The sequence below is a fragment of the Saccostrea echinata genome, unplaced genomic scaffold, assembly GCF_033153115.1.
Source record: "Saccostrea echinata isolate AGI-Se365-2 ecotype Australia unplaced genomic scaffold, CSIRO_AGI_Sech_v1 ptg000006l, whole genome shotgun sequence".
In the NCBI taxonomy this organism is placed as follows: domain Eukaryota; kingdom Metazoa; phylum Mollusca; class Bivalvia; order Ostreida; family Ostreidae; genus Saccostrea; species Saccostrea echinata.
Window position 1 is genome coordinate 7,036,020 of NW_026889755.1, and position 144,179 is coordinate 7,180,198.

The 144,179-nt window shown below is 33.1% G+C and overlaps 6 protein-coding genes and 1 long non-coding RNA gene across 7 annotated transcripts; all 7 read right to left on the minus strand.

Annotated features, from left to right (window-relative positions):
- Positions 1-11,600: 11,600 nt before the first annotated feature.
- LOC133180316 (IgGFc-binding protein-like) lies at positions 11,601-12,770 on the minus strand. The gene has a single exon (XM_061314863.1). The coding sequence runs from the start codon at positions 12,768-12,770 to the stop codon at positions 11,601-11,603; it is 1,170 nt and encodes a 389-aa protein (XP_061170847.1).
- Positions 12,771-21,034: 8,264 nt separating this feature from the next.
- On the minus strand, positions 21,035-22,022 carry LOC133180317 (IgGFc-binding protein-like). The gene has a single exon (XM_061314864.1). It carries the CDS (start codon positions 22,020-22,022, stop codon positions 21,195-21,197), a length of 828 nt encoding a protein of 275 aa, XP_061170848.1. The 3' UTR covers positions 21,035-21,194.
- Positions 22,023-23,172: 1,150 nt separating this feature from the next.
- LOC133180471 (uncharacterized) lies at positions 23,173-60,505 on the minus strand. The gene is made up of 4 exons (XR_009720332.1): positions 60,426-60,505; positions 60,257-60,310; positions 59,019-59,048; positions 23,173-23,250 (listed from the first exon to the last, which is right to left on the minus strand). It is a non-coding gene; the product is annotated as an uncharacterized LOC133180471 (long non-coding RNA).
- Positions 28,211-34,688, minus strand: LOC133180470 (uncharacterized). The gene is made up of 8 exons (XM_061314985.1): positions 34,597-34,688; positions 31,447-31,817; positions 30,987-31,235; positions 30,420-30,552; positions 30,053-30,249; positions 29,691-29,807; positions 29,503-29,598; positions 28,211-29,385 (listed from the first exon to the last, which is right to left on the minus strand). Exons 1-8 carry the CDS (start codon positions 34,685-34,687, stop codon positions 29,074-29,076), a joined length of 1,566 nt encoding a protein of 521 aa, XP_061170969.1. The 5' UTR covers position 34,688; the 3' UTR covers positions 28,211-29,073.
- LOC133180104 (uncharacterized) lies at positions 36,542-37,351 on the minus strand. Its single transcript, XM_061314681.1, has 3 exons — positions 37,287-37,351; positions 36,920-37,199; positions 36,542-36,549 (listed from the first exon to the last, which is right to left on the minus strand). The coding sequence occupies exons 1-3, from the start codon at positions 37,341-37,343 to the stop codon at positions 36,542-36,544; spliced, it is 345 nt and encodes a 114-aa protein (XP_061170665.1). The 5' UTR covers positions 37,344-37,351.
- A 9,702-nt stretch (positions 60,506-70,207) lies between the features above and the next one.
- Positions 70,208-113,386, minus strand: LOC133180318 (fibrinogen-like protein 1). Its single transcript, XM_061314865.1, has 9 exons — positions 113,120-113,386; positions 108,767-108,863; positions 106,781-106,945; positions 106,424-106,598; positions 76,339-76,517; positions 75,090-75,220; positions 72,436-72,532; positions 70,950-71,114; positions 70,208-70,632 (listed from the first exon to the last, which is right to left on the minus strand). The coding sequence occupies exons 1-9, from the start codon at positions 113,384-113,386 to the stop codon at positions 70,382-70,384; spliced, it is 1,527 nt and encodes a 508-aa protein (XP_061170849.1). The 3' UTR covers positions 70,208-70,381.
- LOC133180472 (uncharacterized) lies at positions 80,425-83,555 on the minus strand. The gene is made up of 2 exons (XM_061314986.1): positions 83,497-83,555; positions 80,425-81,894 (listed from the first exon to the last, which is right to left on the minus strand). Exons 1-2 carry the CDS (start codon positions 83,532-83,534, stop codon positions 81,462-81,464), a joined length of 471 nt encoding a protein of 156 aa, XP_061170970.1. The 5' UTR covers positions 83,535-83,555; the 3' UTR covers positions 80,425-81,461.
- Positions 113,387-144,179: the final 30,793 nt, after the last annotated feature.

The following is a 144,179-nucleotide window of genomic DNA, read 5'->3' on the forward strand; positions in this document are numbered from 1 at the left end:
AATTACTTGTGATGTAGCAGTGACGTTGCGGTCTAACAAATCTTTTGTTGTACTGACAGGCCGGTCAACAATAAAAGTGATGCAATAAACATTTCTTTTGTTGGACTTTTTTTTTTAGTAATAAATATATAGAAAGATTTTTAGAAGGGCATAAAAATGCATGTTGTGTGAGAGAGTCAGTCTAAGAACCGCCGTGGAAAATCACCGACGTAAACATTCGATGCACTGGACATTCCGTCATCAAAGAAAACAGCACTATTTCGAGATGTCAAAACGTTTGTGTGTTTCCTTGTGCGAACATTCTGAGTTTGCCGTCGTTAAATAACACTTTACTTGATTTAAATTTGAAAATACATACTTTCAGTTTTTATTGTGTGACCTTTCTTAAATATCTTTCATCACAAGTTAGCTAGTGCTAGTGGCCATATTGTGACGACTTAAAATGAAGCATTTAAATAAAATATTTCTAAATCTTACTGTAAAAATCAGATTCATGTACAAACTGTAGAATTGAATTGGAATTAACGTTTCTTAATTTCGCGTGCATTGTTTGTTCATTTTTAAAATGTTTGCTTCGTTTGGGGGAATAATCAGTACATTTTAGAAAGATATGCTGCAAAGTAAATGATATCAATAGAAGTTTAAACTCACCGTTAAGTACTCTCTATACATTGCACACCAAAGAGTTCCAATTTTATAGTACTTTTTCATCAATGTATAGAGAGTTCTTATAAGCAGGTATGAGACGACGATTGATTCAACTATGAATGGTCCATACCTATTCTTGACATGATCACGTCCTTCAAATGTTTCAGGTCAAAGTCGAATGATTTGTTACCTTTTTTGGAATAAAAAAACTGCATTATAAGTAGAGATTTGGTGAAAGTTATTCAAAATCAACATCACACAAATCATTGATTTGAATTAAATGATAACGCTAAAAATAGATACGTTTGACAAACGAAACATTGCAGCTCTAACCAGGAGGACTTCTGTTTCTTACTATATAAATACTAGTATTCAGTGTTCGTTAATTTTTAGACTTTACAGATAAGGCACGTTCAATAAAAGCATATAAAATATACACATCCAATAATTCAAAGTGCACGCCATGAAAGAAGCAAGAAAATAGATTTCGTTAATTTTGATCCCTATATATGATATTCTTTATCAGAGATTTTATCATTTGGTAAAGTAACATGATGGAAGGTACATTAAAAAACGTATCTGTAATGTAGATATAAACTACGAAATCGCCACATATTTATGCTCTTTTTATATATAGGTCAGGAAAAAGATTTAATCTACTGTCAGCTCTGTGTTATAAAAAAATCAAAATATAATATGAATACTTTGTAAACTTTTTTCTCTTAGTCGACCAAAATATTTAATTAGGAGATTTTTAAAAAAGATGACCATGTTCGTATGAAGTTGCTCATGTCATAACAACTGACAAAGGACTGGGTGATTTATCGTGCATTTAAGATATATCTAATAAAGTTTCAATATCATAAACTATAAGAATGTAGACACCTTTTGCTGTTTTCTGTCTTTTGAAATAATTTTGTAATTTTAACTAAGTTACATTTTTAATTTCACCCTGGAGCAGTTTTCATATTTAGAAAACCCTTTTATATTGTAAAATAATTAATGTATGTCTTTCTGAAACCAGCAAAGTATAAAATGCTTTTAAAAAGCGTTGTATACATAACAGCGTCCAACTTGTTATCTGTCACTTGGTTAAAACATATTTTACATAAACCGTGTTCCGAAACATTTAAAGAGAATGCATGTATGTTTGCATACTTGAAATGAGACCATTTCATGCATCAGTATACATGAAAAAAAAATATAAAGTAATGATTAGTTGACAGTGTCAATCACTTGACTGCTAATTCCAATATTGAACAATATCATTTTAAATCAAAATATAATTTATAATATGAAGATTTTTCATATAATACATGTAAGAGTCTCTTATAATATTGAATAAGAATATTAGTTAAAAAAAAAAATCATGATCCATCAATCACTCTATCCATTTAAATGTTCTCTTTTGACGACTGGTATCATATCTGCATGTCTACGAATTAATTAGAGATATTTTAAGTTGACGATATGAAATTTTAGATGTTGCAAACTACTCCAATTTTATTTTTATACACTTTTCTCACTTATGTACAATTTTTGTATTTCAAATTAGGTATTAATTTTTCAATGTATAAATGTAAGCAATTTGTGCAGTGCAATGTTTCAATGATTGATTGAATGATAATTGATTATATATTGTTTTACGTTCCATTCGAGAATTTTTCACTCATATAGAGACGTCACCATATACCGGTGAAAGGCTTCAAATTTCGACCTTTACTCGGCACTCAGGGCCATTGATCAGTGAGGGATCTTTATCGTGCCGTGACACGGGGCCTGGGTTTTTAAGGTCCCATCTGAAGGATCCGCAACTTTCACTTCAAAGCGCATGGCGAAGGAACAGTTGCTACCTAATTTTTGTCGACTTAGGTCAGTCGCGGCCAAGATTCGAACTTACGACCTTCCGATTACGGAGCGAGCGCTCTACCGACTGAGCTACCGTGACGTTTATTTCAACCAAGTAGCACTATATTAACAACAATATACAACAATAACACAATTTATAAACTAAATTTTAGCATATTAAAGCATTTATACAATGTTTGCTACTATAAATTCGAAGAATACATTAGATGAAAGATAAGATCGAAGAACATAATATCTAATAAAAACATAATTAAGATTTTGTATACCAACAACACCTTTCGTTAGATACAAGATGGTTGATACCAAAAATTATGTAAGTAAAATCTAATAATAAGGAAATAAGATACTCAAAAATATGACATAGAACTCAATAAAACAAATTTTGCAGGCTTAATTATTGCTAAATCATATATTTATCACGAAATTTTCCCATCAAAACAGCCTTATTTTTCCATTCTCTCTAAATTTATACTCTAATTACTATATTGAAGTCCTCAAAAATAAATAACAAAATTATCTCATTTTACCATGTAACAAATTAGTCTGAACCTAAAAAAGACAACAATAAAAAAAGTCATGGAAAAGAAATACGTGTTTGTGAAACACTTATGCTCCCGTATGGCAGCTTATGGCAAAGGTGAAAGTTTCTCAAATGCAAGTCAAACTCCAAGGTCAAGGTAAAAAATGTTGGTCCCCAAAGAAAAGACTAGTCACAAGGAGTACACCTGTGAAATATGAAAGCCTGAACACCAACCATTCAATAGTTATGATCAAGGTTAAAGTTTTTCAAATGTAGGTTGAGGTCAAAGGGTTAAAATAAAATTTAATGGTAACCATTGGAAGGTCTTGTCACAAGGAATGCACATAAATGATATGAAAGCCCTAGCTCCAACCATTTGAAACTTATTGCCAAGGTTAAAGATGTTCAAAAGTCGGTCAAACTCCAAGTCAAGATCAAAGGGTGATAATTGTTGGTACCCTTTGGAAGGTCTTTTCACAAGGAATACACCTGTGATATTTGAAGAACGTATGGCCAAGGTTAAAGTTTTACAAAAAGTCAAATTCCAAGGTCAAGTTCAGAGGATCATAATTGTGTCCAATTGAAGGTCTTTTCACAAGGAATACACCTGTGAAATATGAAAGTCTGTAACCGGAGAAGAGGTAAGCGTTACACAGATGTATGCGTGAGGGAAAGAGGACAGTTTTGACGGAGCTCTTTCATGATTTTTGCAGGGATATCCTGGCGTACGAAAACATGGATTGTCCCAATCCATCAGAACCTAAACGCTATGAAGTATTCGAATCTTGCTCATATGATTTCTGTTTATGAGCCATATCTGCGGGGCTGTATGAGGATAGGGAAATTCCCGCAGTGTCACCTTGAGATACCTGATAAACTTGAGGCTTCACTTCCTCAGTCTCGATTTAAACTCGACACCCCATTGACAGCTATTTCAAAACTCGGAAGTTCAGGGGCACCTGCTGTCAACGGAACATCTTCCCAAGTACTTGTCATAATAGCCTGACGGACAGTAGGATCTAACATCTCATAATTACCCCCCTCAGCGGACTGATTCTCCACTGTCAAAGGCGATTCCTCAAAGAGCTGGGATAGTGGAATTACATCGTCGATTTCGGTATTAAAGTCATGCCAGCGCTCATTTGCTCGGCGGCAGTACCTGCATCCGCCACATGGCAAATCTTCCGACTCTGATTTTAGTAGAGTAACTCTGGCATGTGTCTGGTATGTCTCTGGACAGCGCATCGGCATTCACATGCTTCTTGCCTGGGCGATGGACTATCCGCATATTGTACTGGCTCAACTCTTCTAACCAGCGAGCAATCTGATTCTGCGGATGCTTAAAGTTCATCAGCCAGACCAGGCTATGGTGGTCTGTCCGGACTGTGAATTCCCTGCCCAGCAGGTAATGGCGGAAATGTCTGGTAAAATTGATTACCGCCAATAACTCCTTTCTGGTAGTACAATACCTGCGCTGTTCAGATGACAGCACTGCGCTGCCATACCCAATGGTTCTCTCTCTTCCATTCTGGACTTGGCTGAGTTCCCCGCCTACGGCATGATCCGAGGCGTCAGCATCCAGAATGAAGTGACCTGTACTATTCGGAATTGCAAGTACTGGGGGTTTGGTCATTAATTGGATAAGTTCCTTGAAGGCACTTTGTTGTTCAGCCCCCCACCGGAAACCACTCTTTCCGGTAACCGCGTACAGCGGAGCCGCAATTCTCGAGAAATGAGGAATGAAACTACAGTGATAGTTGGTGAAGCCTAAAAAACGCTCAACGCCCTTCACATCGCAAGGAACAGGCCAGTCACGTACTGCCTCAATGTACTGATCCCCCATCTCGACTCAGTGCTCGCACACGGTTCTACCAAGAAACTCAACTTTAGTTTTAAATAGCTCACACTTCCGAGGCTTAAACTTAAGACCATATGCTCGGAATCGCTCAAACACTTGTCTCAGATTATCAAGGTGAGCATGTGCTGAAACCCCCAGCACTAATACATCATCGAGAAAAGCTAATGAAATTTTCCAGTTAAGTCTGTGCAATACCAGATTGATGGCCCTGGCGAAGGTCGCGGGGGCATTGCACAGACCGAACCCCATTCTTGTGAATTCAAATAGTCCGTATTTGGTAATAAAGGCTGTCTTTTTTCGGTCTTCCGGAGCTATTTTAATTTGCCAATAGGCCGCATTGGCATCCAGTTTAGAAAACCAGTGGTTTCCCGCTAGCGTATCCATGCACTCTTCGATGAGCGGTAGGGGGTACGTGTCCTTGACTGTCACCTTATTCAGGGCTCTGTAGTCCACGCACCAGCGGACACTACCATCCTTCTTCCTGACTAAGACCGGGGCAGACGCCCAATCTGAAGAAGATGGCTGGATAACTCCGGCCTCTAACATTTTGTCTAGATGACCCTCTTCCTCCCCCTGGAACACAGCAGGAGTGCGGCGCATCCGCTGTTTAACGGGAAGTGCATCGCCAGTATCTATCCGATGCTCTATCTCGGAAAAATTTCAAAGGTCAAAATCATCCACAGCAAAGACATCAGCAAATTCTTTAACTAGCTCTACAGCCTGAGACCTCACTTCCACAGGCGCACTCTTCCCTAACTGATCTAGGAGTGGGGCTATATGTTTATAACTAGACTCCCCCTCCGCTGACATGCGGCGCACTCGGTACTCTTAACAGACATAGCAGGAGCAGCTTCCCCTTCTTTAGTACCAGTCTTGATTATATGACTTCTGTCAGTCAGGTTTAAGATACATAGCTTAGCTTTGTTTCCTGCGGCATTGTATGTCCGCCAAGCTACTATACCAGGCGGAAATATACTGGCTGGTTCCAGCATAAATTCTGGCATATCGGAACTAAGGGTGCACTCTATAACTTGGGCAGTGTGCGGAGGGACCCGCACTTTGCGGACTGAAACCGCATCGAGTACTGGCACTATTTCATCAGCACTCAGGGCGAAAATCGTCTCAATGCCCTTGACCCTTAATGTACCGGCTTCACAGGAAATTTCTGCCCCGTGTGCACGCAGGAGGTCAATTCTTTAAGGCATTTCGTCTTGTAAGGGGCCAACATAAATCGGGTGAACAAAATCATAATCCCCGATCGAAGATTTAAACTTCGGAGGTACTGGGCGGTCATACCAGCCCCCTCGCCTGCGAGCCTGACATTAGTGTGACAATATCGGACTGCGGCCTCAATGACTTGTACACCTCCCCCGAGATTATCGTGATGTCAGCTGCAGTATCTATTGTCGCCTTAATTTGCTGGCCTCCTATCTGTATAGGGATACGCCACGCACCTGAGCCTATACTTTGACTACCTGACCTTATAGAGGGAATAACATAAATGGCCTTGACATTAGGAGTATCAGAAAATGTCACCCTATTAGCACTAGACGAACGCTCCCTAGACCTAGTCTCGGCAGATTTTTTTCAGACACAAGCACAGGGACTCTTGGTTACTCCTACGCGGACAATTCCGCCGTATGTGTCCCGGTTCTTTGCATTCATAACAAACTACTGTCCCTGAACTCTTTGAGCGCCCTTGACTCGCTGATTTCCCCCTCATAGGTCTACGGCCCCTACTTCTCTCCCTAGAGTCGCAAGTGGAACCAGTTTTCCGGTCCTCTGACTTATCTCGCCACTCGGAGTCCGAGAGCTTACGTCGGTGAGCAGGGGGCGAGCGAGAATCTCTCCGCCCTTCACGGTCCCGCTCTGAGGAAACGGACCTCACAGCACGTGGACGACGAACCACTGCACGGCGGCTTAACTGGTAAGTTTTTACTCTTTTTATTGCCTCCGCCAGAGTACATGGGGGATTGTTGATCAACTGTTGACCCGCCTCACCATCACTGCAGCCAAGAGCAAATCTAACAATGAGCTGCCCCTGGAATATTTCTGGCTAAGTTCCGCCACCAAAGGCCTTCTTGGCAGTGTCCATGACTCTATCTGCCCACTGTTCCATTGTTTCTTCTGGCTTTTGGGCTATCGAGCTGAATTCCAGCTGTGAGGCTGCCCTTAAGGAACTTTTCCCAAACCTCTCCTAAATCCGGAAGACAACTTCTCAGAAACTTAACAGGGCCCCCCTGCGACGCAGGATATCGAAGTACTTGCGCGCTCCCCCTCCAATATCAAACTTAGGGCAAACAGTAGATCGGGGTCACCCCACTGATGGTATTCAGTGATAGTAGAGAACTTTGAATAAAATGGTTCCCACTCTACAACCCCATTGTACTTCATCCACTTTATTTCAGCTGAAATATTCCTGCTCACGCTACTCCGAGTACCAGGAGGAATTGAACTCGGAAATTGGGATGTATCCGCAGTAGTCATTATAGTGTGACCTTGAGGTACCCAAGACCAACCCCATATTCCAGGTACAAATGACTGTCCTCCCCCTAGTGCCGCCGACTGCCCAACCAACCCACCATAGTAGCCAGAGCCCTGACTACCCAAGTTAGGTGCACTAGAATACACAGATGCAGTGGGTGCTGTAACTGGCATGCCCATACCCCCAGCAACATGACCCGGGACGGGTGGGCCCATGCTGGGATGTATAGGATACCCCCCCCCCCCCCCCCACTCATTGTGTCCCCTGATAAGAACGAGCCAAATGTAATAGTACTCGGTTAAGCCGAGCCAAGACTACTGTAGCCTTTTGAAGAAAGTGGCTGACCTTGAGATGCGGAAACAGACATGACCTTGGAATTATGGATAGAAACGGGTCCGGGGCTCGACAAACTAGCTACGGGCTGCTCAACGGGAAGGCACTGCTCTGGCAATGAGCTAGGAATCCAGGGACACCCCTGGCTACTAGTCATTACAGACGAACTGCCTGTGGTTTAGTTACTGACTGCGGTTTATCAGATTTCATCATTCCCGCAAGCATTTGAGTTATTTCGCTTAACTTAGTCCCCATATTTGATTCCATAGAACCCATTTGAGACGTCACGTCGGTTTTCAGGGTACCCATCTGAGAAGTAACATTGGCTTCTAATGAGCCTATATCGCCCCGCAGAGCTCCTACATCCCGACCAAGGCTATCTACTCTGCTATTAACCGCACCAAGGTCACCCTGAACTTGTGTAATATTTCCTTGAATTTGACCCATTTCCCTTTGAATTCGGTCAACAAAACTGCTAGAAACCGGGAGTCTCCAAAGACCCATCAGAATCAGCCCCCCGTGTAAGCGACATGTCTCCGCCCCCATACCGGGTGACATTATCCGGAGCACCCTCCCCCTGGGGCATCGGTGTGCTACACACCCGGAGCAAACCTCGCGCTTCCGGAAGGCGGGACTTCCCGCGGACTGCGCCCTCCCGGGGTACTCCCCAGACCCTCTTGGTCATTTCCCCCAACACGAGCGTCCCAGTCCCCACTAGGCCTCAAAGTCCCCCTTCCCAAACCAAAGGAACTGAAATCACGGTCCTTCTCGCCCGACACCCTCAAAACGGCACAAATATAAATTTACATAAGGCGGTAAATCCGCTATAACAAGAGACGCAAGTATAAACGTATATACAAAATAAATTAAAACAAATACTGCTGCCTTACATCTCGGAAAATATCCAAGATGGCGACGGGCACTTACACGTGCGGGCCAGGTATTACCCCGCAGTTTAACTAAGATACCCTGGGACGCCGCGCCAATATAGCGTTTCTCTACTATATACAAATTACTTATTACCTAAGTACAGTGATGGCGGAACAGAGAAAACACTATGGTAATATAATCCGCGATTTATTGGTGCCCGCTATATACTAATAAAAACTACAAATACAATAATGACGGAGCTGACAGAGCTGCAGCAGATAACAGAAAAAAAAGAGCGAGGATAGGTACACGTCACGGCAGGTGCGTGTCGTGTACCACGTGGTCGAAGGTAGCAGGGCAATCCGTGCCCAGCACCTCCGAGACCACTATAGGACGAAATGGACAGAAGAATTAGACAAGTTCTTCAGCCGCAGAATCTGGAGAACCTTGAACGTGATTTAGTTAAAACCTAGAATAACCTTCCGTGGACAAAGTTTTTTTTTTTAACACAATTTTGTATAGAGCGCTCGCTCCGTGATCGGGAGGTCGTGAGTTCGAATCTCGGCCGCGACAGACCTAAGTCGATAAAAAATAGGTAGCAACTGTTCCATGCGCTCGGCACTTTGAAGTGAAAGTTGCGGGTCCTTCGGATGAGACCTTAAAAACCGAGGCCCCGTGTCACGGCAGGCGTTGGCACGATAAAGATCCCTCACTGCTCAATGGCCCTGAGTGCCGAGTAAAGGTCAAAATTTGAAGCCCTTCACCGGTATATGGTGACGTCTCTGTATGAGTGAAAAATTCTCGAATGGGACGTAAAACAATATACAATACAATACACAATTTTGTGCATTATACGAGGAATGGGTATCAAGTAGTTATCCGTGGTAATGGGGTACACACGCGTTATTAATTGAAAATTTTATTTTGTATCGTACTGGGATGTTCTGTGTTTTTTGATTCAATGATTCTATATCAGATAATTAAAGATAATTTGTTTACTAAGTAAGAGGTTATTCTTTATTTCAGACAAAACTCGAATCAAATTTAATAAATGAAAAAGAAATTGTGCGTGACGAAAACACAGGTGGGGAGTTTGTTTTTTTGACTAGTATATGTTGTACTATTGTGTGTGAAAGAAATGTTTAACAATCAAACCACTTAATTGTTTACTTTCTCGGTGTTCTCATATGATTATTAGACAAAGTTAGCTGTGTTACGTAATTGTTTTTTTTTCATCTTGGTACTTTTGTTATTTAATAACCTCTAAACAAATGCTGTGTGTTAACTTATTTTTCCTAAATTGTTTAAACTTATTTTTCTTATGGTATTAAGTTTTGTAAATTTATATTTTGCATTATTTATTGTGTAAAATGATATTATTTAAACATGTAGAATTTCTATAAAATTTGTAATACATGGAGATTATTTTTCTCGTGCTGTGCCATTTTTTGTGCAGAAAGCAGACAAGATGTCATCAGGGTTTATCATCTGATGGTGGGTATTTGCAGCTATTTGTTTGTAAGTATTTACTCAGGAACAAGATGACATAACATGTGCTTAATGTGCTTTATTTATTTATGAAGAATAGAGAGTGTTAGAAATCGGTTAATTATCGGGAAAATTGTTTTGCACAATAATCTAGAGTTATGCAAATCCTATCTTTAAGATATTTTTAAAATGAATATGCAGAAAATGATTTTTATTCAGATTGTCAATTTATTAATAACAACGTTGAATATATGTTTTTAAAATTGTTATTCGTGTACGACAACTACTACGAATAGAGATATTGTTGTTAAGATACATGTACAGTCGTCACTTAATGGCGCTGTGAGTCTAGCTGTCTGTCTGTCAGTCACTGTGTTACTACAAACCAGTATTTCCCTACCTGAGATAGGTATATAGTAGTCTGAGGTCATGCATTACATAAATAAATATTTTAGTTTTTGTTTACTATATATAACATGAAAATGATTTACCTGCCATGAATCTACACTGTGTGTGCGCCTATTTGCATTATCATATATAAATTATATTTTTATTAAAAAGGTTAATGAATTTGGATAAAGTAACACGTACCAAAGGTTATATTTTATTTATATATTAACAGAGTGAATTAATTTAGTGTTGCATATGTCCAACAAATATGGTATGAAAAAGTTTATAAAAATATGAAACAATATGTTAAACATTTGTAAATGTGTTTTATATATATATATATATATATATATATATATATATATATATATATATATATATATATATATGTGTGTGTGTGTGTGTGTGTGTGTGGATAAACAGTAAATAAAGTTGACATCAATATCAAGTCGAATTCTTACACAAAGCAACTTTCGTATATCATACTGCATATGGATTGGGGGAAATTGTACTTTACAAGAGAACTTTTACAGCAAAAACTAGGTTTTGAAAAAAAAAAATTATCCTTCAGAATCCCCTGTTTACAAATAATGGACCTTAAGTCCTTCATTTTATTGATCAACTTTAGAAATACCGAATGGAGAAGCTTACTTCAGTACTGCACAGGATATCGTTAAACAAGACATTATCGTTGTTTCCAAAAGAGAAAGATCGGGAAATATAACTATGACGTCACACGAAAGCTAGATATTTCTGCTACCAACCACCCAAATAATCTTTGTTTCCTATTTCACAAAATACCACAGTATGCGCTGAGTATGACCTGTTTTACATAATAATACTTTTAATCAAGTGACTACTTGATCTTGTTGCACTAGCAGATCATGTATGACGTCTTTTACATGGTAGACTCGCAGTATAGAGAAATATAGGATTGGATCAATGTAATTTGTAATTTCTTAATACATTAACATGTACGTTGAAACTTTAAAATACCTTTATAAGATACTGAAGTAAAAATTTACACACGTTCTCTTTTGCGTCTACATATTGAGTCATGTGGCCGCGTGTCCTTCTACTCTTTACACATATATTTAAAAAAAAATCTTGTTTTATTAATACCGATTCTTGAGGCGTTTTCAGCAAATACTTGTTAATAAAGCATTTGCAGCATAACCATGCCCATCATGCCTACGCTGTCCATAGATAAGCATTCCAAAAAACGAACCGTCTGTTGTTTCCACTTGAATCACGCCGCTTGGTACATTTACAGTCATAACGCTAAATAGGAATGTTCCTACAAATATCGTGGAATGGAAGACCTTGGTGTATTCATAGATGTTAGTGCTATTAATTTGGAGGTTAGATAGTGATTCATTCCTGACTATGAAAGCAGCAAAACTAAAATTGTATCCTTCTGGCACATCAACAATGTATTGGTTGAGGTACTGGTTGATACCTGGCACTGTATTCATGTATGGATCACCGTACATTTTAGGATTTGTTGAACCAGTGGCAAAAACATTAACTAATACGGGTTTAGCAGATTGTATGAGGCTTATTTCATTTTCAGGAGTGATGAAATCCGTATATCGATTTTTTAACAGAGTAGTAGTAGTTTCGATTCCATCTAAAGTATATGTAACTTTTGTGTGAAAGGCTGAAATAATCCTTACAATTGATTGGTATCTATTAATATTTGGTGGTACGATAAATATATTATCGAATTCGTTAACTGGCGGGATCATTTCCATCAGCATGCTGCATGCCCCGTGATACCCTATATTATTGCATCTGTTTCCTGCAAATACGGCGACGGGTTGAGAAGAATTTATCGTTGTTCCTGACAAATCTGCTTTGTGTCCGATTTGAAAGGTTTGAAAATTATTTAATATTACCGAAAAAGTATCACCTCTGCCATACTCTTTATCATGAAGAGAAATGGTGGTGTTGTGATCTATTGCAAAAACTATACTGACATGCGTATTGTCTTTAGTTGCAGCTATCGTAAAATGACTTCCGCTGTCCAAAAAACCCCTTGTAGGTTGTGCTGTTGAAATAATGTAGTATCTCGATAGTTTGTCTATAGGGAAGACTATGGTACTGTCTGATGTGTATTCACCATCGTCTACCATTACCACAGACGACAACGCTGAGGTGGTGATACGGATAGCCTTAGATTCTATCACAGAATAAGCAGGGATCATCGAATAATGAACACTTATCTTTTTTAATGTCACATTTCCAGCTCTGTACGTACTTATGGCCAATAAATTTGAATCTCGACTATCTGAAGGTGTGATCATCATGTTGAAATCATGTTCCGATGACACAAATATCTTTCTATTGGTTTCATTTACTTCGATGTGATTCTTGATAAAGCTTACAATAAAACTGCGCCCTCTGCTACCTGTTTTAAAAATAATATTTTTTTAAATGATTGATACCTTTACATGAAGAACTATCCAAGGCCTTTAAAAATAATATTATCTACTCACCCAGAAGTGTGTTATTTTTACTCCGTAAGTTTGATTTTTGGTCCAGGCAAAGCTTATCCTTGATCAATGACTGTAATGTTTCTTTTTCCGATGAACCTTCAAAACCTTTAAATCATATCAAATATCAATATTCCTATAAAAATGAGATAGTTAAAAAAAATCAATTTTCCCCCGATATTTTCTGAAACTGGGATAAATAAAACAAAAACAATTTTTATAATCTTCTCATTAAATTTACTTAAAGCGAAATGCCTATAATTTCCCTTATCCGGTTCAATTTGTATTCACGTTTAAGAAAAGGATTTGAAAATATACGTTCAAAGGAAGAAATTTCTAGAGAAAGAATGTTATACCGTCATTTTTATTCTTTTCCTGAAGAAATAATAAAGTCATCGTTACAAAGCCGACGATGAACGCGAAAAAGACTAAGACACAAGCTGTTTTAACACATATCTTCGATGATTTTTGTTGTATTTCTTGTCTGTCTCCTTCTGATTCCTTTGCAGGTGCTTTAAAATTGTTTGGCTTCATGAAAATGAAAAAGTAGACATTTGTGATTTAAAAAAAAACAGTATCACAAAGCTAACTCTCATCAAATCCCTGAACAAGTTTCGAATGTACGAAATGAAATTATAAAATAATTAAATCTTAAATAAAAAATCTCAGGAAAATCAATAAGGAAATTTATGAATAAATAAAGCAGGTGGTTACTCATACCGAAACGTATCCATCGACGTTTTCATTTTCCTAAAATCGAAATAAATCCATACTTTATCATTCAAGTTATTTTTAGCAAGTGACATAAGACATATCTTTTTGCATAATGATAAAAAAAATTACAATTTCTTAAACCTCCAATGACTTTGTTGTGTTGGGAAGAAAAACAACGATTATCTTGCTTCTGCTTATAAAATCAGTTTGTTATAGAATTGGAGCAAACTTGTAAAATACAGTAAACATGTACAGGAACGTACACTACGTATTCTAATATAAATTAATGATGAGGGTTTCTGTAAGTTAATTCTTTAGAAAGGTTATGTTGTGAACGCTTGACATTTATAGGGGACTAAAAGATGAGAGTTTTTCTGTTTTGCTTTCTTTCATAAAACAAAGGTTTCTGATTCAGAAGTTAAATCTTAAATAGGCTATGGACAGCTACATGTAAGTTGATGTTACAGGACAGGGATTTCAACAAATTCGTTTAAGGTCAGCATTTTTTAGGTCATTGTTTTGTACTTAATTTGACTGCGGGGTACTCCTTCTACCTAATCAATACACAGGGCTCATGATGGTATTACCGGTAAAAAGGAGATGCTTACTCCTCCTAGGCACATGATCCCACCTCTGTAATTTCTGAGGTTCCTTGTTTTAAACCCTGATTTGTATGCTCTTTTATTGATCACTATTTTTTCATAAACTATCATCAATACCCTACGACATTGACATAAGCTGTTAACGAAGCATTCATTTTGTGTATTTAAGACACCGAAACTATGGAAATTAGTGTGAATAGTGGTAAGCCTTATGTCCCAGACATAATAGTAAAATAAATATTTACAACGGTAGAACACAGATGATTCGGACAAGAAAGAAATTCTTTACTCTCTACGTCGTCGCCCTGTTACCTCCAGAAGAGAAGATATTTTCAAAAAGAGGTTTGACAAGAATTCTTCCTATTTTTTTCACAAAATGTAGATGGAATTGTTGCAAAAATAGAATCACAGTCTACTGAAAGTAATGAAGATTCTGTCTTAAAACTGTAAAGATTTGTTTAAAAGGGGGTGTATAAAGCAGTGGTTGGCTGATTGATTGATTAATTGATTGTTATTGTCTAATGCTGAGGCGGCAATACTTCAGCCATATTTAGGCAGTAAAAATTAATGTCCCTTGGCCGGTTTTGAATGATTTTGGGTCTCTGTGGCGGCCCACAGTGAGTACTCTTTTGTGAAATCCAGACTATGTTTTCAGTGAATTTCTTATTTTTTTCCTTGAACGTCAAGGAACTGAAAAGAGAATCTATGTCAGACGTAGAAAAATTTAAAAATAGTAAATCAAGGCTATGAAATTATGAATTTATGCGACTTTCTTCAAATTAAGGTATAAATTAGAGCAATATGAGTGGAATGCAAATAGAATCCATGTGATAATGATTTATTAATTTTCAATGAGAAACTCTACCTTTAAAGTAAGGGCGTACTGTGGCAAACCGGAAGCCGGATTTAGTCTTTTCTCGGTTTTAAAATTACGGTTCATATAGCTTTAAAAAAAATGTAAACAACGTCTGCAGAAATGTTGGAAGGGATGTATAAAGATAAATGAGGGTATTTTTGTGCAAGAAATTAAAATCATACAGGATGTACATTGTAGCAGAAGATTTAATCGATTAAGACATTTGATATTTGATAGGGGGTATATTGTACAACTTAATATTTCTGATACCTCCTCGGAGAAAACATGGCAAAAAAATTTTTAAAAAAAAAATGCCCTAATGTCATTAAATTATATTTTTCGTTTATTGCACTCGATTGTGCACAATCGGTATGCTAGCTGTGCAGGTGGGATTTTCCTATTTTCGTTTTTAACTGCGGTACTTAGTTATAAAAATATACAATATAGGCTACTAATAAATATTTGGATTCTTAAACATAATTTCTGCATGACAGTCATTGTATCTCTTGCTTATCATCTTTTGTTAGTAATAATAAACATTCAAGAAGGTCGGTTCAATACCTCTGTTTATATTATGACTATTAAAGTCTGAGTGAAATTTTGACTGTGTTTAAGAAAGAATATGTTATTAAGGTGTTCCATCTTCAAGGAAGACCTTGTAGTGATTCTACTGTTTCTTCTTCCTCTTATTATTTTCCCGCCCATCTAATTTTGTGCACGCTATTTCTCAAAGACTACTGGATGGATTTTAATGAAATTTGCTGAAACAATGTTGTAATCTGAAGTTATTTTATCCGAAAGAATTTTTAGAATTTCACTTCCGGTGCCAAGTTACGGACCATTTTCTGAATTTAAAATGACATTTTGTCCGCGGATAATCTCAAGAACGGTAAAAGATATCAATGTGACACTTTCAGGGTTTATAGATCGTGATAAATTCTAGCCAGGATGTGACCTTTCGTCCGTCGTCCATACTTCCGGTTGTTAGCGGATGCATATTTAAAAATTGATTTTTAATATTTTTTAGTTTTTCAATATTTTTCTTTGATATCAGTAAGGTTTATAAAGGCACTTCTGATAAATCCAAACTCCAGATATTCACATTTTAAAATTTGAAGCGGGGACCAAAATGGCGGCTGTCTCCGTAAAAGCCAACGAGCAGGTCGGAGTTTACGGAGACAGCCGAGCGTCTGCTTGAATGAAACTACCATAAGGATCAATGAAATGTTAAGGCATTGTTGGATAAGCAATCAATATTTAAGATTTATACATTCTTAAGCTCCAAAATCAGGCTATAAAGACACACTATTTAAAATTATATTGAAGCTATCACATACACTCACATTCCAAAGAAAAGGTGCAAAGATTTACTCATGACGTTTGGTGCGAAATAATTTATCGTGACACACCTTTTATAGTAGACAAATGGACTATTGATGCAGAAGTGTATTTAAGATTTATACATTCTTAAGCTCCAAAATCAGGCTATAAAGACACACTATTTAAAATTATATTGAAGCTATCAAATACACTCACATTCCAAAGAAAAGGTGCAAAGATTTACTCATGACGTTTGGTGCAAAATATGTATCGTGACACACCTTTTATAGTAGACAAATGGACTATTGATGCAGAAGTGTAGAAGTACAGAAAAAAGATTCCACGGACATGTCTTTATTTAGAATTGCATAGAATAAAAAGATGAATGCATAAAGAATAAAGAAAGTAAACACAATAGTTTTTAATAGTTTTCATCAGTAACAGATTATTTCTTGTCTGCTAACAGTTATTGTTAAAACTCAAGTAATAAATTCCAATGTAAATCTACTAGTACTTGCACATAATTTAGCTGGCTAGCTTTCATCCTATAATTCCGCACCATGGAAAAAATTAACCTGCCTGACACTCGTTACTTCAGGCAATGAGTGCAAGATAAGCATCGATGATGGCTGGTACATTGCGCTACCCCTATCTCAATAAAAAATAAATTAAATGATCCATGTGTTTTTTGTGCTTTTGAAGTACATAAAGTCTTTCTTGCGTGGCGCAGTGGTTAGAGCGTCTGCTCTAGAGTCGCGGAGTAAGGAGTTGATCCTTACGTCGCGGGTTCGAATCCCACTGTGGGGCGTGGAGACCGGCCCTTCGGATGAGACCGTATAAACTGCGGTCCCGTGTCGCAGTAGGTGCTGGCACAAAAAAGATCCCTCACTGCTCAATGGCCGTTAGTGCCGAGTATAGGAAAAAATTCGCAGCTCTCCACCGTCAAGTGGTGGCGTCTCCATATGAGTGAAAAATTCTCGAGAGGGACGTTAAATAACATTCAAACAAACAAACAAACAAACAATAAAGTCTTTCTTAATGTAAATCAGGGCAAACATTACACTGTTGACACATAAATTCTACTAGTAGGGACCTACCTTAAATAAAACAAACCTGAATAAACAAACAAAATTGACATGGCATTTGTATTAAAATCCACTATGTGATTCTTTGAAATAATTAGTTATTCATTCTTTTAATTTATTCGTTTTGAGAAAGCTAGACTACATCTTCATGTTTGTAGCTTTAAAATGAGAAATAAAGACATTTGCATAGTTACCAAAACTTCATACGGATTTTGTTCGTCAGCTTGATATGCAGGGTTTTCGTAATTCTGGAAGAAAATGATAATATAACGATCATATATATACGAAAGATTTTCAGTCTTGTAAAAATCTTAAAAGCATGTCTTGGCGTGAAATTTTTGGATTACTTGTCTACTCTTGAATTAGCCCTTCGAAAAATGAAATTGGTTAAGCACTCTTAGTTTCAAGTATGTATAAAAACGACATATTTCAAAAACACAGTTTTAGTGGCTACGTGTGGCTTACGCTTATCTCTAGTACTTATAGTTAGAGAGATAATTTGAAAAAAAAATGAAACGATTATATTAACAATTAATCAGCACTGAATAGTAGATGTAGATCATGATGACTAATTTACCTGATCCAATTTGTTTCCAGCCATTTTGCTCTTCTCGTTTTTTTCAGTGAACTTGTTTGTTGACCTAAAAATAATGATTACATATTTCAAAAAGTACTAGGCTTTCTCATATTTTGTTATTCAGCGTCATATTATGATAAAATTTGGTAGACATTAAGTAACTATATATCTAAAATAATTTGAGTTATATTGAATATATCATAATAAATATAAAAATTATTATTTGAAAATGTAAAACTGCGAAAATGGGGTAACGGAGCAGACCAGAATTTTAAAATTTACTTAATACCATAAACTTAATGATGTATATTTTCATATCTCTTTAAAATGGCGCTACAACAAAATAAAATTAAAACACTAAAACCGAGTATCAACATCATATCTCATGGCGAATTGTAACTTAATATGTTGCTACATTGAGCAGAAATCAATTGGAGAAGACAGAAAGTCCTCATTGAAAAAGGGAAAGAAATTGCTTTGCAAGACTCACGGAGCAGCGAGTAAGTTGCACCAGGGGAGCTAAAAAAGGGGGTGGGGACTCTGAAAATGCTGGAGGAAGCAGAAATATATAACAGAAGTAAGAAGTGCATTGTGTATAAATGGAAAATGGAACTTTTGTTTTGAAGAGATCCTGTATCGGACAATAGACGGCCTGATGGAAACAAATTATTAGTAAGAATCTGGTTGAAAAAAGAGTACAAATTTGTCGAGATGAAACCTCATGGAAAGCAATAATGATCAGAAAAAAAACCCCAAAACAAATATTAACGCGACATGTCTTCAGAATAAGGTGGTAAAACTATTTCTTTAAATGTTTACGTCACACGTAAATAATAGCTGTAGTATGAAATGTAATTTTAAATATCTTTCTATAACCAGAAAAATTAAGTAACTTATTTTAAAGTGACCCATTTGAAACAAACACTAGTTGCCGTGTTTCATTCAAATTCTTAATTGTGAATGTTAAAAAAGTAAAACTGTAGTTTACAGATTGTTCTCGAGCTTTTGAAATCCAGGTTTCCTTATGAAAATTTAATACCTTGCGCCATAAATGAATCAGCAAATTTCGAATAACTTCTTCAAAACAATGAATTGATAAAACGGTGTGAGAGGACTGCGAATTCCTTGTTACATTTTCTATGGGGCATGACAGAGTTTATTATATAGAGATACACACTGTAACAAGTCATGAAGAATTGTGTTTGTTGGTGGTAGTTTTTAATCCGTCTTGTAAAATATGGAGATCATTTTGCCTTTGGAATTGTAATTAAAGTTTTTGTGTTCTTTAGCTTACATAGAGAGAATTATACTTTGTTTTGATTTATAAACTGGTGATTGAAATGCTAAAAGTTTCAACTTAATTGTAGTACAGATACGGGGTATCGAATGTGAGCACTGGTATATTGTAGCATTTCTGCGTAATATTTTTATTTTACTCATGTTTCTTTTCCTTGTTGAAGGATGAATCAAAAAAAAAAAAAAAATTAAGTTAACAAATAAAAAAAAATTATTAGAAAAATTCTGATACTCAACATTGTTATAGAAGGAAAACATGCAAAAATTAAGATTACATATTCCAATTTAATTAAAAAAATTAAGATTACATATTCCAATTTAATTAAAAAAATTAACGTCATTTCAAATTTTAAGAAAATGTAGGAATTCCATACCTTTGAGGGAACAAAGATCCTTTGTTCTATAAAGGCAGGTGGAGGGGTACCAGGAAGAATTGAAACATGTTCTATATAAAAATTACAAAACACGGACGATGCTGGTCTTAAATATTATAATATTTGTAGGATGATATTTCGGAACAAGGAAGGACATTACACCTTTTTGTTGAAATCATCTGATCCGTGAAGTTTGTGTCAGCTCGAAAAACCGAAACTTTCATTTAAAGAATGTCACCTAGTTGGCTTTAAATGTACAAATATCTATTTTTTATCCCTTTCTATATGAAGTGTTAAGATTGAGGGGCGTATCCAAGGTTTCATTAACTGTTTTAGTTTGGAAGATATTTTACTATGTATATTTCATCGATATGTATATGTCATAGCTTCTTATGTAGGTATTCTTGTTATTTTTGTCGTTTCCCGGTTAGTTGCTTGTAGATTTACCTCCGGTGCCATATTATCTTCTTCTCTAGAATTAGTCTCAATAATAATAGTCTTTCATGCGACGTGGGAAAACTGTTTTCCCCGGAATTCCATATCACATTAATTCCAAAAAACAAAGAGGGGGTTGTGAAGAGTTGGCAGATGTTTAACTAATATCAATTATTTTTAATTGCATTTTTCTGCATAGTTTTAAAGGTTTTCGTACGTAAATGGCCAACATCCCTATGTCTACATACTTTTTTATCACGATTTCTTACAATGTAATAAATGATCGCATAGCAAGATGAGAAACTTTTCTATAGTTCTAATGTTTCCAATTAAGTATCTCAAGAAACTGGATTTAGGTTAACATTAGCGTTAGGAAATCGCAACAGATCTAAATTTTAAAAGAGGAATAACTGGTGGTCAGGTCAACTTCGAGGAAACCAACAAAGAACAAAAAAGCAACGTGTTAAGCAATTTATCACGAGTTTATCTATTTTTAGATTAAGATTTACAAGAATTTGTCTTTCTTTTAGTTTAATAGCCAATGTAAATGAAGAAAAAAGTATTTTCTCATGATTTTATTATTCACGCAGTATTTGGAAACATCTTACATTATTCCCCATTAGTTTTAAGGGACCTCCCTTTTAACTCAATTTTGTAAAGATCCGTAACTTTTTTTTCCAATATTTTCATATTTTTCTCTCTCTAAAGCCATCTGAACAATTGAAAAAAAAAAAACGTTTATTTTACAGTTGCCCTAATTTTTTTGCGGTGTTATATAACACAGAAAATTAGAGATTTGGGGAATATCTTTTTTCGAATAATCATTTTACATTTTATTTAAGTTTCAAAAACCTTACGTTAAGTAAACTAATGCAATATTGAGTAGTTTGTTGGGTTATGAAACTTTTCACAGTACAATTCCTTCGAATTTGACGAAAGAAATGTTGAAACATCTTGTTTGTATATTATCCACTCATTTCTAATTACTACAAATTCTTGTTAACAGAGCATTTGCAGCATAACCGTGGCCATCATGGCTACGATGTCCGTAGACAAACATTCCGAACGGCGAATCGTCTTTCGTTTCCACTTGAATCACGCCACTTGGGACATTTATTGTCAAAACGCTATAAAAAGTTGTTCTTACAAAAACAGTGGATTGGAAAACTTTGAAGTACTCGTATACATCCGTCCTATTAATTTGGAGGTTGCTTAGAGACTCATTCCTGACAATGAAAGTGGCCAAACTCAGACTGTATCCTTCCGGCACAACAACGATATATTGATTGAGGTACTGATTGATTCCAGATACTACTGTCATGTACGGATCACCATGGACTCTAGAATCCGGTGAACCAGTGGCAAAAACATTAACTAATACAGGCTCAGTGGATTCTATGTATCCTATTTCATTTTCTCGAATGATGAAGTCCGTTATTCGATTTTTCAACAGAGTGGTAGTTGTGTTGATCCCTTCGACGGAGTAGGTAACTTTCGTTTGAATGGCTGATACAATTCGTACAACTGATTGGTATCTGTTAACGTTTGGTGGAACTATAAAAATCCTATCAAATTCGTCTATTGGCGGAACCATTTCCATAAGCATGCTACATGTTCCATGATACCCAATTCTATTACATTTGTTTCCTGCAAAGACCGCAATTGGATGAGAAGAATTTATAGTTGTTCCTGACAAATCTGCTGGGTGTCCAACTTGAAACGTTTGAAACTTGTTCAATATTAACGAAAATTGATCACCAGTATTATATTTCCTATCAAAAATTGAAATCGTGGAATTATGGTCCATTGCAAAAACTACTGTGATGTGAGTGTCATCTGTAGTTGACGCAATCGTGAAGTGACTTCCGCTATCTAGAAATGTCCTTGCAGGTTCGGCAGTTGATAAAATGTAGTGTGTGGAAAGTCTATCTATTGGGAAAACTATAGTACTGTCTGAAGTGGCATCAGCATCGTCCAGCATTAATACTGAGGACAACTTCGAGGTTCTGATAAAAATAGCCTTTGACTCGATAGAAAAATACGACGGCACCATAGAGTAATGAACACTTATCTTTTTCAAGGTGACATTTTCAGTTCTCTGTGTGATAACGGATAATAAATTGGAACTTCGACTATCTGAGAGTTCAAAAGTCATATTAAAATCGTGTTCAGATGCCACAAGAATTGTTCTGTTAGTTTCATTTGCTGAGACATGATTTCGTATGAAGGTTATCATAAAAGTGTTCCCTCTGCTTCCTGTGATTAAAATTGTTGATTGATTAGAATTAATTATTTTTTGAAGATTTCATATCAAATTTTTAATTGCGATATTTACCAACCAAAATTATCTGTGGTCTTATTTGGTGAAGCGGATTTTTGGTTCACACAAATGTTTTCTTTGGTAATTGATTGCGACGTTATCTTTTCATTTGGACCCGAGTAACCTATAAGTTATTGGAAATATTAATGTCAGTAGAAAATTTGAACATCAATATAATAATAATTTTTAAACATTTCTACTTAATTCGAGAAATATAAAGCATTGCTTCTGTTTGTGTAGGCAATATTTTGGAAACTCTATCCCCGTTTAATTTGTCTCAAAGGTATTCACACCTGTTCTGGTACATGTTGCATTCAATTAGATTCAGTATCGTGTTTATTTACGGGAAAACGGAAGTCACTTTAGAACAAGGTAATGTTAAGGCAGCACAAAGACAACAAGACCTTGCAACATCTGTCTTTTTTGTAACTCATCTTTTTTTAATTATCAGCCTGTATGAAAGTGTGCGCAATTCAATTTTGCTTAAACATTTGCCTTCACAAACACGGAAATTTGTATTACAAGGAAAAGAATATTTACCGCCAGTTTTATTTTTTTCATAAACAAATAATACAGTCATCGTTGCAAATCCACTAAATAAAGCGATGAAAATGATGATCATTACAAACGATTTTATGGAACTCTTAGATGTATTTTGCTGTTTTACTGCACCATCTTCTTCTGCAACATTTGATGTAGAATTGAAATTCCTAGGCTTTATGAAAAATAATTTTAAAAATATACAATCGATGGAAATCCTGGTGAATAAAATGTATAAATGTATTTCTATTGATATCATATGCAATGTTGAAAAATGCTACAAAAGCTTTTTATTTTATCAAACCAAGGAATATTAAGAGACTTAATGCCCACAATGCTCACCTTTATCAAAACTTTGAAGACAATGACTAAAACAATTAACAGTAATGAAAGTCTTAGTAAGGTCTAGAAATTATAGCATTATTGTTTTTGTAGAAGTTTTTTTTATTTTTGGGTAATGCATTTGTTACCTAGGTAACTATTGAAGGTCATCCAAATTATTGATGCAACTAGAGCATTAAATCTCGTTGCTGGAGCAACGAATAGGTCTTCCGTTGGAGCTGCAGACAGGAAATAGTGACTTTGAGACAAGGTCATGACACATTCTAAGGTCATAGGCAATCTTTGTATGAGGTATCAACTTCCAATGCTTCACGGGTAACAGTAGACTGAGAGACTGTTAACGAATTTTATAGTTTCTCTGTCAGTGACCTTGAATTTGTCAAAATGACCATGCGTCAAGGCCAGGACACACTTTAGTTAAGGGCAATTCCCTCCTGTGGGTTTCCTGTCGGACAAGTTCACCCATGTCCTTTCTGACCATACATTAGTCAAAATATCTTATCCCGCATAGTTGTAATTAATTAGTTTTAACTCATTTATTGAAATGGATCTATGACATTTCATCGAAAGACAGCTCATTGAAAAAATTCATCGATGCAACGACTCATAGAAAGAACAAGTCGTGGAATGGACAGGTTATGGATACGGCAAACTATCGACACTCAACCAAACTGATCGAAAAAAAACACTATTTTTTTTTAATCTTATTCAAACAAAGAGCATTTTATGAAATTTTAGTTAGGTGATATGAGCAAGTCCTTCAAGGTATTTTACATAGTTTCCCTCTTAGACTCGTTCACCGGAAGAACATAAATCTTGTTATTTTTAAAAATTTCCTTTCTGCGAAGGTGATTAAGTAACAGATTGAAATATTCATTGTAAATGTTTAATTTCCAATTCGGATGTTGAAGAATGTCAGCGTCTTAAAGTTTTTCCTCTGGCCTTCACTTTTTTAGTCCTCATTGTAAAACAGAGTACAAGGTGCATGACGATACGCTGTCACATTCTATAAACCAAAATTTTTTTTGCCCGACCCCACGAACATCAGACAGGTTTTCCATGATGCGAAACTAAGGGGTCACAGCTAGGCAGCTAAATTTTTGGAAACCTGATATACATCGGAATTTGTTACCTGCGTTTTAACAACAGTTAGCAGAAGAAACTGTCATATTACTGATGCAAAATATTGATCCGTTTATACAAACTTCCTTTACTTTTGTTTATTCAATGCGATTCCTTATACAGTGTATCCGTTTAGTCTTTTTTTTCTGCGTTTCTATCCTACTGGATTAGTCCATTTGTCTTCTAGGAAGGGATGACACAAATATTTCGCGCCAAATGTCACGAGTAAATCTTCTTGCCTTATTCTTGGATAATCATGAACGTGATTACACAGTGGAATTAAATAAAATTAATTTTGCTTTCGAGCTCTTGAAAAACAAGTAACATATATATCTTTGATGTTGGGAACGAAGATAGAATATAGAAATCATATAACATAATTGATTTGATAAAGATTTGAAATAATTTTAATAAAATAAAACAGACTAAAACTTCTTAAAAGGAAGAAATGGCCAGATATTGATGATAATTGTGATATTATCTCGCTCAGACAACCTTGGTATTTTCAGTCAAAAGCCCCCCCCCCCCCCTTCTGAAAACACAGTAAATAAATACACTTAGGTAGGAAATTGCCTTCTCCAGCCCTCAATCCCGGAAGGAAATAGGTTTTAGGTTTTTTAGGGATGGAGGAAGTTCATATTTTGTTTTTGTTTTGTTTTGTTTTTTTGTTTTGTATTTTTTTTTTTGTTTTTTGTTGTTTTTTGTTGTTGTTTTTTTTCTTTCTTTTTTTTTTTTGGTTTAAATATTTCCTGAGTCTGATATCTGTTAGAGTTGATGTGAAACCCCCACCTCCCAGAAAACAAATCTCTGGTTCCCGGCCTGTCGACAATAATGCAGTAGTGATGCGCGTGTAAAAAAAAAAAAAATCTGCAAATCTATCATAACAATTGACAATTTCTTGTAGTTATATTTTTAGCTGTCTTTCGGCATTTCTGATATTTTATGTAGTTGAAATTAATGCATGCCACCATTAACAATAATTCATTGATTTCATGTGATATTAACAATTTACATATATATAACTTTATAATCTTATATCAAAACTGTTTTCCACATGCATGTACTTATAGACTGTACTTTTCACTTGTTGTTTGAGCTACAAACAATAAATATATTTACATAAATTCTGTTTCCTTTCCATTATTCTGATGAGAGAAAAAAATTGATGTTTTATACAATGTCTTCAAAATGTACGGTAATAAAATATTTCTAACCCCCCCCCCCCCCCAACTCCCCAAATGGACGGAATCGTTTACTATGCTTATACGTTCTATAGATATTGATTGCTCTATAGTCAGGCAAGCTTTTTGAAAAGCTATTACGTGTGTGTCCTTTTAAAATAAATGTTTATGAAGTTATGTATACATACAAATTCAATATACAACGAATTATAATCGTTCATTTGTCCAGTTCAGATTTGCCATTCTTCCAGGTATCAATAAAACTTACGTTATCATGATCATGTCTAAAACTGTGAATGTTAAGACAAAGTTCAAACAAGCGAATATTTTCTACGAGATTACTTGCCAAATATTAATGTGTAATTTATCTGTATGCATTAGCAGTTAGTGAATTTCAGAGTGTGATAAGTTTTTATTTAAAGTTAATTCTAATTAAGTAATAAGAGTCACTTTATGCAATTTAGAAATCATAGCAATACAACGAGATGAGCGACGAATTGTATTCCGCAGATTGGAGAAACTTTTATTCTCTCCTCCCATAAATCGAGTTATCGTTCTTAGCACGAGTTATCTGTTCTCGTAAAACCTCTGGTTTAAGAGCGAATGTCGCGGATGACTAAATCAGTCTAATATGTTAAAATTTTTAAGGAATTTAAGTTAAAACTAGTGAGTCTGAAGTTCATCCCTGTTAAAATGTATAATCTGATACAATGTATTAAATTTTAAGATTTGACCGAAACGCAATTTTACAGTCTTAATGTGTACATGTATAACATACTGGCAAAGTTAAAGAAAAAAATAGACGATATTGAAAACAAAATGCGAGACCACAGTCTTGGAATGCCTCAGCAAATTATGTCGAATTGCTACGACATAAAATTTCCACAATATTCTTCACCTTACAAAATTAGTTTTCGCTTAATATGAAACTCATAACGAAAAAGGAAGAAAATACCAATTTTAAAATCAAGCATCCCTGCAATGGGCTTCTACAAGTTTTATTGGAATGTCTTTTATTGTATATATTAAAGATGCATTATATAGAGATATGTAGTACCCCCCTTTTTCTGTTAATTTAGTAAAAAATTATGCATTGAAAGGCCTCCAACACACTTTTTGTTGCAGTCTAGTGATCCTCCAGTCTTTATATTTCCGAATAGTTTTCTCACCAACAAAGTCGGAACTTAACCCCCCCCCCCCCCCCACAACACACGCACACACATGAAATCACGAGATAGGATTTTGGAATTTGAACGATTTTTCTTATTGTTTGTCAATTTTTTTTCAGGAGGTATGTTGTCAATAACCCCCCCCCCTTTAAAAACGATGCTATGTGCTGCATAATATAAATTGTATATATTTAACTATATTTTAAAGAAAAAGTCCCATATTTTCTGAAAATGTTACTGCAATACTTAATTGTTTATAGTTATTGTAGGTTATCGCAAACGTACAGTATCAACTAATTAACTAAGATAGGACGTTAATTATAACGGTCAGTTCTGTTTATTTACTTTAAAACATGGTACAGTTACGTATATACAAGTACATACATGTATATATACAGTTGACCAAGCGGGGGGGGGGGGGGGGGGGAGGGGTAAAAAACAGACGACTAATTCTTTTGAGAACATGACTTCACAAAGCTTCATAGTATTTGGTTTAGAACAAATTTTCTGGACCCTAGAATTTTTTTTTCCAACAAATTACATAAAACATTATTCTAAAGTATAGTAATACCATTTCTTGTTTTAGTTTTTAAAAAATGATCATATTTAATTATGCCGATTACTTATTACGTTCAACTTTTTTTTTCTTCTATGTTGAAGGAATTATCCTGTTCACTCAAATTTGACTACGAAATGAAAATGACTAATAAAATTCCGAAGATAATGGTTCCTTATACTTTATTTTCATATTGTACATTACCGTGACGACAATCAGGAATACTGTTTAAATATTAACCTATTATATTAATGAGAAGCCATATCTTTATCGTTTCTATCCAGTATGCAAGTCCGTAGTGCCCCCCCCCCTCCCCCTTTAAGAATAACTGGTCATTTGCTGCTTATGAAAATTATCATTTGAAGGCAGGTTCGATTTTCTTTTACAGATACACTGTAAAAATCGTGTTTAGATGTTGAACACTTTTCTTAACACATTTGTGAAACACAGTTTTTCACATGTTCTAAATCTAAACATGTTTCCCACTTCAACATGTTATTTAAAGTGCTTAGAGTCTAAACGTGTTAGAAGTCCATGTGTTTAGGAATTAAACACCTAAATCCTTTCTTCATGTTCTAGTTTTAAACATGTTTAGATTCTAAACACAAAAGAGGTATCCTTGCTCTGCATGAGAATATATACTGTTGCATTCATTATTTGTCCAAAAATCCTGAAAATTCATGTAAATGTCATCCTTGTTCATTACTGTATATACATGTCATCCCAGAAGCATTACAGTTACAAAAAAAATCAATAAGAATATACTTCATTAATCTAATTTATTAATCAAACTAATCTATTGATATCAAATCCATGCATCACTCAAAAACATATGTTATTCTAATACTAAAGAAGTACTTGAATATGTATATTATGTCTTTGAAAAGAAATTATACTTAAATGAGGAATCCAAATTCTAAACAATTCAAAAATTGAAACGAAAAATTATTTTCAAACTTTCACTTTTTGACAACATATCGAGTTCTTGACTTCTAAAATTTCTAAGATTATCCTTTCTCAACCAAAGACATGTTTAAGTCAAGTGTAATGAACCTAATATTCACAAAATATACATAAAAACTACATGTATTGATCTCATTAAACAGAACAATTGAAGAACAGTATATAATTACCTTTTTATAGAGGCAATCTACCATAACGTGAATACAATAATTACAATTAGTTGCATTAAAAAGTACCAAAAAGAAAAAAAAAAGTATCAATGTCATGAAGTACAATTAATAGGAGTCAATACATTTGACATAAGTAACATAACATTGAACCTTATCCTCAAAAGGTTATATCTTGGAATCTTTTTAGATCTGATATACTAGTAAACAGGAATGTTTCACACCAGTTAACATTTTTGTAGAACATGCAAAAAGAAATGACAAAAACATATTCATAATTGACTACAAAGTATGTCTAAAGCAAACATAATTAAACACACCTATGTTTACTAATATTTCATTCAAATGAAACAAATCCATTGAAATGTAGATTGAAACCAATTTATAACAACAAACCAATGGTGTTTTCTTGCTTACAACAAAGTCAGGTTTTGTCAACAAATAGTACAAAATGTAGAAATTTGAACTAGAAATAATGAGATTCTACAGTAGCATGATTCACTGTGTAGCGTCAAGACGCTTGCAGAATTTCATGTAGTTTTGGGAAACAAAAAATTTATTCTCCCTGTCTTCTAATATGTAATGTTGCAAAAAGCCCAGAAGTTGAAAATGTTTTGGATATGACAAATCCCATGCATAGTAGGAGTAAATCAATCGTAATAGTCCATCCCTGAGTATTCCCACATTTGTGTCAACCTCCTGGCCTGCTCCCACAATATACATATTTTGAATCTCGTTCCTTTGGTTGAGAACTGCAACTAATCTTGGTGGGTCGTCATGCTTTGTTTTTGAACCTTTCCACTCACTTGCCTAAAAAAGGGACATAAAAACTATACATTGTACATTTAAGAGTTTAACTTGGAAAAATGATAAGTTTTTTCATCTAAAATTTATTTTCTTACTACTGATACTGGCTTTATTTCATACCTTGCACGATGTAATCAAGGGAAGCTGTTTGGTACCATGCTTGTACTTGATTGATTCCTCCAATCTGTTCAAAAGCTTTATTGTAACTTCTGGAATCTAATAAAAGAAAAATTCTATTACTATGTGGATTAAGGTATAACAAATTTTAAAATACTTCAATACTTAATTAAAGTAAGTATAACACTCACAGAGTCTGAGTTTTCCTCCATGAATATTTGGGACACTTTTCTCATTACTTCATCCCAGTGAGCCAAAATAGCATCTTTTTTCAGGTTTTGTTTGATAAGGAAAAACTCCTTCTCAATCTGAAATAAAGAAGGGTAATCTTAGCAATACCTAACCATTTCTGTTTTGTATATTAAGAAAAATACCTTCATCTATAGAGTGCTTAAAAATGCAAGGGATACAAACAAGATCCTAGACAAATAGCCAACAGTTAAAAAATATGCTTTACTGCACTATACGTTAAATTAGAGCACACTGCATTAACATTGCAAAAATCACAAGAAAGGAAAATTCATTAAAATAACAGCAGATATAAATTACATACAAACGCAGCTTTTCCTAGAAATGGAAACTTCTTGATGAGATGTTCCACAGATCCCCCATGTCTTTTTTCTATAAACAATCTTCTCTGTTTTAATGTATCTCTTTGAGTCTTAGCAATAAGTGCATTGTCTCTTAGTTTGGTTGGTTTTTTAAATTCCTCCATCAGTACATTTTCTGCTTCTTCTAGGGTCATTCTCTCTTAAAAAGATATTGATGAACATTAGAATAAAATGAAAATTGACAAGATATTATTGATTTGCAATTTAGCTATCTTCAGCAATAAATGTTATTTCTGTGTGTCACCTGTAAATAAAGCAATCTACCCATGCAACCCTCTCTGCCTTTTGAAAGATAAATATTTCGCTTACCATCTGTTGAGGAGACTTTTTTCAAGCACACTTTTGGCTTTTTCTCTGCTGTGTGTTCAACAGCCTTTCCTCTTGCATTCCATCTCCACCTTATGTGTCTTACTTTTTGTGACAACTTTTTGTTGAAGTATCCCTAGAAATACAGAAAATATAGAAAACCATTATCTGAGATTTTAAAACCTCTATTATATAAAATTTAAGCAATATGAGCTGCAACTTTGATGTCAAAATTTTCTGTTGCAAAATTGCCATTAACTATTTCAAGGACAGAGAAAAAGAACATTTATAAACTTCTGTTGTTCATATTTGTAATAGAAAAACTATTTACAAGCTCTTAATGATGCAAATTTACATTACTGTCATCCTGTACAATATAGTTTTCTTAAATAATACTAAATATTTGATTGTACAGAGATCTTTCTTTTGAAACAATTTAATACTTTATTTTAGTCTTATTAATCATAAAAGGTTTAAATTACTTCCAAATTTATCATAATGACACATTTTAATAGCAAAATAAAATTCTCAAAAATGCAGCTCATACTAGTATTGCTTTAAATGGTTTACCCAAGGATCTTTTGTGGCAGAGTGTCCAATACAGGGAAACTTGGAATACATTAATCTTCCAAAGTCGGTATATATTCCCTTTGTTTCAAAGTTACCAACACTTAAAACATGATAGGCTGTCTCTTCGATCATTTTATCCCATTCTTTGTAGATTTCACCCTTTTCCAGTAATGATCTTACAACGGGAGAGTATGATGGTATATACTGTTCTAAAGACTCAGTGGATGTTGGTTTTGACGGTTTACGGCTCTGTAATTTAAAAGGAAAAAAAATATTTATTACACATATTAATGTTTTTAAATTAATTAAAGAACATTGCATTTGTCTTTTTGCAGCTTTTTAAAGTACTGGTAGAATAAACTAAAAACGTATCAATTTAAAATTTTGCTTTCAATTTATTAAATCAACATAATTTCAAATTATTTCTTTGGAAACATTTCACTGGATATAAAGCACTCACTTCAGCTGAGCTTTCAAATGAGGTGCCTTCTACTTCAACATGTTCAAGATCTAGGCCACCACTTGCAATCTCAGGTAATGTTGCCACTGGTACCTCATAGATTTGTAAGCCTCCTATTGGCTGAGGTGTTGGATCATCATTTGCAGACTGTGTCGTAGTAGGTTCAATTTCTATGGTCTTGCACCCTGCTGAGTCCTCCTTATATTCTATAATGCGATATCCCTCAATATTTTGTTCACTTTTTTCTTCATTTCTTCTAATTTTTTCAATAAGGGTGCAAATTTTCCTTGCTGGTCCAACTTTTCCAGGTATCATCAAAAAAATGTCACTCTCCTTCATATTTATTAAACTGAATCCATCCACTTCATTATCTGTAGTGGCAAATTAAAATTTTCATATAGAGACAATACTTCCTATTAATGTCTATGTGAGAATTCAGGCTTCATTTTAGGATTAACACCAACAAAAATCTACATTGAATAACATTACATACATTTGTCCCCTTAATGTATGACTAATCTGAGGCCATTTGTATTTTATACTTAGTGCAGGTAAACAGAAAGTTTCCTCTGTTAGTCTACATGCAAAAGCATTAAATATGGGGCAATATTCAATGATATTTAGTAGTTTGCATTGAAAGTACTTGATGTTATTTAAAACATATATATCACTGATTACGCAAAAATCCAACTCATCTTCATCATAATTCTTCAATAGTACACTTCCAATTCTGTATGTTATCCCTTTTAGCTTTACACAACTGGTCTGAAGAACTGTATCAGGAATATGAGTTTCATTTCTATGTATTGCATCTTTCATACCATCACACAAGTCAGCAAATTTCATAGATGACCCAACGCCTACTGAATCACCAGAATAAAGATATACTTCAGATTTTCCATTTTGTACACTAAGCTGTCGTAGACACATCCACTGCTGATGATATGAAGCAACTGACAAAGGTAGTGATTTGAAATTTTTCCACTTCTTGTTTTTAAAGAGACTGTGTTTGGCTTCCATTCGAACACACCAATGATTTCTGCCTGGGCCAAAGTGAATGATTTGATTCGGAAAATGGCAAAGATAATGGAGTTTTGGTGTAAACTGAATATCTGGATATAACTTGGAAAAATTTGAGTTGTGGTCATGTATCAGTTGCTTTAGTGTTGCAATTGTTTCATCAGAAGCAATAGGGGAAATAACAAGAAGAGTGATCTTTAATAGTCTGATAAAATTTTTCCAGTGTTCATCATCAGGCTGAATTTTTTCTCCAATCATAAAAGGTAAGAGTTCCATAAAAGTTTTTGTCTCTATAGCAGTCATTGGAAAGGTGTTTGGTCTTCTCAAAGATTTCATTTCTATCTCCTGTGGTTTATCTGTTGATTCTTCTGTTGTATAATTGAAAGTTCTTATTACAGTATTGAGATAAGATAGTGAGAAATATTTTGTCTTTTCAATAAATGTTTCAAGCATTAACTGAATTTCTAATTTGACTATTCCCTCTAGAAGAACATGCATTGGATCATGCAATATGCACTTGGTTACTTCAAATTCAGGAATCTTCAGTAGTATACTTCTTCCAGTGATGCCATATTGCTTAGACCAATATTTCTTGGTTTCTCCCTTAATTTGGTCCAATACATCACACCTATCTTTATGCTCTGCTTCATCCCTTTTAATAAAGTCATCCTCTGAAAAACTTGATGCTAAATTGTCATATCTTACTTCGCAGGTTCGACACGGTTTTTCTGCCATTCCAACACCTTCTTTAAACCCTCCCATAAGCTGCGCAGCTGGAGTGTCTCCTAAAGCACAGTAAAGCATTCCATAATATTTTTTTCTTTCTTCTCCAATAAGGAAATGTTTTCCTTCATGCAAAATGTTCAATGAATCAACAAAATCTTGAAGAAGATTTGATAGACCATACTTTCTCAGGTCTGTAGATTTTCCAATCGCCAGTAGTTGTGTTGCCTGTAATTTGAAACGATTTTCCGGCCCAATATTCAGTAGAGTCCAATAAAATACAGAAAGTTTATGTTTTTTGCGATGTGAACCAATTGGATTCACAATTTCAAAGTCATCATGGTAAAGGCAAAATAACAATGCATCAGGATGATCTCTTAGAAAAGGGTTCTGAAAATGTGCACCATCTCTAATGTCAGAAAATTGAAAATCAGACCTCTTGGGAGCATGAAGTTCTTGTTGTACTTCTGGCATCTTTAAAATCTCATGGAGTTGACAGAAAAATGGAACATAGTATCCCAAGACATCTTTTTCTATGAACCGGTATTTGTTTTGCAATTTCACATTTACACGTTTCTCTCCTAATTTTACAGCAACTGGTTTAACATAACCAAGGTATCTTTCAAAATATTTTTCTCGCAAATATTTTGACTCTAATCCCTCAAACATATTGTCTGAAAATATTTCATCCAGGTCAATTCTGGCGAACAAATCTTCCGACATTTGTGACCGTATATGTTCTTTCATTAAGCTATTTCGAAAGCTATTCATTTGTTTCATTGATACTAAAATGTCATCAATGGCTTTTTGAGATAAATTGTGCTGAGCCACTAGCATCAAGATAAATTGTGCTTCCCATTTTTTCATAAAGTCTTCAGTCTCTGTTTCTATATCATCCTGATCATCATTAATATCTAGTATATCATTGTCAGAATTTTCAGCCTCAGGATCATTGGCATGCTTTCTGTAATGATGGGTCCTCAATCCTGCCACAGTTTTAAAAGAGGCCCCACATCCTGCCCTGCTGCAATGTACTATAAAGTTTGGTTCAAACTTATGCCTTCTTAATAAATGTCCATATAACCTATCTTTGCTGTGGCAGAAAAAAGGGCACATGCTACAGTAATTTTGCAAGCTCATATTTCCCTAATTGGCATGCACATGCATGCATCAAAATGAACCTAAAGAAAAAAGAAATACAAAATTGTATATGTCATCTGGGGACATGAAAACAACACAATCTACTAACTATAGGATTAAGTAATTTTTAAGAAAAGAGATGTTTTGTTAATTTGTTGACTAGTTAAACTTGATTAATAACTTGCATTGGCAGGGAAAATAGAATAAATTTGATAATATAGAACAAAAACTTTAAATGTGCACTATAAAACTGAATTAAATATATACCTTTGAATATGGAACTTGTCTCAATGCTGATACCATTCCCAATCAGCCAATTATAAACATCATCCAGTGAAGATTTCTCATCAATAGACATATTTCCTAAGTTAATGAAAAAAGAAAATTAATGACTTCATTTAAAAAAATATAAACAATTTACAAAAATTATGATAATTTGTATTTGGCCTTTTTACAGTATTTGTATTCCATTTACTGAAGCCACACCACAGCTTTTAAATGAATGTTCAAATACTGGTCCTTTCAATGTATGTACACCATGCGACTTTATCAACATTATACACATTTCTCATTTAGCAAGAATTGATGAAATTTGAATCAACATGTTGGCACACCAGCACTATATTTACAAATGAATCCTGATGTTATGAAGGGTGACTATAAAACTGAAAGCAACCCCTCCATAAAATATACAACTTGACCTGAACATTCTGTACCCATATTCTATATTTTGCCTATTTTTAATATATTCGATCAGTGCATATTATCTATTCAAGATATATTACTAAAGTCAGGTACTCTTCACACAATTGCTCCGAAGAAAATAATTCCATTCATGATCAGTAGATACAACATTACAACAAATGTTAAGAATAATGATGTATATTTAATTCGTTAAAGAAAACAAAATTAACGTAAAAAGATTTTAAGAAAACCACTTTTCCCCAAAAAAGGAAATAAAAAGTTTTCATATTCCTACGCTCTCTGCCTCCTCAGTCTTTTTCACGAAAATATATAGGTCATCCTTCGATTGATAGTGATAAATCTTTTCACCAATTATATACCTGTCATGATTATTGTTCGTTAATTGCCGTATATTTTCTTTTGAGTGAGAATGTTAATCATTAACTGTGTGTTGTTTTTTTTTCTCTTTTTTTTTAAATAACGGAATGGATATTATTGTTAAACACCTGCAATCGTAACTTCTCGGCAAAGCAACGTGATTTGCCGAGCTCGTCGGAAAGGATCTTCGCACGTGTGTAAACCTAGTCTATTTGGTCTTGCAAGCACAGGTATGTGCACCGTTCGCTAGCGACGCTTAGATCATGTAGAATGGGTATCAGTATTTGCTACGGACATGAGGAAGAACTATACACCAGTTTCATAACAAGTGCAGGTTTTTTACTCAAGCCCTAGACTGGGCTAGAGGGGCTGAGTTATCTAAAACAATGCTAGGTCATTGATCTACTCAGTTTATAAACACGAAAATATACTATTTTTGTAAATAAAAACATTTCTAGAAACAAAAATGTAGTTCATCTTCAAAACGTCTCTATATTCAAAGTCTATATAAAGTGTTAAATGTCGGATTTTATTCTATGACGAAGGAATGTTCAGTGACGCTCCACAGCCGCAACCGATCTCGCGCTTTACTTTGCGTTTAACAACGGCCGTCAATGCATCTCTAGACGAGTCCATTGATTACTCTTGTTGACCCATCTTTAACATCTGCCTATACTTTGAGTGATAGTACTTTAATAGCACAAAATTAAAAAATAAATTAAAATCTATCCTTGATAGTTCTATAGTTTTGCTATTTAAAAAATTGGGCTATCTTTGATCTTTGCTTGGACTTGTTTCGAATTTTTACAGAAGATTCTATCATTGGAAAGTTAGATGGTACACATGTAGCACAGGCCCATAGTACGCGGGATTTTTTCGGAGCCCCCCCCCCCTTTCACTTTGAAAACGTTGCTACAGGCCTGTAACATGCTATCTGGATTAAAATATTCCTGAAAATGAGTGAGCTGTTAAATACATCTTTAAAATCATACGGTTAATTATATTTAGTCTATGTTCTATGGGAAATTAAAACTATTTTTTAGGCATCTGCAACGTTGTGATAATAAGTCACTACACGCATGTAACGTTATATATGTACATGCAGTTTCCTTAACACATGCATATTTTAATCAACAAAAGATGTTGAAACTCAGTAGCCTAAATATTATGTCATTTCAGGATATTTATGGCCATTGTATAGTTGACATTCTACAGCTTGAGTATCTCTGACCTTTTATCAGTAAATAGTTTTTTTTTAATTAGAAATCATCTGAGCATAATGAAAATTCGAATAAATTAAAAGTCGAATATCTTGGATATGGGGTAACCCATATATCTGTTCTTGTTAATTGGAAGAACTACATGTACTGTATGTTCAAAATGCAAATGGTGAAGATTCAAGTCACTATTGACTGACAGACAATATAATAATTATATATTAATAACTACATGTCAAGAAATCTTTGTACATATATAATAGATTTCAGTATTTAAAGGCAGAGAACTGCAAAGAAAGAAATACACATACCTCTTTCTTTGCTTCTTTTTATCACAAATTTAACAGTGTCATGGACCAATTCCGAGATGTCGTACGCCCCCAAATCTCTCAATTGTGGGAATGTTCCCACTAAGTAATAAATTAACCTGTCTGTCTCTTCCTCTGATAGGTCCTCTGCCTCTATCTTCAAGGAACCCAGTACCTCGGTGTTATTGGCACGGATTAATGTCTTCGATGGCACATGATTTAAAAGAAACAGTTCTATATCTTCTTTTATTGATGCAGCATATTGGTCCATAATCTGAATAAACTGGGGAAAAAAAATATATACTAATTTTCATATGATTCCCTCAACTCTCACTTTTAACTATAAATAAAATTAACTGATTACACGTACGATGATGAAAATGGACAGGAGATTGGTAAGAGGTAACATTTTGCCATCGAGGAGCATGTTTACACGAATAAAATAATGTGCCGTCCAAACCCGACCTGTGAGATGCATACCGATCCCGATTTTCATTAAATAACGTTTTTATGATTTTAAAAATTATAGTATCTTTACTCATTAATCATTGAACATGTTATTCATGTCAACTTTCACAAATTATTTTACGTAGCAATAGGAATACAAAAAGGGGTTTTAAGCAAGAGCATGTCATCATTCTTCTCGTCGACCAAGCCGCTGATATTTATTTATCATTTGACTACATAATGGGAGTAACACGGCTCTGATTTGATATACTGTACATTTTTTTTCTTGAATTCAGACAATATATATATGAACAGGATGAGGGAATGACGCTCTTGGAGAGTCTGATTACAATATCCTTTCTCACATAATCTCCATATATATAATCAAAATCTATATATTGTAATATGTCCTTTTTTTATATATAAAAATGCTTAATTATCTTGAAACAAATAAAGTTTTCACCTTAATATATTAAATATTTTTGTACATAAAACAGGCATAACATTTAAAAACAAGAAAATAAACATTACCAAGATAAGATCCCTCAATCATGTTTCCAACATGGCTGCATGTGGTCGCTTGATTACTGACCAATTCCTTTGTCCTCAGAAAGTGGCGCGAATTGCATCATCCTGTGATTGTGTTTACATCTTAAACATGTTTAGCACAGAAACGTTAGTTACTTGGTAACTCCAAACTCTTATCTATATCAACATGTTTAGATCCTAAACATGTGAAGTTTAAACGCGTTTTGTTCCCTTCGCGTTTAGCATGTAAACATTTTCTTGAACATGTTAAACCTAAACATGTATATATTGTGTTCAAAATCTATACATCATTTTTACAGTGTAATGGAAAATGAGTGAGAACAATAGAGACCTCCCTACCCCCCCCCCCCCCTCCAAATATGTTCTTCGTTTTTTTTTTTTAAGTTTTCAGTTTTCCCGACAATATTTGTTAAATGATTTTCATTTTTTTTATTTCCTCATCAATTTATATCATGCGAGATTCCTATAAACATATATATAGTGGCGAGTTTTGAAAGGTCACGGGATTGGAACCCACTCTTTAAATTTACTAGTAGCCTATAGGAAAAAATCCCTTCTGGCCATGTACGTCTTCCCAATAAACAAATAAGCGTTCTTGCTGTCTGAAACGAGGTTTAAATATAACGCATTCCAAAATCAAAACAGAAAATCTTTTTTTCTGTTTTAGGCATTTTGCCCTTAGGTATTGACAAAATCTAACAAAAACCACAGTTTTATAAGATGTTTATTGATAAGATTGTGAAAAATCAGCATTTTTCTAATAGAATTACGATCTTGTGTCACAAACAAATTGAAATGTAAATATATAGAGGAAATATTGAAAATTTAGCAAGATTTTACGGGGTAAATTTCCCCCAAAAGAAAATCCCTGATTCACATCTTAAAAATAGCAAAAATCTACAGGGTAAATTTCCTCTCAAAAATGACATTGATACAGTTTACCTACAGTATTTCAAAGCAAAAGCAACCATCTTTTAGATAGCAAGACTTTACGGGGTAAATTTCCCCCCAAGGAATATCACTGATAAAGTATTCACTCTCTCATAAAAGCGAACATTACAGTTTGAAAATCGCAGAACTCTACAGGGTAAATTTCCTCTCAAAAATGACATTGATTCAGTTTGTATACAGTGTTTGAAAGCAATAACAACCATCTTGATGATAGCAAGACTTTACGGGGTAAATTTCCCCCCAAAGAAAATCACTAATACAGTATTTATGTTTCGCAAACATCGTGAAGATGGCAACAATCTACAGGGTAATTTTTCTCTCAAACATGACATTAATACAATATATACACAGTATTTCAAAGCAAAAACACCAATCTTGTAGATAGCAAGATTTTACGGGGTAGATTTCCCCCCAAAGAATATCAATGATACAGTATTCACTCTCTCATAAAAGCGAACATTACACTTCGAAAATCGCAAAACTCTACAGGGTAAATTTCCTCTCAAAAATGACATTGATTCAATTTATATACGGTGTTTGAAAGCAAAAGCAACCATCTTGATGATAGCAAGACTTTACGGGGTAAACTTCCCCCCAAAGAAAATCACTAATACAGTATTTATGATTCGCAAACATCGTTAAGATGGCAACAATCTACAGGGTATTTTTTCTCTCAAAAATGACATTAATGCAGTTTATACACCGTATTGCAAAACAAAAACATCCATCTTTTAGATAGCAAGTCTTTACGGTGTAATTTTCCCCTCAAAGAATATCACTGATACAGAATTTATGCTTCACAATATCTTGGCGGTAACAAAAATCTACGGGGTAAATTTCCTCTCAAAAAATATTATTGGTACAATTTATCTTATACGTAGGAAAAGCGAAGTGTACACTTTGAAAATCGCAGAAAACTCTTCAGGGTAAATTTCCTCTCAAAGACGATATTGATACAGTTTATATACAGTAATTAAAAGCAAAACACCCATCTTTTAGATAGCAAGACTTTACTGGGTAAATTTCCCCCAAAAGAATATCACTGATACAGAATTTATGCTTCACAATATCTTGGCGGTAACAAAAAACTACGGGGTAAATTTCCTTTCAAAAAATATTATTGATACAGTTTATATTATACGTAGAAAAAGCAAACATTACACTTAAAAAAAAACAAGTATCTACGGAGTAAATTTTTCCCCAAAAAGCATCAAAGATACATGATATATTATATTGAAAGCAGGAACAAACATTACAACTTGATGATAACAGGACTTTAGGGGGTAACCCCCCTCCCCCCCCCCCCCCCCCCAAAGTTATCACTGATACAGTTTATATTATTCACAGAAAAAACAAACATTACGTACATATTTAAAACAACAGAACCTTACAAGGTAAATTTCCTCTCTTAAAATAATTTGATACAGAACTTACTTTTTACAGAAAAAGCATACATTACATCTGTACATCTTGATGACAAAAAGACTCTCTGGGCGTAAATTTCATCTTAAAGAATATCAATAATAAAATATATTATTCAAAGCACGAACAATATTACAACTTGATGATGGCAAGTTTCGATCTATGGGGTAAATTCCCCCTTCCCCCCAAAATATCTCAATGATAAAGTATACATTTTTCACAGGAAATGCAAACGAGGTCCTTAGACAAAAGTCCTATTTAAAAAAGGAAATACAAACTTAAAATCTTGATGCTAGCAACACTCTACCGGATTAATTTACCCTCAAAGAATATCAATGTCGCAGTGTATTTTATAAAAAGCAAAATCAACAAACATTACATCTTGATGATAGGAAGACTCTACAAGTACCCCCTCCCCATCTTAACTAAAAATTTTCGGAGTTAATTTCCTCAGTATCTGACAAACTCTTCCGTTATATCGAGATGATGTAGTTACAGTTTAATTATTTTTTTTTTGATCAAACTAGTTTACAATATCTTCGTCTCTTTGACATATTTTCAAAACTAAGAAATAGAGTATTAATTTTCTCTCAAAATCTTAGATAATTTTTTTTAATTCGGTACTTTTTATTAAAACCAATGCAGAAATCAATGTTACAAAGTAAATGTCTACAAATTTTGCTACATTTTTTTTTAAAATTGCATATAATTCACAGTTAGAGTTAATTTAAACGGTTACTTTTCAATTATTTTGCAGATTTGATGACCCCCTGCATTTTTATCAAACCGATACACACCCTATTACCAACATTTCTCCACTTGATAATTTTCTTCTTAAAATTTTACGTCTCTGATATTTTATCTTTCAAGCAAAAAATAACTTAAAAACGTACATGTACAACACGGACGCTTTGCATTTTACTATTTTGCTAGTATCAGTAAAAACTTTCAAAATGATGATTTGCTAATCCTTATAATTTTGTTAAAACCTCCAAAATCGTTCCAACGATAATTTCTTGTAATATAATAAAATATCAAGAAAAGGAAATACAATTTTACTTCTCCCTGATTTAAAAATGAAACATAGGGAAAAAAATTAATGACATAAAGTTTTAGGATAATGAATGTATAATTTTTATATTACAAACGATGTTTCTACCTAAATACCATGCAAGCTGGAAAAACTTAATATTAAGGTTAACATAATATTATATCTTATAAATATAAAAAAGAGTGAAGCTTCTCGCATCTTTCTTTCTCTGTTAAAGGAATAAGATTTTCTTTTGTCTCCCGTTATTCTTTCTTTATCTAAACAGCATCCTATCTCTGACCGAAGTTCCATGACCATGCTTTTCTACTGGCTGATGCAACGGACAAATTGCAGATTGCATTTTCCAAAGGAAATCTGGCAACCATATTCTGAACCAATCCAAAATCCACCTAGGGATGAAATTTTAAGACTCGTAAATCACCTCATCATATAGTTTTTTTCAATTTACTTCAATTTTCCAAACCCTTAGGGAATTTTATATGATTTCATGACAGGCATGACGGATTTAATATTGCGCACAAGAGTAGCAGGTGCCTGCTCCGAATTTTTGTAAAACAATCTATCTGTTTATTTGGTATGGAAATTTCATTCATTATTCTAAAGACCCCCCCCCCCCCCGACAACACATATATACACATACATTGAAATGCTTCTTTTGAGATTTATGCTTATTTGTGATATGAGCTAATATTAAAAGATTATCAAAACAGTTAAATTCACTTACTATAGTATTTTATTTGTAATAAGAAAAGTTCAGACAGGACATATAATTATATGTATTACTGTTGCCCTCTAGGTCCACCATGAAAGTTTTATTTAAGGGGAAGTGCGAGAGGTAACGGAGAGCATATAGTTTTACTGCAACCTAAATGTTGGTTAAAGTGTTTAACATTTCAGCTTCAGTTATTTCACGTAATAAAGAAAGCAACCAAGTTCCGAAATCTTCATGCTAGGCAATGGAATTGTAGATCAGGAACAAATTCAAATGCAGATACTGCTTATATTATATATATATATATATATATATATATATATATATATAGAGAGAGAGAGAGAGAGAGAGAGAGAGAGAGATATAATTGTATATTTACCTTTATTGTTCAAGATTTGGTCTTGAATTTGTAATTGTTCCATTCAGCACAAAACAGTCACTTTTGTATCAAATCGTCATAAAAGTACACTTTTGAAACACTCCTAAAATACTTGTGTTCAGGAAACTGAGAGGTCATCTAGCCTGGTTTCCTTTCTCTAAATTTCTTCGTGTTCTCTGTGACCTTGGCGTGGATGAGGCAAGGAACAAGGAAAACGGACGCCGCGCATATCAATACGGCCAATAATATTTAAATTCCCAACGCACAATCCACCAAGTATGAATGTAGGGTATATTATAGGGAAACGAACAAAATCAACTGTTTTCACACAAAAATTAAAATAAACACATTGCTTTCAAGAAAATTAGTGAACATATTGAATTGAGGTGATCTGTCCCTCTTTATTTTACTGTTTACTTTCCCGCTGCGTGAAGTCCTGTTTATTCAACCCGTTGTATTGGATAGCATTGCGGCCGTGTCATAAATCTGACCTTTTCTAAATTTTCTCAGCAGCTAAATCTGTTATCTATCAAAGCTAAGAGCATTGGAAGAAATTCTGTGGATTTTCTCAGGTGTAGCTTTAGATTGAATTTAATCAAAGTGCAATTAACGCTAATCTTTATATTACCCATGCGAGTGTTGCGAGACAAATGATGTCAGCAGTGTTGAGGGAAGGATCAAAAACTTTTACAGATTGTAAAATTAAAGCTTCAAAACTTAATTTTCAGAGAACAATTTGAGGCCCTATTTTTTTTGGGGGGGGGGGGGCATGATTTCAATATCCTACGGGCTCAATAATAATAATGAATTTAAAATGAAGCATATAATTATAGGAAATAAACGAGTTAACAATAAACAAAGTAAATCAAAAAGGAAATTAAAATAAATGTTCGAATCTGTAACCCTTAATTTGATGGTTGAAGGTATAAATATGTCATAGGTTACTAATTTTCCCCATTTCATTGACCACGGAAGTAGTGCCAATTAAAAACACAGTTTTCCCCCCTTAAATATGTCTAATGATGTATACGGGTGGATTGGGCTGAATCTAGGGCATAGAACGGAGGGAGAGTGTGTGATGAAAAGAATTAAAATTAAAAATTTTGAGAGATGCCTTTGAATGCTTGGTAGAAAGGGTGTAAATAGGTCGTGTTTTCCTTCTTCTCAAGGAGTAAGTGAAATATGCATCGTATTGGGTACATGTAACTCGCTGTGTCCTAGAGGGATTTGCACATCATGAATTCTCCTTAGATTCAGAAATATTTAAAGACTATAATAAAAAAAAATCGCTAAATTCCAAGAAAATTTTAATTAAATTTAAATAAAATTGAAATAAATTCCACATGCAAAAATGTAGAAGAATGCGTGGTAGCAAAATAATTAATCATATCAAAGGAAATGAATGCTAAAATTATCAATGCCATCCGAAGAATTTATTTGTAAAAGTAATTTTTTTCCTTAGATCCACCTCTCCAAGATTCTGCCATCAATTGTCTCAAATCACTCTTAGGGGAATATCAGTGATTAGCGTTAATTACACTTGTATTGAGTTCAGCTCACAGCTAAATCGGACGGGATTTCTTGGGATGCACAAGCTGCCCTCTTTGAATATGGTGATTTTTTTAGGTCATTGAATTTCATTCCATTATACTAAGTTACTTGTTTTACATGTACTCTACTGCAATCGCATATGCATAATTCATGAACAGTTATTCCTTTCCTAAGAAAGTTCATCTATCTATACTGCTACTCCTTTAAGTTAAAAAAGAAAACAATAAATTAAAAAAATAGATATTAAAAAAGCAATATTGAAAGAACTTTATTCCGAATTTAAAAAAAAAATGATTTATGAGAACATCATTCTTAACATTAAAAAGAAACCTGTGCATTCTTTGTGTATTTCTTTATATTTTGTAATACCATGCTAAGCAATAAAGTGTAAAAGAATTTTCTTCTTCTAAATTAATTGACTGAATTGCATGGCGACTTCTGCAGGATGGGCGATGCGATATCATTGCCTTTGAGTACTAAAGCATACATGCTGAGCACACATTGCTACTAATCGTTAACTAATGGGTTGAAAATCTGATAGCCATCGATACTTGGCTGCGCGGGTTGTTTGGTATAACGTGGAATAGAGAAAGTCATTGTAAACGATACGTTTTTGAACTAAAATAGAATGACCTTGACTATGACAATCGCAATCATCTCGGACCTTTCCGGCATAATCGATTGTCGAAAATGTCTGCTAAGTAACAATTCTGTTCTTTGAAAATTTTCATAAATAATTCTTCCTATATGTGCAATGTTTAAATATTAATCACAGAAAATGTTATAATAAGAAGTTAGATGAGATTAATACTCGAAAACCACTGGGAATTCCTTTTTTCTTCTTTCTACTTATCAAATGTGGTACACGGCCTTTACCATGTATACCTAAGGTTTTATTTTTTTTTTATACATGTACATTTCTCTTAATCTGTACATATACGCACGTACATGTATACAAAATATAACGTGTTATAATTTCGGAAAAAGACATGTAAAGAAAAAAATATAAACAGAAGTAGATAGATTTCGTCACTGTCATTATGGTACATGAAAAAAATCTTATGTTTAAATCTTATGTTTAAATTTTTTGTCTATCATTCTTTCATTAATTTTTGCACTTGACATCTGATACTCCGCAAAGAATACAGCTAGGAAAGGTATAGAAAGTAATTAGAAGGTGGATATTTTTTTCTTTAATTTTTAAAATGATGTACAATATATTCGAGTTTTAAAGTCAAGAATACGTTCTATCAATACTGCTTTTCATTAGCTATTTTTTAGTTTATTTTTCTCTTTTTCAACCTAAGGTTGTTTCAGTATAGAAAGATCAACTGAAAAAAGAATAACTGTTCATAATTTTTTCACATCTTTGAAACCACATATTTTGTAAAGTAATAATAACTGCCACATGAATAGATGATGCAATTGCAGTAGAGTATATGTAAAATGTCGCCAAGTTTTAAGGAGGGCAACCTGTGCTTTTTATAGATCAAGATATGGATGCTGAGAAAATGGAGAAATTATATTAACTTAGGTCAGTTTTATGACATGGCCGCAATGCTATCCAGTAAGAGGGTTGATTGACATCTGGAATTCACGGAAGAGTAAACAGTAAAGTAATGATAAATAGATCACTTCAATTTCTCTCTCGCAACCACCCATTGATAAATTCACTCATTTTCCTTGAAAGCAATGCGTATAGTTGATTTGTCCGTTTCCCTGTAATATACACTACATGATGAATAGTGAGTTGGGAATTGAAATATAATTGGCCGTATTGATATGGCCAGCGTTCATTTGCCTTGTTCCCTGGCTCATCAACGCCAAAGGTCACGCAAATTAGAGAAAGGAAACCAGGCTTGATGACCTCTCAGTTTTGTGCACGCAAGTACTTTAAGAGTGTTTCAAAAGTGTACTTTTATCGACGATTCAATACAAAAGAGACTGCTTTGTGATGGAACTGAAATACAAATTCAAGTCCAAATCTTGAACAATCAAGGTAAATATACAATTTTATATATGTCACGATATATGTATGTTTTAGGAAGTATATGCATTTGAATTCGTTCCTGATCTACAATTCCAATGCCCAAGCATAAGGATTTCGGAATTTGGTTGCTTTCTTTATTAGTGAAATAACTGAAGCTGAAATGTTAAACACCTTAACCAACATTTAGGTTGTAGTAAAACTATCTGCATATGCTCTCACTTACCTCTTTCACTTCCCCTTAAAAACGTCCATAATGGACCCAGAGGGCATCAGTAATACATGTAATTATATGTCCTGTCTGAACTTTTCTGATTACAAATACAATACTATAGTAAGTGCATTTAACTTTTTTGATTATCTTACGATTTAGACCCATATCACGCATGAGCATCATTCTCAAAAGAAACATTTATGAATGTATGTGTGTACATGATTGTGTGTTGGGGGATCTTTAGATGAATGCAATTTCCATACAATATAAACAGAAAGACTGTTTTACAAAAATTCGGAGCAGGCACCTGCTGCTCTTGATCTACTCTAGTGCGCAATATTAAACCAGTAATATCTGTCAAGAAATCATATATAAATGCCTAAGGCTTTGGGAAATTGAAGTTTATGAGACTTAAAATTTTCATCCATAGGGAGACTATGGTTTGGTTCAGAATATGGTTGCCAGATTTCCTTCGGAAAATGCATTCTACAATCTGTCTATTATATCAGCCAAGAGAAAAGCATAGTAGTGGAACCTCGGTCAAAGATGGTAAAGGAGGACGCTGTTTAAACAAAGAAATCGTATTTTTTTTAACAGAGAAAGAAAGATGCCAGAGGTTTTTTTTATGTTTTTGTATGTTTTTTCTATGTTTAGAAGGCGTAATATTATGTTAACTTTAATATTTAGCTTTTCCAGCTTGCATGATATTTAGATAAAAGTATCGTTTGTAATATAAAAATAATATATTATTCATATTCTTTGATATGAAATTCACCCCGAGTCTTTTTGTCATCAAGATGTAATGTATGCTTTTTTCTTTAAACAATATATACAGGATTAATTTATGAGAGGAAATTTACCTTGAAAACTCCTGCTTTTTTTCAAAAAGTTATATTTGTTTCATTTTGTGAATTATATAAACTGTATCAGTGATATTCTTTGTTGGGGGGGGGGGAGGGAGGGGGGTTTACCCCGTTAAGTCTTGCTATCATCGAGTTGCAATGTTTGTTCATGCTTTGAATAATATATGCTGTATTATTCATACTCTTTTGGGAGGATTTACCCTGTACATACTTGCTATTTTCAAATTGTAATGTTTGCTTTTTCTAAGTATGATGTAAACTGTATCAGTAATATTTTTGAGAGGAAATTTACCCCGTAGATTTTTACAACCTCCAAGATATTGCGAAGCATAAATTTTGTATCAGTCATATCCTTTGGGGGGAAATTTACCCCGTAAAGTCTTGTTATCTAAAAGATGGGTGTTTTTGCTTTGAAACACTATATATAAACTGTATCAATGTTATTTTTGAGAGGAAATTTACCTTGTAGAGTTCTGCGATTTTCAAAGTGTAATATTCGCTTTTATAAGAGTATTGAATACTGTATTAGTGATACCATCTTTGGGGGGAAATTTACCCCGTAAAGTCTTACTTTCTAAAAGATTGGTGTTTTTTATTTGAATTAATATATGGAAACTGTGTCGATGTAATTTTTGAGAGGCACTTTACCCTGTAGATTTTTGGCTATCTTTAAGATGTTGTGAATCAAAAAATCTATATCAGTTATTTTCTTTGGGGGAAAATTTACCCCATAAAGTCTCGCTATCTAAATGATGGGTGTTTTTGCTTTTAATTACTGTATATAAACTGTATCAATATCATCTTTGAGAGGAAATTTACCCTGTAGAGTTCTGCGATTTTCCAAGTGTTATGTTCGCGTTTTCTATGTATAAGATAAACTGTATCAATAATATTTTTTGAGAGGAAATTTACCCTGTAGATTTTTGTTACCGCCAAGATATTGTGAAGCATAAATTCTGTATCAGTGATATTCTTTTGGGGGAAATTTACCCCGTAAAGTCTTGCTATCTAAAAGATGGATATTTTTGTTTTGAAATACCGTGTATAAACTGCATCAATATCAAAATTACCCTGTAGATTGTTGCCATCTTCACGATGTTTGCGAATCAGAAATACTGTATTAGTGATTTTCTTTGGGGGGAAATTTACCCCGTAAAGTCTTGCTATCATCAAGATGGTTGCCTTTGCTCTCAAACACTGTATATAAACTGAATCAATGTCATTTTTGAGAGGAAATTTTCACTGTAGAGTTCTGCGATTTTCAAAGTGTAATGTTCGCTTTCATAAGAGAGTGAATACTGTATCAGTGATATTCTTTGGGGGGAAATTTACCCCGTAAAATCTTGCTATCTACAAGATTGGTGTTTTTGCTTTGAAATACTGTGTATAAAATGTATCAATATAATTTTTGAGAGAAAAAGTACTCTGTAGATCGTTGCCATCTTAACGATGTTAGCGAATCATAAATACTGTATTATTGATTTTCTTTGGGGGGAAATTTACCCCGTAAAGTCTTGCTATCATCAAGATGGTTGCTTTTGCTTTCAAACACTGTATATTAACTGCATCAATTTCATTTTTGAGAGGAAATTTACCCTGTAGAGTTCTGCGATTTTCAAAGTGTAATGTTCTCTTTTTTTTATAAGAGTAGTGAAAACTGCATCAGTGATACCTTCTTTGGGGGAAATTTACCCCGTAAAGTCTTGCTATCTAAAAAATGGTTGCTTTTGCTTTGAATTACTGTAGGTTAACTGTATCAATTTAATTTTTGAGAGGAAATTTACCTTGTAGGTTTTTCCTATCTTTAAGATGTGAATCAGTGATTTTCTTTGGGGGGAAATTTACCCCGTAAAGTCTTGCTAAATTGTCAATATTTCCTCCAAATATTTACATTTCAGTTTATTTGTGACACTAGATCGTGTTTCCATTAGAAAAATGCTGATTTTTCACAATCTTATCAATAAATATCCTATAAAACTGTGTTTTTGTTGGATTTTGTCAATACCTAAGGGCAAAATGCCTAAAACAGAAAAAAAGATTTTCTGTTTTGATTTTGGAATGCGTTATATATAAAAAGGTTTTTAGGATAAAAATGAAAAGAAATCTTGTCTTTTCACCGAAAATCCTCTTATAAATATTTTATATACATAATGCATACGTGCGTTGTAATGCAGGTTGTTTTAAATTCATTACGATTTACAAATTTTATCGCTATAATGTTACATGGCTTGAGGAGGGCGGTATGCGCGAGAGCGGCAACCTTGTAACAATTTTTAAGCACACATTTTGCATGGCTCTCTTTTTTTATTGAATGGCTCTACTGCTAAATGGAATGATTGTGATATTCCCCGAGGCGTGGCTAAGGCCTGTTATAAGGTGAACATTTACTCAAATTACACTGATGGCCCAACGGTAAATCATTTAACAGCTATAATGGTTAGTAGAGTAGAGCCATGCAACAAATAAAGGTTACATGTAGGTTTTATTAACAGTACGCATTTGAATAAAGCACCAATCGAACATTCATATGCAATGAGAAAATATTACATACCGCGTAATGCGTAGAACGAGGGAGTCATGAAGCAAATGCATTTTGGCTAACGTTCAGAGCAACGACACGATATCTGAACAGCACAAAAATTATAAAAATATAAAATTTAACTGAATGTATACAAGGGAAAGTGAATGTCAAACCCTTATCACATACTTGGTCAAATAAAGAATATTTTATTGACCTCTTCTCCGTATATGGATAATTTAGATACTTTTCTTAACGGTACAACAAATATATCCAGCTGGGACTTCAAGCTGACATAATATCTTCCTTGCATGTTAGTAAACATAAAGTATTGTTCTTCAAGCATATAAAATCCTTCTTTATTCTTCCTTATTCATTAAATACACAAACAAACAACGCAATGATCTAATTTTGAACTGGGAGGCAGTGTTTTCTTTTGTGTGAAGTTATCGCCCGTATAATTTTAAAACGCATTCATTTTTTTGCATTAATAAACATTTCTGCTAAATCCATTCTAAAGTAAAAGGGTCAAGAATAAACATTTTATAATTTATTGTAAACTAACGATAAAAATTTTCTCTTTATTGTAGAATAAGTATTTTCCTCATTATTTTAATTGTAAAAAACTTTGAAATATCTATGTATTAGGAATATATATAATTTATTTTACGATGCAAAAGTGTAACTGAGTCAGACGGACAAGAAATAAATAAAGAGAGAGGGAGAAAGTGGGGAGGGATGCTGGGAGAAAGGGACCGGAGAGAGAGAGGGAGGGAGTGGGAAGAGAGGGAGTGGGAGGAGAGAATGGGAGTGGGGAGAGTGTGGAGGGAGTTTGTGGGAGGGAGTGGAGAGAGAGCGGGAGTGGGGGAGGGAGAGAGATAGGGAGTGGGAAGAGGGAGTGGGGAGGGAGAGAGAGGGGAGAGGGAGTGGGGGGAGAGAGAGAGGGGAGAGGGAGTGGGGGAGAGAGAGAGGGGAGAGAGAGGGAGTGGGGGAGAGAGTGTGGGGAGGGAGATTGTGGGAGGGAATGGGGAAAGAGAAGGGAGGGAGAGAGTGTGGGGAGGGAGAGGGAGTTTGTGGGAGGGAGTGGGGGAGAGGGAGTGGGGGGAGGGAGTGCGTGGAAAGAGCGAATGGAGAAAGAAAACAAGTAGGGAGAGAATGAGAGTGGGTGGTGGGTGAAGAGATAGAGTTGGGAGATATACAGTGGTGTTTCAGTTTCATGTTAAAGTTATGTCAGTGATTTTACAAATACAACTGAGCTGATTTTTTTATGTTGTAAACTTTGCTTCTCTTGTATGGGTACTTCAAAATTTACTCTTATCTTGACCCGCTTGATATCATACTTGTATATTTCTTCTACTTGAATAAAACAAGATGTTTAACTTGAATGTGTTGCAGGTTAACTTGATATGTTCATTGTGTTGCAACTTATCGATCATTTCTCGACATATGATCCAGTATCTATATATAAAGCCGCGCAATTCACAAGTTTACAAAAGTAAATTCTACAAGTTTGTAGAATTTTGATAATGAGAAATTACGGAAAGATACATGTAACCATGCCACAATTTTAAAATGTTTTTTTTTTCTCTAATTTCTTGTGTTTTTCCAAATTTGTTTCAATAATTTTGTTTTTATTTCTTATTTTAATTCTATCTTTTAGATTAAAATTTTCCAGTTTTATATCTTTTTCTTAATGTCATTTAATTAACGATATTTAACGATTAGCGGTTTCCAGTAAAAGTTCTTCCATACCTCGTTCTTTACTCCTCACTAAAAATTTTAACAGCAGTGAAGGAGAAACTTCAGGAGTACCGTGCAACAATATATTCGAGAAGTTGTGTAAATCAAATGTGGATACATGTACTAAAAAATTCCAAGGAACTTTTGGAAAAAATTTAAAATCAGAAAATTTTACCAAAATAACATAAAAACGTACGACTTTTCAACTCTATATACAATTATTCCCAACGATAAATTAAAGTCGAGGCTTTTTGAAATTATTGACAGCTGCTTTCTCAATAAAAAAGGAATTTATTTACCTCGTCATTGGTCATTTACAAAATTATTTTGTTAAAAATATTCTGATTGTAAACACAGGTACTCTGAAGATGATATTAAAAAGATACTTGAGTTTCTGATTGACTCTATCTATGTCGTTTTTGGAGACCATGTCTTCCAACAATCTGTCGGAAATCCCTTGGGTACCAATTGCGCAGACTTATTTTTGTATTCATATGAAGCAGAATTTATCTAAAATCTTATACATGAGAAGAAATCACTTGCTCTGACCTACAACTCGACATTTAGATGTATCGACGACATATTATCAATTAACAATTGTTATTACCATTCATATATCGACAAGATATATCCCAGTGAGCTTGAAATTAAAGATACCACAAAATATGACACATCTGTTTCATACCTGGATATTTTACTAGAAAAAGACGTTAATGGTAACCTAACAACAAAGTTTCATGATAAACGTGATGACTTAAAATTTTCAATCGTCAACTTCTTTATTTATGCAGCAATATACTCTTATCAGCTGCATACGAGGTTTACATCTCTCAGTTGATTCGTTACACGAGAGCATGCTCTACGTATGAACAATTTATAAAACGAGGTAAGTTATTGACAAATAAGTTGATGAAACAAGAATATCAATAGTCTTCTTTAAAGTCATCATTTTGCAAGTTTTACGGTCGATACAATGACCTTATCCGCAAAAAAAAAATCTATCATTCAGCCAAATGGACTGCAATTTTTCATACAAATTGTTAGGCCTTTATTTACACACTGAATTGTCGATTGAATTTACTGTTATATCCCGATGTGTGTGACCGGTCGGCAGGGATGCTCACTTCTTCATGCCACCTGATTCCACCTTTGATGTTTAAGAGGTCCTTGTTTGCTCTGTTCCTGATTTTTATTGTTTGAATGGACTTTTGAGCTTGAATGCTTTTCTTTATCACCATATTTCATGATATGAATTATTTCCCGATTATGCATGCGGCGATCTAGATGGGCTTCGGTTTTTTTACGGTCAAAAGACCATTGACTTTAAGTGCCAAAGGAATAGTCACTGTCTACATGTATGTTAAATATCTTGGTTTGGCACGGCACAAGATTGGACAATCGAACGCTGAGCTCCCATGGCTTACGAAGCTATCTCCTATAGACACTAGGATGTTGTGATCAGTGCCGCAGTTATGAAAAACTGATTTAATTGCAATGACATCAAGTTTTTTAAAAATAGCTACCAAAAAATGCGGGATAGTGACAACGTTTTTAGGGGGTATTGATATTTGGAAAAACAAAAAGTTAGAATATAGCTAGAAAATAAAACATAAACAAATGTGGTACTGATACTCCTCCATACTTTCTCATTATCAAAATTTGACAAAAGTCTAGACTTCACATTTGTAGACTTGTGAATTGTTTTTGTTTTTGTTTAAAGAGCTCGGCAATATAGATAGCAGAAAACATGTAGCGGGATTAAAGGATAACTTACAACACATGTTACCAAACAACCAAAATGAATTTGAATTACCATATTTATATTGGATTCCGAAACTTCATAAAAATCCTTACAAACAAAGATACATAGCGGGTTCCAGTAAATGTTCAACCAAGCCTCTATCTTTACTCCTCACTTAGATATTAACAGTGGTGAAGGAGAAACTTCAAGAGTACTGTGCAACAATATATTCGAGAAGTGGTGTAAATCAGATGTGGATACTTAAAAATTCCAAGGAACTTTTGGAAAATTTGAAATCACAAGATTTTACCAAAAACAACAGCTTAAAAACTTACGACTTTTCAACTTTGTACACAACCATTCCCTACGATAAATTAAAGTCCAGGCTTTTTGATATCATTGACAGCTGCTTTTTCAATACGAATGGAACTCGTAAATATACTTACCTTGTCATTGGTCATTTGCTAAATTATTTTGTTAAAAAACATTCTGATTGTTCACACAAGTACTCTGAAGTTGACATTAAAAAGATGCTTGAGTTTCTGATTGACAATATCTATGTGGTTTTTGGAGACCAGGTCTTCCAACAATCTATTGGAATTCCCATGGGTACCAATTGCGCCCCGTTATTAGCAGACCTTTTTTTGTATTCATATGAAGCAGAATTTGTCCAAAATCTTGTACGTGAAAAGAAGAAAACACTTGCTGTGGCCTTCAACTCGACATTTAGATATATCGACGACGTATTGTCAATTAACAATGGCTATTTCCATTCTTATGTCGATACGATATATCCCGGTGAGCTTGAGATAAAAGATACCACAGGAGTCTGACACATCTGTTTCATATTTGGATATTTTTCTTGAAAAAGACGTTAATGGTAATCTAACAACCAAGCTTTATGATAAACGTGATGACTTTAACTTTTCAATCGTCAACTTCCCTTACTTATGCAGCAATATACCTTCATCACCTGCATACGGGGTATATATCTCTCAGTTGATTCGATACGCAAGAGCATGCTCTACGTATGTACAATTTCTAAAACGAGGTAAATTATTGACAAATAAGTTGATAAAACAAGAATATCAGCTGTCTCGTTTAAAGTCATCATTTCGTAAGTTCTATGGTCGATACAATGACCTTGTCAGCAAATACAATTTATCACTGAGTCAAATGCTGAATGATGTTTTTCACACTAATTGTTAGGCCATTATTTACACACTGAATTGTCGACGGATTTTTCCGTTATTTCCCGATCATGACAAGGAGCACACGGCGGGTGTGACCGGTCGGCAGGGGATGCTCACTCCTCCATGGCACCTAATCCCACCTCTGATGTTTGGAGGTCCGTGTTTGCTCTGCTCCTATTTTGTATTGATTATGGACTTTTGAGCTTGAATACTGTTCGTTATCTCCATATATTTCATGCAAGTTTAATGTCTTGTTTACTATAAGTAGACGAAGTGTACAAGATTGATATCAAGCGGGGCTAAATTAGGGTAGATTCTGAAGTTGTATGTTCGGAACTACATGCTAAAACTAATCGGAATTACCTACTTACATGTGTAGACTAAGAAGTTTCTACGATTGCAAGTTCGGATTTACAAACTTACAAGACTGGATATTTGATCACGATTACCCTCCATACTTTAGCTCCCTTTTTTCGGGACGGCTGCCTTTTCACTTCTTTTGTTCAGAAGAGGATCGAGCTCGGGAGGGAGATCTCCTTACATATATGTAGTAAATGAAGTAGCATCCTCCAAGGTAACAACGATCCCTTGTTAGATTTTAATAAGTTTATGCATATGGAGGTGATCGGCTAGTCCTTCAGAAGTTTCATTACCCCCGACCCCCTTAATATCTTCATGTTTTTGTTTCTTTTTGTTGTTTTGTTTTTGTGTAGTTCTGGTTCTGATTAGTTTGTTTTGTCCTTTTTTGCAAATCATTTTATACTCATACCGTGACACGGGGGCCTCGGTTTTTAAGATCTCATCCGAATGACCCGCAACTTTCACTTCAAAGTGCCGAGCGATTGGCAAAGAAACAGTTGCTACCTATTTTTATCGACTTAGGTCAGCCGCGGCCGTGATTCGAACACACGACCTTTCAACCACGGTGCAAGCGCTCTATCGACTGAGCTACATGTACCATGACGGTAACCTCTTACAGAATAAGAACATAAAAGCATTGACATTCGCTTTTTGATAGGGAGGTCCGGGTTCGATTCTCGTTCGCTATGTCGCGTCAAACGTAAAACGTTTACATAGTATTCTAACTGTTCCTTTGCCAAGCGCCCTGCACTAGAAATCAGGGTTCTTTCAGTGAAACGTTATAAACCGAGGTCCTGTGTCACGGTATTTGTTGGTACTATAACGAAACGTTACTGTTCAATGGCCCTGGGTGCCTCGTTTAGGTTTTACCTTCAAGGTCTTCACCAGTAGTTTTGGAAGAGGCATCTTTACTCATCATTACCACGCATCTAGTTTATCTAAAGGGAAGAGAGGACATATGTGATCAATAGAGTCACGCCCTTACATCAAACCCCCTGATCTGGGGACCAAAAATATCACAATTTAGGAAAATTCACTTTTTCTCAACATTACCACGCACCTAGTTTATCTGCTATATACATGTATATAGGGGAGAGAGAGGACATTTTCACTATATGATCATAAAGACCCGCTCTTACTTTAGAACCCCTGACCCTGAAGACCATGAATTTTACAATTTTTGTAGAGGGCTCAATGCATAATGTCGAGAGGTAAAGAGGATTTTTTTGAAATTGTAATAATTTTGATGGTTTTAGACTTTCCCCTTGTTTTCCAGGGGAACAGGGACCATGAAATTAGCATTTTTGTATCCCATCACTCATTGATGGTACAGGCTAAAATTGGTTAAAATCCATTCAGCGGTTAAAGTGAAAAAGCTGAAAAAGTTTGAAAGTTAACGATCGATGCACCTCGCGCAAAAGACGTTGGATGACGACAGACAAAACCAGATAGAAATTTATTTAAATTTCTCCAATAATATACATATACATGGGAAACATGCAAAAATCCTATCACATACATTGTATATGATGATAGTATTAGGAAGTGGCGTTAATTTAAGGAGGGAGAATGTACTTTGCTCCCCAACATACATCTGAGAGTTAAAAAAAAAACATCAGGAGACACAGTAATCTCTGGGCATTCTCCGACCCCCCTCCCTCCCAACCCTGGGATTACTGGGATTAACGCTTTTTTTTTTATTTCTAAAGGTTTTACAGTAAAACTTGTCTAATCCGGAGTCTACTGGTCCCATAGAAAATGGCCGGATTAGACAACATTCCAAATTAGACAACATTTGGAACAAATGAATTTACTGATATGGACTTAAAAGTTAACATCGTATCAAGCAAGATTTCGGAATATACTTTCGGATTAGACAATTGTTACTTGTATTATTTAATATAGTTAACACGTAGGGGGTCAGATTTCTATGGGGGTCATTTTTTCAACGTGTATGGGGTCATAGAGTTACCGGCCTGGAAGGGTTTTCTACGGTCGAACAATGACTCTACTTGCAGTAGAATATTGACCAGGGGGTCACTTTTCCACGAAGAAATTCGACCCCCCGGTCAATATTCTACGAGGGTCACTTTTCGTCCTTACACCGGTCTCCTTAGCTTCTTCATTATAAACATATACAGTGTACGTCATTGGAATATGTAAATAATTTCTATATTTACCGGATATGTGAAACATATATATTTATATTTATAGGAGAGAGTATTTAATTACAGTCCAGTGCACAGTCTGTGTCAACGCAACTAGCATATTTCAACAAAACACTTGTTTACAACGTAATAAAAATTAATATAAATTAAAGTAAATTCATAAAAACTCTGGGTAGACAGCGTTAACTTTAAAATATTATATTTTTTTTTAACCCCCCTCCTTCCCTACACTGACTAGAAAATTCTTTTCATAAGATTTGAATGATAAAACACCGATTATTTAATGCGATTTTGGATGCTTCGCAGACTTCTAGCACAAAATATTGAATCCAGATATTTCATTTATTACACAGAGTTCTTCCAAAAAAATACTCAATATCACTTAATAGATTTATAAGGTTTTATTTGTCCAAAAAAAAAAAAAAAAAAAAAAAAAAAAAAAAAAAAAAAAATACCGAATACATTTATAACGTTTTATGAATTATTACACCTGGGTGTAAAACTTCGCTTGTCTACGGAATTTTTGAGCCACCATCAAATTAAAATCTCCGTATTTAAACGACTCAAAATTAAAGTTTAACAATTCGAGGTACTTTCTACATTTGATTAATATTATAAACAATCGCATAAATAGAGCGCAATTAATCTAAAATAATTACAGTTTGAATTTGATGACGATTCATTTTATTGACAAAAAAAAAAAAAAAAACAAAAACAAAAACAAAAAAAACAAAAAAAAATGTTTCTTTTATAAAGCATATACTCATATTTAATATATTTTAGATTTGCGACTTTCTAAGTACTGAAAATTATCATACTACAGTGTATCTAAAAAGGAACCAATTCGTCTTGTCAAGAAAACGTTTCGATTTTGAAACAACCCTATCAGGTTTTGCGTTTATCCTATCGCGAAGATCGTTTATCAGGTCTATCGTGTTTTGCGTTTATCGTGTTTTGCGTTTATCCTATCATGCGTGTATCCGGTCGTATCGTGCGTTTATCCTATCGTACTATCGTACTTGTATCCTATCATATCGTGTATCCCGTAAAGAATAACGATGCGGGTAATGTATATATCAAAATTATCTAAAATTTAAGACTGCATAAATTCGTTTACGGAGTGAGATCGAACTTGAGTAATTAAGATGACATTAGTGCAAGGAGCAGCGAATAGCGAAATAATTTGTACCCTGGAAACCTTTAAATCAAACTCTGAAAATACAGGAGAAACCAGAAAATGTATCAAAAGTGAGCTGTACATTTTAATATAATTGTCAAAGACAGTTTTTGAGTGGTAAAGATTTTCAATCGGAAGACGGTTAGTCTCTGAGGTAAAAATAAAATCTGGTCAAAAGAGATAGTAAAGTCATAGAAAATGACTCATGTTACTCGGAGAATTGTGAGCAAACTATGTCAGGTGTTATGGAGTTTGATTTTAATGAATGGGTAAGACACTACAGACCGTGTGGGAAATAAAGAGAGTATTTTGAGATACATTCAAGACATTGTTTTTGATATAATAACATTGTTAAGAGTGCGTCATGGTAACAAATTACTAAACACATTGATTTTTTCTAATTATAAAAAAATGAGTTCCTTTTAATCAAACAAAGTTGAAATTATCAAATCAACGAAATAAATGATTTTACATTTAAAATGTGTTGATCTTAATGTTATAAAACAATAACATAAAGAAAGGATTGCCTACATATTTTTTAGACTGATTCTCGCACATGTTCTTATACGTCTAAATTCAATATGTAACCCGACTTAATCCTTTGAATAAATTTGAATTTACACTCATAAAGAAAGCATTCATTAACTAAATTGTATTCTTTTCTGGTATATTGGTTCTTGAGAAGACTTTTAAATTACCCCATCCTAATTCACCTTTATTTGAGTAGACTGGAGTAGCCACCACCAACAAAAGCTTTGTGCTAAGTTTGGATTTGCCCTAACAATATATGTATGCTAAAGGAAGTTGAAAATGTATACAATTTACGAAAAGGGATGGTTCCTCCACCTAGGCCCCTGATCCCACCTCTGGTACGTCTAGGGGTCCCAGTTTTGCCCCGTTAACGACTTGTTTTGTTGACTGGATTTATAAGATCGATCACTGTTTCTTCACCTTTTACACGCACTACACAGACGTACGCCGGACACTCTACGATCAGAAAAGCTCTGTTGATTCTTGGCTCGTGGAAATTCATTCAGGGAGGTTACCTTATACTATATCATACAAGTCAAAAAACTTACCAAAACATATCCGCTACTATCTTCGTTTCCCTTTAAGAAATAGTAATTTGAGAAAATTCTACAAATATTAATGAAAATGAACAAGGTAATCTACTATTTCAAAGCTGGTACATATAATGTTTGATGCTTTCATAGTATGGTATACAGATCACATTTATAATTTTTCTCTTCAAATTTTATTTTCCATTTTACAGAAGTTACTTTGGATTCTTATTTAATGCGTGTACCTTGTATCGCTAACTAAATCGTAGATGTCAAATCGTGAAGAAGACAAATTCGCAAATGGACAGTTCATAACGGGTTTTACTAGTATTTTAGAAAGAAATAAGTAAAAAGGAGTAATTTAGTTTTCTGAATGGTGCATTTTTTTCTCAAAATTACGTTAACATTGATTCTTCACGTATATTTGGACATCTACAGCGAGGGAACATTAAGAACTTAATAATCAGTATATTTTTGAAATAAACATTTACTTATTAATAACTTAATAAAAATATGACCAATATTTTATAAAGCGTAGGGTAATTTATCGCATTTTCCAAAAACTTTATTAATATTCTACATCTAGTTTTAAATTTAACTTGTACAATCATATTGAATTTACCGGAGAGACTTGCCTACAAGTCAGTTGTATTTTTCTTGGATTATTTTGAAGGAATTTGCCATTGACATGCTCATAAGGCGGCACGGTTTTTGCCAGAAATTTGTGTCAATTTTTATCTGTGTTTTTTGAAGTATGTTTCGATATTTGATCATTATTATTAACCAAATATAAGATCATTTAAATCTACAAGCTCTTGTTTTATGCACATGGTAACCTTAGATCGTATTTTCCTGTTAGGGGTTAAATTTCAACCTTTTTTATTGGTTATCATTGGATTTTTCCCAACAAAATTGCTATATTTCCTCTTTCAGAAAAAAATGAATGCCCTTGGACTCGCTTATAAGTTAGAAAGAGAGTTTTGAACAAAAATTAACTCCGATAAATCTGACGTAGAAGCGAATATACATGTATACGGGTAGTAAAAACAAAAAGAAAAAAAGAATAAAAGACAGACAGATGCAGATGTAGAAAGAAAGAACAAACGGTAAACAAAGAACAAGCCATGAACTCATTCTAATTTTATAATTTTTTTTTTTTTGGTTTTTTGAGAAAACTTGGGGGATATTGCATGAAATTGTTGGAAGAAAAAAAACTTTACGTAAAATATATCAATAATAAAGGGTATTATTCTTACCAGTTCGTCATATGGATTATGTTCGTCAGATTGATATGCCGAGTTCTCATATCTCTACATATGAAAAAAGAAGAAAAATAGTAAAAAATATCCTCTGGATACATATACACATTACGTCATTTATTTAGTTTAGTATTCATTTGTAATTAAAAAAAAACATTGTACTGACAAAATTAGTTGACTCTTCTTTGTTTTCATTTTCTCCGTTTGTTCTCCGCGTGTAACGGATCATTCGCCGCACTTTCTTCTACAATTGAATGAAAAGGATATTTTAGTTATGCTATCAAGAGATATTAACATGAATATGGTCATAAAATTCGATGGAATTTCATTCAGATGACCTTAGGTGAAAAAATCATCAAAAACTAGTCTATGTGCAAGAATAAATTAAAACCGTTGAGCATGTAAGATGATTATACATTTAAACAAGACAATTGTGGGGAAAAAAGTTTGAAAACAAATTAAAAGATGATGAATTGCCTTAATGAGCGATTCAGATGAAACTAAATGACGATGTTATGATGATTATAATGATAGCGGTGAAGAAGAAAATGAAGATTATACCTCCTCCAATTGGATGTCATCCATACTTGCAACACCAGGTTTTCAGTACTTTTTTAGCTGACCTGAAAAATTTATCTAATGATCCTTTATCTATTGAAAAAGAATTGCCCTTTTTATTACTTATTTCGTAATAAGTTTTTTTTTTTATATTTTAGTCCCCTGCCGGTGAAACTTGAGTGAACTATTATAGGTTTCCTCTGCTTTTTCCCGTCCGTCACTCTGTCTGTCTGTCAGTCTGTCCCACTTGGTCTTCCGCACTGTTTTTCTTTATGCTTTTGAGAAAGATTTGAAACTTGCTGCGTACCTTTATAGTGAGAAACTACAGATCAAATTTAAATTTTTTCATATTTGACCAACAGGTGCTAGAGTAAATCAGTTTAAACCATTCTTCTTTTTTATAACACCGTTTACGGTAGATCAGTCGGTAGAGCGCTCGCTCCGTGATCGGGAGGTCGTGAGTTCAAATCTCGGCCGCTGCTGACCTAAGTCGATAAAAAATGGGTAGCAACTGTTCCTTCGCCATGCGCTCGGCACTTTGAAGTGAAAGTTGCGGGTCCTTCAGATGAGACCTTAAAAACCGAGGCCCCGTGTCACGGCAGGCGTTGGCACAATAAAGATCCCTCACTGCTCAATGGCCCTGAGTGCCGAGTTAAGGTTAAAATTTGAAGCCCTTCACCGGTATATGGTGACGTCTCTATATGAGTGAAAAATTCTCGAATGGGACGTAAAACAACATACAATCAATCGAAAAATACATGCTAAAGTATCAGAGATAACCGGTGATTAGTACATTTGCACAGAATTAAAGATAAGACAACCCCTTGTTCTTTTCCATCGACTCTGCAACCAGCAAATGATTGAAAGAAAGCCGATCCCGAGCTTTGCTATTTTTTATATATGCCATCTCTCACCAGAGGGCAGTCTACGCAAGCTTCTCTTAAACCTCAAATATCGTTTTAGAATTATAAACATCTTGAAAATCGGGTAATCCTTTACAATTCACTTCTTTGATAAACATTAATGTACTTCACTTTATCAGCTTTATTATTTCCCTGAAATTGAAATTGTACACTAGATATACTGAACTTAGGTTTATTTTGTACGTAATTAAAAAATCCTTTTAAGCGAAAAATAATTGTGAATTTTGATTTCGATTGTTCCGGATAAAAGTTTCAAACATCTTTTCTTACGAGGGCCGTTCAAAAATTACGCGGTCTTGTTGTAAAGAATAAAGAAATATTTGACGATATAATAAAAAAAAAGTCATACATGATATAAAAGCATCTTTACTTATTTGATCATCAAATTTTCATATCAAAATATATTGTAAACTGATATCAATTTTGAGTGATTTAAAAGGACATATCATAAAGTCAAGGTGCAGTAAAATCTTCAACGTCACGGACATTATAAAAAAATGCGAGCTTTCATTTTCTCAACATTTACAAATGGTATTTAATCGTGTATAATTTGGGTTACCTTATTCACTCAGCATAAACATCCATAAACTATTTATGGTTCAGGATGAACACTATAAAACTCGTAGTGTATGCTCTATTCCGTTTTAAACCCCAAAACTGTAGATATTTCTCAAATATTGTGTGACTTCGATCGCTCTCAGTCACATTCTTAAGGAGGTTGGATCCTGCCATCAAAAGTAATGAGAATTTTTTATCAAGTATATTTTTAGAATTTATACACATAGCTTTATTAAAAATCAAATCAATAAATGGGGGTCAATGCGCTTCTTTTGGCGCTACAGAGCATTTAGTTTGACCTTTTTTCACTGTAGATACGTCTTACACATAAATCAATTTTCAAAGTTTTTCCTTCAATATTTTTTGTTCAAATAAATTATGGTGAACAAGCACGGTCTTATTTCATCTTAAATAGACACATTAAAATTTGTAACAATGAAGATATTTTCGAATTACTCCACATGTTCAATTATTTGACCTTTTTGCACTCAAACATTTTCATTTTTTTCTGGCATTAAAATTTAACAAGCAAAAAAATCATTTGAAAGTAATGACATTTTACTGAATTTTAGAAGAATGGTTAAAAGTATCGTATATATTCAGAAAAGAAAATTAAAAGTGGGGGTCTGTGATGTTAATTTTTAGATATTACTAAAATAGTGCTAATTTTAAGCTTAAATTAGGGCTATTTTTTTCTTCATTTCCACAATATATTTGCTATATTTATCAAATATGACGATAGAATTCATGACAGTTTATTTAAGAGATAATTTAGGACCAGCATAAAACAGTCCACTGCACAAAATAACTCTGTGTGCAGACTGCATGTAAAAATAGGAATCCAAATTTAACATACTTTAAATACTTCGAAAGAGAAAAAATGATCATTTTCTTCTAAAAAACCTTCCGCCACGAAATATAGTTCCTCACTTAATGCTTTTGGTATGGAATTTAATCATGGAGTTTTAACTGATTATAGTTAAATTGGCATTGTAGAATCCAAATTTATTGTAAGATTTAAAACATTATGCAGAATTTTTTAGATAAAGGTTAAGATAAGAATCTGCTCAAAAGCTCAGGAGTGAACCTCGTTAACAGTAGCGATCATTTTTTCGTCGGTGATCTTCCCTTCCCTCACGAATACCATTAACTGAGGTCTAACGGTACCCGTCTAAATTTCTCTTTGGCTATTTATAGACAGATATTGGGAATCCCGCTGGTGTACGACATGTTTTTATCAAACGTATTTTTATGTCAAGCGTTTTTCCAAACACTACCCGTAATTTGATAAAAGTGCGCTGCTCCGTCAAATACAAGCTTACATCTTCCAAATACCTTCCTTTCATTTTCCTTTTTAATCGGCTACAGCCGATCACAGTTGATTTCACAGGAGGCATCCGGCATGTCATCATTTGCACACATGCAGACGAATATATACTTATTTTATGCGAGTCCCTTTAAATTACTAACATTTTTTTTGAAATACAATACTTATATACAGTATGAAGAATATACATGTAAGTGGATATTACTTTTAAATAAAAGAATTAAGCACCCTCTTTACACTTCACACAAAAGAGTTCTAATGTCATGGTATTTAATACAGTTACATGAAGAGTGTTCTGCCCATTGATATTTTATAAAATGAATTGAAATCTTCAGTGTAAATTACTCTCAGTTCAAGCAAATTTTACATTTTTTGGGCACGTATTTGCCCCCATTAAAGTAAGCAACATTGATTTCTGTTTATCAATACTTTGTTGTCTTTGAACGTTTTTGTTCCGAGTAAATTGCAGGTTCCATTTGTTAAAAATGAAGTTTATAGATAAAACAAACCCATTTTGCATCAGTGTATAGAGAGCCATTATTTTACAGATCGTGCTAAACAACACTTTTGAATGGATTTTTTTGACACCGTCCATTGTTTTCTTCATGTAGATACCTTTCATCTTTATCTATAACAAGCTAATTCAGAGGATCTGTGTTCCCGGCTTAAGGAAAGTAGAAGAGCATGCGGGGATCTAAGGGGAGGGGGTCGAAGGGGGGGGGGGCACTATAAGGAGGACGGACAGGGCCATGGGGAGTTATGGTATAAAATTTTATTGCAAAAGCTCAATGATATCGAGATATCGCGCGGAAAAGAAAGTGTTAAAACAGAGAGATTTTTTTAAAAATTTATATCCTTGAGCTTTGACTTGTTAACATTAAAATCAATAGAGTTCTTCCTTAGGCCATAGGGAGTTGTGTAGAATTTCATTGCAAAAGCTCAAAGGCTTCTCGAGATATCGCGTGGAAACGAAAGTATTACAGATAGACAGAAATACAGACGGAGGGACGGACAGACAGGCAGACAGACCGAAATAAATATCCCCCATTTTTAGTGAAAGCGGGGGACAAAAAGGAAGGAGAAAAAACTATGGTTTAGAAAAAAGTAATCTGAGCATATTTATCGTTCTGCAGTTCTTCCTAAATATGTGTCTTTCATGCATTCAAGATCTTGTAAATTATTTATATACATGTTTGTGGTACATAAGGTCGTGTCTCATTTAAATCCTGCACACAAACCCCCGTTTTTATCATTTTTCACCTTAGTTCAGAGTTATGTACTTTATACCTATATTGTATCATTCATAATTGTTTTTAACCCAGATACTTAAATTTCGTATTTTTAAATCAAACAATTACATGTTCTTCATTATTCCTTAATACCATTGTATCTTTGTTAAATCGTTAGATTGTTGTTTGAATTACATGTATTAGCAATTAATTGACATCTCAAACCAGAACTGAGAACTTAAAAACTGGACCTGATTTGAGGTACAGGCACAATGTTTTTTTTTTGTTTTTTTGTTTTTTGTTTCTTTTTCTTGTTTGAAGCTCTAACAGAACAATATGATTGACAGTGGAAATGCCACTGTTGCTTTTTTACATGAATGATAAATTTTCCTGATACGCGTAAAAGGCGTCCGTGGGCTGGTAAATAGTATGATAAATATATTTTATAAATAAATATATGTTTTTTTTCAAAATAAATTTCTATTGTCAGTTGCAATTTTGTTTGAAATTCCAGCAATTTAAAAAAAAAAAAACACCATTTACACTAAACATCAAATACAAATTTTAAATACACATTCGTGTACCATTGACGTCTACATCCTCAGAGAATATTTTTCACTTACTCAAAGCTTGGTAAAGGTTGTATGAAAAGAATACTTAACATTATTTGAAGGACAAGTTAATAAAGAAATACATAACGCTTGCTTACCTCAGTCTGAATTCAAATTCTTTTCTTCCAGGCTGATAAATGCCTGTTGAGTATCCAATAAAATTGCGGGTATTTGCATCAAAAGGGGATGTTAATAGATTTTTAAAAAAGCTGAAGAACTTTAATTTTAAAACAATGAGTACAATATGTATTACGCTAAAAGATATGTCTTTCAAAGCAAGGGAAACGAATATTGAAATATTCTCAAGCGTGAAATTCATTGCAACAATTAGATATTGAATATCAAAAATATGTTCATTTAAAGATGCCGCTTAATAAATCTAAACAGGAAATGTTCCTGGCTTGTACGCAAGAAAAAAAAGAAAGAAACAAAGAAACAAACAGTACAAGATAAATCAATCAGTAAAATTCTAGTCCAGCATTTTCTTTACCCCTTTATAGGAGAAGGTAATAGTGAAACTTAATATAGTTTAGTTGCAAATCATGACAATTTTCTTTAAAAAAGTAGTGATCATTGTCAAGAAATTCAAAAGTACTATACATTATGTACATGTATTACCAAAGTTGTTGAAAGAAGATCGTTAACTTATGTATTATCATCGTTCGACCTATTAAAACAATTTGAAAAGTATTGTATTTTTTTTTTCGGTTGTAAAAGCCCGAATATGAAAAGAACGGCGAACGATAGTATTGTTCTGCCGCCTACCTCCAAACCAAATTTCAAAAGTTAAATATATATATGAATAATTTTCATATTTATATAGATGTTTATGTAAAGGACAAGGTATGGTAATTGCCGAATCTGGCCCCTTATTTGATGTAAAAATGAGAACACAGTTAAAACTGTGATAATTTGTAGCTAAGAACTTAAAATGATGCTCGTTTTAAAATCAGCACTTACTTTGATTCAAAGCTTACACAGAGGCCACAAGAGGGTGCCAAATTAGGACATTTTCCCGAATTTCCTCAATTCTGGTGGAATTTCGTCAAATTTGAGATACTTTTCACTTCGGGAAACATAGAGCACAAGCTTGCCTATCTGAGATTTTTATACATAAGATGCATCTGATACTAGTGTATGAAATATATAAATTTGGTAGATAGGCAAGTTTGTGCTCCATGTTTTCTGAAACAAAATGAGCTGTAAAATCAATGAAAATTTGCATAAAAATAAGAATATTCGGAAATTGACATATCATGTGACCTTTGTGTATCCCATAACTTAGAACCAATACTCATTTTGTGGCAGGGGTCACAAGAGGTTTTTATTGATAAACTGTTGCAACATTCTAAAAGACACCCCAAACCAGGGGCCAAAAAGGGGTCTTAGCCTATCTTGTCCTTTCATAAAGCATAACGGAAAACGGAAAATATTTTGAAAACATCCCCCGTGAAACAAAAATTACTTTTTATGGGTTTTATGAATTGTTATTTCACAAATTTATACCAAAGCTTTTGTTGTTTCACTGGGGGAACATATATTTACAGACAGAAAACTGCAAAAATGGTCATTTTACCAATTCCAAATGGGATTACAAATAAAATAAGGTCTTTTATCAATCGTTTAAGTTGAATTTTATACAAGTTAAACATACGGATAGTTTTTAGGCCCATTTATCCATTTTCATGCGTTTTTGAAAATCTAGCTATTTTTAAAGCCTGATTTCAATGGATAAAATTTTCAACCCTCCTTTTAAAAAGAGTCGTAAATAAGAGCATTTAAGAATTTGACACTGGGTTTAAAATTTTTAATCAATTATTAATCAACTCTTCTTTGCATTCAATCAAGTTTTAATGGCCACACTGCCATTTATATTGAATTAAATGGGTGTAAAATGTAGTCAAGAATCGAGAGTTAGCGTGCTTGGTTCTTATTTGTGAAGCTTTCGACCTGTGTACAATTTACCATTATATATAGAATGCAAAAAAAAAAACGTATGTTACCTACCTTGTTACAAAGTTGCAACACCCAACACCTGTGATATTATCCGCTTGTCAAACATGTTTCAATAAAACAATGTTAAAGCATATATTATGTAGAAATGAATTATTCTGTGGCACGTATCATTTTTACATTAACAGGTTTTAAGCGACTTTATATTTGCATGGGGGGCAATTTGACATTATAATTTGATATAAAAATCGAAAAAAATCAAAAGTATACTTTCTCAGAACTATATTTTGAACAGTATATGCTTTTTCAAGCCAAATAATATCTCTCTATGCACTTTAATGAAATATTAGATTCGTTAAAAACAAAACATTTGTTCGGCAATCATCGCCTTTTGTCGCCCAGCAAAGATATTAAGGTTCATTGATCCTCTGATAGGAAAGATAACTCTTAAGGACAGATGATACCTTCCTCAATAATATATATTATTTTTTCTAAGATTTTGTCATTGAAGTATTGCTACTTTAACATGTTTACTCGCAAAAAATTGAGGTACCTTACCAGGCATTTATGCAAGATACCAAAGGATGATATTTCCTATAAAATCCTTTTGGAAAAAACTTAATTAGCCAATAACACGTTTTATAGTGTTTCAATTTTTTAAAGACAATTAGAAACCAGTTTAGAAATCAGAAGGTAATTAAAATTTTACATATTTTCCACACAATACGAAGATATACAAAACCGATATTTGAGGAACGTATCGCCTGACCTTAATGGGATAAATTTTATTCCTTTATAAAATTGTCAAATAAAAGGTTAATTTCTGTCCAATTTTTAATTTTAAAAGGAACATTTTTATATGATTGAACAGATCTAGGAGGACCTTAAAGCCTGAATGTGTTATATATTGTTTGTATTGATTTTTATGGTAACTCCTATATCATGTGTATATTAATCATTAAATAAATCTTATATTTTATAAACTTTTATTCCGACGCCTCGTGATGTATGATTGAAAACTACATGAGCATTTATCTAAAAGTAAGATCACAGTAGAATTCAAAATAGTTTCAAAAACATCTTTTTTTAAGTACTCTTGTATGAATTTTTTTCAATTTGCTAGAGTAAAATTATGTTGCGTCAAACGTCCATCATAATGAAAAAAGAATAGATTTTGGGGATTTTATTTTAAATAATTATCCTTTCCTCAGAAAAAAAAAATAGTCCTTCATAACTCTTATGTTTTAGACATTTTTATGACCGCACATTGAATACATGTTGTTTTAGCAACGGTATATAAGAGGCGCTTTATTGCTGCCAAGACATCCGGAAAAGAAGGAAAAGATATTTTAAAATTTTTGAAGACACATTAAAGGAATTTTAAATTCTTTCATTGTGACCATTTATGGTTTTATCCATATTATTGTGCGTTCGTATGTCCCTGAAAAGGGATAGAAAACACAACTCGATGGATAAAAAAAAGCACCCAACTACAAGGTTATTGAAATCATTAATATATGCATTATGTGGCGTATTCAGTAAAGCAGAAAATAGGAAGTTGTGTTTTATGAATTGTGAATTAATATGTTTTTGATATACACTATAAAATCATACGTGTACTGCATGTACATGTGCATAGGTTTTACTTTGACAATGTTCTCATACTCAGTGAACTCGATTAAGATATGTATAACGACGTATCACTCCTCCTTGTTACTGCCTAAGTGTGCAAACATTCCTAGCTGCCGTGTACTTAGCACCAAGTGCGCGGCTAATCTCTTCCAAAGATCAAGTATGTGGGTATCCATAATTTCTTATGCAATGTCAGAGACAAACATGGGGTGATATTTACTAGCATCTGCAAGAACATATATACAAAGATCCCTGCTTATTGTTATTGAGGGGGGCAATCTTTATTTGTTTAACGTCGAAAATGTTCACTCATATTGAGACGCCACCGCTTGCCGGTGGAGGACTGCAAATTAAAATCTGTACTCGGCACTTACGGCCCTTGAGCAGTGAGGGATCTTCCTGCCAGCACCTACATCTACACGGGACTTTATTTATACGGTCTCATCCGAAGGACCGGTCTCCGCGTTGTACAGTGCATTTGATCCTGTGACGTAATTATAGGGATTAACTTATACGCCACTCTATAGCAAACTCCCTAACCACTAACCGGGCGACAGGAATATTCTGACCAGTATTCTGATTTGCTACTTTGTAGAGCATCGTTTGAGACCCTTTGTATGCGTAGTAAGCACAGTTAATGAATCTAGACTCTATTTTGAACATGTCATTGAAGAATTTCAGGGCTACTTTGGAATCAATAAAATTCGTGAGGGCCAATTTTCCGGGATTGCTTAAATTTTACAGGTTCTTGGGGAGGTATGTTCGTGTATTCTCTTATACCCACAGAAGGAAATATGAATTTATATCACTAATTTATTTATTCGTTGATAAGAGTTACTCAAGATTTCCACGAAAATTGAACCACCTCGAAATCTAATGATTTCCAGTCTCTGTTTGTATCAAGGATACGAATCCAACTTGAGTTCAGAGCAGAAGTCCCCTTTTAGGTTATATTCCAGATTGAAGTTAAGTAAATAACTTTAAAACAACTTCAGAACTGAATTGTTCAACACAATATTTAGTTAAAAAAAGATACCGTATTTGTACCTAGTCCTCACGGTAAATAGACCAATACACCCTGACAAAAAGTTAATTCTACACTCTGTATTTAAAATTGCATTGATTCTTTCCTTCGTAATTTTTATCAATAAAAAGAGTTATTTTAGGTTTATATAAAGCACTGCTAATCATGAAGTGCATTTTCTTTAGTGAGTAGCAATCAGTCAAGGATTGGTTTACACCTCTATCAAATATAACATTGTGTCCATCTAACACGTGACCTTTGGGTTTCCATCTCCGTTTTCTATCAGTGAAAGAATTATTATAATTTTTTACACTACACCTCTAACCATCAGTCGGACTGTCCTCAGTGAGTAGTACTGTGTCAGCCATGGAGCGTACGTTATACCTTTCGCAAATATGGTCGTGTTTCCCGCCAAGTACAGACCATTGGGGTTTGCACAATGACATCGGTTATGCCACCAGCCGGAAGTGAACGTCACGGCACAGTTACCTTCATTTTTATTGTCATTATCTTGATCCTTTGTCGAGAACATCTTATTGTTTATCGGATTCCCCGTTCCTGTCAAACAATCACCTATAGAAAAAGAATAATGATAGATTTAATTAAAAATGATTTTTTTTATTTGTAGTGATATGACATCTATGAAATCCTCAAAGGTCTACATAGAATGCATCTTATGCAAATGTTAGGAAAATATATGCGAGAGTTAAAAAATTACAGAGGTGTACATTTTTATTGCCTTTGTATTGATTCAAATCATAATCTAACGGAAATGTTTCGGATTTGAAGATGAGTTGCATTTTGATTTTCTTTATATAATTGCCGTTACGCTGAGCATATATTGAAAATTATTAATTGCAATATTAATACTTTACCCACGTCCCCTGAGAACCCAGATAAAGATATTTGATATTTTGATGTTTCGTTTCCAAGAGAAATACTGTTGTATTTAACATAACGTGTCTGATTGTCGAAATCACTCATATCCATCCGCATCTCGTATGATCCTTGACTCAGCAAGAGGTAGAGCTTTTCGTTTCCTTTAATATCAAAGTACAATCCATTTTAAAAACCAGACTTTCAAAAAATAACAAAAAATACAAAAGTAGCTATCGATATAAATGTAAAAAAAATCATGTTGCATTCCGATGATATTTATGCATTTGTGAAGATCAAGACTGAAATTAAATAGCAAGAAAATCCCTGCCAAAAAAATTATAATTGAATCCTTTCTTTAATCTAGCGACTGTTTATTGGCAGCAGTAGAAATCCTTCAAATAATTATGATCGACGAAGAGTTATTCATCTTGATAAATAACTGACACATCTGTCTCATCAATTATTGAAATAAGTCAGAGGACGAATTTGTTTTCACATTGCACACTTTTACTAGTATACTGATAAGCTGTAATGCTTAAAGTAGAAAAGAACAAGTATCAAAAATACTTCACAGGTCAGGAAATCAGATTTATATTCATGGACTGTGCATTTGTTAACACAGGCCCGTAGAACACTGAGTATAGTATTTTGCTACAAAAAGTTTTCATTTAGATAATCCCCCCCCCCCGTTTTTGTTGGTGTAAGATCGAGCAATGGCGAGTTCCAGGATATGGACAGGTAAGGAAGGTGCTACGGGATTGTAACATATTTGATAGATGTAGTAATCTTTTGTTAAAATTTATATTAAATTCAATGTGAAACCCCAGATATTACTTGCGATGTCATATATGTCCTTGAACGTTTCATATAGTCTCCTTTTAAACAAATTAATGGTATTTTTATATACTTACTATCAAATTTCATTTTATGAAATAAGAAAAAAATAAGTGAAAAGTGAATTAATGACAAATTGAAATGTGTTAACTTTTTATGGCTTGTAATCAGGTGATATTAGCCTATCCACTAAATTTCTTGTAAAATGCTAGTGATTGATTGGTAAGGTGTTGAATCGATAACTGAAAATAACCCAGTTGAATACATTTAAACAGCTTACTCTGAAAGATTTATTACTAAGCTGTATCTATCTTTTGAAAACTTAAATAAGAGGTTCAAACTTAAAAGGTGTTCTCTTTAAAGCAAAAGTACATTGAGTTAATATTTTTTTAATGTAACAGTTGGAAAATTTAAATGTCACTCATACTGCAAAAATAATTACTCGTATAAATTGATTTTTTTTGTTTTAATTATTAAGTTTAGCAAACAGAACACATTCCTTTGTAAATATCTTTCAAGTACAGGTATATTTAGAAAGCGCTGGTCACTTTCTTTATCGATTTCACTCTAAAGGTGATAGATTCCTTGAAAAATGTGTTTGTTTTTTTTTAATTACTTTTTAACACGAATTAATAAATATGAACCTACCAAACCAAAATTCAGCTGTCAAGTTTCCAAATCCATCCTTGTATTCTGCCCAAGTTCTGTAGAAATCTTCCGATCCGTCCAATCGACGTTGAAAAACCTTATAATATACAGTTACAGGTTCTGTGAATGGATTTAAAATGAAATTTAAAACTACACCTTTAGTTTTGATTTTTTCCCTTATTTGTTCATTTTCTTATTTTGTCACTGGATAAGAAGTCATCAAAGGCCAATACTACCTATAAAACATGTAAATATGTCGATGTTATTTTAAAAAGATTAATATAAGCATGGAAGATTATCACGATAGAGATAATTGGTGCGTGTCTATAAGTTATAAAAGCTATTTGATGCTATAAGTAAACAAAAAGTATCAAGTTTAAATACTTATTTCTATACAAAAATTAGGATAGTATATAAATAGCCCTATCATTAAGTTTTTTAAGCTGTACCTAATTCTTAAAGATTTTTTTTTTTGAAATGAAATTTTATTTCTTAAAGAATAAATACTAATCTCTACATTTGCATGATTCAGATGGTTTTCATGTTTCAAGTGACTGTACATAATCTATGTAATTTTGCCATTGCCAGACATGTATATGAACTCAATTTTTTCGTTAACAAGATTTGCCTGAATAACATAGTACAGCTTTATCATTTATTGCATTCAAATAACATTTTCCTTTGGAATGTCATTGAAATCTACACTGTCAGTTTTATCAGAAGCTGTTGGGCAAGCTTCCTTCACAAAGGCATTCCCTTTGCTTTTAATTAATATTTTGTCATCAATCACTCATATAAGTACATTGTACAAAGTAGGATGGAGCCATGATATTTGACTTTCACATCAGAAACTGTGGAATAATTAGATTTCGTGGTGGCTCAATTTTCGTGGAATTCGTGGGTACCCCACATCCAAGTATTAATGAACTAGAGTTTCAAAGTCATTTTTCTTTTTGTAGGTTTCAGAGAATACATGAAATTACGTCCCCACGAACCCGTGAATTTAAGTAATCCACGAAAATTGGTTTCCACGAATTATGATTCCACGGTAATATATATAATTCTTGTAGCCAGCATACTACAACATCAATCTGAAAGAAAATATTTTAGAGACTGCTTATCTAATGCCGATCAATGTAAAATCTATGATTTGAGTTGAATCATTCCTTATGAAAATCACATTTTCCTCATATAAGCATCGAATTAATTTCTGAAAAATTCACTTTATGCTTCAATCTTTTTCCATTTGAATTGAACGCTGTTGATGAAAAAAATTAATGTTTGGATTTTAAAAATTTTATGTATGTATTTTTTGGGGGGTGGGGGGATAGGGTCAGTAGACCCTAACCTGATTGGTGCAATCATAATTTGGTGCATTTAAGTCTTGAGAACAACAAGTATTACCTTAAATCATGAATATGCGTCCACATAAATAAGCTAACATTAAGCAGTGTGAAAGGTGCTTCAGTCATTCTACAAGAACATGACCATTTCAGATTTTTTTTATGTTGCTTACAAATTTGTAATATCACAACTAGAAATTTAAAGATCAATTTCAACTCTAAGACTTAACATACACACATAGTTTTGTGAATATTTACCGATAAATATGCAGTTAAAGTTTTGATATGGATATAATGTAATGTTGAAAAACGTATTCCACTGCAAATCTTAATGTTGCTTCATTTATTTACAAATTTCAAGATGAAATTTTCACCCGTATAAGCGTTCGAATAGATTGTAACGAATGTTAAAGAGAGTTGTTTATCCTATATAAAAAGAGATCAAACCACTTCTCGCAAAGAAATGCATGGATCTTCTTTCATGCAAAATTATAGCATGTAGCTAAAAATCGATTAACTTCTGTAACGTTTTTGTTTTAAATTTCACGCACAGAATGCAGATTTCAAAAAGAACTGAAACTTATCTGAAAGTGACCACGGAACCTAATATCATCGATTCTAGTTGTGAGTCAGCTATTTTAGTCGATTACATTTTTGACATAAAATATATTAGACAAAAACAGTTATTTAAGATATAAAGATTTTCATTATTTAAGGAGCAAAATGCTTCATACTTTTGTTAAATATCCTAAAACAAACTTTAATTTTAACTATTGCCGAGAATTTTAACTTTTATTGCTGGGAATTGCATGAATTTCCTTAACGATTAACTTCGTAACGATATTTTTACCGAAATCTTAACTTAATTTCGGACTCATGCGAGAATTCATGAATCATACTTTAGCGTTCTATACTGAACATCAGAAACGAAAAATTGGTCAAATTCAGCTTTATTAAAATAATAAAAAGACTTGTAAAAGCATTAACTTCCGTAACATTACCTTATAAAATCACTGGTATATCAAAATTGTTGTAAAAAGTTAACGATTTCAGATTTGAGGACAATTCTTTTTTTTTTTTTTTTCAAGTTCACTGATATGTCCTTTAGAGAAATATGATGTTCATTTTGCTATATGAAACAATTATTTTTTTCATGTTTTATACCCTGAATTGGCCCATTTATCGTAGAATGACTGGCTTACATTACATGGAAGTATTGGAACCTCACACTAGAACTATTAATTATAATGTTTTGCTTTTTTGATTAAACGAAAGTTTTAATAAATTGAAAGTTTTAAATGATATATTTACTGTCCAGCCACCGCCGTCAGTCACCATTTCACAAAAGACGGTCACGTGACCCAAAACTGGGATGCGTATTCCGTATAATCCGCTTGATAATTCTGATGATAATTGACTGCAGTCGTTTGGATAATTTACATCTAAAAGTGGAGGAAAACATTGATTTCATATCAATTTAATGGAAAGAGAAATTTTGAGAAAAGATTATATGCAAAGACAGGCAAGTAGTTCCGGGGTGTGGGGAGTGGGGGGTGTGGTGGGGAGTTTCCAAACATAACTTTATACTGTTGAAAATATTCATTGAAAAGCTGGTTGCCCCCTACCCCCGCTTTTGTCACGGTAAATTAAGTCATGGTGTAATGTGACAATGCATTAAAAAGGTTGTAAAAAAAGTTGGAAACCCCCCCCCCCCCCCCCCAAAGTGCAAGAACTAGCTCTTTCCCATAGTAAAGTACCTGTATTTTGACACTGTCCCAAAAAATTCCCAGACGATAGATTTTCCCCAAACTTGACATGTACACTGAAGTCAATGTGAGTTACATATGATATAAAAATAAAAAAATTATTATAGTTTTTAAACAATAAAAGCCAAGTCGGCTCCCTTGAATGATTCAGTGTACTGTTTGCGATATATGTATACATAATATGCATAGTATATGTAAGGTATGATTTAAGATTTGACGATGAACACAGTATAGAGAGAGAGAGAGAGGGGGGGGAGATTATGATATATAAGGTTAAAAATACATTATTAGAGGAATGATGGATTGAGATACATCGAAACATTAAGACAATCATATAACAACGTACCTTTGACACAGTATGTTATATTGCTTGAGAGTGTCAGACATTTTTCATTGGGTAAACAAAGCTGGCAATCAACGTTGCCAATCCCCATCTGAGAGAATTAATGAAATAAATGAATAAATAAATAAATAAATATTTTTTTCCCGGTTTACATGATAGAAATGCTTTTTTTTATTAAAAGTTTTTATTAAAACCAATAAACATGAGAAAAACACTTTATTATGTACCTAATTGTATGTAAAACATAGTTACAGTGAACACGCATATAATGAATTCACTCTTACAGCAGAAGGATTTACATACCCTGTAGAATTTGAACCTATTCTGAATTTATAGGTTTTAAACATGTTTACAAGAATTAAAATTTCTTTGTCCCTTACACTTCACCTCAATGCTGTTTTATTGTATATTATGTTGATTTTTTTATTCAATGAAAAATTTTTCTTTTTACTCCAAAGATTATATAAATTACTTACTTGATCCAGTTTTATTCTAACATACGCTACAGAGGGACTTGTTTCCTCTAACGATGACACGATTTCACACAGTAGGTTCTTCCTCATGTAGTTTACACCTCTACAAAGCCCTGCTCTCGCCAGACACTCGTTAATACATTGTTGTTGTCCGATTGTTCGAATCAAAGAGACAACAGGACCTACATATCTCTCTCCATGTATTACATCAAATCTATAACCCTTGTAGAAAAGCAGGATACTTAACATAAGAAAAGCAATCACATCCATAGTGATCGGCGCTTATTCACAAGTTTATTTTCATTCACTGAATGTTTTTCTTTTTATTTTCAGCATGTAAGAAAATTAATTCCTTTAATAAATTGATTAATTATAAGCTACCTGTATTTTGAAATATTTTTAAAGTTATCGATAAGAAAGATTTCTTAAGAAGTGAACTTTGTATCAATATGTAAGGTACAAATACACCATGGCCTGATAATAATTGTTGTTTTCAAATAAAGAAAGGTCAGCCATAACCCTTTTAGAAAAGCACAGTACTCAATGTAAGAATAATATCCATATCCATAGTATTTGACTTTTATTCTAAGAATGGGGTGATAATAAGAGTTTTAATCGAATAATGGAAAGTTTTCGCTGTTTATGTAAATTATATTCCGCTAATTGGTCAAATCTATAAATAAAAGTTGTTTAATGAATAATATCAAACATTGAAAAACCTTGAAACACATACTAAATAAATAATCAAATGATAAATAATCATTATTAGATCTGGTTTTGTTTTTCCTTTTGCCAATTCCTAATGCAAAGCAACCAATGTTTGCTCTAGATTATTGACATTTGGAAAATATTTTGTCTTTTTTTTCTTGTAGATATCATTGATATATAGATTGATCCATCCTCTATTTCTTACTACACGCGACTAATAATTCATTTACACCAACCATGATTCTCATTATACAGCATAATCAAAACCCTAAATATAGTCTAAGGAGTATGAGTGTTTTTTTTAAATTAGAAAAATCATGTATCATAAAAAAATGTGCTTAAAAATGATAAACATGTGTCCAGAAAATGCTTCAATTACATTAATTTCTAAACATTTATAGTTTCGAATTTCCGCGAATCTTCGTATCTAAATAAAACTGGTTTTTCATGCGCTCAGTATAAATGCATTTACAGGGGAAATTTCGATTAACAGGTATAGACGATTTCAACAAAATATGGAAGACAAGAACGATAACCGTGAACTGCTATAAATACACCGAATAAAAAGTGCTAATCCTTCTGACCAATCAGATAACCGCATTTAGACAAACCCATCAGATAATAAATAAAACACGTGGTTTTAAACTTTTTTGCTCAAAAGACTTTTTAGAACAAACTTTTTGTAAACTTTATGCATATTTAGAAATGATACAACATAACTGACAATTCTACCGTGAACAAACACGACTTGAAAGCTTAGAATAAATTCTTAAGTGGGATTAAAATCTGTCATTACAAGGTAGCTATCCCAAAAGTTTAACTTGTGTTAAATTTGATATAAATACGGCAGATTTTCAGTTTTTAGAGGCTGGCTATTCTCCATTGAGAAGTTGATGGCTCGTTTAATATTCCCCCTCAACTTCTCTTCGAAAGGCCTAATAAAAGCAGTTCAGAAATTGACTAAATGAAGAACCAAACCGGGTCCCACTTCGATCGATGTTTTAGGTCTGATGCGATATCATAGACGTAGTCTGGTTGCACAGTTGTTATTTTGCCATAGAAATGCGAATATATTACCAATTCCGCTGACTTAAAACACGTTTTTAATGATAGAACACTTATTTTGCGATATCTGTGTTGCCGGATTCGTTTATTCATTCAAAAGTGCGTTTGAACCCGGGTTGACCTCTAAGAAAGTCTAAAACTATTTCTCCCGATAACTATCTAACACGGGAACATTTTATCCAATTTATCAGGTTTCACACTTTTTAGAGGTCAACCGCGGTTTTGAATGAATAAACGAATCCGGTGACACAGATATCGCAAGTAAGTGTTCTACCTTGATAAATGTTTTTTTAAGTCAGCAAAATCGGTAGTTTTAATCGCATTTCCAATGCAAAACAACATCTGTGCATCCAAAATATGTCTATTATAATGCATCAATCCTAAAACATCGATCGAAGTGGGACCAAGTTTGGTTCTTCATTTAGTCAATTTCTGAACTGCTTTTATTAGGCCTTTCGTAGAGAAGTTGAGGGGGAGTATTAAAAATTGCCATCAACTTCTCAAAAGAGAATAGAGCCTGGCATTAATGTGTTTTCGTATGGGAATATATTTAATATTTTAATTATTTCCTGGGTGTTTATTACAAAACCGTCCAGTTTCTGGTATGCGTGGTAAGTTATGGTGAAAAAGCATTAATCTACATTCCCTCTTCTCTACGTTTTGCACCTTTTCTTGTGTCCATTTACAGTGTTTATAACATTGTATTCAGCGCTCATGAAACCCGTGATATTTTATAACTACATGTAGTCTATACGATAAACACGTGTATGCAGTTGGCCAACACAGTGTACCCATGAAAACTACGCGATATCGATGAAAATCGGACAGCTAAGCAAATTTATTGTTACCGACATAGGGTATGATCTGCAAATGTTATAATTATTATTGATAATAATTTGACGTTGTGATCTATACCTCCGTAAACAATCGCATTGTTACATGCATTAATGTTTTTTTTTAAGATGAAAATGTCAAGTTTGTTCACGGTAAATATGTGGGGAATACCTTATTCTTCCAAACCTTTCATCTTACTTCTAAAGATTTTTTGCCAAAAAAATCTTTTTGAAGAAAAAAACCCCAAAAGCACGTGTTCTCTTTTTGTTCCATTGAATTGTTTTAGGATGTGGTAAAATGTTGTTGTCTGATTGGACAGAAAAATATTTACGTGTATAAGATGTATATTTATAACGACTTTCAGTTATCGTTCTTGACTTCCATATTTTGAAATCGTCCAGACCTGATTAATGCGAGATTCGTTACGAAAAGTCGGAGGTTGTTTCGTGTCTTTGGTTTTCCCTGCCCGCCCAGCCCTTTTCATTGTTTATTTTTTAAAATTTATACAATTGATTTGTGCTATATTCAACAAAAATGCGATTTGTAACGAACGCATAGATCCTATAGAATATTCTTTTTTTTTTTTGTTTTTTCAATAAATTACTCAAGAAAATATTTATTTTCGGAGGAATGAAACGAGGGAGAAAATAAATGAAAATTCAATAAGCATTCCATTACTTTTTCTTTCAGCTTGAATCAATCCTTCCATAAGACATATATCATGAAAATAGCATCATGTTCTTAGCTAGGTTAATACAATCCTCTGTGCCTTTACATTAAATATGAAGATAACAATAATCAAGCTCAAACGTCCAATGAAACCATACAAAGAGCAAGCCCCTACGCCAATTAACTGACCAAACCCCATTGTCCCATTCCAACATCAAATAAATTAGAGACTTTATGCTTTCATTTCCGATATAAAAAAAATGTTTTTTTTCCTGGGAGTCCAGGTATTAAAAACCAGACTTTGTTAAATTGTAATATTCTTGAATTTTGCCAGGTCACACCCGCCGTGCACTCCTTGTCATGACGGGGAAAACAGAAATTCCGTAGACGATTCAGAGTGAGAACATTTGCATAACAATTTGAAAAATAAGTAAGTCAACATTGACTTAATGTGAGGTGTAAAATTTCATGGTATTATATGAAAAATATTTTATAGACCTGTAATCGTCATCTACAGATACATTGTAGGTCTACTCAAGCAAAGACTTAGACAAGAAAAATAGGTATTATATATATATATATATATATATATATATATATATATATATATATATATATATATATATATATATATATATATATATATATATAAATAAATATATATATATATATATATATATATATATATATATATATATATATATATATATATATATATATATATATATATTTATGATTTTTAAAGTTAAATACATTTCACTTTTCACACGTGAATAAGAAAAAAAGTATACATTTCTTTTGCTTTTACTTAGGTAACACTGAAGATAGTGAGCAAGCATCACTAGGCGTATCCTTTTATATAAAAAATGATAACTAGAGTGTTCCGTTGAACGCATGTGTCGCCTGCTTTGCAGCTTCATTAAAGATGTAAATAGATCTAACAGTGGTCAGCTATTTATTAACTACTACAATGTAACATTATAGTTCATGAATTTGCTTGCAAAGTACAAAAAGTCCACAGATAGTATAAGACTGAGATAGCATCTGTCAATTAAAGAAAATGTAGTTTCCCAACCCCCAAATGAAAAAATTTAAATTATTAGAATCAATTATTTATCATTTTATTAATAAATGTTTCCCACAATCCTCCAAGATTCCAATCTGTCTTTACTGCATTGTCAGTCTACGCACTCCATTGGGGAATACGATCCCGATGTAATTTTATAGTGTTAAATATAAGTTTGTGTTGTAACTGAATATCTTATTGTTTCAAAGCACAGTATCGTGAGTTCATGAAGATGTATAAATGCTTGTTATCAAAAACCTTGCCTCTCAAAATTAAAAAAAGACAAATAAAAACTGTCCGGGGTATATTTTGCAAAGTAGGTCAAAGGTCAAAATAAAGTGGATTATAACGCTCGTATTTTTCATAACATTTTATGATAGTGCACATGCTAAATATCATAGACTTGCCTCTTAAATGTCAAAAATATTTGCTGTATATTGGCACTAGGAACCTTTTTTGAAGAGTAGGTCATAGGTCAAGAGCCATAAGGTTGGTAACCATGGTAATTTAAAAAAAAAAGCATAGTGCCAAGCAATACATGTGCAAAATATCAAATCCATACCAGTTCTTGAGTTCTCGAGATATAACGTGTGACATACGGACAGACGCCAGATAGAGTGATCCCTAAGTGTCGCTCTGCTCTGCAGGCGAAAAATAAAGTAATATTTTACAAACAGAAAGGTAGAAGTATATAGATAAAACTTTCCGAGTGTTAAGTTTTACACCAAAAAGTAAAGATTCCTATGGATTCCATAACAATTAATTTTCTGTTCTCCAAGCTGAATATGGTGGAGGTTGAATTGTTACAGGCTCATGAATATTCATGAGCAAATCATCAACTGGCACTGGTGCTGATGGTCTTGTTTGAGTCTGCGCATTCTCCAAAACTCGAGAGTGGGAGGTTCCTGTACTTGATGACGTCATGACATTACCGTTTTGATTAATCCGATTCACGTCATGTTTGGAACTATATTCGTGTAAGATTCTGAAGTATTCACCATCCGCACTCTGTAGAACTATAATCCCAGGGGTCAGCTCATGAGCGAACACTGGAGTCAAAGGATAAACATTTGGTTGTTTTTGTTGTGATTTTTCATCTTCGTCAGAGGTGCAGAGTTTGAATAATATGTAAAACAACAAAACAAATGCGAGAATCCCAACAAGCGTCATCGAGTATCCATAAAAAGATTCCCTGTTTAGAGAAATGATTCATAATGACATAATGGATATATATGTACGTAAGTATATATCAAATAAAAACGGTCAAAATACTTAAGGGAAATAAACAATCGTTAAGAATTTTAAGACCAAAAAAAAACAAAAAAAAAAAAAAAACAAAAAAAAAAAACAACAACAACAACAGCAACAACAACAACAACAAAAGAACAAAAACAAACCAGAAGTCTCTGACGAGACTGTAGCTCTACTGGTTGTATTTATAAAGGAAAATAAAAGTAGCACTTGGACTTGAAAATTTGCAACAGCAATAAATAGAATAATGATCCTTGGTTTAGTCTCTTCTGTGGCAAGATTTATTATTATATCAGACTAAAACTGTAGGAGGAGTAGCCTTTTAAAACAATTTTACAGAAATTTTGATTTAAGTAAACATGGCAACATCATTCAACAAAATCAAAAAACAATAACACCAATTATGTATCTCTGTAGTCTACTTGTATGCCACATTATACTGAAATCAGACAAAAAGTGTAGGAAGAGTAGTGTTTTGAAAGTATTTCAAGAAAATTTCTATTTTTAGTAACCATGGCAACACTGTTCATCGAAATCCGAAACTGGTACAGAGAATTATGTACCTTAGTGTAGTTTACTTGTATGCTAAGTAATACTAAAATCAGACCAAAACTGTAGGGGTAGCATTTTTAAGGTATTTCAAGGGAATTTCTATTTTTAGTAACCATGGCAACACCGTTAATTGAAATCAAAAACCGATATACAGAACTATGTATCTTATTATAGTCTACTTGTGTGCCAAGTTATATTGAAATCAGATCAAAACTGTAAGAGGAGTAGCATTTTGAAAGTATTTCACAGAAATTTCTATTTTTAGTAACCATGGCAACACCGTTCATCGAAATCAAAAACTGATATACAGAATTATGTAGCTTAGTGTAATCTACTTGTGTGCCAAGTTATATTGAAATCAGACCAAAACTGTAGGAGGAGTAGCATTTTGAAAAATTGTTTACAGACGGACGGGCAGACAGACAGACGGACGGACGACGGACACCTTACTATCGCATAAGCTCTTCTGGTCTCTGACCAGTAGAGCTAAAAACAAACAAAACAAGACAAAAATAAATAAATAAAAAACACTGGGAAAACAGAAAAAACCCACCAAAAAAAAAAACCAAACAAACAAACAAACAAAAAAAAAAAAATTAAAAAAAAAAAAAAAAAAAAAAAAACAAAAAACACACACACACACACATCTTTCAGCTTTTATTTACATGTAGGTGGGGATGCAAATTTTTTAGTTTAATTTAAATGCTTGTGAAAACCAATTTAACTTTATTTAAAAAAACAATTTTAACGAGATGCTGTTCATACTCTATGGGATTTATAAAGAAACTTCACTGTATGTCATGCACGCCCTTTGTATAATCAATAAATACTTTTAAAATAAGAAATATATACAAAGTACATAAAGATGTAAAAAAAAGTTCTTATCCCAAACAGAATTTACAATATACAGTATACAATTTGTTTAAATACCAGCATATTTTGCAATTACTGAAAGATATTTTTTCCTTGCCAAACTAATTAAGGAACTTACATATGAAAATCGTCCTCTATATATCCCTCAGTGTACATCCGGTCTGTTATTATCAGAAATCTACTAGAAAACAAGAGTTTATTGGAAATAGAATGCACACATGTATCACCAGGTAAATATTACGATTTAGCTAAGTGCATTCAATAAATAAAAATACAAGGTATCAATCATTGTTGATCAAAAATTGTTACTTTTGACCCTACGCAACCAAAATTCCATTGATAAGTTTCTAAGGGGAATGCCCACATCTACACATTTTCTGAACCGGAATTTTATGGAAGACATCATTCGAAGCTCGATTAATTTCAACAGACCAATAAAACCCTTAATTTAACAATCTTACAAATTAATCAGACGATAAGACTTAGTATATAAATGGGATATAAAACAGTAATGAAAAGAAAACTACAGTGAATAGATTGCATATGATTATAAAATAATTCTCTATACTAGCTTACCTGTGTCATTGTTGTACAGGAATCCCCTGGATTGAAGGAGGGGGATTAAGCCTACACCGGCTGTTACATTATATGACAATAGAACAGTACTGATCAAATGTTGGAGGCTTATTGTTCTTTTTTTGTGATCAATTGAGGTTTATCTGTGTTAAACTGCAGATGTCACTTAAAATAACGAAAGAGTGCAATTGTTTATCTTTGTTTCAATTTATTTAAGATTTTCAAACACAAATATTCTCTCTCCCCCCTCTCTCTCTCCAGAAAAATAGATAAACTTCCATAATGTTAATAAATGTTTACCTTTAAAGGAGGGCAAGTTAAGTTACACCCCCCCAATAAAAAAAACTCAGACCGTATATCGGCTTATTTTGCGCGCTGCGAAAGTTGGCTTATTTTATTGGCGGATCAGAAGAATTTACCCCCCCCCCCCCAAAAAAAAAGAAATAAAATAATTAATAAATCTCCAATATTCCCACCAAGTCTACGTTCAGTTGTATATAGAGAGTAAAAATTGAAAATCTGCCAAAAATACAAAGTGCCGATATTTAATCTTTAATTTTTTTGCATAAAACTCGCCAGATATTCCCGACACCAAAATAACCCAATACATGCTATGCAGAGACAAAATCACCCACTATATATATTTTCAATTAAGGGATAACTTTTTTGCTTTGTGATGTGTCAATCTGTTTGCTACTGTGATAATTTGCAAGGCATTTAGGCATAAAACTATCACGCGAGCAAACTTACTGATCATCATCATAAAAAAAAAACAAAAACAAACACACACACACACCCACACCAAATCACTTTTTTAATGAAAAAAAACAAACAAACAACAAACAAACAAACAGAAAAAAAGATTAATAGATAAATTTTAAAAAATCCTCACATTTACATTTTCCCCTGATCCTTGGTTCAATAAAAAAAAAAATATTTTTATGCGATAACGAGAAATTTTTGCAGGCCCCACCCAGTGTATTACTACATATAACTGAAGCAACACTGCGAGAAAGCTTGGAATCTTGTCACGTTCATGCTGCGCAAATCACTTTATAAGGGTATAAAGCTTTTACCATATGTATTAAAATTATTATCTCGGACAAAGCATTTAAAAATGTAAATATTTCTCTTTAAAGAATTTATTATACATCTTTGATACAATACATAATATGCACTAAATTCACTTGTGATTAAAGCACATCATTTCATGTCAATTTAAATTTAACATACGCATAAACGAAGTTAAATTACACAAATAAACAAATATTTTTTTGGAAATTGCCTTATATGGAATTTACAGCGCAATTGAATATGAAGATAACGGACAGTAACCAAGGTCAAAGGTCCATTGAAACAATACAAATTTGGAACAGATCAAACACGGACCTCTAATTTACAAAGCAAATCCTAATTAAAAGTTATTTAATTAAGTTTGACAAATTCTTATCTTTTCAATCAAAACCATAAAACCCTTATTTACTATATATGACAAACCCTTTGTAAAATGATTGTGCAAATGGTTTATTATTGAAATTTGTACACTCTTGAAAACCTTAAATTGCATTGTAAAAACTTAGAAAAAAATTTTTAATGAAAAACCAATGATAATTTTTTGATAAATTAAAAATCATTTTATTCAAACCAGCATAGAACAATAGAAATATGATAGATCCTGTAACTAACATTTTTTTTTATCTAGAATTTACTACAGTTCCATACTTTACTTCACTACATACACCTAGATATGGCTTACAATTTTTAGAACTCATTTCTTTTGACGACATTTGAAAAACGACAAAACCATTTTTGTTACATATGGTGAACTGAAAAAGAAAAGAAATGGTTTCACGGAATGAACAATATTTTTAAGGAGCTCAGTAACACGCATGATTACATGCCAAACAGCGTCATCCGCAGTTTCTTTTTTAATGCGAGAATCCTGGTCAAAGAGATTACCGCTTCGAAAAGTCAACAGAATTGAAAACGAGGCGTTGACAGCACACATAATCAGAATCAAAATAACTACAAAGGTCACGTGCTTTTTCAAATTTCTCGCAGCAAGCGAGACTTTCACTTTCTTGACACGATTGATAAAGAAATAAATATTGAGTAAAACAAAAGCAACTAGTAGGAGAATGTCATCGGCTATATAGAAAACCTTGGAGTAATGGAGAGCCGTTGACAATTTTATTTGAACAATGACGACTCCATACACGATGCTTAAAACCAAACAAACACCGGAAATGACACCTATGTTTCGATTTGTGATGTAAATACGACTTCTCAATGGATGTACAAACATTAAGTATCTTACTGTCAACATCACCATGACGCTGAGAGATGAGAACATTTTTGTACAATATGTTGTAACATAAAAGAAAATCTGGCCTATCCTTACTCTGCAAAAATCAGAATAACGCATAATTTGTTTTATATAAAAATTGAGGTTATACAGGATATCTGCAAAAGCTAAGCATACGACACAAAGGTAAAACGGTTTATGCAGCATAGACTTGTGAATAATTATTAGAATGGATAACAGATTACAAAACAATCCAATCAAGGAAATGACCTTGACATGAATGATGAGCACGCTATCGGACACTGCAACTGATCGCCTCTCAGAGGTTTTATGAACAGAAGAATTAATAAATAGAGAAAAGGAAGCATTATCTTTGTCTGGATAACTCCAACATAAAACGCCATAAAGGTAGCCCGAGAGAAAATCGGTATTTTCATTTGAAATGTTAGCTACCTTAAAATACTTGTTTTCTGATCTCCAACGCTTATCCGAAAAATTCAACGATGCCCTTGTTTTATTAAAAACAGAAGCACGGCTTTCTACGTTGGAAACAGACCTGGAAATATTTATTTCATTTCTTTCAAAACTTTTGGCAGGTAGGGAGGTCCATAGAGGAAAGGTTTGAAGTAATCTTTCTGATGAAGTTGGTACGATGCTGGTTGTCGTCGGTTCTTTTGATGTGGAATGAACTGATTGTCTGGATTTTCCCTCTGTCCTAGTAGGATGCCTTTTCACCGAAAACAAAGATTTCGTGAAGCACATAAACGAAGCCAAGAGAAGGTTCCCTTTAAAACACAATTAATAGAAAACACTCACACAGTAACAAATATAGGTTAAGGCAAATTGCTAGGGGTAACTGAACTTGCTTCGATACACTTTTAATTCCAAATTTTGAATTAACAACTTTTTAAAAAAAAATCTTAAACTACTTGAAAAAAATGACTTTAGCCCTGTTTTTACTGCGTAAGTTTACTGGTTCTTAGAATGAGAGCTTGATCTTCAATTTATACGTAGAATTATTTTTAGGAATTAATTACTTTTTTGTTTCTAACAAGCAATTCTCAATTAAACAAAACGGGCTTTACAAAACTTAAATGGGTTTCAAAGGAGTAAAATGTATTTTTGCCTTAAAGAAATGCTGAATCTGCCGTTTATATACACATTAAGATAAGACTCGCATTAAAATGTAAACCAAAATGAAAATATCAGTCAAGATATTAAGTTTACAATTTGTTTTCAAAAAAATTAACAAAGGCTAGGAAATGTTACCTACCTTGAAAAAGACTCACCATCTTAGAAAAAGAAAGAAAAATTTTTAGATCCTAAAATTGTGTAACACTGTACACTGTACTTATTAAAATTGTAACCTTTTTCAGAACTCTTATGAGAAAACTTTAGCAAAAAATACCTATATAATGGGATTGCAAATAAAAAAAAAAAATTTTTATCTTAAAAACGACCTGTAATCAGACAATTCTATTTTATATTTGAAGGATTCACTGATTTTAATTAAAGACGGAAAAATGTGTATAGGCATAATAAAATACATGTATTATACAGAAAATACTGCTTGATTCGGTCACAGTAACTATTGATGACACAATTTGACAGTGTATATTAACCGGGGGGGGGGCAGTATGGAAAACATAGAACATAAGTCAGGTAAGAAAAATTAATAATCTTTCATCGAATACCATGGTATTCCAAACTTTTTTTCTGACCTAAATGTGCACCCCGCAAAAAATCTTTAAAAAGTGCCATCACTAAAGTTTAAATAGGCAAATATCAGTTAAATCTTTGTTATAATCTATTTCATTGTTTCGATCAATTTTCTCTTCAATTATAGATTCCATTAAAGGAAAAAAATAAAAAATCTTAAAAAATACTATTATTTCATTTTTTTTCCCTTCACCTCTTTTCATTAAACTTCGAAAACTTCAAATTCATCCATCAATATAATGAAGCAAAATAAAAAAAAAAATCATTAACTTCGCATCTGTTGTTCATGTGTGTGAGAACGAATGATTGTAAATATTGATATAAGATTAGTGTTGCTACACAATCAGGACGTTAATGCTTTTTGATACGTAGTTGATATGATTTGTAGACTTTTTAACAAATATTAATTTTGAATGAAATAAAACAATTCATTATGGTAAAGACGTAGATCAGCGTAGAGTATAGAGAATACCCACGATGCTTTTGTATATTTATGGTTTGTAATTTGTTCCTACATAATCAGTGATGGAATATCATATGGAGAAATGGTTTCATTCTGCTCATTTGCATATCAACCATATTGGAGCTATAATGGCTGTAGATAAAGGTTTATATAAAGAAAATACAAAAAATTGCAAATTTTTATATACTAACCGTTTAATTCGGAAAAAGTTCTTCCGCCGAAAATAGGATTTTTCTTAATTTTCTTTTTTTACCGGAAATGACAAGATTGTTGATACCAAGGTGAAAGTTGCGACCGCCTTTTTGATTTGAAAATTTGAAGCAAAAGTATATTGTTTTCATGAAGGAAAGAGCACAGAATTTGTGTTTTTATCATTTTCGATGATGGAACTTAAGTGTTTCTTGCAAGCTGATAAAGTTCCTCAGCCGATAAATAGCTACAGGAGAAAGCGTTTTTTTTTTTTTTTTTTTTTTTTTTAAAAAGTAAAATACATACTATTTATAATTTCGTGAAGAGTTACGACCGCTTTTTTAATTTAAAAACGGCAATTTCTAGCATCATTCTGACCCATCTATAATTAAAAACAGTATTTTGAGTTGTCAAGCATTAATAACACAAAATTTTACCTATATAACAATTGACGGAGGCTTGAAGAAAAAACAAAATGAACTTGGCTTGCATGTCTTGATATCAAAATGTAAATAAATGCAATTTCAAGTTTATTTAGGAATTTATGAATATTAATGAGAAGTAAATCACCTGGAAGCAATGAATAAAATGCACAACACTTCTCCATTCGTATAGGGCTCTTAAATGCCCACTTTTGAAATGCTCTCGGAAATGTCTTTTATTACATGCATATCTTTACTAAAATATTTCACACTTTTAAAAATTCATTCTTTTCTTAACTTTATTCTTCAATACTTCATACTAAATGTTTGTCACTCTGTCTCTTTCACAAAACATCTTACAAATGAGACAAAAATTTTCATTACTTCAAGAGTATCTTAGATAAATTCTTAAGTCTTTCTTGCATTAGAATATATATTGGTATCTGTCTTAAACAAAAAACTATATGTAAAAAGGTATTAATTTCTTACCTTAGTCGTAACAATTTAATGAAGAGGACCACTGCACGTTTAGGATATTAACATTTTGATTCTACTGAAAAGCCAGTTGAAGATACGAGAATTCGTATTCATCATTAGCATGACATGGAGAATATTCCCTGTAATTATTAAAATCAATGTAACATTCATACATGTACTATCAAGCCAACTCACAAACAAAAAGGGGGGGGGGGTGTTCCATAGAATTCTAGAAACTACATTTGTTAGCATGAAAAAAAAAAAGAATCACACATCGAAGTTAGTATAAGACATAAGACTCATACAGCCATATATCAATGAATAACAAACAAAATAATCCCGACATCTGTTTGTCACAAGTATGAAAAAGAAGACAAAAACATTCACTCTATATATGGGTTTTAAAAATTAAAGGTATTCAATATTTTTCATGTGTCCAGGCCTCAAGACCATAAACTGAAAACAGATTAAGTCAAAATTTTAAATAATGCTACGTCTGGAATAATTCTTATAATAAAACAAAATTTTCATCATTTGTTTTTATTTCATTATTACAAAAACATGAAATATTTGAAGTTAATAGGTGTAATAAAACTCAAGATACCGAGAATCAAAATTTTTGAATGAAGTCTATTCTCGGTTTATGGTCTCAGGGCCTGTAATCCTATTCACAAAAAATCTTTCGACAAATTTTTATTGTAAGAGAAATATATTAGGAGTTTATTCCTGTTTACAAAAATTCTTACGAGATTCTTACTTGCAAAATTTGTCGCAATTTTATGAGAGTCCTAACCCTCTCTGAGGTATTTTAAACCCGATTTTATTGTAAAACAGTAACCAATAATCACAAAAACCAAAACAAACCTTAAATTGTACTTTTTAAAGCAACTTACAATATGATTATATATTTTTTAACAGTTATTGTCAAAAAATTAAATAATATATTTTCGATTTAATTTTCTCTTAATTTTTTTTCGAATAAACTACTTTTACGTCAGATTTGTGATTGTGAAGTCAGATTTCAAACTTCCTTGCTTCACAATCGAATGCATTCGATATTTATTGTCAATAATGTTTGCTTTGCGGACAAATGATTGAAATTAAGTTTTAATTTAATTCAATTCACTTTTTCAGGATAATAAAGCATATTGAGATCGTTGCTATGGACGAAGTCTGTCAAAATTTTAAGATTAAAATGTCACAGATGCATTGGTAAAAAGCACTTAAGATTTGTCGTAAGATATTTTTAAGTTAAAATCTTTATAAAGTTTTTTGTGAAATGGGCTACACTGGCTTTTTGCAACAAGAACGAGAAAAGGTAAATCGAGAATCACAAATAATTTTTTTATTTTAAAAGGATTCTACTATTTCAGAATCACTTTTCACAAAAAAAAACCAAACCCCCCCCCCCCCCCCCCAAAAAAAGAAAAACCAAAAACCAAAAACCAAAAACCAAAAAAAAAAAAAAAAAAAAAAAAAAAAAAAAAAACCAAAAAACTGTGAAGCAAGGAAGTAGTTAAAGATTAAAAATGAATAAGGTGCCGTTTACCAGGTTATTCAACCTACACATACACAATGTTTATTTTTTTTTCTACAAAAGAGCGGATGGTTAAAGGCGAACTTTAAAGTTTCGAAAAAGAAGGTGTTGCATAAATACTGGTACCAAAATAATTTACGCTAAAAGCGGAAACATTATTTTACGAAGCTTTGGTACGTTATGTCCCTGATATTATATTCTTAGGCAGCATTTCTATTTTCTTTTCTTGTTGAAAATAAAAAGTATCCAAAATGTTATTTAACATTTTTGCATGAAATATCAGTGATTGTATACGAATATATATTTACAAGTGGACAAATGCTATCAGCATTGAGCAATCTCAGTTCTTCCTATACATCTCTAGTAGTTTGGTCATTCATTAAGACTTTGGTACTTTTTAATAATTATATATTTTGAGTAACACTTAACTGAAATCCTAAAAATGTCGTGACAAAGCAATGTACGAGGGGTTATCCAAAAGTTTGTGGACTGATGCGATAAAACTAATACTATGTACAATTAGTCTTTGCTTAAAAAATGATATGGAACATAAAACAACAAAAATTAAAGAAATATTGAAAATTTTAGCTTGACACGTTGATAATTTGCCAAATTATTTTAAGATAATTTAATTTTGGTTATAACGCGGTTTTGGATTGGATAAAAAATTTACTTTATATCGTATAAATTGGGTTGCCTACGTCACAATGACTTGCGTCAAAAACGTATCGATCCGCCTGACGTTACATTAAAATTTTGTACAATTTGAAGTCATTTTTTTTACAGGGTAATCATCTTTTTCTTACACTAAATGAATGAAAATTGAATTATAAGGAATGAATTTAATAGCTACCCAATTTATACGGTATAAAGTGGGTTGGGACAGTTTACGCATTTTTATAAACCGCTTCGCGGTTTATAGAGCGTAAACTGCCCCAACCCACTTTATACCGTATAAATTGGGTAGCTATTATATTAATTCCTTAAATAAAATAGACATTATATGATCACCCGGCGCTGTCGCCGTTTTTTTCATGACGTCGTACTCTGTAGCATAGATCAATTTTTTGCATTTACTATGTACTAATAATAATTAGTCACATACGTATAAATTTCGATTTTTTTAAAGATGGTCCAGTATTATTAAAGTCATATATGGCGTATTTTTTTTTATAACTTCAGACTAACTAAAATTAAAAAGATCTTTCTATTTGTTTTAATACTTTAAATAAAGATAGGACTTTCCTGTAAATAACACAGTTTAAAACAATCACGTTTCAAAGATATTAGAAATTTAAAGCAATAACCGATTTATTTACCGACGACTCCGCATTTAATTAACAATCAGTTTAAAATCAGTCTAACTATGGAAGCATGAGGTTATTCAAGTTCAAAATCGATGAAAATTTTAATTTGAACGTAAATAACATATATCATGTTTATATATATCTACACTCAATCTCATATTTTTATTTTTTTAGCTCAGATACGCCATATACAGCTTTAAGAAAACATGCTTTGTTTATAGTATTTTGTGATTTGATGGAACGGTATTTACTTAATGCTATTTAGATAACGATGCAGGACAACTTAATTAATATGATAGCTTTCTCCTTATGCTTTTTTAAAAAAAAAAGATTAACAATAACATTTACAGAGCAAACTTAAGATTCAATATCCTGGCCAGGTCACTTTAAAGTGTACGCATTCACATCCTGTTAGTGGTTGAAATGTGTAATTTAGATACTATTTGGAAGTTAGCTAAGCAATGAAATTATTATGCAAAATTCGTACGTACGCACATACATACCTTGAATTCCAAGGCACAGCTTATGTTCGTTCCGTCTTGTTTTGCATTCCATCAGCAAATGAAAAATCCCACATCTAGCACAGCCTTGTAGTCCCTCTACAAATATGTTCTGTTAGATACGGTCTACATCATCATCATGTTGTGCAATCAGTTTCAGTTTTTTGCAGACTTGACAGAGTTAAGCCATCAGTTTCGCAACGTGAGGTAATTCAAGGGTATTGTTTCAAGAAAACAGAATTCCTCTGGCATTTAAAATTCAACCAATTTCTCATTTGATTGCAAAGCGATCAAATAAATAGGATTTTTTATTTTGTTTTGACTATTCACGTGATTAAATCGATTAGGTTTTCAACACAGAAGCTTGATAAGATATCCGAGTTTCAACGTAATTTAGAAAACGTAAAATAAATATTATTGTGGTATCTTTATGCAAATGTTTAATTTTTACTATTGAAACCAATAAATTGCAGGGTTTATTTTTCTAACAATATGCATAAATTGATCCTACACTTTTCATATATTTAATCTTATTTCATGAAAATATGCGAAAAATTAATTTAATTTTACTTAAGATATGAGTACAGAAACTTCAGAACACTTACATGTGTGTCACTGCTTTCTCTTCATAATATCAAGTGACATATGACGTATATTACTTACGCGTTCCTGTTAAATAGACAAATACTAGAGAATTAATAAATTCTTTTCTTTCGGTGTAATGAATATGGTCAAAATAAACTGAAAGGAAAAAGAAAACTTTGGAAGTGAATTAATTCTATTTTTTCGAAGATATTGTTATCTACCATTTAAACTCATTTTTAATGAACAAGTTGCCAAAATCTCATTTGATTATGACAAACATTCATACATCTACGTAATTGAAATTCATATGACGGAATCCCCAAAAACTGAAAATAAAAATTCTCAATATATTCCTCGCGCGTCTATCACAAACTTGATTCTCATGTGTATGAGGTTCATCAGAACATTTATCTTTCTCATAGGGGTATTTATTCAACCCTTCCGACATGGCAGCCCCTTGCTGTTCGAGATTATTTGGGCTTACAGACGCTTTCAAACCATAGGGTCCAGTTAGTCCCAGAGATTTTCAATGGAAAAAAAGATAGAATTTGCGGATGCCGGTTGATCTAGTAAATGTGATTATTTAGGAGAAGGTCTTGACAAACTCCGACAACATTTTGCTGGGGGTGAACATGCTGAATAATTAGGCTTACGACGTAAGGTTGACGAGTTCACGGACTAAAATAAAGCAATGGATTCCTCCAGTTTTAGAGTGAATGTAATGCTTATGATTGCTTACTGTATTAGAATCGGTTTCGGTGGTAATACCGTGGCGATTACACAGGTGTCAAGATGAAAAACCTTATTTTCGTATAACGTTGTTTCGCACCAACGTCACCGTCATGGGTGATTGGACACCATTCCTGTTCCTATTTGACAACGGATAAAATGTTGTATGGTTGAAAATTAAGACAAACTTCACAGCAACATGTTGATGTCTTTTTCTTCACATAGGCAATTCAATTCCTAGACTCCATGGGACTTCCACTAGCCGTACCATGATTACAAGAAATTCATATCGATTGTAAATAGTGAAAAACAATGTGTATACCTCCATTGCACCAAGAAGTACTACAAAATCTGTTAACAAAACATGACATCATCAATATGCACTTGTTTGTGACATTTTACAAGTGACGTCATACATTTCAAGGTTGAGTAATTTTGAACAACGACTTTAGTGCACAGCAACCAAGATACACCTCTGACCAATTTTCGTAATTTTCGGCTACTAAGTCAAAAATATTTCGCATATTATGTTACCCTGCGTTTCTTTTTCCTTTCAGTATATGATGATGAAGCAAAGCATACACAATTCCTTTTCTTTTATATTTTTTCAAAATTGATGTTCCGACTAAGAAGGTCAGGAATTGAATTTTTTTATCTGTTCGATATTAATTTTCAGTACAGAATAGAAACTTGTTTATACTCACAACAGACTTTGTATTTAAATATATAGAAAAAAATAGTGTTTACTTTGCAGATTTCAAGGTATTAAAAATGTCTACGTGGACAGTGGTACAATACACTTCTAGATTCATTGATTAATTGATTGTTGTTTTACGTCCCTTGCGAGAAGTTTTCACTCATACGAGACGTCACACATACCCGTGAAGGGCTCCATAGACCCGTAACTTTCAGTTCTAATACCGAGCGCGAAGGAACAGTCATCACCTATGTTCACGTCTTTGATTAGACGCCATGCTGGAAACGAGAACGGATCCAGGACCTCCCAGTCACGAAGCTAGCACCCTACCAATTGGGTACCGCTATCGGCCACTTCTTTGTCCATAGATCTAAGTAAATTAAATAATGTTATCAAAAATGACCGTTTAGGAGAGGCAGTTGCAAAATGAACGCGATAACAGCCGAGTACAAGCTTTATCATTCCCAAACTGGTAACATAGATTTGAACAAAATGACAGCATGAAAACCGTGAAGATGTACTGGTTTTTCTCCTTTTTATCCCACGTAAGCCGAAGGCACAAGTGAGCATTTTTGATCAAATTTGTCCGCTGTCCGTCGTTGTTGTCGTCGTCATAGTTCTGTCGTAAACTTTTCACGTTTTCATCATCTTCCCCTAAATCTTGATATTGTATCATGTAAATCATATACGGTATCAATTTTGATGCACCAGATGCGCAATTGGACAATTTTGTCTCTTTCGTGATGCTAATCAGGAAATGTTGGAAATCCGAAATATTTAATTAAATAAAAACTTTGAAGAGCTGAAAAAGGGGTGCCAAAGACTGGAGCCAATACATGTACGTCGAAGGATCAGAGCTATGCAACAGGGAGATAATCCTTAATTTTGAAATAAATTTGAAAATTTTACCACAGCAATTAAATATTTATCCGTATTTCCAAGCTAGTATTTAGATACAAGGCTGTATTCTCAGGCAGTGTAGATTCTAGTTTTCTTCTCAAGAACAGCAAAGCATGATTATTTATATTTATGCATTTTAAGATAATGTAGAATCTATTCAAATCATTACCCGGGAGGGTAGAATTGGGCAACACTCAGCAATCAAAGTTTTACATAAGAATGAATAGGAATCATCTATTAAAGTCTTCTTCTTAACAACATCAAAGCAATGATCAGTTCTTATTTTTTTTATTTAGGTTGTATAGATTCAAGTTTGTTCAAATCATGACACCTGGGGGTAGGGACCACATATTTCTTAATTTTACATAGGAATATATAGGGAAATATTTGCTGATAAAGAACGTTACTCAGGTTAGCGTTTTGGCCAATGGACATCAGGTTTAAGGAAGACCACACCTCTGATAAGAGAAATAACATTCCAAGTAAAAAATCCTAATATTACTCATAGTTTACTTTACCAAAAGTTATTACTTTAGTAGTCAATTCGACCAAACCTGGCTATGATGGATAGATTAACTTCTATTTTCTTTACATATACATTTCTCATTTTTTAGATATTATATTTGACAAAAAAAAAATCATTTAAATCCAGTTTTAAAACTCTTATAAATTAAATAAGTTTGATTTTTCAATGGACCATTTTAAAAATATTTTATGTATCATGTAGAATTTGTACTGTTATTACATTTTTTCACTGAAAAAATATTTATTAGACATAATATAACATTGTGATATTCTGACTTAGGAAGCAGCGCTTCATTGTGTTTCCTAAGATTAATTTTATAGGTACGACATTTAATATTATTTTCATATACGCCTCATATTTTTATTTTCATGCTGTGATAATAATTTATTTTTTTCCCCAAATTTTCTGTGTTAAAATTTCTTCATATCATGGTCTGACAAAAATCATTTCTGAAAAAAAAAGAAAAAAAAAGCAGCGCTTCATATCTCATACTTTTTTTCATTTGAATCTGATGCTATATTTCTTGATGAAAATCAATGTATGGAAAATTTTTTTTTGTTGAAAATTATAGCAGAGGGTTGTTAGTCCTTAACTTCTGAGCAGCAAAGATATACATGTATAGAACTTAATTTTTGCAACACATTCTTTGTTCAAAATAAAATGAATAAGGTAATATATAAACAAGGCGTATTGTTTTACATACATATATTAGCTGCAACATAATATTTTGTGTTTTGAAGGGTATCGACACCGATAGAAAGGGATAGATTTTCGAGGTTATGAAATTGAAATATCATACACGTATTCAATATCCTCACAAATCCAATTAAATGAAAGCTGCAGATGAATATTGTTCACTTGATCCATGAGTTCATCTAAAATCCCTTAATTGCCGTTTCTATTAAAATTCCTTCTAACATTGCTTCCAGCCAAAGGTATTAAAAATACGACATGTTCATTAATTACTTGTTCCTTGAGCACAATGTTATTATCAAAGCTTTTGATCCAAATTCATGTGGTTAAAATATTATCATTTACTTTAAGGTCATTTGGTCTTCCAGTAGCACAAAAAGAATCACATATACGCATATACATTAATTTCCATTAAAGTTTACATTAAAGTTAAAATTACTTTTAAGTTCAGTCATTTGTGAAGTTAACTTTAAACATAATTTAGACAGAAAGACTGAATAAGGTTTTTAACCTGTTAAATGTTTAAAATAAGATGTTAATCTTAATGTTTAAAATAAGATACAAAAAGTTATATATTTTCTTTAGTTTGTTTGATGTATGACTAATTTTTTTCTTTTTTCAGGCACATTATATTTCTATATTATAACAATAAATCTAGCATACAGTTGCTAAGCTTTTTGTATGCGAACAAAAAGTTTTTAATACATCATGCTGCACTGAAATCATTTTTTTTCCTTAAATTGAAGCAAGCAAATTTCCGGTCACAATGTACTGGACGAATGAACTGAAAAACATTTGATAATAAAAACATATTGCTGTAGAATGTTTCTGAGACATTTTAAAATTGAAAGTGAATTTTAGATCTTTTGTGAAAGTTTTGATTGATTTGATATAGTAAACAGTTCATTGTATGAATTTTTCGGAATACATAAAAACTAATTCACACAAGAAAAATCGTATTCCCTGTCAGGCGAACGCCTAATTAATTTTAACACTGGTGTGATTTCATATTCATCCTGTATAGAACGACTTTTTACCGATCTTTAATTCATAAATTTAATTCATTAAAGGAGATGCTTTCTCCTCCTAGGCACCTGATCCCACCTCTGAAATTTCTTTTTAATGTTTGTAGATTTTTTGGAGATCAATCGCTCTTCGTTATTTTCACATTTATCAAATATTCTTATAAAATGTGCTTAAACAGTGACTTATAAACGTATAAAATTGTGAAGGCTAATAATTCTATCAATATAACTTCATAAATACAGTAAAACACGCTTATAGCGAATATGCTTATAAGGCAAAGTAATTTTTATTTCCTATAGCTTTAAACTATATTTTGAACTTAACGATAAAACAAAATACATTTAAAGCGAAGCAGTATATGAAATTTGGTAGAGTCATTCTGATTTTTTCGGTCAGACAATCACTTAACATATGGAGAAAGGGTGTACATTTGCTATTTTACATAGAAGCCATATTGTATTAAATAAGGCAGTTTTTTAATGCATTACATTAGAAAAAAATAAGAGAAAAGCAGAGATAAAAAAAAATCATCAATTCGAATTAATTTCCTCCTCATACGGTACTAATCATCATTGTGTCTTTGATCGGAATGCACTCTTTTGTTAACAAAATAACGAAATGTAGATGACTCCAATCTGAAGAGAAATGTCATTACTTTGATATAAAAATGTGGTGAAAAAGCTGGAATTGCTTTAGTGAAGAAAACTTAGAAATATATGCAATTTTCTAACAGGTTTATTCCTCATGTGCCCTGAAAGTGTGTAAATTGTACTTTCAGTTTCAAAAATTTAATTAGTAGTTTGAAAATGATTAGACGGTCCCATTTGAATTCGAAATTCACATTGACACCAGTATTTAGACAAAGTAAATGAGCCTCCCAGTGGGGAGAATACAGCTGTTTTTGGCCGGGGAGAATATTATCCTTCATATTTGACATACAGCAACCTGGTAAATTTATATTTTTTTATTTTTAAAAAAAGAACATCAATCATTCAATTATGAAGATTTTAAGAAATATGAATATTTATAAGAATTGGTCACGTGATCATTAATTCATTAGTAAAGTGTACCGCATTTTTCCATATGAGCATCTGACATAACTTTGCAATAATGACGTTACGATCATTCTGCATGTGTTACGTTTTAAATGCAGCAAAACGGTTAGTGGTTATCTAAACTTAATGTTAATTAAGTTAAATCCATATTGATTTGGTATTGTGAATCCGTTCTACCAGGCTGTGTTGAAAAATACACTTGAAAACTGATGAAGACAATAACTTTGACTTGTTTAACACCTATTCGTGCGAAATGCAAGAACAATATTTATATTTTTAAATATCATAACATATAATTATATGATAAAAAATAAATAGTATCAATGGTATATTATATTTCATTATCTTTTAAGGCTGATTTCCTCACCAGTAAGGTTTAAGAGATTCTTAATGCATGCATTCATTTCCAATAGTATTCTCAATATGAAAACAAATGAAATTTTTAAAAAAAATAGAGAATTTTTTAAATGCCTTTTTAAACAGTTTAATAATTTAAAAAAAAAAAATCCTTTGTTTAAAAATGTCTAAAGCTATATGCTTTAAAATTTTCTGAATGTTTAATGTTTAATGAAATAAAACATTTGAAAAAAACAAGTAAAAAAAGAAGGAAATGAAAAGTGTATAATTATTCCAATATACAAAAAAGTAACAACAAATAAGCAAACAGTATTTTCATTAACAGTAAAGGATATGTGTCCTGCAACATCTGAAATTACAAATAAGTATTTAAAGGTTAAAATAAAAAAGGAAGAAATAGAATTAAAAAAAAAAACTCCAAACATCCAAGCTACAGAAATTCCGGTAGTTATCCTCTCCTTATTTTACCTCGACTCAAAAATCGTGTTTACAATTTCTTTTTTACATTCAATTAGCATGCAAATTTATTTGTAAAAGATTAAATATTGAAATATGAAGTAATCAAGTAATCAAGCTAAACAGTCCATTTAAACGATACAAAATTGGAGCAGAGCACCCTTTAAAAACATCAGAGGTGAGATCAGGTTCCATGGAGGAGCACGCATTCCCTGCTGACCGATCACACTCGTGCTCCTTGTACATGTCATGATCAAGCAAACGGAAAAAAATCGTAGACAATTAAGTATGAAAATAATGGCCTTATGATGTGTACAATATTGTCATGGTAACCATGAATGAATAGAAGGAAGGAACAATTATACATTTTTTTTTCAAACGATCTGTGTTTTCACTGAAATATCTTTGATGTTCACTAAGTTCAAACAAGTTTTGACTTTTGACAAGAACAGACTGAATCTTTTCTTGTTTCAACAACGACTTCTTGTTCGTGCTATCTGTGCTAAATCCGTTGTCATAGTGTAACCCTTCAGAATTATGCACAATCCTCATATATCTAATAAACGTAGTTTTCATAAGATAAAAAAAAAAATACCTTTCAAAGTTTAATTTTTCTATCCTTTCAAATAACACCCCGCCAATCCTGACTCTTAAAGAATTATAACACCTAAAACACATAGTGAAACAACATTTATGCACATGTTGCATATCATAAATATTTTTTCCAACCTTGACGCATTATCTTTTTTGCTTATTGCCTCATCCTTTGATCACTTTAATACAGAAAATAAATGTTTATCACTCTCTTGTATGTCATACGGAGAGGGAATTTCCACTCTTTCGACCTTCTCTTCCTGTATCTTTTCGGAGCCCTTGTGATGAATAAAAAGAACAATGACTTCCCCAGTAACAGTCAAAGCGCTGATAATTATCTGTGTTGTGACGTAAACACTAAAGGCAGACACGTTATCGGCAGCTGATGGCATAGTGTCACTTAAAAGAGTCGCATAAACAGCAAAGGTTAGAAAAATAGCCATAGACATGCCGAGTTTTTCACCTGCATCCACAGGAATAACAAAACAGAATATATTCATCACAGACAATAAAACAATCGGAATCAACGTTGTTAATATAGCCATTGTTGGACGCCTTCGAATCTTTAGAGTGAAAAATAATGCATAGATTCCATTATTTCCTTTCCGAATTTCTCTTTCAGTGATAACAATACTCCATTCTCCATTACTCTGTAATTTCGATGTTATGAAAAAAGAGCTGTTTTCCGATATTTCTAGATCATTTAAATATGGCCCAGTATTAAATTTATATGAACACCTATGTTCATCAAAGGGGTACTTCAGTAAAGTTATTTTGCATTGAATGGTACTTTTCACTGTGTCATATAATACCACTAGCCCATCATGAAAAACAAGAGTGTCCTTGCCTTTCACGGATTCAAAAGTCATGATTCGTTTGCTTTCTATCTCATTTTCACTAATAATAATTGGGACCCATATTTTCTCTGCTGGAACGCGTAGAACATTAATCGGATATTCAGTTCTATTCCATTTGAGGAAGGCATCCTCCCACCAGTAAATCTTGTCAACGACTGAAGAAAACGTTTGTGATTTTTCGTCAATGTTTTCGATACTACGAAGGGAAAGTTCGGCTTTAAGTGGAACTTTATCAGTAGTGATATTAAGTACAGGCGTACTTAACCGATCGTATTTGTTAAAAATAACCTTTCGAAGGACACTTTCTATGTTCCCATTCCCATATGTATGAATAATTCTTGCAAGAAACAGAGCAAAAGGTAAAATTAAGGTTCTCCTTCGATCCATTATATGTAAATTACGGGTGGTACACAACTTGACATTTCTCCTTAATAAATCTTTTTGCTGTCTGGCGAAGAGCAGACAAAAATGATGCTGGTCTCAAAATAAAAGAATCTGTTACATTTCTCCATACCTTTAGCAATACGAACAGTCTCTGAGGACGTCACTTATCAAAATAATTAATTAATGTGAGAGCAAGGGCCATTGCAATATCATTTCAAACCTCCCGAGAGCGAGGACAAACACCCAATAAGACTCTTCGGAGAGCAGTTCAAAAATCTTTTGGTGATTTTATATTAATCGGGAGCTAAATGAAATACAACTATTATATAATATAAATATTTAGTCCAACATTTATGGTTTTTTTTTTTTTTTTTTTTTTTTTTTTTTTTTTTTTTTTTTGCTTTTTTGTACAAATTGCTAGCTATAGACTTCAAATCGATCAGATGAGATCTGAAAGAAGTTAAAGCTCGATAATATTAAGAGTTATTGAAAAAATGGAAAGGAAATGTTTTGATTTTTTTTTATACATGCTTAAAAGATAATGAGTTTCTATTACATCGCAAGTCTAAAAGGACCTATTTATTTTTGTCCACGAAGTTAAACTTTCAGTTCTAGTTTTATATTTTCAAAGATAAACGAAAAACCTTTGGTATATGTTTAATATTACCAAACTAGAATTCATATAATTTTTACACTTCAGAGTATGAAATATATCAAAATAATTACTTTGAGAACTTGGAAAACATCTTCTAATGAAAGCGTTGATTAGAGAACTAGCAATGAAAGCAGTTAACATGTTTGCCATAAAATAAATAGTTTTGAAAAAAAAACTGAAAAAGTTTAAATGTAGATGTGAGGGAAAGGAATTCAAATTTTTTCAGCTGAAGAATATCAAAACCATAAGCTTTATTCATACAGAAGCTTTTACATGTAGTGTAGAAGGTTTACATTTGGAATAAACAGGAAAAAATATTTAAAAATTTTCCTCTGAAGAACAACAAAGCCATCATAGATCATATTGATATGGAAACATCCTCAGGTAGTGTAAATTCAAATTCTTTCACATCATGACCCCGGGAGTAGGATTGGGCCAGAATGGTCGATCAAAGATTTAGAATGTATGAGACAAATGTTATAAACTTTTGTTCTCAAGAACAATAAAGCCATGATTAGATATATTGATACATATGGTAGCATCCTCATGCTATGCAGATTCTATTTTATTCAAAACATAAACCCGGGGTTAGGATGGCGCCACTATTGTTATCAATGTTTTACATAGGAATACATAATTTTTTTTAAAGTCTTCTTCTCAAGAACAGCAAAGCTAATATTATTTATATTCATATGGTAGCATTTTAAGGTAATGTAGATTCTAATCAAATCATTATCCACAGAGGGTAGGATGGGGCCACAATGGGCAATCAAAATTTTACATTAGAATATATGGAAAACATCGTTAAAATAAACAGTAAAGCCAAGATTAGTTCTTATTTTAATCCTCAGGTAGTGTAGATTCAGGTCTGTTCAAATCATGACACTTGGGGGTAGGATTGGACCACAATATGTTATCTTAATTTTACGTTGGAATATATAGTTAGGAACTGCTGATAAAGAACAGAAGGGCAATAGTTACTAAGGTGAGCGTTCTGGCCCATGGGCATCCTGTTTAACATCTGAGCAGCAAAGAGGTATAGAACTTATTTTTAGCAACATATTCTTTGTTCAAAATAAAAGGTAATAAATATACAAGAGGCATTGTTTTACATACATATATTAACTGCAACATAATATGGCGTAATGAAAGGCACTTTCACCGATAGGAAGGGATAGATTTTCAGGTTATGAAATTGAAATATCAATATAGGAGTATGTATTCAATATCCTCACAAATCCAATTAAACGCAAGCTGCAGTTGAATTTTGTTCACTGGATCCCACAAAGATCTTTTTTAATGAGTTCATCTAGAATCCTTTAATAATTATCAATTATTTTAAGGTCATCTGTTTTTTTCAATAATCAAAAAATAATTACATATACGTGTGTACATATCCTGTTGAGATCACTTTGAAGGTCAGTCTTTTGTGAAGTTAACTTTAAGCATAATTTAGACAGAAAGACTGAATTAAATTATCATTTTTAATGCTTTGAAATTAGGTACGAAAAATTAAATTCTTTCTTTAGTTTGTTTGATGTATGACTAAATTTTCGTAAATAAAAGCGATCGATTCCAATCACATTTACCAGGTACTTTATATATTTATAATTAAAACGACAAACCTAGGATACAATTGCTAAGCTTTTTGTATGTGAACAAAAAGGTTTTTATACATCATGCAGCCTTCAAGAATGAAAAAAAAATTCTTAAATTGAGGCAAACAAATTTCCGGTCACATTGTACAGGGCAAAATGAACTGAAAGAACATCTGAGAATAAAATAAATTTGCTGTTGAATGTTTTAGAAACATTTTAAAATTAAAAAGTAATTTGAGGTTGAAAAATATGTGTTTTTATTAAAAGTTTTGATTGATTTGGTATACAATTATTTGTATGAATATTTCGGGATATATAAATACAGATTCACCAATAATAATTGTATTTCCTGTCGGGCGAACTCATCATTAATTTTAACACTGAGTGATTTCATATTTGTCCTGTATAGAACGACTTTTTACTGATCTTCAATTCATAAATTCAATTCATTAAAGGGGATGCTTACTCTCCTTACTGCTTAGGCACCTGATCCCAACTCTGGAATTTCCATGACTCCGTATTTTATGCCTTTTCAACGACTTGTCTTGTTTGTAGATTTTTGGTAGATTAATCACTGTTCGTTATCTTCACATTTATCAAATAATCTTATAAAATTTGCTTGAAGAATGACTTCAGAAACGTATAAAATAGAGAAGGTGATGTTACATTACCTTAATATGTTTTTATAAAAAAATTGCCTCTGACGATGATGCACTTTTCTTTGATAATGATTAGTCAAGAAAAAGATGACCTTGAGGAGTTAAATTTATTACCAAACTCTTTCAATGCAACTTCAAAAATACATGTAACTGTAAATAGTATCATTTGTTTATTTAAAGAGGCTTAGTCTGTGCATGGTCAACAAAGTTTACCATACAAATCCACCTAGATATATGAAATATGATTTCTTCTAGCCATTGAGTATTATTTTATGAAAAAAACCCCCACATATATAATAAAATTTTTAAAAAGTATCATATTTAGAGCTTTTTGTTTCAAAAAGTTTATAATAGTCTGAAAATGGCCATGACCATCCATTTCTCTTAATTTCATCAATGAAAAGGAAAATTTCATTTTTATTCAACATTGCCCGAAGCCATATACTACATTTCTTCCACGGCACACCGTCATATCTGAGACATTGACAGTTAATAATGAGAATCATGAGGACTTTAAATCATTTATTTTAAAAGGGCCAAAATTTAGGAACCCCGATCTTTCGACTGGCGACATAATTTCAAAAATATTATGACCTCTGTGGAAGATTACGTCAGGCAATGGGCCAGACATGAAAAAGAAGACAACGACACTTTATTAGAAGTTTCAGATAGGCATTATGCAGCTGTCGGGCAACATGAAAACCATCTTTCCTTCTGTCCTCAATAATTTAGAAGTAAAAAAAATGATTACACGATCAATGTGTTCTGGTCCCAGCTGACAAAGCAGGTAGCAACCTCGTTCAAAGTAAAAAATTCGCAGACTCTATGGTGGCTATAATGACCTTATCAGAAAATACAACCTATCATTAAGTCGAGTTTTAACTTATGTTTTCACACTGAATTGTGACTGTTGTGAAAATTGTGGAACTGATTTTGCCCGATCATAACAAGGAGCACACAGAGAGTGTGACCGGTCGACAGAGATGCTTAATCATCAATGGCACGTGATCAAACATCTTCTTTATTTTGCTATGCTCTAAATCTGTTTTATTGTTTCAATGAACTTTTAAGCCTGATAACTGTTCGTTATCTTAATATTTTATGTTGATATTAATACAAAGTTCAATGACATCACAAGTTGTCTATAGGTGAATATTTTAGCAAAAAAAAAAAAAAAAAAAAAAAAAAAAAAAAAAAAAATAGCAATACTAAAATATTAGACATTTCACATCAATTAATGTTTAATCACTCCAGTTGTTAGACTAATTTAACAGATGATCTAAAGAATGAAATTATATATTATCATTAAGATTGTTTTAAGAATAAAAATTGCGTGTGTTGAAATAAAAAGAATATAATATTTTATAATGTCTTAAATATGGCTCTAAAACAAGTTTGTTGAAAACCCTTTCATTTTGTAGGTGTTATCAAACACCAGAAAAATTTATACAAATGATTCACAAATAAAGTCTGTCGAAATGACAATAAAATGCAACGATCTTACGAGCCTGTAACATTCATTTCGTGGAAGAGTGATCAAGTACTCGTCACAATCCATTTATTTTACATTTCACTCCATTTTTGCCATTTTCAGGCAGTTAATTGAATTTTAAAAAATAACAAATGTCGATCATTTCCGCTTAAAGTAACGCCTGTTTCCCTCTTCAGGTCTGTCCTTAGAGTGAAAGAACTTATATAGTTCTTCTAACCATTAGTCGGATTGTCTTTAGTGAATAATAATGCGTTAACCAGGGATGATAGGTTATTCCTTGAGCAAATATGGTGGTGTCTCCAGCTAAGTACAGACCGTTAGGGTTAGCACAGTGGCATTTGTTGTGCCACCATCCTGACCGGAATCTAATCGCACAGTTAGTTCCATCAACATCATTGTCTTGATCCTTCGTCGTGAATTTCATGTTTTGTATTGGTTGGTTTGTTGAGGTGAAACAGTCACCTTTAAAAAGCAATAATCAATCTATCAACCAATCAATAATTTAAAGAGATACATTGAAGAATAACAAAGATAAAAGAAACAGTATCTTCGAATAACCTTTAAAGATTTTTTGGAAACATCAATTTTAGTTTTTTAGGGATTTAAAGAAAAATTGGAAAATCTTTCCCTACAAGATAACTAACCGACGTCCCCTGAGAATCCATATAGGGAAATCTTATACTTGGAAGCCTCGTTTCCCAGGGATATACTGCTGTATTTAACATATCGTTTCTGATTGTTGAAGTCACTCATGTCCATCCGTAGCTCGTATGTTCCTTGACTCAATAAGAGATAGAGCTTCTCGTTACCTTAATTAAATCAATTATAGATGAAAATATCGTAAAATTCTGCAAAAGTAACAAAAATTCTCCTCTAAACAAGCACAGAGACTAGCTTTTAGTCAGATTGTGTGGTGATAAACTTTTTGAAACTTTACTTCTCGCTAATTTCGCAAACAAGTAAGCGTTTCTGTTCGTCTGGAATCTCGCGTTGTTCTCTTCATAAATAAAAAGCATAAAATTGAAAACAAAGAAAACAAAAAGGGATTCCAGATGCACAGAATCGCTTACTTAGAAAAAAAAATCACTCAATCATGTTGGAACGCCACAATTTGCATGAAATATGAAGACAACGAACAGTAATCAAACTTAAAAGTCCATTGAAACAATACAAGTGTGGGACAAAGCAATTAAGGACCTCTTAAAGCATGGTGCGATCAGGTACCATGGAGGGGTAAGTATCCCATGCACGTGGAAGCTCCAAGTTTATCAATTGAGCATTAATGATCTTTCCTTGTCAAGATCTACTGCGACACATAAACTTGGTTTATCAGGTCTCATCCGAAGGACACCCATGCCCGCAGTGCGATAAAATCTCGCTGGATAATGATCAATCCTTACTTAGTAATTCTAGAATGAGGATTGGTTGGTTGGTTGTATGTTGTTTTACGTCCCATTCGAGAATTTTTCACTCATATAGAGACGACACCACATACCGGTGAAGGGCTTCAAATTTTTGACCTTTACTCGGCATTCAGGGCCATTGAGCAGTGAGGGATCTTTATCGTGCCAACTCCTCGGTTTTTAAGGTCTCATCCGAAGGACCCGCAACTTTCACTTCAAAGTGCCAAGCGCATGGCGAAGGAACAGTTGCTATACATTTTTTATCGACTTTGGTCAGTCGCGCCCGAGATTCGAACTCACGACCTTCCGATCATGAAGCGAGCGCCCTACCGATTGAGCTACCGTGAACGGTGAATGAGGATTGGACCAAGTCTCAACGTGGGGGACTAACCAACTTCTATTCGCATGAAAGAAATATCTGCGAGTTGCTCGACCTTTTTTTAAGTCGCGAATACTTCTCGCTGCGAACCGTTTATTTCATTGTTATTTTTTTTTTTTACAGAAAATTTCCTCAAATGCGAAAATTAATAGCTGCAGATGAAACTGAAACTGACGAATTGTGAATAAAAGTTGTCTCGAATAATTGTTGGTGTACAGTAGTTTTGAAATAGGTGAAATGAAAGAAGTGAAGAAAATAACGATCAGTGATCGTTCAAAAAAATCTATAATCAAAACAAGTCTGTGAAAAGGGTACAAAATACAGACCCAAAAGCAACTTTTTTAAGCAAACAAAATAATCGTATTCTCGTTCATTTGCATATATTAGCAAATTATTATGTAAGAGTATACATAATTTCTTCTAATACCATGTCCTTAAAATTGCATTTACATATCATGTTAAACTGAATAATTGTTATGTAAATTTATTCGCTTTAATTCAATTATTCTTGACATAATTAGTATATTAAATATTGATGCAAATAACATAAATCAATTGGACGACATTCCGTAAATAGGAAAAGGATTTTTAATGATCCTACAAGAATGCAAAGTCTATTAGTCTAAACTTTTTCAAAGACAAAAAGTTAAGTTAATTATAGCATAATTGTTTCGAACACAAAACAAAATTGTTTTGAAATATAAGCATTGAATAAAACATTACTTCTTTGTTAATGCCATAATAGAAATAAGGATAGGGGGATCCTACTCTTCACGTTTTCGAAGATCAAATGTTTTAAGCGAATGTTATTTTCAAAATAAATTAATTGTTAATGAGTAATAACCTACCAAACCAGAATTCAGCTGTCAAGTTTCCAAATCCGTCTTTGTATTCCGACCACGTTCTGTAGAAATCCTCAGATCCGTCCAGTCGACGTTGAAAAACCTTACAGTATGTAGTCAAAACAGTCTTAAGCATTAGAAAAGTGACAGTTTACGAATAAATTCGTTTGCAAATATATTTCTTTTTATATTATGCTATGCACTTATTTTGCAATTTTTATCAACAAAACTGTATTTGGGGTAAAATAACTGCCGTGTAAATATTCGCCATATTTAGGTTATCAATAAACAGTAAATTAAAAAAAAAACGGTGAAATAGTTTTCAATCCAACATTTTGTTTTGTTTACTTGGAACTATGAGTCCGGACAACCGGTGGATATAAATTACACAGTTATTTAGTAATTACAAGTTAATCATGCGTTCAATTATTTTAATTACTTCGCTTTCCTTGAATCCTTGAATGTTAAACACCTGTTTTTATCGTCAAACGGCTGTTTTAATAGCAATGGCTACAAAACCACAAGGGACAGAGAGGGAAAGCCTTGAAACTGAAAACCAAGGAATAATTCAAGACCCATATACATAGTAACGTAAAATTTTGGCTGGTAGTTGGGTATAAATCTTTAAAATCAATCGATATATATAATCAACACACGTCTAAAACGAGTAGATCGTAGTTGAATACAATTAAAGTAATTTTAAATTCAAAAACGTTTACCACAACAAGCAAAATAGTCATGTTATGAATTTCTCCATTAACTTTGTAACCGATACCTTACATTATTCATTTATTATTTATTTATAGCAAAAGAATCAAATGGATTGATAATTAGAATTTACCACAAACTGTTTTGCATAATATTCTTCCCTTATTTACATGTTGGAGTAATTAATTTATTAATTAGAAATTAAACAAATAGTTACTGTCCAGCCTCCGCCGTCAGCCTCCATTTCACAAAAGGCAGTCACGTGACCTAGCATTGGAATACTAATTCTATACAATCCACTCGGAGATGACGATAGATTGTTTTTGATCGCTGTACAATCTTTAGGATTATTTTCATCTGAAAGTGGAAAGAAAAAAGAACGGTGTAAAGACGAATAATAACCCTCATAGAATAATGTCCGGGGGTCATAATGCAACGTCGAAAATGACTCAGGTTATTTTTCCATATCGGAAAATGACACTCGGTCATTATTCAATGTCGAAGAATGAACCTTTTGCCTGTAGAAAAAGTGACATCACCCATAAAATCTGCAATCCCTACGTAAAGAAAAAATGACCCCTTAGAATAATGGGTCAGACCCTTTCAAAGCTTAAATAAAGTTTGTTAGGTATAAACTTGTGTTTATCTTTTTGGTTAAAATGATTAAGAATTTTCAATCAAAAAGGTACATTGACCAAAATGCTCACCTGAGGTATACGTAAAATGAGGATGCAGAGATAATGTTTTGGTCTCATTTAATCTTTCGAATAATATAAGATGATCTGTCTTTTATGCTTAATTGAGAACATTAATCAACTTCAATTTTGACTGTATGGAAATGCTTTCATTTTGTCTTGGCATATGAATCACTGTTTTAAGAAGATTTAAAAAAAACAAAACAAAAAACAATTTTCCCATATGTTATATTTCCCAGAGGGAGAATTGTTTATACTGTCTATCTACGGGTCAATGAAGTTGCGTCAATTTTTAGTCAATGATTTCAACAGTGTACATACATGTATTTTCGGACATATACACGTAGCAAAAGTATCGTAAAACTTGAATAAGAAGAACTGTGTGATTTTTGAAATACTTTTTGTACATTTTTATTTAACCGAAAAACAAGCATTAATTAACTAGCCATTGCTTATGGCGAAAAAAGCTGAATATGCAAGTAATTTTAACTTAACTGCAATTAAAACTTCAATGTAATCCCAGAAACTGCAAAGGAAGCGAGTCAATGAAAAAAAAATAATTAAATAATTAAAAAACTTGAGTATTTAGTAATCCATATCTCGTCTCAACGTGCAATTTGTAAATGAAATATAGAGATAACGAAAAGTATCCATTAAAACAAAACAAATAAGGGGACAGAGCAAGCACTGACATCTTAAAGCATCAGTGGTGCATGGGATCAGGTGCCATAGAGGAGTAAGCATTTCCTGTCGATCGGTCACACCCTCCGTGTGCTGCTTGTCATGATCGGGCAAACGGGAAAATCCGTATAAAAAATTCAGTGTGAAAATAATGACCTCACAATTTGTATAAAAACATCAGTCAACATTCGACTTAATGATAAATTGTATTTGCTGACAAGGTCATTAAATCGACCATAGAATTTGCGAAATGTTGACTTTAAACGAGACTGTTGATATTCTTGTTATGCTTCGTCTTAGAAATTGTACGTAGAACATGCTCTTTCGCATCAAATCAAATCGGAGACTTAACTCTAACAAAAAATACTATAGTTAATTATAGTTTACTATAGTTAGCTATAGTATCAAATTTAATTTACTAAAGTAAATCAAAGTTTTTCTTATATTAATCAAAGTATTTTTACTATGGATTTCAGATTGTTCTATTTTATGTTCTCTAATTCATACATGCACAATTTTTATATCAAATAGAACCATTACTTGTATATTCACATGTTATTTCCAGATTTAACATTACTGTTGTCGACTTCATGAAATTTTAAGCTTTGAAATCTCAGAAAAAGTTCTAGAGTAAACTTTCATAGTAAATCAAAGTTTTAAAGTTTTTACTATAGTTTTGAAACTTTTATTAGGGAAACTCCATTTGTAGGTGATAATGGAATAATGTCATAAATGAGGGGAGTTGACTAAAGAAAAGTTGACATCATCACGTTTATGATAAATTTTTGTTGTTAATTTTCCGTAAGTGTCTTTCTTTAGTAAAATATCCAAATGCATGTAGGTATAATAGATTTAAATACATGTTATGCTTTTATGTTTCATTTTAATTGCGCGTCCAGTATTCGTCAGAAAAACGCAAGAAAATTAAACTTTGAGACCCAGACCTTGTCGTCAATAAAATATTTAAAATTTTGTATCACTCTGTTGTGATGGGGGTCATTTTTCAATGTGGGTCAATTTCTTATAGGTTACACAAATGGATAACTGAAGGGTATTTAAGGTTCTAAAGTTCTTTTTCTACAAAAAATACATTTTTACAGCTATCAAGTCATTTTTAATGTCAAAAAATGACCCCGGTAATTGTTGAACAGAGGTCATTATTCATCTTTACACCAGTATCTCTCTCAATTAATAACAATTAACTTTTAGAGTATACACATTGACAACAACTGAAAAGTTTTTGTGATATTAACTTAAAATACTCTGATAAAACATTCGCTTTAAATTTGACCCTGTCAAATAACATTTAATAGCAGCGTCACAGATAGAAGACGAAAAAAAAAGATTCTGACATTCTTTAATTCCAACCAAAACCACATCTACGTGAAGGATGTAACAGTGTGCTGTTGTTTTGTTGAAAAAAAAAACCTAATCACCGCAAAAGAATTAAATATATATATATAGAATCTGATACTTTACCCACTACTCAGGTAAACATGGATTGACTCACACTCACTCTACGTTTTTGGTAACTTAATCCAAACTCGATTTTTACGTCATTACTAGTATTACATATACAAAGGTATGTAATGTTCTGTATAGTAACGTTGTCCACAGTTATTGAAATTTGGACGACAAAAGTATAAGATATTTTTCATAAAGCTAATCTAACGTGTTACGTTGAATACGACACACTTATCTGCTTGTGGAAGATCGGTAAGCAATCTTCATTTAAAAACTAAACATACCTTTGACACAATACGTCTTTGCGCTTGAAAGTATCACACATTTTTCACTTGGCAAACACGATACGCATTCCACATTGTCATTCACTATCTAAAAGAAATTTTATTTAAAAACATAATATAAAATACTATTTAGTTCTCATAATAAATGTTCAGAAAATATTTTTTTTTCAAGAGGTTTAATGGGTATGGTACTTAATAAGATACGCTAAATTAATATTCAAGACAAAAAGGAAGGTCAATATCTTGTGGACTATACATTTCTCACAAGATCTTAGGACAAGAAATGCTCTCTCTCTCTCTCTCTTTATATATTCTCTGCAGAGTATCTTTCTCTCTCTTTCTTTCTTCGGCAAAACATGAAATTCTTACCTCAAAACATTTCAGACATTTCTTTTTGAAAATTAACAAAGGGACGCCAGATAAAGTTGGTCAGCAAAGTCTGATGACACAACATAAAATGAAATTATTTTACATTGGTCTACGTTCGTTAATTTTTTTTTTTAAAAAAGTTGTTTCTTAATACTCACTTGATCAGCTTTAATTCTTAAGTATCCTGTAAAAGGCTCTATTTCCTCAGTAGAGGATACTATTTCACACTGTAGTTCTTCCCTCTTATAACTGATTCCTTTACACAGAGTAGCTCTGGTTTGACACTCTTTGATACATTGCTTCTGACCGACCGTCTTCACAATTGAAACTACAGGACCAACATATCTTTCCCCATGTATTACATCAAGACTGTAAACCTTGTAGATTGTCAGAAAACTCAGTAGAAATATTTTATTTTCAATCATAATCTCCGACGAAACTTACATGTGCCAACAGCTAATCATGGTTTCTTATTAAAATTGATATGGGTATATGGGGTAACGAAACAGTTTTCGAGGTAATGTTGAAGTCACCATTAATTAGAATAGTCAATAATATTTCATAATTTGCAAAGGCAATGCACTGACACTTAATTAACAATAATCCCCCGACAGATATGATGCTACATGCGTTGCTTTTATCATTTGATAATAATTTTCTGTGCGTGAAATATTTGTTCTGTGATAATTATTTTTAACAACTTTATCGATTATTACTTTGAAGTTTAATTGAGATAATTGATTATTTATTATTTTTATTAGTTTGCAGAGGGAGTTATGAACAACTAATCGATGGATAAACCATTCGAGACCAAAAAAAAAATTACTTATAGTTAGTCAGAAAAACACATATGAAAGAATCAGTATTTGAGATATAGACAAACATTTCTTACTTCTCAATTTCCTGTGTAGTGATTAAGATTTATAAGCCACACGGTAGAGTTCTTTTATTGCTTGTGAATTTAACCGTTTTTATAGAAACTATACCATTGTCGGTTATCTAAGCAGAGTGTGGTAAGGCAGTGCATTAACTAATGATTTATATGACAAATTAACTAGGAAGCCAACAAGGAAGCATTCGAGAATTGTAAAAAAAAAAATGATCACTTTGAATTTTATGAAGTGACTGATAATTTTATCTGATGAGATCAACTCACATATGAAATAATAAAAAAGAATTAATGGAACCAACAACAGTCAGAAAGGAAGAGAGATTAATATTTAACAGCACACACCAAGTCAAAGACTTCCAAACATCGAAAGAAATCTAGAAAGGACTACGTGTATCTAAGCAGAGTGTGGTAAGGCAGTGCATTAACTCATGATTTATATGACAAATTAACTAGGAAGCCAACAAGGAAGCATTCGAGAATTGTAAAAAAAATGATTACTTTGAATTTTATGAAGTGACTGATAATTTTATCTGATGATATCAACTCACATATGAAATAATAAAACAGAGTTAATGGAACCAACAACAGTCAGAAAAGATGAGAGATTAATATTTAACAGCACACACCACGTCAAAGACTTCCAAACATCGAAAGAAATCTAGAAAGGACTACGTGTATCTAAAAGATGCATATACAGAAGAAAGCATTTAATCACCAGTCAGGAAAATATTCAACAATCAAAAATAGACTAAAAAAATATCAATAGCCGCGTTTCGAGTTATGCCGGAACATCGTTTTTATTCCACTTTTAGTCACGCCGCATCAAAAATGTTCCTCAACGTTACTTCCGGTAATATTCAATACCTTGTTTATATTGAAAACTTTTATCTTTTATCATGAACTCTGTTACTGTCATGCAAAAAAACCCGCTAAAATTTCACTTTTATTTTTATGAAAATAATGCAGAGTTGAACAAAATAAAATGAAAAAAAAACATCCATTTCAGTTTCTGTTAATTTAATTAATGAGGACATTGACACAATAGAGATTTTTGTCCTAATGTTATTTCCCAGACAGCTACAGTTTTGTAACTAGTTGCAAATGAATTTTAGAAAACCCACACACATGATAGGGCTAAGGCATAAGTATAACTCTGTATACATGAAACTTGACTGTGTCCATTACAAATATCATTGAGATTAGTCATACTAGATCTTTTAGGGAAAAGGATTGCATAACTGTTTTAAATTATGATTTATATTATCAAAAAAAAGTATAGAAAGAACATTTTTAATCTGATCAGTAAAGTACATATGTAGCTTTACACTGCTTACAGGAAAGTATATTCCCTGACAAGAAGAAGTATAGAAAAGAACACTCAAATTCTACCATAGTTAATGAAAAAGTCTGCATGCAGGATGCTGCTGGAGTACCACTATGACAGATCACCTCATTGCATCTGTAAGGCATGGCTTTGAAAGTTTTGTGTAAGTAATGGTTTTCACAAGATTGATAATATGTATACCTGCTAATGAACAATCAATGTTTGCTGTATTAAATCCTCATAATGTAATGTATATATAATAATATGTAAATTCTCTGTATTCTCAGTCTTTGAGTAAATTGTCATGGACTAGACCAAAAAAAAAATATACAAGACAGAATCCATATCTTTCATTTTTTTTAAATTTGATAAAATGAAGTAATACATTATTGTGCTAAATTTTATAAAGAGTATACATATTTTTAGCAAGATTCTTTAGGCTGATGCCCATTTTTATATTTTAGGGAGAAGAGCTTGCTTAAGTCCTGCCAATCGGAAGCTTGCTGTGTGTCTTAAACCTTAGAACTTAAATTACTGTGCACTCCTCGACCATGTCAACATAGACATGATTTTTGGCTTATCATAAAAAAAAATATTGGACTGCGGTGAACCATGCAAATAAAATTGCAGAGCAGTTGGACAGTATCTTTGTTTGCTTAATAATACTCTCAGGTTGTCTTAGTAACTGAATGAAACAATTTTAAATACATTGAGGAACTGTTTTGTATGTTGCTAGATGTTTTTTATTTGTTTTTTTTTTCTTTCAAAAATATGTTCTAAACCTAAAATAAAAAAAAAACCATTCAAAATATAAATTATTCTTTCACTGTATATGTGTATGGACATGAGATTTTGTAAATTGATAAAACTGCATATTAGTACGTGGCATTTCAGCAACATTGCAGGTTATTGAGTGTGTGGCAGTTACCCGGTAGGCAGGTTCAGTTGGTAGTAGCCAGATAGCTCAGTTGGTAGAGCACCTGACTAGTGATGCAAGTACCTGGGTTTTGAATCCTGGTCTGTTCCGTCACATTTTTCTTCTTTCCAGTTACAAGTGTGTGTAGATGCTAAAATATTACACAGTTGATTTTCTGTACAGTATCTTGGCCACCACTGAGGCAGTACACTCAACTTTAGATTGAATTCCAGAGTCAGCTTTGATACACTTTATACAAGGTTTATGTATTTCCTCAGTAGCACATCATTTAGATAGAACGTTCTATCGTTAAAATGATATTGTCCTACGGACCAGGTGAGGGCTTGTCCCGAGACACAGGTAGATTATTCTAACTATACATCATTGGAGATCTTGGACAATTTTATCGTCAAGCAGTAACAAGATATTGTTTCAAACTGATTTATTGAATTAAGGGATTTTACATGTTTATATTGATGCAGTTTAAGAAACCGAACAAGTCTTTTTTCCCCAAAAATTCTAGCATTAAAATGCTTTGATCTTGTGCGTGGAATTTGGAATATGAACAAGACTTTTGAGGTGATGTACCCAATTCTCAGGCTTTTACATTTCATCACATATTGGAATAATGTTTAAATATGTGTAACAATCATATATACATTTAGAACTTTGTGTGTTTATAGAGGACGCAATAAGACACCCTATTATGATCAGAAAAATTAACGATACCAGCAAAAAGGTAGGTTCAGTCAATTCAAATACATGTATAACCATATATGTATTCCAATTAGTCCATTGTTACAATATGTTCATTACCAAATGTACTAATAAGGTAGGGACTCAAACATTCAGTACCTATATTTTTTACCATCTGCCTATTGAAGAAGACAATTTTTAAAAAAAAAAATTGAACTTGAATCTTATAGAAAAGTGATGTATTTCGATATATTCAATGGAGTTTAGATTTATAGCAAACTAAAAAAAACAACCTCAAAGTATTGCACTTTTATTATATTTAATTTATTTTAGTAATTCTTAGGTAGATGTTTGGAAGTATATAAAAATAGCTTGCAAAAAAGGTCATTATGGAAAAAAGTTTTAATGAAGAAGACAATAAATATGTAAGATGGAATATAGAGATAACGAACAGAAGTCATGTTAAAATGCCCAATCAAACAATACAAATCAGGAGCAGAGTAAACAAGAACCTTTAAAACATCAAAGATGGGACCAGGTGCCATGGAGGAGTAAGCATCTCCTGTTGATTGGTCACATCCGTCTTGTGGTCCTTGTCATGATCGGAAACCGGAAAACTCCATAGACAATTTAGGGTGAAAATGACCTAACAATTAGTATGAAAAACGTCAGTCAGCATTCGACTTAATGATACATTGTATCTGCTGACAAGGTCATTGTATCGACCATAGAACTTGCAAAATAATGACTTTTAACGAGACTGTTTATATTCTTGTTTCATCAACTTGTTTGTCAATAGCTTGCCTCGTTTTAGAAATTATTCCTAAGTATTGCATGCTCTTGCGTATCGAATCATCTAGGAGACATAAATCCCATATGCATGAGATTCGGGTATATTGCTACATACTATAAAATCACACATTTTCAAGGGTAAAATTTTCGTGGCTTGAGGGTTCATGGGGATTTAATTTCGGGGATGAAGAATGGTTGAATACTTATATATATGAAGTTTTACATTTAGCGGCCGACATGAAATCGAGGGTGTCTTTATACCTCGAAAACTATGAAAATTAACCCCCTCGAAAATAAGTAATTTCACAGTAAGTAAGAAAAGTTGACGATGGAAAAGTTAGTTATCACGTTTATCATAAATTTTTGTTTTTAGGTACCCATTAACGTCTTTTTCTAGTATAATATCGAAAGATGAAACAGATGTGTAACACTTTGTGGTAACTTTTATTTCAAGTTCACTAGGATACATAGAGTCGACATATGAATGGAAGTAACTATTGTTAATTGATAATACGTCGTCGATACATCTAAATGTCGAGATGAAGGTCTCAGCAAAATTCATAAATACACGAAGCACAAACAAGCCGATACAACAACAACTACACCATTATTATATATATCTAGTCATAATGATTTCAGTTGATATTTGTAGCAGTTTTCTATACTTTAGAAATCCAAACAGTGAAGTTCACAATTTAATTTTTGTTCATTTTTTTTATTCTTCCTTAGAAGTAATATTTTGTTGTGAAATTGGGAATAATGCAATAAGGAAAGCGTTTTATAATAAATAGCATAGGAAATAACTATAATACATGATTATATACTCAAAAACAAAATCAACTCCCGTTTATATGTGTAAACACTTTCATTCGGAAATTCTGTCTAGAAAGAAAATTAGTGTGTAAGAAATATTTTATAAAATGCTTTTTTTATTAGAATGTCATATCCTTCAAACTCGCACCTTCTTCAATCTTGATTCTTATAGAATTGTTACACCTAAGACACACAGTGAAACAACATTTATGCATATGTTACATACCATCAAGATTGTTTCCAACCTTGATGCAAAATCTTTTTTTCTGAACGTCTTAAATTCTTTTGGTCGTTTAAATAAAGAAGATGAATGTTTGTCAGTTTCGTTTTTATCACTCAGAGAAGAAATTTCCACTCTATCAGAGTTCTTTTCCGATATATTTTCGGAGCCCTTGTGATGAATAAAAAGAACAAGGACTTCCCCAGTCACCGTCAAAGCGCTGAGAATAATCTGTGTTGTGACGTATATACTAAAGCCAGACACGTTATCGGCAGAGGACGGCATGGTATCACTAAGAAGCGTGGCATACACAGCAAAGGTTAAGAAAAGAGCCATAGACATGCCGATTTTTTCGCCGGCTTCCACGGGAATAATAAAGCAAAATATATTCATCATAGACAATAGAATAATCGGAATCAACATCGTTATTATATCAATTGTTGGACGCCTTCGAATCTTTAGAGTAAAAAATAATGCAAAACTTCCATTTGCTGTTTTCTGAATTTTTCTTTCGGAAGATACAAGGCTCCATTCTCCGTTGTTCTGTAATACTGATGTTATGAAGAATGATTTGTTTTCCGACATTTCTAAGTCATTCAAAACTGGCAGTGTTTGAAATGTGTAGGAACATCTCTGTTCGTCAAATGGATATTTCAGTAAAGATATTTTGCACTGAATGGTACTTTTCACGGTGTCATATAATATCACATGCCCATGATAAAAAATAAGAGCGTCCTTGCCTTTAACGGAATCAAAAGTCATGATCCGTTTGCTTTCTAACTCATTAACACTGACAATAGATGGAACCCAAATTTTTTCGGCAGGAACCCGCAGGACCAGAATTCGCTTTTCTGTTAAATTCCATTGCAGAAAAACATCTTTCCACAAGTAAGCAATTTCAACGACTGATGAAAAGGTTTGTGACTTTTCATCCACTTTTTCTATACTATAAAGAGAAAGTGAGGCACCAAATTGAACTTTATCTGTTGTGCTATTTAATACAGGTATGGTGTACCTATCATAGTCCTCAAAAAGAGTCTTTCTCAGGGCACTTTCTTGATTCCCATTTCCGAATGTGTGAATAACATTTGCAAGAAGTAAAGCAAACGGTAAAAAACGTGTTATTCTTCTTCGATCCATTTATGAAATTGTAGGTGGTTTGCAGTTGTCACTTCAAGTAAAACGTTTTAGCTATATGACAAAGTCTGGGAAATCACTAACATTATATAAAGGTTCAAAGGTCATTCAATATTTCTCAATCTTAGATAAAAAAAAAAAATACGGTCCTCAAAATGAAACCTTTGACGTTTTCTCATAGACCTCATCAATTATTCAATTGAAATAATAATATCTCTTCTCCTAAGTCATTTGGGATGTGAATCATCGATATAATTGATTATCAACAATGTTTTGAAAGCATCGTAAATTACAGAAATTGATGGATTGAACATGTAAAGGTTTCCCAATGAAAGGCAAAGCGTTCTGTAATTATAGTGAGTATTTAAAGTGTTAATATTTAATAAATGTACATACAAAATAAAGAAAATATTTTGAAACACAAACTATTGTGCTTTCATTAAATTTTGTATTTTGGAATCAAACATGGGTTTTTTGGCAAGAAATATAATTTTCTTGATATTAAAATTCGTTGACAGCTACCGACCTTATTCTCACTCTATCCTATAAGTAAGTTTGTAGTTTACTGGAGACCGATTTTTGTGGTTTGCTTTAATCTCAAAATTCTTTTTTCCTCAAGTCTTTATTTGCAAACAATCAGCAGAGATTGGGATAAAATATCTTTGGATATTCCAACCTCATCTATCATCACCTATGATAACAGGGGCCCTTTGGATTGGATAGATATAGTTACGCAGATGTATCATAGTTTCATGTACATATAAGTGATCGGAACATATTTGAGGGAAGAACATTCACTTTATCATACATTTGTACATTAATCTTAATTGTTAATAATCAGCTTACAAAAAAAAGAACAGGGAATTAGTACTTTCAAACTGATTAAATATTCATGCGATTGTAAAATACTCAAGATCTAAAAAGGATTTCAGCGTTTCGGTTCATTTACCCATAAAATCAAAGGGAATATATATAGCAAACTAGAATTGATGATTGTTTTTACATTCTAAGGTGTGCAATGTATTTCAGATAATTTTCAGAGCTTTATTAAAATATCTTTTAAAGAATATTAAGTCTGTAGAGCATGAAGCCAAGCAAGTTATATTTGAAAAAGTCAGTGTGTAAACTATCTACTTAAAAACAGCTTGTATTTGCAAATAAGATCATGAAAACCCCAGAGAATTGGCAAAATATTGAATGTTTGCGAATATTGATACCTTAATGTTTGTAACATCGAAACATTCATTTGTTTGCATCGGTTATGAAATTGGGAAAACAAAACATTGGCATATAATAAATAATGACTGATCTTAAATATAACAACTTGAATTTAGCGCAATATTTTAGGAATACTTATGAAACAGTTTCTTTTAGAAAAAATATGAAAGCATGCTTGTGAGTGTTAACTGGTTATATGCTTCTTGTTCAGAAGATTTCTAATACACAACCTACATGTACGAGGGCTATTCATTAAATAATGAGACTTCTTCAATACAGTAAGAAAGAAAGAACATAGTATTCTTTTCTATTTTATTTACATCCCTTCAAAATAATCACCCTTTACTTCAACACATCTTTGAAGTCGTTTTATCCAGCTTTGAAACGCGTCTCTATACTCCAAAAGAGGTACTCTTTAGACAATAATACACCATTAAACCTAAAGCAGAACGGGAATGAATTTAAACGCCGTCCAGATAGCATTTTTTTCAATTTAGGGAATAAGAAAAAGTCCCATGGGGATAAATCTGGTGAGTAAGGGGGTGATCCAATTGCTGTATTCCATTTTCATAGAAAAAAATCTTGTGTGTACTTTGCTGTGTGTGCTGGGGCATTATCATGTAAAGGCTAACCCGTTAGAATAAAAAAAAATTGCATACAAATCTTTCCCTGCTGTCTTGTCGCGTTTAGCAATTGTAGATTGTTTACTTTGCTTAGTAAGCCATATTTTTCCCCCAGTTTTCTCTCAGGTTAAAAAAAATGTAGCCAAGTTTCACCCCCCTCCCCACAGTCACAATTTCATGTAGACGCCATTAATCACATTTTCCGTCAATGTTCAATAGTTTTCTAGAAATTTGCAATCGCTTTCTTATTTTGCTCATCATTCAAAATGTGTGGGATCCACCTCGCAGATACTTTTCTGACTACTAAACGTTCTTTTAAAATCTTACAAATGCAACCCGATGAAATGTTCAGCTTCTTGACCATCTGCTTCACGGTCACTCTACCGTCTCTGTCGATAAGGTTTTTTTTTTTTTACTGATTTCTCATTGATAACTGATCTAAGCCTACCTGACTGTTTTCAACTGAATCCCTACCAAGTTTGAAATGCTTTATCCATCGATAAACGGTTTTGATATATACCACAGAGTTTCCATATAATGACCCGAGTTCTTTGAAAATTTCTTTTCCCGTAATATTCATTAGAAAACGATATTTGATATACGACCTGATATTCAAAAATTACTTTCGGGACTTTCCTTCCGTCTTCATGTTAACAGTGTCCTCAGGGTGGGTCCGAAAAAGAAGTTTTCTTTGAAAATTGCTTTATAAATAGGTTTTTACTACATGTCAGATCAATAGTTTGGAAAACAATAAACATTTCAAGAGATGTTCCAATTCAATCAAGTGTAAAATTTAAAAGGAGTCATTATGTCATTATTTAATGAATAGCCCTTGTATTTTCATTATTTTAAATATACAGGTAACAAATAGTAATCACGCTCAAAAGAACAATTAATCATACAAATTAAATTAAGAGCAGAGCAAACGCATATGACACCCTGAAGACATCTGAGTCGGCATGGTGTTCCATGGATGAGTGAGCACTACCTTTCGACCGGTGTCACATAGGAAAATTTTTCTATACTAACCCCCTCCCGAAAAACTTTCTACATTTCTCATGAAGTGAACGTAACTTCTTTACTTTTATGACATTGTCCAACTAGATATCCCTTTAATAATAATAGTTTCAAATGTGAATGCAAGCAGACAAAATACATGTTAGTATTGCCGACTTTGTTGATTCAAATATTGTACATTTATAATACTAATTTTGATTATCAAAAGCACGATGATTGTGAATGGTTATCCGAATTAAGGGGGATGCGTTTACTGTATAGCTAATAATCAGGCAAATGATTTACTAAGCAAGGGGGAATATTTGCTATATAGTTAATATTCCCAGGATCTAATTTTACTACGCAGTAAAATATCTTGGAGGAATGTTTGCTATTTGGCAAAAAAAATCGATGTGAGAGCTTTACTATATAGTACATGTAGGTAATTTTTGGGGGAGGTGGGGCGTTGTTCTGGTTGTGAATTGCTGTACAGAAGGCTTACTCTACGACACTGGGTCAAACCCACTGTGAGCTTTATGTCGTTATCCTAATTTTCTCCCATAGTTAAGTCCTTTGTGAGAAATTGTTAAAAGTGTTTATATCAGCGGTTCGGGAGAAAAAATAACGTAGAAGTGTGAAAAGTTAACGGATAAACAATCAAACAGACGACAGACGGCAAGTGTTCTGAAAAGCTCACTTGAATATTGGGCCCAGGTGTACGATGGCCGATATAAGCCGTCAAATTACAAGAGTAACTCTATTATGTACGCAGAATTAATTGACTTTAACAATAATACCTGTATCATTTTGTACATGTACATCTTTGTCAATGACAAAACGCTTCTACTTGTAATATAAATTTGTACATGTACAAATCTTGAGACAAAATACATTTGAAACTACTTAACATTCCTTAGATTTATTGGGAAGATTATCTGTAAACTTAGAAAGGGTTTAAAACAAAAACACGTGTGGTTTTTTTTAAGGGGGGGGGTTAAATAAATGCTTATTTTTAATGATATTAAAAAGAGCAAGACTGTTTTTACATTAACGTAGTATTACGTCGTCGGAGATCACGACTTTCGGATTTTTCCTTCAAAGAATGGTTTGTAAGTGTCTTCGTTCAGATTCCTCGTGTTTTTGTTTGATTTTAACTTCTTTCACGACAACGTAATGTAGAAATTCATTCTTAGGCCCAAAATACTAGTTAAAGATTCCAGAGACAATGAAGCTGCATCTTTAAGCAAGAAGTTTATTCATTTTCTCGTTCTATTCCTTTCCTTGTTCCAATGAAAAAAAATAAAGGAGAAAAAATATTGATGGAACAAGGGAAAGAGTAAAATGAAAAATGAACTTCTTAATTACGCAGATCATCAAGCGTCGAAAAGGAAATTAAAATCAAACCAAAACACGTGGAATCTGAACAAAGACACTTACAAAATATTCTTTGATGGAAAATTTTGAATATTGAGGTCTCAGACGACGTATGTGAAAGTAAAAATAATCTCGCTGCGTTTTATGATTATTAAAAATTAGGCATACAGCATTTATTTAACAACAACATCAAAAAAGGGGGAGAAGAAAAGAGAAGAAAACCAGACAGGCAGACACACGTGTTTTTGTTTTAAACCCTTTCTAAGTTTACAGATAATCTCTCCAATAAATCTGAGGAATGTTAAGTAGTTTCAAATGTATTTTGTCTCAAGATTTGTACATGTACAAATTTATATTACAAGTAGAAGCGTTTTGTCATTGACAAAGATGTACATATACAAAATGATACAGGTATTACTGTTAAAGTCAATTAATTTTGCGTACATAATAGAGTTACTCTTACTTGTAATTTGACGGCTCATATCGGCCATCGTACAGGTGAGCTATAAACAAATGTTTGTGCCTTTCCGGTTGATTCGTCGTTTTCTAACGCTAATATGGATGAAAAGAAAAAAGAACAAGTAATAGCAACGGCCGGATTTGTTCCCTTATTTGATATAAAAATACAGCACAGTTAAAATTGCAATAATGCGCAAGTAAGATCTTTAAATGATGCTTGCTTTAAAACCAGCTTTGATTTCGATTGAAAGCGTACACGGAGGCACAAGAGAATGACAAATTAGAACATATCCATTTTTATTATGATGAACTTTCATCTTATCTGAGATATTTAACCTGTGAAAACATAGAGCACAAACTTACTTATCAAAGATTTCAGCTCAGCTTTCAATAAAACGCCAAAGTATTTAACACTTAAATTCCCTTGATTTTTAGCATTTTTTTAAATAATAGACTATTTATTAGCTATATAATAAATAAATTTTGCAACCTTGTGCTCTGTATTTTCTAAAACAAAATGTGCTTTGAAATTGATGAAAATTTGAATAAAATTGACAATATTTGGAAATCGACCGAATTTGTGACCTTTCTACATGACCCCCCTGTATCCTATCACATAGAATCAATACTTAATTTGTAATAAGGATGACAATAGGTTTTTGATAATAGATTACTGCGTCGCACTAAGTGACATCCCAAACCAGGGGCCAGAAAGGGTGTTAGCCTACTAAGTATATTGTCCTTTACAAATTCTGAAAATGAAAACCACGTTTTCCCTAAAGTTTTAAATTTTAAGTAAGAATATGTAGGAGAATTAAATACTGTAGAGCAACTAATAGAAGGTACCATGTTCATCTGTCCATTCAGCTTAGTGTCCTGGTAAAAACGATGAAAATACAGAATATCCAGTTGATATTTGTAGCAGTTTTCTATACTTCAGAAATCCAAACAGTGAAGTTTACAATTTCATTTATGTTTATTTTTTTATTGTTCTTTCGAAATAACATTAATTTTAGTCGTAAAATTGGGAATAATGCAATAAGGAAAGAGTTTCATGAAAAATATCATAGAAATAACTACAATACATGATTATATACTCAAAAACGAAATCAACACCCGTTTATATGTGTAAACGCTTTCATTCGGAAATTCTGTCAAAAAAGAAAATTAGTGTGTAAGAAATATTTTATAAAATGCTTTTTCTATTAGAATGTCATATCCTTCAAACTCGCACCTTCTTCTATCTTGTTTCTTATAGAATTGTTACACCCAAGACACACAGTGAAACAACATTTATGCATATGTTACATACCATCAAGATTGTTTCCAACCTTAATGCAAAATCTTTTTTTCTGAACGTCTTAGATTCTTTTCGTCGTTTAAATAAAGAAGAATGTTTATCAGTTTCGTTTTTATCACTCAGAGAAGATATTTCCACCCTATCAGAGTTCTTTTCCAATATCTTTTCGGAGCCCTTGTGATGAATAAAAAGAACAATGACTTCCCCAGTCACCGTCAAAGCGCTGAGAATTATCTGTGTTGTGACGTAAATACTAAAGGCAGACACGTTATCGGCAGAGGACGGCATGGTATCACTAAGAAGGGTGGCATACACAGCAAAGGTTAAGAAAAGGGCCATAGACATGCCGATTTTTTCGCCGACTTCCAGAGGAATAATGAAACAAAATATATTCATCATAGACAATAGAACAATCGGAATCAACATCGTTATTATGGCCATTGTTGGGCGCCTTCGAATATTTAGAGTGAAAAATAATACATAACTTCCATCTGCAATTTTCTGCATTTCTGTCTCAGAAGATACAACATTCCATTCCCCGTTGTTCTGTGATCGTGATGTGATGAAAAATGATTTGTTTTCCGACATTTCCAAGTCATTCAAAACTGGCAGTGTTTGAAATGTGTAGGAACATCTCTGTTCGTCAAATGGATATTTCAGTAAAGATATTTTGCACTGAATGGTACTTTTCACGGTGTCATATAATATAACATGTCCGTGATAAAAAATAATAGCGTCCTTGCCTTTAACGGAATCAAAAGTCATGATCCGTTTGCTTTCTAACTCATTAACATTGACAATAGACGGGACCCAAATTTTGTCGGCAGGAACCCGCAGGACCAGAATTCGCTTTTCTGTTCTATTCCATTGAAGAAAAACATCTTTCCACCAATAAGAAATTTCAACAACAGAAGACAATGTCTGTGACTTTTCGTCCACTTTTTCTATACTATAAAGAGAAAGTGCTACACTAAAGGGAACTTTATCTGTAGTGGTATTTAGTACAGGTGTGCTATACCTATCGTAGTCGTTAAAAATAGTTTTTCGTAGGGTACTTTCTTGGTTCCCATTCCCATATATGTGAACAAAACTTGCAAAAAATAGAGAAAACGCCAAGAAATACGTCATCCTTTCTCGATCCATTTTATGGAAATTGTAGGTGGTTAGCAGTTGTCACTTAAAGTAAAACGTTTTACTTATCTGGCAAAGTCTTGGGAAATCACTAACACCACATAATGTACAAATACAACTCAGTATTTCTCAATCTCAGGTCAAAATGATACTGGTCCTCAAAACTAAACCGTTGACTTTTTTCTCAAAGACTTCATCAATTATTCAATTGTGGTAATAGTGTCTAGTCTTCTGAGGCATTAGTGACGTGAATCATCAATAGAACTAATTATCAAAAATGTTGTGAAAGCATTGGAAATAAAAGAGAAATTGATCCATAAAACATGTAAAGGTTTCTCAATAAAGGCCAAACCACTCTGTAATGATAGTGAGGGTGAAAAGTGTTAATATTTATGAAAGCTTTCTGTAAACGTATATATAAATTTAAAATATTTGGAAACAAAAACTATTGTGCTTTCATTAAATTTGGTATTTTGGAATCAAAGTTCTTTGTTTTCGTGGACATCTACCGATCTTAATCTAGCTCCTAATTCTATCATTGATAAGTTTATTGAACACCGACTTTTGTGGTTTGCTTAAACCTCAAAACTCTTTTTTTCGAGTCTTTAATTGAACACAAACAGCAGAGATTGGGATAAAATATCCTATCGTACACCCAAAGCTTTGTTTATTTACAATATTTCACACCTTTCGAAGGAATACAGCCGTTTAGCCAGTTCCGAATAAGGTACCGATTTGACGGTGCTATAAATATATGCGGGCGTTCTTTGAAATCTAACTTGTTCGTCAAAATAGTCAATATACCTCTGGTTTTAAATGTAGCCGTACCATATTTAGTTCTTCCTAATTAAAATTTATCTTAGCAAATAAACTTGAGTAGCTATTTGACCAGTTGGGAATAAGCCGACGGGTTCCGAATAGCAGGAGGATAAAACGTAAGCTCAACTAGGACCTCAGGTCACCCGCAAATAGTTCGTCATTTTCCGTAGTAATAAAACATCATATGAACTCTTCAGACATTAAAGGCACAAAAGTAAATTCATCTATATCAGTACGGTGACCTCATTTCACCTTATATTTTAATTGAATATTCTATTATTATATTATTAGTTTTAAAAATTTTACTCAAATACAATCATATCAATAACTTTACAACTATCTATTTTCTAATAGAATAGCACAGGCGTGAAAGTAATGTTTTTAACGTTTAAAACACGACGTCAATTTGTTAATAGGTCAGGCCTATAAGAAGCTGTGTTGGTCTCCCCCCTCCCCTCCCCCCTCCCCCCCCTCAATAATTTCCAGTACATTCTCTACTATAGGAAACAAAGAGATTTTTGTTTTGTGCTCTTTCAATAATTTTTCCAGTATCCTTGCCTGGCATTTCACAAATTTGCAGATCTGATTCTTAAATAAATTTTGACTAATTAACAAATTTTCCTTTAATTTTAGATTAGGATTTAAATATTAATAAGGTTAATCTCTTCACAAATGTTTAACTACGCAGGTAGGTTAAAGGTGCGGTCACACGATGCGATTTTTCATTCGATTTTCCATCCGATTTTTCCATTCGATTTGCTTTCGACTAAAATCGTAACGTGTGACCATCCAAGTCTAAAGTCGAAAGCAAAATCTGAAAGTCGATTGGAAATCGAATGGCGTCCGATTTTCAATCGACTTTCCAGTGAAAATCGTGACGTCACAATGACATTTCCCGCGACGCGAAATGAATGGTCGTTATTTTTGTCATCTATAATGAATGTATAAATTATAAATTGACAAAATATAAGGATACTCAGTAAACGGCAATTACTGGGTGAAATTGGCAATTATATAAAGCATACAAGTCATAAACTATTATTTATTACCGTAGTTTGCGAGGACGGAGATTCATGTGATTATAGAATGCCAATTTACGATTACATATTTTTTTTTTTTTTGGAAATCATAGATTTAGCTTGATTCAAATCTTCTCATTTGTCTTACAAAAAGAAGTTTCAGATATTACTTTTAAAACCAGCACGGATGTTTATAAATCTAATTAAAATTAGATCTTTCAAGTGCTTATGTTGCTGTAAATTAAGATCTGCGGTACACACCATATCAGCACTTCAGTATGCTAGGGGTTCACGGCGAGATACTTTTGACTTGACGCCGCGTAAACACCCCTATCCTATCAATAATATGAACAAGTGGTTTTTTTCAGTATTAAATTTTAAGTTAATTGTCAAGAACTCACATAAAAGTACTAAATGAAGTGATTAACTAGATTAGGTTTTTAATTTTTTACTCCTACAAATAAGAGCCTCTTTTCACGTCCTTACTCTCCTTATATACGGAACTACTAACAAAAAATGACTGGAAAAAAACTATTTATGTTTATTAGGAGAAATTACGTTACTGCCTTTTCTCCTTGAATTATCTTCCTTATTTCTAATCACTTCGACGTGATGTAGCATTGCACATGTACAGGTCTCTAACTACTGTATATATGTTTGTATGTTATTAATTTTGTAACTTATGTACTTTGGTTTGAGTGAATAAATTGAACTTTAAAAAAGGGGGAGTCTGACACTCCACCCCCCCCCCCAAAAAAAAAAAATCAACATTAATTTGAAATTCTTTTTAAAAAATTAATAATTAGTTTACATATCATCAGGGAAGTTTTTAAGTCTGATTTTTTTAAATTTATTTTATTATTATTTTTTTAGGAAGATAATAAGGTAACATTCTTTGCTTAACCTACCAAAAGTTACCTTTATTAAAATTTTGATTAACGTAATTATTGGAGCGTCTCATGAATTTGATTTACTGTGTACCCAGTCACGCATTTTACATATGCACATAGTAATCATTGGGCTGTAAATATTTCACCTACAGTAATTTGTGAAAATAAAAAGGCGATATATCAAATGTTTTCATTAATATTGTTTCGTCAACTGCTGGTCAACGGGAAAAAGTTTAACTTTAGCGACGTAGCTATTTTATCTTTCTTGTATGCGAAAGTCTAGTGCAGGTTCTTTTTTAAAATCTTTTTATGCTGAAATGAAAAAAAAATACGTGTTTTCCTTTATTAGTCAGTTTAAAAACTCTGGAAATACATCAGATACTTCGAACAAGTTCTTTTCATGCGGTTTGTTTTCTTATCTTGTGACCTGTAAATTACGTCAACATAAACGTCATAATGAGGCAAATGACGTAATATTAAACAGAATGAAGGGAAAAATATTTTCATAATGATGCTTTTTAGGTTTATTACTATAATCAGAAATATTTCAAACTAAAAAAACAACAAGCACCTGTTCATTTCTTGTCAAAATCGTTTGTAAATCGAATGCAAATTCGTATCGTGTGACCACCCCACCAATCGACTCCAATCGACTTACCTGAGCAAGTCGAATGAAAAATCGCATCGTGTGACCGCACCTTAAGGCTTCCCGTAGAATATCACAGTGCACTCTGTGCCTTCACATCTCTGAACTACCAAAATATGACGTCATAATGGAAAATGACGTCAAGTCACTGCAAACTTGAGGTGTTATGACGGGGAGAGTGTCATGAACTTCACACTTTATTTCAAACTGCATGTAAAATGCTAGATAGCTATTGCAAAATTCACGGGTCGTTAAAGGTTTTTTAAGTCTTATATGTCCGAATATTTTAAAAATACACCGTTTACCTATCATTGATTGAAATTCAGCATGTTCAAAATGCTTATGAAAAATATACTTTTGAAATGTACTCTGTTTTATACCCGTGGTTGGAGGTAAAATTTATTTTGTGTGTATAAAAGAGTCTGGCGCAGGTGATTAATGAGGATTAATCTGAGAATTTTTGTGAAAATCTGTAAGAAGAGGTTCTCTAACTGAATCTTGCTTGGGAAAAATGTGTGTTGGCTTTGTTTTAATACATATTACGATATTGTGTGGAAAATACCCTCAAATTTGTAGGTAAGTTGAATTTCTCAAGAAATATTTTGTATCTTAGTAATACTATGACTTTTCCCAAGCACATTTCGGATACACAAGGATACGATGAGTTTATTAATATAACAAAATGTTAATAATTATTGTGTTAATCAGCTGCGCCGAAGCGATTTATATGGAACAGTTCAAAAAATTATAAATGACCGTCACGTGATCAACAAAGTCATGTGATATCATAACAAATATGTTAATATATAGCCGAGGAAACCCTCGATATAAATTGGGAATACTTAAGTTCAATACTTATAAATTAAAACTAAAACCGACCTCGCAATGACATATTATGTTCTGAGCGCATTTTAAAGCTTCGGGAAGCCTTAACATAGCTGCGTACTTAACTTTTTTCAAACAATATTATTATCGGCCGCTAGAGCAGCCGACTATTTGTAGTTTAGTTAGAAAGTACACATGGGGAAATGAATCCTTTTTTTTTTTTTTTTTAATTTTCTTTATACGTTTAGTATCATCATCAGTCATGATTTAAGAAACTAGACTTAGATAAACTAAAAGACTTTTCAAAAACAAACTAAAGGCAATAAGTATGAAAATAAGCATCTGAACATTTAATCATGTGAAGAAAAAAAATACAAGAACAGTAATCAATTTCAAAGTCCATTGAAACAATACAGATTTGGAGCGGAGCACCAGAGGACCTCTTAAAATCATCAGAGGCGGGGCCAGGCGCCAAGGAGGAGCAAGCACCCCCGCCGACTGGCCACACCCGCCGTGTACTCATTTTCATGATCGGACAAACGGAAAAATTCGTTGACAATTTAGCGTTTAAATAATGGCCTAACAACCAGCGCGAAAAACGTTAGCCAGCATTCGACTTAATGATAGATTGTATTTGCCTACAAGGTCATTGTATCGACCACAGAACCTGACAAATGATGACCATAAATTATCTTCTTGTCATCCCCGTTTCGCCAACCCGCCTGTCAATATTCCACCTCGTTTCAGAAATTGGAGTTTTTAATATCTTCAATTTATTTCCAAACAAATTTTACAACTAATGTTCAGCTACAACCATATGCTGAACAATGAAAAAAAGATTCAGATACCAAACAGGAATTGATCTCAAAAATCCTATTAACAAGGAAAATTTGTGAACAGGGCATAAAGCAGACCCCTAAATTCAAGATATAAGATCAGGTGAAACAAGAGTGTCAAAAACAGTAACCAGAGGACTTCAATGTGGTGTCCAGATTAGGTGACCTCTGGTTTTTCTAATGATGTACAATGTTAGGTGACCTCTGGTCTCCGTATTCATATACAACTTTATGTAATCTCTGGTCCCCCAAATAATGACAATATAAGGTAACCTCTGGTCCCCCTAATGATGAACAATATAAGGTGACCTCTACCTCTGCTCTCCCTTAATAATATACAATATAAGGTGATCTCTGGTCCCCCTAGCTAATGATGAACAATAAAAAGTGACCTCTGGTCCACCTAATGATGAACAATATAAGGTGACCTCTCCTTAATGATGTACAATATAAAGTGAGCTCTGGTTTCCTAATTAATATACAATATAAGGTGATCTCTGGTCCCCCTAATGATGAACAATAAAATGTGACCTCTGGTCCCTCTAATAATGTACAATACAAGGTGACCTCTGATCACCCTAATGATGAACAATATAAGGTGACCTCTGGTCCCCCTAATGATGTACATTATAAGGTGACCTCTGGTCTCCCTAATAATATACAATATAAGGTAATGTCTGGTCTTCCTAATGATGAACAATAAAAAGTGACCTCTGGTCCCCCTAATGATGTACAATAAAAGGTGACCTCTGGTCTCCTGTATGATTTACAATATTAGGTGACCTCTGGTCTCCTTCATAATGTACAATATAAGGTGACTTCTGGTCTCCGTATTCAAATACAACTTTATATGATCTTTGGTCTCCCTAATGATGTACAATATAAGGTAATTTCTAGTCTCGGTATTTATATACTACCTTTGGTCTTATACAGCTTTTTTTTTACATCATAAGGACACCAAGAGTCACATAAAGTTGAATATGAATACGGATACCAGAGGTTCCTCCATATTGTTCATCATAAGAGAGCGCAGGGGTCATTTAAAGTTGTATATGAATGAGGAGACTAAAGGTTATCTTATGTTGTGCGTCATTAGGGAGATCAGAGGTCACATTAAGTGGAATTATAATACGGAGACTAGAATTCCCTCTAAATTGTACATCTTTACTGATACTAGAGTTTACATTAAGTTATATACGGAGACCAGAGGTCACCTTATATTGCACATTATTAAGGGGAGAAGAGGTCAGCTTATATTGTACATCAATAGGGCGACCAGAGATCACCTTAAATTGTACATTATTAGGGAGACCAGAGGTCACTTTATATTGTACATCATTAGGGAGACCAAAGGATACCTTATATTGTACATTATTAGGGGAACCTTATATGGTACATCATAAGGGAGACCAGAGGTCACCTTATATTGTACATCAATAGGGAGACATGAGGACATTTTTTATTGTTCATCATTAGGGGGACTAGAGGTCACCTTATATTGTACATTATTAGGGAGACCAGAGAACACATAATATTGTACATCACTAGGGGGACCAGAGGTCACCTTATATTGTACATTATTAAAGGGACCAGAGTTCACCATATATTGTACATCATTAGGGAGACCAGAGGTCACCTAATATTGTACATCATTAGAGGAACCAGAGGTCACCTTATATTGTACATAATTAGAGAGACCTGAGGATACCTTATATTGTACATAATTAGGCAGACCAGAGGTCACATAATATTGTACATCATTGGGGGGAACAGAGGTCACCTAAAATTGTACATTATTAAGGGGGACCAGAGAACACCTTGTATTGTACATTATCAGGGAGACCAGAGGACACATAATATTGTACGTCATTCGGGGGACCAGAGGTCACCCAATATTGCACATTGTTAGGGGGACCAAGGGTCACCTTATATTGTACATTATTAGGGAGACCAGAGGTCACCTAATATTGTACATTATTAAGGGGGACCAGATGACACCTTATATTGTACATTGTTAGAGAGACCAGAGGACACATAATATTGTACATCATTAGGGGGATCAGAGGTCACCTAATATTGAACATTATTAAAGGGACCAGAGGACACCTTATATTGTACATTATAAGGGGGACCAGAGGACACATAATATTGTACATTATTAGGGAGACCAGGGGTCACCTTATATTGAACATCAATTAGGAGACCACAGGTCACATGAAGTTGTATATGAATACGGAGACCAGAGGTCACCTTATATTGTACATCATAAGGGAGACCAAAGATCATATAAAGTTGTATATAATATGGAGACAAGAAGTCACCCTATATTGTACATCATTATGGAGATCACAAGTCACTTAAAGTTGTTTGTAAATGCAGAGTACAGAGGTCACCTCATATTTGACGTTTTTAGGGAGACCAGAGGTCACCTTATGCCGTAGATCATTAGGGAGAACAAAAGGTCACCTAATGTTGTAAGGAGACAAAAGGTTACAAAGTGTGGTATATGAAGAATTATTTCCCAAACTCAGACTCTGATTTTAATGACAAGGAAAAACAAAAAGGTACACAATTTCTCCATATTCACTAAATTTATTTCTCGGAATGTGTGTGTGTGTGTTTGGACAGTTTGCTTGTCTTCATATACATGTATATGATTCTTAGAAGCAATTTTCATGGAGTTCGGGTTTTCTAGGTCTATTTCTGGTAAGTCTCTTTTTCACGGTAGTACCTAAACGGTTGCTATCAGAACAAAAAAGCGTTAAATGTTTCTATTAGAAATTTGTACGGCTGCTAGCTGAAACAAAAATGTTGGAGACACTTGGAACAAGTTGTAAAATTATCAAAAATCGATTAAGTCTCAGATAAATCCTTGTGCACGGAACAAGTAAGGGATTTCTTTAATGATGCCAGATGTATTTAGTAGAACAACCTTCTAAACATTTAGATATAGTAAAATTTCCGAAGCCTGTGCCCATTCTCAAGTCAATATATTCCGAGTTTTCATGCTTCTTTTCATCATATATAGGTTACATTGTGTTCATTTTGGTATGTTAAGATGTGTCAATCTATAATTATACGTAGATATAATAACAATTATTTAAAATGTGTATTTTGAAAGTGATTTTTTTGACAAAACACGATCTTCTTATGTTACGGTTGCTATCAGAATCTTGGTATGTATACACCGGCTATAAACTGAAAATAGTGCACCGGCTGCTATTTAAAAAATAAATTCTTTTCCATCAAGAAAGAGAAAATTAACACAGGCCTAAAAAATATATTTAAACATCTATATCCCAAACAGCATGTGAAACACTGATCTTCAAAAGGCATCAGTATACAAAATCAAAAGAAAGTTATACGAAGGAAACGAAAATTAATTTTAAATGAAATGAAAGAACTTTCACTGTCAGTACTTTAAAACCTTTCCAAAGCTAGAGTTTTTTGGGATTTTTGTGGCCTACATGTATACTTAGACCTAAATAATATCTAGAAAAATTTAAGTTTAACCTTTGACGGTGGTGCATTGGTACGCTCTAGCTACAGAAAATACAATTAACACGAATTTACTCAAACCATCGAATCTTGAATGGAGAAGATGTCCGATTCCCCCTTTGGATTTTCTGAATTATTTAATTTATACAGACAGAAGAGTCAACACCCTCATCAGCCACGAAAGAAAGGTTTTTTAAGATACAGAAGTGTCCACCATTCTGCTTGTCAATTTTCAAAAAAAAAAAAAACCCTCTATTTCTCTCTCTGTCTCTTTTGGGTGGGCATGGACCCCTCCTCTCCCCCCCCCCCTTTGGAAAAAAAGCTGTAACATGAAAAAGGCTAAAATTCTATGCAGTAAGTAATATATATGTACATTTAAAGGAAAGATCATAACAATTATTAACAGACATATGTAGTCTTTTTCGAAATAGAAGGGGGGGGGGTGCGGTAATTGTGTACAGTTCCAATTTTCAATACATGTTCATATATTGTTTTGGACAATAGGAGTGTTTGACCATACTGTACATCAAAAATTGAATTTAAAAAAAAGCTATCATTAACAGCAGTAGACTCTTCTTGGAAAAAAGTGGAAGGAGAAAAATCCTCTGACACGCCAAGCCGTATAGTAGTTCATTGAACTAGATGTACAATACCGTATAGCGGGAATTTTTAGCGGGGTGCTAATTTTGGCTTATTTTAGCGGTTTTGAAGATAACCGCTAAAATTTTAATCGCTAAATTTGCACCCTTGTGTAAAAGTACTAAACGAAAAGAAGTAAACTTTGATCCGTATGTTGTCTAACAATGTATTTTTCATCTGGTATTAGTTTCACTCAAACTCTTGTGTGAAGCGGTATCAAAAGTAGATTAAACGTACTGAAAACTCATCTTAAAGATGAACTTTCTTTCTCTTACACCATAATTTAACTGAGTGTTCGCCAAAAAAAGTTCCGCCCAAATTATTAGCATACCTTTCAAAAAGCAAAACGCCAAATGTTGCACCCGCTAAAGAAACCCGCTATATGGTATAATAGCATCCATAATAAGGTCTGGTCTGTTATTCGAGCAAGCCGCACACTTGGACCAAACTTGTAAGGTTGGTGTATTTAGGGATGTATTGCTTATACATAGGATTCGATGCTGTATCTGGCCTTCAATTTCTGAATAGTGTTTGGAGCAGTTCCATTCTAAAGAAACTTTTTACCTTACATGACAAAGTTTGTAGGAACAATGAACCTAGGGATGCACAATATAACGTGTACAATAATAGCGTAAACTTCTATGTACAATGTGCAATTAATTTATTGGTGTACATGTAATTATCTATGTCAGACATCAAAACCTAATGTGGATTTTACCCCTTTCTGCCCAATTGTTTAATTCTCACTTAGACATTAAAACTTTGATCTAACCTTTTAGGTTATGTTTATAATTTACTGAGGTGAGCACCATTAAACATTTGATAAAAAGAATTCCCCTGGCATGGTTTGTGGTTGGATATGATTTTCTATCAAACTCGTTGTGAGATTGTATCCCCTCTATATATGCACAGGGTATTAACAAACACCACAATTTATTATAATTAATCATATCATACACCTAGATATAGAAATAAACTAATTTGTCGTTATAGGATCGAAATCAAGTTAATATATACAAGTCTGTTATTAAAATGAACATTTCAAATATAGTTTTCTAAATTATTGCATACGATGTAAGGAAAATTTGAAAACTTAAGACATTTCCAATAGAAACCGTTGTTGCTGTCTAATAGTAGCCGTAACATAAGTTTCTCCGCATAAAAACGCTTTTGTTTTTAAGAAACCGATGGGCAATTCTATGAAATAATCAATGCTTTGTACAAATATACACCAATCTGTCGATTCATTTTTATCAAATATCTAAACATTTCGACGCTAATTGAATATATTTCTATATCATATATCAATGTGCTTGAAGCTTTCGATAATTTAGAGATATATGTTAGTTTTGAAAGGTATGTTACGTTCCGTAAGGGTGAAATACTAAGCAAATAAACTTCAATAATTGAATTATTGACCATTTTGTTGAGCCAGAGAAGAAAAAAACATTTCGTCCATTTTTTTTCCCAGTAGCAACTGCACAATCTTGGGATAGCAGTAATGTACGCATATTTTTTCTGATAGGCTTTTCTGATTTCTGATAGGTACTACACCGTGTTTTTGGTAAGTCTCTTTTTCGCTAGTTTTGTTTCCTCATTTGCAGATCAGCGGGGGTGGTGACTGGAGTTCCGCATCTCCCTTTTATTAATTTTTCACTTATCAATTAAAAGGGGAATACCTGTTCTGTTATATCAATAAGGAGACCAGAGGTATATTGATAAGGTCGCCTATTGTGGTATGATATATCATTTGGGAGACCAGGAGTCACCTAACGTAATTTATTACCAAATCATTATACCATTATCTTAAAGTATCTGTGAAAAGTCCTTTTCCCGCTGGATCTGCGTGTGTAGAGACAAAACGTCACCTACTCTGATATATTAATAAGAAAACCAGAGGTTAGCTAGTGTGTTACTTTGATACGATCGCTTAACGTTGTTCATCATTAGGGAGACCACGGGTCACCTAACGTAATTCATTACCATATAACTTGTATCATATATCTTAAAATATAATAGTCAAAGTTACTTGCTTTACCCCTATTGTATATTTTCTAACATTAGATGATTATTCTTTAAAGAAATGCATTTTCTGTTTGTCGTATTACATTTGTAAAGGCTTTCCAGTAGAAGAATTTATTCTACTTTCACTTTGCACTATATTTTGTAGCGGAGTAAACAGGTTTGACAGTTGTGAATGAGCAGGTGACCTTAGGTCCTACTTGAGCGTACGTTTTATCCTTCTGCTTCCGAATAACTAAGCGGATTCCATACAAATCGACCCTAGATAAAATTTATTTGCCCAATACATCATACAGTCGACCTCCCTGAATGTTGTTAAAAATAAATATCCCTAAGTTAGTGTTCGTTCCCCACCTACATAGAATAAGAAAACAACCCATTCAAGAATAAGGTAAAGAACAAAGATTTTTTTTAACATAATCATTTTTTTTTAATTCAAACATATTTACAGAACATTTTGCATCATTTCACGTTAAAAAATCATATTTGAAATATATAAATAAAGAAATAACATAAAAAACTGCAATGAAATAAAACGGTTCTGCATCATTATTTCATGTTAAAAATCATATGTGAAATAATAACAACAATAAAAAACTGCAATTAAATAAAACTATTCTGTGCATCATTTCATGTTTAAAAAAAAAACAAATATAAAAAGAGAAAATTCACAACAAAAAATACTGCAAGGAATGAAACTGTTTACACATTTCTGAGTATTTGAAACTATAAAATGAGTTCTTGAAAAAAATGGCACTTTAAAAGAACATACTTATATAGAGTGCACTAATAAAAAACAAATGGAGAAATCATCAGAACATTTTTTTAAATGAATTCAATAACATATAAATTTTAAGGAAAATATTTGAGGGAGGGGGGGGCGCTATCATACATTTTTATTTGGGGGCAGTATAAAAAAAAACAACAACAACAAAAAAAAAAAAAAAAAACAACAACAACAACAAAACAAAAAAAAAAAAAAAAACAAAAATAAAAACAACAAATAAACAGAAGACGACTGACGTTATTTTTGTGGGTGCACAAGCATATAGTAGCGAGTTTCGATTTTCTCTACAGTATTTTATATATCGGCAAAATTATTTGGGGAGGGGGAGGGGGGCACAGCCCCCCTCCCCCCGTTCCTACAGTCATGTATAAAGTTAAACATGCAGCATTTATTTCACATTCATTAACCTTTAGCGGTTTACCGGTAGCTACCTTAACGAAATGATTGCATGAAAATATTAACCAGGCGACCCACTAGCCCTTATTTCCAATTCGAAAAGACCTTTATTTTCTCCCTTTCTAGACATAATCAAATGCTCAAACTTATCATTAATTTCTAAACAGTCCATGAATCAATTGACGCCAAGCACTGCATTATCTGCCAGGTTGTTATTTTACGAGAGTGTTTACAGTGGTTATTCGGAACTGGTAAAATGACAGCACAAATAAAATCATATACTAATTGGGTATTTATTATTTCATTTCCCAGAAACTTTTGAGATTTGTTCTTATATGTTTCATACATACCTTGATACCAAACTGTTTTTTAATTGTGGCTGATCTACAGTTGACATAATATTTTCCTGCGAGCCACAGCGTCACAGTGATCCGGATTCCTTGCGTTGTGAAAGTATGTCGACTAATTCAAGTCCGATATCTAAGACAAATCGACCGCAAAAACTCACAACTTTGCAAGATTCGACAGAGCATTAAATTTTTTTTTTACCAAGGATAACAATTAATTTTTCGATTTATGTATTTATTAATTAACGCCTCTTATATCAGCAAATTATTCGGAATTGGTCAAAATTCGGAACTGGCCAAATGACTGTAACAAGATATAGCGAAGGTTAATCTTTCTCAAATGCAAATCAAATACGTTGGTACCCAAAGTAAGGTCTTGTCTCGAAGAATATACCTGTGAAATATGAAAGCCCTAGCAGCAACCATTGAAAAGATATGGGAAAAAAGTTTTTCAAAAGTAGGTCAAACTCCAAGGTCAAAAGTTCAAAGTTGTTGGTATCCAAAGTAAGGTGTACATATGTGAAGTGTGAAAGCTCTAGCACCAACTGATCAAAAACAATGGCCAAGGTAAAAGTTTTTCAAAAGTAGGTCAACCTCAAAGGTCAAGGTCAAAAGGTCAAAATTGTTGGTATCCAATGTAAGGTCTTGTCACAAGGATTACATGTGTGAAGTATGAAAGCCCAAGCACCAACTGTTGAAAAGTTATGGCCAAGGTTAATGTTGGGTAAAATTTTGCAAAACTGGGTCAAACTCCAAGGTCAAAGTCAAATATGATGGTACCCCAAAAAAGGTCTTGTCACAAGAAATACACATGTGAAATATGAAAGCCATAGCTCCAAACAATCGAAAGTTATGTGCAAGGTTAAAGTTTTGCGGACAAACAGGCAAACAGACAGACAGACAGAGAGACGGACGGACGGGCAGGGCAAAAACTATATGCCTATAAATTGACACAAACATTGCGTTGTATTTCCCTTTGCCAACATTTTTGATAATTATTTATCATATTTGACCCGAAACATTTGCACTCCCCTTTCTTAACTGTAACTAAATAAGAGTTACTGTATATTTATTTTTTATATAAAATGTAAGAACTTGAATAATTGACCATGTACCATGTATAGTATTTTTATTGTTACTGGATATTTTTATTACATAAAGAAAAATTTAGGAACGGTAACTTTTGCTGATGGACTCATTATTTTTTCAACATAGAATACAATCTGATATTCTGACGATATTTAACTATATACCCACACAGTAAGTTTTCATGGAAGTATAAACTCTTGGGTTAAAAAAATATTTAAGAAATCACTGTCTATTTTTGGGGTATGCCTGGGCATCAACGATAGTTGGAAATGTGGGATAATTTGCATAACAGGTGAAGCCTGTTAAGCATAAATTATTTCACGTTTCCAACTGTCGTTGATGTCCCTGGCATTCCCAACAAACTAGACAGTGATTCCTTATATTTACATTTATATATGAAATAAAATTGTAAATATAAACTAAAAACTCATTTCGAGCAATGAGAGGTCTTCCGTCCGATTCTGAAAAAAAAAACGAACATTTAAGCTGCAAAAATGATAAAAGAAATTCAGATACTTTGGAGATTTAACCCTGGTTGTCAGCGTGAAAATCCAAAGTGCTAACTGTTGTATTCAAGTAGAAGAAATATACAAGTATGATATCAAGCAGGTCAAAATAAGAGTAAATTTTGAAGTACCCATACCAAAGAAACAAAGTTCACAACATAAAAAAATCAGCTCATTTGTATTTGCAAAACAACTGACATGGCTTTAACATGAAACTGAAACACCTCTTTATCTCTCCACACTATCTCTCCACACATGTACTCTCACTCTCTCACCCTACTTGCTTTCTTTCTCCACAAGCTCTCTCCACGCGCTCTCTTGCTCCCTCCACTCACTCTCTCCCCAATCCCCATTTGCTCTCATCCCCATTGGCTCTCTCTCCATTCACTCCTTCTCCCCACTAACACATACGCAAAGTGAAAAATAAAATTACAAAAGTACATGTTGATTAATAATTGACAAATGAATTAGTAATTTTTTTTTATCCTTTATCTTTGTACTTTTTAATATTTAATATTTTAATCTAAAAGGATATACTCATAACATTGAAAACAAGGGGGGGGGGGGGTTGAGGCTACCCTACATTAGGCAAAAAGAAATGGAGCCTGAAATTTTATGCGCAAACTTTTTTTTAACATCTTGGTTAGTGTAGAGTATAATGTGAATATAGGGCCTCAGTGCTATTCCAGTTGGAATTAATTATCAGAAGTAATGGTGGAGAGTGGTGTGTACATATTTTGGCTGTACGAATTCAAAAAAAGAGAGAAAAGAAAAAACACCGATAAAAATTTTAACTTACCATAGTTTTTCACAGTTACATGTATTCCTGTACAGTGTTTAGAGGTCCTTCTTTGTCCATTCAGCATGTTCACCGAGCATAATTTGCTTCACTTCAAAGCTTAGTTAAGAATAACACCAAAAGTTGTATTTTATCACTCTTTTTTTCCAAAAACACATAACAAATCATCTTCAGAATAGTAATTTACAGGCATACATCTTGCCTGAGTTCCTTTTTTAAACTGAATAAGATATAAAGATTCATCAACCAAATTGACCAACAGTCATCACTTTCAAAATCTGCATTCAAACTGACCAATGCATCCAAAGAGAGGCTCTGCCTGAAAACTTCCGCCCCCTGTAGAGGGTGGTCAAGCAGGAGCGCATTAGAAACGTATATCTGATATACAATATGGCTGCAAAAAATTACTCCTCTAGGAAACGCAATCTTCAATGTAATAAAAAGCCTAATATTCAAAGTCTAATAACTGGATTAAAAGCCATGTTTGACTATTTTTTTCGAATATCTCCCCCATTAGTGCCTTTAGAAAACAAGGTCATCTAGAGGAATGAAACATGTGGTCATAATTTAAACTGTTCATAATTTAAAGATAAATGCAGAATCCGTCTAAGAGCTAAGCCGGAAAACGTCTAACAAAAATACGCCTCAGATTTAAGGTGGAATCCACCTAAGATATGAGGCGGAAAACGGTTAAAGCTAAGACGTTTTCCATGTCCGCCTTTAGTACGGCTTAGTCCACCTAGCACTTAACCGGAATCCGTCTCAGTCCGCCCGGACTCCAGGCGGAAAACGGTTAAGAGTTTCGTACGGGAATGTACATGTAGGAAATCACGTCTCGCTTGAACGCACACAGCTGACTAGGTAACTTTAGCCAAGAGCAGTGAGGGGATACAAAATTACTTGAAATTATATAAGATGGATTAAACAAGGAAAGACAGAGTGTTTTGGGGAGATGAAGTTAGTTACTAAAAGATTTTAATCAATAAAATCTGGATCTATGTAGATTGTTTTTTAAAACCGAAAGTAGGAAAATATGACGAAAATTGCAGAGCATGGTTGCTAATTTTACCTGATTAAAGTCAAAATAGTATGTTCATTATACCATAAACTGATGAAGAGTGAAAAAGATACTGGCTTGGAAACAAAACAATACTTTGTCAATTACACTGAATTATTTTCAATTATATGAATTTACATGCATACACCCAGTGTCCAAGTTGTTAAATTAAGCCAAGTTTTAAACCTGACTTCTTTTCACAATAAATTGTTGATAAGATTAAAATTTTCATTTATTATATTATTTTTTTCATTTTTAAAAAAATGTCATATATCTTTACTAAGTCTGTAACCCCTCTTCCAGGGCTAAAAAAAATCTTATGAACAGGAGGATCGACATATACTGTCAAGAGTTAAATTGAGTATCAAATTAATTGTAAATGTATAAATAATTCCTATATTAGTTTTGTAAGTGGATATAACTTTAGATTTTACAATTTTAAAACAATGCCTGTGATATAAACAAATTGAAATAGTGCTATTAGTGTAGTGTTAAGCATATACACTTGTCGAGACGAGATGTAAGAATGCGATTCCTTTCATCGCGAAAAGTGGCGAAAAATATTTTTGCTCCAGTGGGAGCGCTGCCCCACTTGTTTTCTCCATTCGCTCTTTCTCCCAACACTCGCTCTCTGCTCTAGCTGTCTCTCCCCACTCACTGTCTCCACTCGCACTCTCTCCCCTCTGTCTCTGTCTCCACTCTCTCAACACTCGCTTTATCCCCACTCACTCGCCCTCTGCCCTCTCTCCCCACTCTCTCTCTCTCTCTCTCGTTACACTTTGGTCTCTCTCTCTCTCTCCCTCCTCTCTCCTTCCTCTCTCTCTCTCTCATTGCCTCCCTCCCCACTTTCTCCTCCTCTCTTTTATTATTTCTTGTCCGTCTGAGTGAGTTACACTTTGGTCTCCTAAAATAAATTATATGTGTGCTTAAAAATTGTTACAAGGTTGCCACTGTCGCGCATACCGCCCTCTTCAAGCCATAATTAAAAATGATCATTTTTTTTTAATTGAAACAAGAAATGATATAACTATACTTTAGAATAATATTTTATGTAATATGCTGGAAAAAATCTTGGGTCCAGAAAATTTGTTCTAAACCAAATACTTTAAAGCTTTGTGAAGTCATGTTTTCGAAAGTATTAGTCTGGTATGT

Excerpts from the sequence above, each read along its gene's own strand:
- LOC133180318 (XM_061314865.1), bottom strand. The coding sequence starts at position 113,386 with ATGATTGAAAATAAAATATTTCTACTGAGTTTTCTGACAATCTACAAG. Across the intron at positions 75,221-76,338 it reads TAATTTATATAATCTTTGGA|ATGTAAATTATCCAAACGAC; the intron begins GTAAAAAGAAAA and ends CTCCACTTTTAG. Across the intron at positions 70,633-70,949 it reads TGGGTTCTCAGGGGACGTGG|GAACGGGGAATCCGATAAAC; the intron begins GTAAAGTATTAA and ends ATTGTTTGACAG.
- LOC133180104 (XM_061314681.1), bottom strand. The coding sequence starts at position 37,343 with ATGCTCCTCGATGGCAAAATGTTACCTCTTACCAATCTCCTGTCCATT. Across the intron at positions 37,200-37,286 it reads TCCTGTCCATTTTCATCATC|TTTATTCAGATTATGGACCA; the intron begins GTACGTGTAATC and ends TTTTTTCCCCAG.
- LOC133180316 (XM_061314863.1), bottom strand. The coding sequence starts at position 12,770 with ATGATGATCACACCTTCAGATAGTCGAGATTCAAATTTATTGGCCATA.
- LOC133180470 (XM_061314985.1), bottom strand. The coding sequence starts at position 34,687 with ATGTCTATTGATGAGAAATCTTCACTGGATGATGTTTATAATTGGCTG. Across the intron at positions 31,236-31,446 it reads CATTTGAAAGCTCAGCTGAA|AGCCGTAAACCGTCAAAACC; the intron begins GTGAGTGCTTTA and ends TTTAAATTACAG. Across the intron at positions 29,808-30,052 it reads TTCTAGGAAAAGCTGCGTTT|ATTGAGAAGGAGTTTTTCCT; the intron begins GTATGTAATTTA and ends TCTTTATTTCAG.
- LOC133180317 (XM_061314864.1), bottom strand. The coding sequence starts at position 22,022 with ATGGACCATAATTCCACGATTTCAATTTTTGATAGGAAATATAATACT.
- LOC133180472 (XM_061314986.1), bottom strand. The coding sequence starts at position 83,534 with ATGTACACTGAGGGATATATAGAGGACGATTTTCATAT. Across the intron at positions 81,895-83,496 it reads ATAGAGGACGATTTTCATAT|GGAATCTTTTTATGGATACT; the intron begins GTAAGTTCCTTA and ends TTCTCTAAACAG.